The sequence below is a fragment of the Leptopilina heterotoma genome, unplaced genomic scaffold (genome assembly GCF_015476425.1).
Source record: "Leptopilina heterotoma isolate Lh14 unplaced genomic scaffold, ASM1547642v1 Lhet_6, whole genome shotgun sequence".
Classification (NCBI taxonomy): domain Eukaryota; kingdom Metazoa; phylum Arthropoda; class Insecta; order Hymenoptera; family Figitidae; genus Leptopilina; species Leptopilina heterotoma.
Genome location: NW_025111137.1, coordinates 4,771,874 through 4,875,280, shown reverse-complemented (window position 1 = coordinate 4,875,280; position 103,407 = coordinate 4,771,874). Strand labels below are relative to the sequence as shown.

Sequence of the window (103,407 nt, the reverse complement as noted above, 5' to 3'; positions counted from 1 at the left end):
CGGCAGTAAAACTGAGGGAAAAATGAAAAAATTCTTACAACAAGGAAGTCTGATAATAAATATATATTAATTTCTTTAATCAAAAATTTACAGCTTGGCTATGGAATCAAAAAGTGGTAAATCGATTTTTGAAAATGTGTTTTTAGCACATTTTAGAGAATTATTTGAAAATATTTAAACTTTTGAGATTCGATATACAATGTTTAGAAACCACTATGATAATTGAGAAGCAAGTTTTCAAAACCTGATAAATCCCTATTTTCTTATTTCGAGAAATTAAAACAAAGTAATGATTTTTTTCACATAACCATCACAGTTAATTTTAAGATAGAAAATTTATAATAATCTTATTTTTACGTCAATGTTTTTATATTTAAGATGTTTTGTTTTTAATTAAACTTTATCATATTTCATAATTAAGTAATTTAAAGATTCATAATAAATAATATAAAAATAAAAAATTATTTTTATCGTAATTTTTCGTGAGGGATTTCCATAATAAAAAAATAACATCGGTCAGAAAATATTTTAACAATTTTTGAATTTTTATTTTTTCTACATATTGGTAGACATTGAAGAGCCATGCGTTATTTTGTAGAAAAAATGTTTTTGTATCAACAAAAAAATTGCCGAATGAAAAATTTGATTTTTACTATTTTTGAAGCATTTTTTCTTGAAAAGAAAATTGTTTTTAGGCTGAAAATGTTAAAAATTATTATTGCTATAAATTCAATTTTTGTACCTATTTAAAAATTCATGTGTTTATTTTTAAAAATTTCAAAACATAATTTTTCTGTATACAATTTTATTTTTTATATAAAATATTATGATTTGAAATTATTAAGAAAAATAATCAAATAAATTTTTTATATAGTTTATTTCTTATATAAAAAATTATGATTTGAAATTTGTTAGAAAAATAAGCAAATGACTTTTTAGCCTAAAGGCTATTTTCTTTTTAAGAAAAAATGCTTCAAATATAGTAAAAAATCAAATATTTGATTCGTCAATTTTTTTTGTTGATACAAAAACATATTTTCTACAAATTTTTGAGAATGAATTTCTAAATGTACCAATTTTTAGAAAAAATAAAAATTCGAAAAGGGTTAAAATAATGTTTTTTGATTCATTTTTTATAGCTATTGAATTCATCACAAAAAATTACCCTAAAAATAATGTTATGATAAAAAAGTTTTAAAAAAAGACTTATATGTACAGAAAGAAATCAAATTTTTTCTCACCTCATGAATTCTGTAAGTTTAACATTTTTACCATTTTTATATAAAGTCTAAAAATGAAAATTTTAATGTAATGAAAATTTTTAAATATTTTTTAACGCTTTTTATAGAAAGTACAGATTTATGTTGATTTTATTGATAAGTGATAAGTAAAGTTTTGAACTATTTCTTCCTTCTCAACGTATGTATTGCAATAAGTGATTCCCCGAGTTCTTTGTTAAGTTATATATACTTTTATTGCTTAAAATAAAAATATATATATATTGTATAATTAAAAACATATTAGGTATAATTATTTCATACGTATATAATTAATTTATAATATATTTAATATTATTAATAATACATACAATTTATAACGATTTTAACTATGTTTTTACGGAATGTGTATTTAATGTTAGATAAATTGAATTATTTATTTTAAATAATAAATACAAAAGTAAAAAAATACAAATTTTTAATTTATTTTACTTATAAAAATCAATTTTAATAAATTCCTTAAAAATTTTAATACTAATTAATTAGTATAATAATTAGGTATAATAATAATAATTACTATTATTAAAAATTGATTAAATTGAGTATTGTTAAACATTTTATTGTTATTACATTATAATAAAATAATATGTACGTATAAATAAATAAATAAATATATAAAATTATAATAACAATAAAATACAATTTAAGATGAAAATAAATTATCAATAATTAATTTAGAATAGCATTTTCAAAACAATATAAAAAAATCAATTATTTAACAAAATTTATTCTAAGCAACAATTCAATTATTTTCATAAATAATAAAACTCATCCAGGAATTTCAATTATTTATAATACTATTTTAAATTGATTAATAAAAAAATTCAATTATTTTCACAAATAAAATTTTCCACAAGAATTCAATTATTTATAATAAAATTTTCATAATATTTATTATATTCTGAAAAAACTAATTATATTTAAAACAATGTTTATAAAATTCTTATGAAGAATTCAATTATTTTAAAAAATAACAAAATTTTTCACAGAAATTCAATTTTTTTTAAACATTTTAATAAAATTTAATTATTTACAAAAATATTAGAATTTTTCACAGGAATTCAATTATTTTCAAATATTTTAATAAAATTGTTCAAAAAAAATCAATACAATTTTAATTACATTTTTTTGAATTAATCCAATTATTCTTTTAGATTTTAATAAAATTCTTCCCAAGAATTTAATTATTTACATATAAATAATTCTTCAAAAGAATTCAATTATGTCGATAAATAACAAAATTATTCCCGAAAATTCAATTATTTGGAGGCATTTTAGTAAAATTCTTTGCATATTCAATTATTTTCATAAATATACAATATTTATCACAAAAATTCAATTATTTTAAAAAATAACAAAATTTTCCACATAAAATCAGTTATTTTAAAAAATTCTAATAAAATCGTTCTCAAGTATTCAATTATTTTCATAAATAATAAAATACTTTTTAGGAATTAAATTATTTTCAAAAAAATTTAATAAAATACCCCACAGACATTCAATTATTGTTGCAGGAATTACTACTTTTTTAGTTTCAAATCTACTTTTTACTACTTTTTTAAAATTAATTATCGAGTTCGAAGTCTGTACAATAACAAGAATTATTCATTATTTATAATAATTATGTCATCATCATTATTATATTATTATTATTATTTTATTATTATTATTATTACTATTATTATTAACAATAATAAATATTAATTTTATATAATTATGTAAATAATGTTTATAATATGACAAATGAATATCAACAATTATTATTATTATTATTATTGCGTATAAAATGTAATAAAAATTAAGGGGATGTCCTCAAGTGTGAAAGAGTAAATTACGCTTCCAATCTGTTTGATAAGAAATAACATAAGGAAAAGCATGAAAAAAAAAGAAATTGATTTAATTTGTAAGCTGTTCGTAGTGATTCATATCTGCTCTGTGTGTGATTCCCTGAAGCCGGAGAGTAACGACTGTGCATACAAATAAATGCATAATATTTTTATTCACATATATATATATGTTGGATAGTTCGAACTATATATAAAGCTTCTTATTTCAATAAGCAAATCATACCGAAGTCAGCTTTCAAGCAGTACAATCATTAAATTGTCAACAAGTAAGCAGTTTTTAATTAATTATTATCCTAATGAAAAAAAATAACAGAAGTTCTTTATATTTATTTTAATAATAGACAAAAAATATTAATTCAAAATAGTAATTAATATAATATTAATTAAAAATATTAATTAGAAATTAGAAATATTAATTACAAATTTTAATTGTAAATATGAATTAAAAATTTTAATTCAAAATATGAATTCAAAATATGAATTCAAAATATGAATTAAAAATTTTAATTGAAAATATGAACTCAAAAATATTATTTAAAAATATTAATTACCAAAAATAGAATTAATTACCTGTTTCCATTATTTGTATTAAAATAAATTTTATTCTTTTAGATCAAAGTAAACATGAGGAAATATAGTGGTGCCTTAATTTTAATGGCACTTTTTGCCTTTGCCGTTTTGGCATGTCAGGCAGAACCAGGAAAACCGGGGAATATGCCTAGACCTCGTCCGATACCAATTAGACCTAGACCACCACATCCGGTAAGTTTCAAAAAATTATATTCATTTTTCAATTATTTACAAAAAAAAAAATGTCTTTATTATGATATATTTATTTCTGTCAAGTGAAAAAAATTGTAGCCAATGTCAATTTTTGAAAAAAATATTTAATTTTCCAGCGTCTTCGCCGAGAAGCTGGTGAAGAAATTGAAGAGATAGAAAACATTGAAGAGGCAGAAGAATACTTGACTCCCTTGGAGGTAAAAAGAAAAATTAAATAAATTTTAAGAAAAATGTATAATTTTTTTTTGTCTTTACGAATTTACAATTTTCTTCTTTTATAATAAACTTTTTCTTTTTATATGATTATAAATTATAAAAAAGCTATAAATTAATATAAAAAATATAAATTAAAAAAAAGTTATAAATCAATATAAATATTGTAAATTATAAAAATATTATAAATTGCCAAAATATAAATTATTTTAATAATTCCTCTACAATTTTAAATAATATAAAAATATTAATTTTTCTAGCGCGTTCGACGAGAGCCAGGAAAACCGGGAAATATGCCTAAACCTCGTCCAATTCCAATTAAACCAAGACCACCACACCCAGTAAGTTTTTAAAAAAAAACTTTATTTACTTTCTTGTTATTTATTTAAATTCCATTTTCTATATAAAGAGTTTGAGAAAATAATTTTTATAAAAAGGAAGGTAAAAACACAAATTTTGTAATTTATAGCGTCTTCGTCGTGAAGCTGAAGACGAAGAAATTGAAGAATTGGAAAGTTTTGTAGAGGAAAGTGAACCATTGGAGGTAAACAAAAATTTATACATAAAATTGAAGAAAGTCAATCTGCAAAAACAAAAAGAAACTAAGTAAAATTTATTTTTTATAGCGTGTTCGACGAGCGCCAGGAAAACCAGGAAACATGCCTAGACCTCGTCCCATACCAATTAGACCTAGACCACCACATCCAGTAAGTTTAAAAAAATTATATTAAATATTTCGAATAAATTTCGAAATGTCAATTTTTTTCAATATTTTTTCATTTCTTTTATTAATTTTTTATTTTCGAAATTTCAAATTCAATCGTGTAAACAGCATGAAAATGTATATTTTCTTCTTGTCAATACTTCAAAGTTCGGAGAAATTGTTAGAAGCCGAAGAAAACCTTAAAAAACTTTAAGAAGAATCTAAAGAGTTAGTTTGCAATCTTTATAACAAAACCTTCTTATCAAGAATTCAATTATCTTTATAAACAATAACATTCTTCGTAAGAATTCAATTATTTTTATAAATAGTAAAATTATTTTCAACAAAATTTTAGTAAAATTTAACTCAAAATTATTTTCTAAAATTTTAATAATTCCTTCGAAACAATTATTTTAAATAGTAAAATCTTTGCAAAACTTCAATTATTGTCAATAAAATTTCACGAAAGAATTCAATTTTTTTCTTAATTCGTTATAAAATTTTTCAAAAGAATTCAATTATTTTCTAAAATTTTAATAAATCCTTTGGAACAATTCCATTATTTTTAAGACAGTTTTAATTAAAATTTCATGAAAGAATTCAGTTTTAATCGATATTTTTCTTCCACAATAATTTATTGAATTCAGTTTTTTTAAATTTTTTAATACATTATCGACAAAATTCAATTATTTTCTAAAATTTTAATAATTCCTTCAAAACAATTCAATTATTTTTACAATTAGTAAAATTGAAAAAATTTATTTACTTTCTTGTTATTTATTTAAATTCCATTTTCTATGTAAAGTGCTTGAGAAAACAATTTTAATGAAAAGGAAGGTAAAAACGTAAATTTTGTAATTTTCAGCGTCTTCGTCGTGAAGCTGAAGACGAAGAAATTGAAGAATTGGAAAGTTTTGTAGAGGACAGTGAACCATTGGAGGTAAACAAAAAATTTATACATAAAATTGAAGAAAGTCAATCTGCAAAAACAAAGAGAAAATAAATTAATTTTATTTTTTTATAGCGTGTTCGACGAGAGCCAGGAAAACCAGGAAATATGCCTAGACCTCGTCCGATACCAATTAGACCTAGACCACCACATCCGGTAAGTTTTTAAAAAAAAAATTATATTAAATATTTAGAAAAAATTTCCAAAAGTCAATTTTTTCAATATTTTCTCATTTCTTTTACTTTTCTTAATTTCCTTTTATTTTAATTCTGTATTTTCGAAATTTTAAATTCAATCGTGTAAACAGTATGAAATTTTTTTTTATACTAGCAAATGTGATATTTAATTTATTATTATTATGCAAATTACATAATTTTTTATTTTCAAATATGAATTTTTGAATAATTTCAGACTCAAACTTTAAAAAAATCCAATCATTAACTAATTTACTAATTAATTTAAAAAATTTTAATAAAATTCTTCGAAACAATTCAATTATTTTTATAGGAATTATAAAATCGTCCCCAAGAATTCAATTATTTTTATAAATAAGAATATTCTTCGCAAGATTAAAATATTTTCATAAATAATAAAATTCTTCAAAGAAATTCAGTTATTTTCAAAAATTCTGATATAAAATTCTTCGGAACAATTCAAATATTTTTATAAATTGTAAAATTCTTGTCAAGAATTTAATTTCTGATTGTAAATAAAAAAAATTCTTCGCAAGAATTAAAGTATTTTCATAAATAATGAAATTCTTCAAAGGAATTCAATAATTATTTTCATAAAACATAACATGTTTAGGAAGAATTCAATTACTTTTAAAAATATTATTTAAATTCAAATATTTTCAAGAATTTTAATAAAAATTTTTTAATAAAATTCTTTGTAAATTTCAATTATTTTCAAAATTTTTAATTAACAGTATTTCAAAAAAATTACATTATTTTTACGAAATTTAATAAATTCTTCAAAAAAAAAAATGTAATTGTTTACAAAATCTCTAAAAAAATTGTTTAAAAAAATTTAATTTTCTATGAATAATTTTAATATAATTTAATAGAAAAATTATTAATTGCAATTAATAATAAACACGATTATTTTAGAAAATTGAAAGAAATTCTTCATAAAATTCACTTACTTTCAAAATTTTCAGTAAAAATTATTTTAAAAAACTCCATTATTTAAGAATATTGAAATAAATTCGTCAAAATAATTTAATTATTTTAAAGAATTTTAAGATAATATTTAGAATATAGATTTTTCTTGGCAATATTCCAAAGTTCGGAGAAATAGTTAGAAAATTGCCTTCGCGAAATTATTTGAAATTGAAAAAATAATTTCTTTTTTAATTTTTAGCGTCTTCGTCGTGAAGCCGAAGAAGATGAAGATTTGGAAAGTTTCATCGAGGAAGAAGAATCTCTACTTCCATTAGAGGTGAAAACAATTTTTTAAATATTATTATAAGACTAAAGAATACATTTTTTTGTCAATCTTTTCTATAATTTTTTTTAACATTTTTACAAAAATGTAATAATGACGAATATATATAAAATAAATTTTATTTTCTCAGCGTGTTCGACGGGAACCAAACAGTCCAAATCCAGTTCTTAACCATGGACATTTGGGAACTATGCCTGTACCTCGTCCATTCCCAAATAAGGTAAACTTTTTTTTATTAATAAAGTAGAAAAATTTAAAAAAATAAATACAAAATATTTCTTTTATTTCTTTTAATTTTTTTTGTCACTATTTCAACACTTTTAGAAATATGGAAAATTTTCCTTGTTAATTTTTATTTGAGAGAAGGTTTCTTTTAAACTTTAAAAAGCAATTTGGTTAATTCCGTTTAATAAAGAAATAAATAAATTTTCAGCGTCAAGGCCGTGATGTTGCACAAGAAGAAGAAGTAGTTGCAGAAGAATCCTTAAGTCCATTGGAGGTGAGAAGACATTATTTCTCAATAAATTTATAATTTTTTCCTTTTTTCATGAGTTTTGCAAATTTATTTTTCTTTTTTTCTTTCTTAAGGAAGAATAAAATTAAAAAAAGCCAATTTCCAAAAACAAAAAAAAACTAAATGAATTTTATTTTTTTATAGCGTGTTCGACGAGAGCCAGGAAAACCAGGAAACATGCCTAAACCTCGTCCAATTCCAATTAAGCCAAGACCACCACATCCCGTAAGTTTATAATAATTTTAAAAATTTTAATATTTAATTTATTTAAAAATAATATTTTAAAGACTTTTTTAGTTTTTTTATTAAAATTTGTAATATTTTTAATTTACCGTATATTAACTTTGTAATTTATTGACTTCATTATTGTTTTTACAATTTTTTATTTATTTAAAAAATAATTTCTACTTTCTCAATTTATTTTACTCTCATTTTCGAAATTAATAATTATTCATATTTTCTTAATGTTTCAGCGTCTATAATTTGTGGACCATCCCAGTTTTTGAATGTATTTAAAAATCTGTATTATGTAAATTTTAATCTGCGTTACATTTTTATACACTTTTAGAAGGAATAATTTTAATAATTACGTATTCTAATTATTGTTAGTATTTATTACTACATTTATAGAAGAATATTAATTATGTATTCGATACATATAAAAATATCAACATCAAATTCTGTAATATACGCAAATTTTTGTTAAACTCGATTTGAAATAAAATAATATTTTTTAGAAATAATTAGACATTGTTTATTTATTTATTTATCAACTGAAACATTTTATACCTACAAATATCAGAACTAAATCTTAAAATGCATGAGAAGTAATTCTTTGGTCCCGTTCATTCCTTATAAGCATTATTAACATTTGATAACTCAAACTTTTCGATAACTCAAAGTTTTTTCGGTCTTCCTTCGAGTTTGTCTTATCGAGAGTTGACTGTATTGTCACTGTAACTTCTTCAAAATTATTTTCATAATTTTAACTCAATTATTATTTTCTAGAATTTTTAACAAAAATTTTTTTCTAAATCAACTATATTTTTAATAATTTTTGAAAAAGTTCTTTGAAAATTTTCAAATTCATTTGCTTCTGAAATTGTACGAAATTTCAATTATTTGAAAATATGCTTCAAGTAAATGTATATTAGAAAATAATTACTTTAAATAATTTAAAACAAAATTCAATTAAAATTTTTCGAAACATTTAATTCTACAGAATTGTATGTTAAAAGTATGAAAAATTCAAATTGTCAAAGATTTTAATTTGAAACCTTTTCAAAATTCAATTATTTCTAAAAATTCATGATAGGTATAATACTTTTAATAATTGTAATTATTATTTAAAATTTTAACTAAAACTCACTTTTAAATCAATTTATATTAAAAAATTCTACGCGAGAATTCAATTCTTTAATTATAGAAATAAATAATTTATTGAATAATTGATTACTGCCCGTATAAGATTCTTCTTAAATAAATTACTTCTTAAAATTGAATTTTCATAAAGAATTTTATCAACAAATTTTCAAATAGTTGAATTTTTTTGAAGAATTTTAATAAAATTTTTAAAAACATTTACAATTTTCGAGGAATTTGGTTAAAATTGCATTACAAATAATTTTATTATATGATAATAATAATTGAATTATTTCAAAGAAATTTATAAAAAAAAATTGTAAATAATTTGAATTTCTGTGAAATTTTTATTATTTATGAAAATAATTATTTGCGTAAAATTTTATTAAAATTTTTATTTTAATAATTCAATTCATTTGGAAAATTTTATTCAAATAGTAGATATTGTAAATCATTGAAATGAGGAATATTTTTTAAAATAATTAAAATTTTGCCAAGAATTTTATTAAAATTTTTGAAAATAATTTAATTTCAGAGAAGAATTATTTAAATACAAAAATAAATAATATACTGAATAATTGAATGTTTCTTAAAATCTTTGAATTCTAATAAAGAAGTTGATCAACAAATTTTTAAATAATTTAATTATTTTTATAAGAAATTTTAATAAAACATTTAAGAATAATTATTTTTAAATGTTTTTCGAGAAATTAGATCAAAATTTTATTAAAAATAATTGAAATTTTGCGAAGTTTCACTATTTATAAAAATAATTGAATTCCTAAAAAGAATATTATTATTTATGAACATAGTTAAATGTTTGCTGAGGATTTTATTAAACATTTTTTTAAAATAATTGATTTCTTTTGGAAAATTTTATTACAATAAAAAAAATAGTATAAATAAATAGTAAATACAAAATTGTCGATTAAATCAAATGGATGAAGATGTGTAAATAAATATATCAATAAAGAAGGAAGCAAATTATGAAATTAAAGTTGGAAGTCAATGTTTCAAATCTTAGTTCTTTATTGTATAACAACTGTTCATGAACGATCGACAACATTAGTTTACAATATTATATTTTCAACATCTTTCATTTAAAAAATAGCAGCATTTAAATACAAGTAAAATAAATTTTCCCAAATCTATAATTATATGCGACATCTGTATAAATATTTTTCGTATTAAATACAATAATAGAGAAAATTTAAACAATCTTCAGTTGACAATGAATTGACTAGAATGCGATATTCAGAAAAAAAATTAAAAATCGATAGAATTCGAATTTCTTATTAATTCTGTTTCTCCACTTTTGACAGAAATTTTCTCAATTTCTTTGATATGAGATAAATTTTTATACTTTTAAACACAAAATATATGATAAACACACGTGACACAGATTGAAATAATTTAACGTTGACATCGCGAATCAGAAAGAGACTTTTTTTTTTGCTTTTAAATTAGGTTTTGAATGTTTAAAAGGCGATTAGGCCACTTGTGAAAATTATACAGATTCTCGTAATATTTTTCCGATTCTTTAAAAATTATTGGTTATTGCTAATTCTTTTTTCAATGCGATGCTACGTAAACAATTATTTTTTCTATTAATTACTATTGTCTTTGATGAAAGCTATCAATCCATTCGTCGAGGAATCGTGACTCGTGATTTTATCAGCACTGTTTAATTCTGGTTCTATGGCTTTAGCCAATTGTTTACCCAATTCCACACTATAAATAAAATATTTTCTATTTGTTAAAAAAATTCAGAAACATTACATTTTTAATTTTAGTTATAATTTTTAGGCACAAGCGATTGAAAATTCTTTTGAAAATATTTTTTATTTAACGCTCGTTTGTATATTAAATAAATAAATATCTTTAAAAAATTGATAGAATATAAATAGTGATTATTAATTTCTAAAATTTTTAAATATTTTTTTATATAATTAGAAAAAGAATATAATTAGCAAAAAATTTTGAAGATATTAATACTTTAATGATCAACTTATTTTTATATTTTTATAATAATTTGATAAATTTAAAAAATGTACATACCCCCATTGATCGTAGGAATTAATATCCCAAATTATTCCCTGAGTGAAAATTTTGTGTTCGTACATTGCTGAAAGAAAAATATTAATTAATATCGTTAAGAGACAAAAGTAATTTAATTGATTACAAATGAGTGAAATAAATTTAGTAAACAAAATATCCTTTTGGTAAAATTTTTCAAAGAAATCATGAAATTATTAAATTAATTATTAAATTTATAAAATTCTCAAATTTTGTTTCTATACTTAAAAACAATTTGGGAAGTTTATTATTTTTTACGTAGAATTTTAGAAAATAAAATATTTTCAAGATAATCAAATGAAAATGCAAAAAAAAAAAAATTAATAATTTTGTAAAAATTTACGAACCTATTAAAGCACCCAAAGTGAATGGCGAAACTTTCTTCACGACAATACTGTTCGTTGGTCGATTGCCTTCAAAAACTTTGTGCTGCAGAATTTGATTAACTTGTTCAGGAGACATTCCGGAATTTTCAAGTTCCTGCTTTGCTTGCTCACTATTCTTTCCCTTCATCAATGCCTCCGTTTGTGCGAGGAAATTGGAGAGGAGAATTTTATGATGCAAATCACCTTGAACCTTGGGATCAAAATTATTATTAAAATTATTAATTATATATAAATATTATTTTAGTAAATGTACACTCGTAAAAAGAAATAATAATTTTCACAGAAAGAAATTTATTTATCCAGTTTATTGTGCAATAGTTTGCAATTTGGTCAAAACAAATGGAAAAATTTTGTCTCCGTTTTTCGAGATCGATAAAAATATGAATTGTCGAGAAATATTATTTATTTTGCGGAAATAATTAAGAATTGAACTCGACTGAATAATTTAATGGCAAGTAAATAAAGATAACGATTTTATGAGGAAACAGTAATTAATTTATTCACCTTATTGTGAGACAAAACTGGAGCAATGAAATCAGCGGGAACAAGCCTCGTTCCCTGATGAATTAATTGGTAAAATGCGTGTTGGCCATTTGTACCTGGCTCTCCCCAAACAATTGGACCTACAAATTTAATTTTACAAACGATTTTATAAAATTATAATTAGATATTTTAAAAAATTGTAGTTTTTGTCCATAAACTGAAGTATCTTATTGTTATGGTAAATGATAATAAAATTAATATTATTATATTATTATTATTGCAGGGCTGCCACAAAAATTAAATTTTGTTTTTCCCTGACATTGCCTTAATTTTCAGACAAATTATTGACTTTTTAATAAAGCTCATTGCAAATTTTCAAAACCATTTTGTTTACAATTCAATTTTACGAAAATTCGATTATTCGGAAATTTTTCAATTAAAAATATATCAGAAAATAAAATTTTCAAATAAAATTGAATGTTTCTTAAAATTCAATTTTGGGAAAGAATTTTACCATCAAATTTAAAAATAATTAATTCCTTTGACGAATTTTAATAAAATTATTAAGAATGATTACATTTTTCGAGAAATTTGATTAAAATTCGTAAACGTTCTTTATGCTAACTCGTTGTTAATTAGTTTTAATATTGTTAAGTACTTTGTACAAAAGGGCTTTGTGCCCTTAAACACATATAAATAAATAAATAAAATTGTACTAAAAATAATTGAAATTCTGCATCGAGTTTTATTATTTATGAAAATAATTGAATTCCAATAAAGGCGAATTTTATTATTTATGAAAGCAATCGAATATCCGTAAAAATTTTTATTATTTAAGAAATTAATTAAATGTTTGCATAGAATTTTATTAAAAGCTTGTTTAATTTATTGAATTCATTTGGAAAATTTTGTTAAAATAGTTGATTTTGGAAATTTTTGAATTAAGAAAAATTTGAGAATTATAATTCATTCAAAATTGAAATTTTCTAATATTTCAAATTGAAACCTTTTGAAGTTCATCTATTTATGAAAATTGTAAACGCAACTCTTATAAAATCCAATTAATTTTGAAATATTTAAGTAAATTTATTTATTACATAATTTCCAAGTATATTTATGATAGTTCTTAAAGAATGAAGTTATTTAAAAAGAAACTATTGTCAGAAATAGAAAAAATTGAAGGACTTGTATTAGAATTCGTGGCAAATTCATAGTTTATGAGGCAAACGAAAAAGTCACAAAAATTCAAAATTTTCTTATGAATTCTAAAAATTTAATTTTTTTCAGTACTAACTTTTAATAAAAATCCCTGATTTTCCTAACCAATTCTATTTTCCCTGACTTTTCCTTGACTTCCCTGACCTTTGTTTTCCTTACATGGAAAATAATAAACTTTTTCTATTCAGAATTTTTTTTTAAATATTGACAAGGAAAGTTAAAAGAAACCTAAGATTCGAAAAAATCATATAATTAATCAAACCAATTTGTAAAAAGTTTTCCCAGTGAAAATTGATAAAAATTAGCCTTGAAAAATATTATTTCTATTATTTTCTCCTAAATTGTTGATAATAAACGTTGTGAACTTCACTGAAGTATTTTCTAAATAAACTAAATAGAAACGTCAATTTCTTTAAAAAGTAAATTAATTAAAATTAAATTAAACAACCTACCAGTAGAGTAATTAACAGTATCTCCAGATCGCGTTACGTATTTTCCATTACTCTCCATATCGCCTTGTTGGAAATAAGCAGCAAATCTATGAAGATATTGGTCATACGGAAGTAAAGCGTGTGTTTCTGCTCCATAGAAATTATGGTACCAAACACCCAGTAGGGCAAGAATCACCGGAGCCTGTAAAATTAAAAAATTACCTCTTTAGTCTCTTTTTGGTCCTCTTTTGTCGTAAAAAAAATAGTTAATACAAAATTGATGACTCTCACATTTTTTTCCAAAGGAGCTGTGCGGAAATGCTGATCCATATAGAAAGCACCACTGAGAAGTTTCTCGAAATTTTCGAAACCAATCGATAAACTAATGGATAGACCAATGGCAGACCACAGTGAATAACGTCCACCGACCCAATCCCAAAATCCAAACATATTTTTCTCATCGATTCCGAATTCCTTGACTTTTGCATTATTTGTCGACAGTGCCACGAAATGTAAAGCCACTGCTGCGTCCTGATAAATAGAATATTTTCACCATAAATTTGATTTTTTACTAGAAAATTATTTGATAGATGAAATTGATAAAAACTAACGTTCTTCAAATGTTCTAAGAGCCACTTTTTCGCTGATGTCGCGTTCGTGATTGTCTCCTGGGTCGTGAAAGTTTTTGAAGCAATAATAAAGAGGGCAGTTTCGGGATTTAGTTTCTTCAAAGTCTCGGCAATGTGGGTCCCGTCAATGTTGCTGACGAAATGAACTCGAGGACCAACATGATATGGTTTCAGAGCTTCGGTTACCATTAATGGTCCCTTAAAAAAAATTTAATTGATTAATTAAAATAAATTGAAATAATTTTACAATATTTCTAATTTCTTGATAAGTTAAATTGATTCCATTTAGCAATTAATTTACATATTGTATTCTTTAATTAATAGTATTTTTAATTTTTATCTAATTAATATTTTCCTTGATGTATATTATTTTATTTATTTACCAGATCAGATCCTCCGATTCCAATATTGACAACATCCTCGATTGGCTTGCCAGTAAAACCTTTCCATTCCTTGGATAAAATCTGAAAAATGATTCTTCTTTTTATTTATCATTTTCACGGATAAAAATTTATATTATTATTATTATTATTATTATTAATTATTAGTTTACCTGATTTGTAAACTGTTTCATGTGCTCCAAAACTCCATTAACGTCCGGCATCACGTCTTTGCCGTCAACTAAAATAGGAACGTTAGCTCTGTTTCTTAAAGCCGTATGCAAAACAGCTCTTCCCTCAGTGAAATTAATTTTCTGTCCGGTAAACATTGCATCGCGAGCTGCTTCAATTTTACGAGCTCGAGCCTGAAAATATAAAAAAGGTGATTGTAATTTAAAAGTATACTTACGAGTATTTTTGTCAAAATTTTTCTTTTGTATCAATTCTAGAAATTCAAATTTTTTTTCAGTAATTCTAATAAATTCCCTGAACCGTAGCAACCTTGTTATTTTATATTTAGCGATAATTTTGAATATTTTGCGACAAAATTAATAGATTATTATTTATTTTTCTTTTTTTTAAAAGAGCTTAAAATTTACCTACCAATTCAAACAAGAGGCCCAGTACTTCAGAGTCAATGCGATTTTTCGAGTAATCGAGAAGAATTGCTCCATCTTCGGGAGTTTCAAGTTTCAAACTGGAATAGAAAAAATTGTAATTGAAAATTATTTTTATATTACATTTATTTAAAAAATTTTCTGTTTAAGAAACTTGGAAAAATTACAAGTATTAAAATTAGATGAAGAGTTTAATTAAAGTACTTTAGATGCAGAATTTAATAATTAAAAACCAAAAGTAGAAAAAAAATAAAATTAAAGTATAGATTAAAATTCCGTAGGTACTTTCGTTGTAGATTTTAATAAATAACAACCGAAAATAGCCTTTAAATCAAAAATTAGAATATTCTGTATTCAATTACATTTATAAAGAAAAATTTGGAAAAAAATTTCTATTTCAAAATTTTATGAAATACAAATATTTCATCACTTTTTAATTTTTTATTTTTATTTAAACTTTTTTAAAAATTTTCTAAATTATTCACAAGTATTCATATTTATTTGAATTTTAGCTTATAATTGGATTAACTCATATTTGCAATTGCGTTTTGTAAAGCTGATGCAAACTGAAAAGAAAGATCGAAATATTTTTTAATAAAACTGATGCAATTTTACATAATAAAATTATTATTCATAACTCAAGGTTTTTAGAAAATTTTTTAGAAACTCAAGACTATTTAAATTATTTTAGTAAAATAACAAAGAAATTTATACAATAAAAAGTAAATTATTATATTAGAAAACAATAATGTTAGTTAATAAGTTAATTGTAAAATAATAATAGAAGTATAATTATAATAAAATAACAAAATTGTAGAAAATAAAATTTCGTTAAAATCGAACTAACAACTGAGTGTTAAATATTGATGAATTATATAGAAAAAATTGGATGAAAATTGTTTAAACAACAATATATAGAAAACAGTCTATATAAGCATCTGGGAAATAAAAATTTACTTTGCAAACTTGAATGAATTAAATAACTGTAGTCACATGACAAATATATAACTTTAAGATGTCAAAGTTCCATGACCCCCCAGAAAGAATAGAGTAATTCCAATCGAATTCAAAAGGTCATTTCAAGGTTACATGTCAAGGATGATCAGCTCACCTTAAACTTTCAAAACGTCCAGGATTTTGATTAAATAGATCCAAAATTTTCAACTTTTCACCATTATTCTTGTAGCACGTTTGCAATTTACTCCAAACCGGCTCTTCGGTTAGTTTCGGTTTTGCCTCCATGTCTTATATATTATTGAAAGAAATGCTTTATTTTATTGAATTCAAATGCTGTAGTAATCACCACGAGACTTGTGTCATGAACGTGGTCACGAACGATTGAAGAAGAATGTGTGAGAGATGATCATGACAAAACTGAAGCATGCGCTTTAATTTCTCTTTTCGGAGCAGCAGTAACAACAACACTTTCAAAATAAATCAATCCTCTGAATTTTGTTCCAAAAGCCATACGAGCTGAGAAGTTTTTTTGTTTTACTTTAATAATTTTATTTATTTTCTTCTATCAATTTATTATTACTGCATTTTTTAATAAATTGAAATAAAAATCATTTACTTTCTGTAAAGATTTTTTTTCAATTTCTTCTTAATGGAAACCGAACGTGTCATGACTTCTGAGCGCGATGATTTTAAATCTTGAAAACAATAATTTGACATGAATTTTTATTAAGGAATGAAAAATATTAAATAGATTGCGGATTTTTTCACCATGACTCTTGTCCGATTGTAAATTAATTACTTAATATTTTCCACAGAGGTATGTAAATTAAAATACGAATTTACCGAAAATTGCTATACAGGGTTGCCACGCTTTTGCTCATTTCAAATTCTCTAACTTTTCCAGGTTTTTTCAAGGTTTATAAAATTCCCTGACATTTTCAGGTTTTCCAGATTTTCCAGGTTACGTGGCAACCCTGAATTATTATAAAAAATTTCAAAATTTTAATATTTCTTTACTCGAAAATATTTTTCCAGTATGAGCCAAAAGAAAAAGATCGAAAATGAATTCAAAAATAGCAAATTGTACCCGTTGGGAAAAGATAATTTTCAAACAAAAAGTATTACCTACGCGCAGGAAAATAAACATATTAATGAAAGGGAAAGAAATATTTTTGGAATTTCTGCATCTAAAAGAAGGAAAAATAAAAATGAACTAGGTAAAATTTTTCATGTTGGAAGTGGTGATGATAATAAAAGATCTTTAAAAAAAGAGTGTCGTCATAATTTAAGAGCAGATAATAAATATTTCCAACGACATTTTACCCATGAAACTGAAGAAAAAAATTCTCCAAAAAACGAAAAGACGATAGTGAATGTCGATAAAATTAAAAAACGAAAAAATGAATTTTTAAAATCGGATTCAAATTTTGTTTTCAATGAGAAGTTGCCTAATCAATTAAAATCTGAAGGATCGGCTCGAACTCGTGGATTTTATTCCCCTAGAAAGAAAAAAATCGAATGTGAAACTAAAAAAAATTCTCCAAACAATTACAAAATTACGGAATTGCCAAAAAATTACAGTTCCAATCAAAGGCAAACTTTACAATTCGAAAAATTGCAGGAATCGAGAAAAAATTTACAAAGAAAACCAAAATGTGAGATTTCGTTTAGCAACAATAGATATTTATATTCAACCAGTACAGACTCGATTCGTTCATTTGATTTAAAAACTGGAAAAATTAAGGAACAAAATGTTTCAAAACAAGGAAATTTTTGCTTCAATGAAAAATATTCGCTTGGTGAAATCAGTAATGATTTTTCGAAATGTGGAAAAAAATCAAACTTGAATAAAAAAGGAAAAGATTTATTAGAAACTACTTCAAAAAATAAAAATATTTCTTCAAAAAAATCGGATCTGAAGAATGAAGAAAAAGAGGAAAATCAAATAATTACAAACAGAAGTTGCGAAAATTCGAACCATAACAATAAAACTTGTCAGTTTATGAATTTTATACGAAAACTTATTATTGACGAAGATTATAAAAACGTGAATAGTAAAAATAAAACAACGAAGATGGATTCTAGTGTGAAAATTAAGAAAACAAAAAAAGTTTCTAGCTGTGAAAGCAGTGGATACGATTCATTAAAAAGTGTCCACAACAACGATTCTACTAAAGAAAAAGTTTCCAAAGCAAATTTTTCCAAAACGACAAAAACTAACGAAAGTAATTCAGATTTAAAAAATGGAGAAAAAATTTCCAAATATTCCGGAATAGAGGATTTAAAAGATAATATTCAATTTCATGATTTGAAAAATTTTTCCTTATACAAAATCTTTAGAAGCAGTGACGGTGGAATATTACTGAAAGAATCGCTGAGTGTGGAATTTAATAAAAGTGGCTATGTAATTGGAAAACGAATCTCAAAGAAATTGGAATTTTCCGAAAAAGATCAATTTTTAAAAAATTCTTCATGTAAATTATTACGTAATTCCTCAACACAAACTGAATTTATTGAAAGAAAAAAATTTGCGAGAAAACAAAATTGGTTTCAGAAAAAAAATTATATCAAAAGAAAACAAAGAAGAGGAAGAAAATATGCAACAGTATTCGAATCTACTACGACGAGTAATTCAAGTGTTCCCGAAACAACGGATTGTGAACATTTTAATTCATCATTATTGTTGAAGAAAAAAAGCAATTTTTCTGAAAAAAAATATTTTCCACCAAATTCGATGAAATTTACTGGTGATTTGAATTACGCATCAAATTTTTTGAAAATTCCGGAAAATAAAATCATAATTTTATTCAATTCTTCGTCGGAGATTGAGAAGAAATTACTGAATTTTGAAGAAGAAAAGACGAAAGTAAATCATCAGAAAGAGATACAAACTTTTGGAACGAATTTATTGGTAGAAAAATGTAAAGTCGATTTATCAGAAAAAAATTATTTTTATACAAATTTAGCTTCTGTTATGGTTCCAATATCTTTGTTGAATTTAGAGAATTCTGAAGTTCCTTCGAAGAAAGAAGAGACGAAATTTAATGAATTGTTGGAAGTTAAAGGAGAAAATTGTGATAATATTGAAAAAATGGAAGTTGGTATTTCGTCTGAACAGAAAATAGTAATTGATGATCAAATAACAGTAAAGAAGAAAAAGTCCAAAACTCGTTTTAGAATTTTTAAGAAAAAGAAAAAATAGGAAAACAATTTACGAAAGGTTTTTTTTTAAAGAACAATCTTGTCTTTTTGTTTATTTTTAGGGATTCAATCTGAGAGTAGAAGCAATAAAATAATATAATAGATTATTCATAATTGTCATCATCTTTTTAAATCCTGTAATATTGTTAAAAAATTTTTTTTAAATATACGTTTTTCTTTGAGTAATTAACATTTTTTAACTGATTAATAATTTTTATTTCTTATTTTAATTTTTACTTTCGTTTCTCTTTTCTCAGGGTGATCACTTTTATATTATTAACGATATTATTTTTCTGAATGATACTATTTTGAGGCTCAAATCTCTTCTATTATTTGAGATATTTTTCTTTAATAAACTGATATTTTCACCTGTCACACTTAATTTTTTAGATTGTTTCTCTTTTGTTTTTCTTAATTGTTTTGCTTTTCTTCAAATGTTTGTTTTCTGTTTTTCTTTTAAATCCACATTTAAATACAATTTTGTTCGAGATTTTCTGAGAATTTTCCGATTTTATTCTTCTATAACTTCTATAATATTTATAACATTTTAACACTTTTAAAACACAATAATTTAGAAATTAAATTATATTTGTAATAATAAATAAACAAAATCCAGTTTTATATTATAACCAGTTCATAACCTTTGCATTTGCATAAATGCCTTTAAGGTGCATTTACACTCACGCAACTTTTCTGAATTCTTTTTCAAGCGGGAACTTTAAAATGCAGAATTTTTTTTAAATTAACTTTAAAGAAGACTAAATATTATTAGATAAATATGATTTCCTTAAATAATTGTTATACAAAAGATATAATTTATTAAACACAAGGTAATTTTGAAGAAAAAGCTTTGAAAATTAATTTTTTTAGTTTTCCTCATGCGAAAAAATGAAAATGGAAGGTGTGATCTTACCTTTAAAAATAAAGCTCCGTTCTCTTATTACAATAACTTCCCATCTCTGCTTTTGCCCAATCGATATATCGAATTGATGACAATCTATAGCCAACTTCAAGTTGATAGATAATGTCCCTAAAATAACCTTGTTGCTTGGATAATTTTTTACTTCTCAATTAATAAATGGAAAAATAGGTGTGAAAATAAAGAACGTAAGTAAACAAATCAATTCACAAAAATTTAATTTCCCATTAAATCGATCTAAAGTGTTGTAATTTTGTAGAATTCGTCCCAGTCACAATGGAGTCAAAAGTTTTCGACAAAAATTCTCCTCCTTCATGGCAAGGGAAAGAATGAAAAAAAAAGAACTATTGTTTTATGGTGATAAAATTGTGTCTCTAAAAAAGAAGGAAATTTTTATATAAATAACCGATTAATAATTAACTATCATAATTAATAGTTGTGCGTGTTTTTTTTTTGAATGAATCGGCAAACCGCTTTGAATCCCCGTAAAATGACAGTACCTAACTTGACGTAAGGTGAAACTAGGTGTATACATTCTAGTAGGAGGCGTTTCGTATCGTATATATAAAAAGCCGCTTTTTCTCAAAAAAAAGAAGGAAAATCATGGACTCCCATGATGAGGAATATGTCACTTTTCCACTTTCCAATGTTCATGATGAAATGCAACAGACTGTTATTTCCCATGAGGAAATATGCGAACCTGTCGAGGAATGTGTTCTCGATGATGATTTAACTGAAATTCCAGTGAATGAGACAAATTCAACGATCACCGAGACTCACGTGGCGGTGACAATTTTAAATGACGGTCAATCGGACGATGACGATGATGGCTCGTCCGTTTATCCGATTTACATAAAGGAGGAGCATCAATATACATCGGGCGATGATGAGTCAATGGCTGTCGAAGCCCTCAGGCAACTCGGTGGCATGTATCCGAATTTTAATGAAAAGAAAATTGGCTGCTCCAATTGTTCGAATACATTCACACAGGCAGAATTCGTCAAACATCATCAGACTTGTGTTCCCGATAAATTTGCCTGTAGCACGTGCGGCGAGAAATTTGAGAGAAAAATTGATTTAGTCAATCATACGGTGTGTCATCAGGTTGACAGACCACACGCTTGTAGGACTTGCGGTAATTTATTTAAATCAAAATCCCTTCTTCAGGCACATATGACGGAATATCATCAAATTGAAAGACCACATAAATGTGCAATTTGCGGTGCCGATTTCATGAGACCGTCGAGTTTATCGAATCATATGAAAATTCACACTTACGTCGCTGGTCGTGCGATAATGCAAGCGCAGGACAATAATGTCGGACAAAGCACTGAATCATTTAGAAAGTGGTCGGAGAATAATGTTAATGAAACGCAAACTATTTCGGTGCCATCGTCGTCGGTGCAAATTATTCAAAACTACGATGTCTCACAAGTTCAATGGTCAGTTCCTGGTTATACTTTTACCAATGAGCAGGTTGTCAATTCACTTGGCAGTCAGGATAAACTCGATACTTTACAAGTAAGTTTTGAAAAAAAGAAATAATAATTTACATCATTTTTATACAAAAATTTCCAAACTTAATATATTTATAAAACATTTTTTTTGAAAATTTTAAATAACTTTATTAGGAAAAAAATCATCCATATAATAATTAAGGAAGATTTCGACTATATCAGCAATTAGTGACATCTATTAGACGTCAATTGAACTCTTTGGTTTAGAGTCAGGTGTTATTCTTAAGATAATTATTCCGATATGGTTGTCGGTAAATAATTATATTTTTGAATTTAATTTTTGATCTGAAAAAATAAGCTGCGTGAACGACTGCACTGTGCATCTGTGAGGACTCGAACCCCAGTTAATAGCTGCCTTTCGCGGGACTAACGCCTACCAATGCACCATGCCAACACAGCCTGGACGTTCACGTTTCTTATAATCTCAGATCAAGCCCATACACTAGTCGAAGAGCTGTATAGTTAATGTAGGAAATTATTTGCTGATTGAGAATTTTTTAATTAAGGAAGATTTCGACTATATCAGCAATTAGTGACATCTATTAGACGTCAATTGAACTCTTTGGTTTAGAGTCAGGTGTTATTCTTAAGATAATTATTCCGATATGGTTGTCGGTAAATAATTATATTTTTGAATTTAATTTTTGATCTGAAAAAATAAGCTGCGTGAACGACTGCACTGTGCATCTGTGAGGACTCGAACCCCAGTTAATAGCTGCCTTTCGCGGGACTAACGCCTACCAATGCACCATGCCAACACAGCCTGGACGTTCACGTTTCTTATAATCTCAGATCAAGCCCATACACTAGTCGAAGAGCTGTATAGTTAATGTAGGAAATTATTTGCTGATTGAGAATTTTTTAATTAAGGAAGATTTCGACTATATCAGCAATTAGTGACATCTATTAGACGTCAATTGAACTCTTTGGTTTAGAGTCAGGTGTTATTCTTAAGATAATTATTCCGATATGGTTGTCGGTAAATAATTATATTTTTGAATTTAATTTTTGATCTGAAAAAATAAGCTGCGTGAACGACTGCACTGTGCATCTGTGAGGACTCGAACCCCAGTTAATAGCTGCCTTTCGCGGGACTAACGCCTACCAATGCACCATGCCAACACAGCCTGGACGTTCACGTTTCTTATAATCTCAGATCAAGCCCATACACTAGTCGAAGAGCTGTATAGTTAATGTAGGAAATTATTTGCTGATTGAGAATTTTTTAATTAAGGAAGATTTCGACTATATCAGCAATTAGTGACATCTATTAGACGTCAATTGAACTCTTTGGTTTAGAGTCAGGTGTTATTCTTAAGATAATTATTCCGATATGGTTGTCGGTAAATAATTATATTTTTGAATTTAATTTTTGATCTGAAAAAATAAGCTGCGTGAACGACTGCACTGTGCATCTGTGAGGACTCGAACCCCAGTTAATAGCTGCCTTTCGCGGGACTAACGCCTACCAATGCACCATGCCAACACAGCCTGGACGTTCACGTTTCTTATAATCTCAGATCAAGCCCATACACTAGTCGAAGAGCTGTATAGTTAATGTAGGAAATTATTTGCTGATTGAGAATTTTTTAATTAAGGAAGATTTCGACTATATCAGCAATTAGTGACATCTATTAGACGTCAATTGAACTCTTTGGTTTAGAGTCAGGTGTTATTCTTAAGATAATTATTCCGATATGGTTGTCGGTAAATAATTATATTTTTGAATTTAATTTTTGATCTGAAAAAATAAGCTGCGTGAACGACTGCACTGTGCATCTGTGAGGACTCGAACCCCAGTTAATAGCTGCCTTTCGCGGGACTAACGCCTACCAATGCACCATGCCAACACAGCCTGGACGTTCACGTTTCTTATAATCTCAGATCAAGCCCATACACTAGTCGAAGAGCTGTATAGTTAATGTAGGAAATTATTTGCTGATTGAGAATTTTTTAATTAAGGAAGATTTCGACTATATCAGCAATTAGTGACATCTATTAGACGTCAATTGAACTCTTTGGTTTAGAGTCAGGTGTTATTCTTAAGATAATTATTCCGATATGGTTGTCGGTAAATAATTATATTTTTGAATTTAATTTTTGATCTGAAAAAATAAGCTGCGTGAACGACTGCACTGTGCATCTGTGAGGACTCGAACCCCAGTTAATAGCTGCCTTTCGCGGGACTAACGCCTACCAATGCACCATGCCAACACAGCCTGGACGTTCACGTTTCTTATAATCTCAGATCAAGCCCATACACTAGTCGAAGAGCTGTATAGTTAATGTAGGAAATTATTTGCTGATTGAGAATTTTTTAATTAAGGAAGATTTCGACTATATCAGCAATTAGTGACATCTATTAGACGTCAATTGAACTCTTTGGTTTAGAGTCAGGTGTTATTCTTAAGATAATTATTCCGATATGGTTGTCGGTAAATAATTATATTTTTGAATTTAATTTTTGATCTGAAAAAATAAGCTGCGTGAACGACTGCACTGTGCATCTGTGAGGACTCGAACCCCAGTTAATAGCTGCCTTTCGCGGGACTAACGCCTACCAATGCACCATGCCAACACAGCCTGGACGTTCACGTTTCTTATAATCTCAGATCAAGCCCATACACTAGTCGAAGAGCTGTATAGTTAATGTAGGAAATTATTTGCTGATTGAGAATTTTTTAATTAAGGAAGATTTCGACTATATCAGCAATTAGTGACATCTATTAGACGTCAATTGAACTCTTTGGTTTAGAGTCAGGTGTTATTCTTAAGATAATTATTCCGATATGGTTGTCGGTAAATAATTATATTTTTGAATTTAATTTTTGATCTGAAAAAATAAGCTGCGTGAACGACTGCACTGTGCATCTGTGAGGACTCGAACCCCAGTTAATAGCTGCGTGAACGACTGCACAGTGCAGTCGTTCACGCAGCTTATTTTTTCAGATCAAAAATTAAATTCAAAAATATAATTATTTACCGACAACCATATCGGAATAATTATCTTAAGAATAACACCTGACTCTAAACCAAAGAGTTCAATTGACGTCTAATAGATGTCACTAATTGCTGATATAGTCGAAATCTTCCTTAATTAAAAAATTCTCAATCAGCAAATAATTTCCTACATTAACTATACAGCTCTTCGACTAGTGTATGGGCTTGATCTGAGATTATAAGAAACGTGAACGTCCAGGCTGTGTTGGCATGGTGCATTGGTAGGCGTTAGTCCCGCGAAAGGCAGCTATTAACTGGGGTTCGAGTCCTCACAGATGCACAGTGCAGTCGTTCACGCAGCTTATTTTTTCAGATCAAAAATTAAATTCAAAAATATAATTATTTACCGACAACCATATCGGAATAATTATCTTAAGAATAACACCTGACTCTAAACCAAAGAGTTCAATTGACGTCTAATAGATGTCACTAATTGCTGATATAGTCGAAATCTTCCTTAATTAAAAAATTCTCAATCAGCAAATAATTTCCTACATTAACTATACAGCTCTTCGACTAGTGTATGGGCTTGATCTGAGATTATAAGAAACGTGAACGTCCAGGCTGTGTTGGCATGGTGCATTGGTAGGCGTTAGTCCCGCGAAAGGCAGCTATTAACTGGGGTTCGAGTCCTCACAGATGCACAGTGCAGTCGTTCACGCAGCTTATTTTTTCAGATCAAAAATTAAATTCAAAAATATAATTATTTACCGACAACCATATCGGAATAATTATCTTAAGAATAACACCTGACTCTAAACCAAAGAGTTCAATTGACGTCTAATAGATGTCACTAATTGCTGATATAGTCGAAATCTTCCTTAATTAAAAAATTCTCAATCAGCAAATAATTTCCTACATTAACTATACAGCTCTTCGACTAGTGTATGGGCTTGATCTGAGATTATAAGAAACGTGAACGTCCAGGCTGTGTTGGCATGGTGCATTGGTAGGCGTTAGTCCCGCGAAAGGCAGCTATTAACTGGGGTTCGAGTCCTCACAGATGCACAGTGCAGTCGTTCACGCAGCTTATTTTTTCAGATCAAAAATTAAATTCAAAAATATAATTATTTACCGACAACCATATCGGAATAATTATCTTAAGAATAACACCTGACTCTAAACCAAAGAGTTCAATTGACGTCTAATAGATGTCACTAATTGCTGATATAGTCGAAATCTTCCTTAATTAAAAAATTCTCAATCAGCAAATAATTTCCTACATTAACTATACAGCTCTTCGACTAGTGTATGGGCTTGATCTGAGATTATAAGAAACGTGAACGTCCAGGCTGTGTTGGCATGGTGCATTGGTAGGCGTTAGTCCCGCGAAAGGCAGCTATTAACTGGGGTTCGAGTCCTCACAGATGCACAGTGCAGTCGTTCACGCAGCTTATTTTTTCAGATCAAAAATTAAATTCAAAAATATAATTATTTACCGACAACCATATCGGAATAATTATCTTAAGAATAACACCTGACTCTAAACCAAAGAGTTCAATTGACGTCTAATAGATGTCACTAATTGCTGATATAGTCGAAATCTTCCTTAATTAAAAAATTCTCAATCAGCAAATAATTTCCTACATTAACTATACAGCTCTTCGACTAGTGTATGGGCTTGATCTGAGATTATAAGAAACGTGAACGTCCAGGCTGTGTTGGCATGGTGCATTGGTAGGCGTTAGTCCCGCGAAAGGCAGCTATTAACTGGGGTTCGAGTCCTCACAGATGCACAGTGCAGTCGTTCACGCAGCTTATTTTTTCAGATCAAAAATTAAATTCAAAAATATAATTATTTACCGACAACCATATCGGAATAATTATCTTAAGAATAACACCTGACTCTAAACCAAAGAGTTCAATTGACGTCTAATAGATGTCACTAATTGCTGATATAGTCGAAATCTTCCTTAATTAAAAAATTCTCAATCAGCAAATAATTTCCTACATCATCCATATAATAATTTATATTTGTTAACTAGCAAATATTACGCGCGCTAGCGCGCGAAACGTGATATTCAAATTATTATTATTATTATGCAAATTATAAAAATTTTTAATTTTCAAATATGAATTTTTAAATAATTTCATTTTTTCATACAATAATAAATGACGATAAAGGTTATCGGTTATTATTACTTAACAGTTATATTTGTGAAAGAGAGTAATACATATAATTATGGTAAACCTCATGTTAAATAATAATGGTATACATTTATAGTTCAATAAATAAATAAAATATTTCATCAAATTTTTTTTAATTTTTAAAGTTAGGCGTTTTTTTTTTATTTAACTTTCGACAAATTATCCTCATTTTTTTATTGATTACTATGGTATGAAGTTTTTTTCTATAAAAATTAGATGAAAGATGAAGATTGATGAAATTAAATTTTACAAATAAAAATAGAATGTAACAAATAAAAAAAACTACAAATTCGTTAAAAAATTCGAAAATAAAATAATTTAGTTTATTTAAATACATATTACTGAAAATATTCAAATTTTTCAAAAAGACAGTAATTTTTTATGGAGCGCTTTTTGTTTATTCATAATAATACCTATCGTCATTCTTTTTCAAATTCTGATTTCTTTTGTCACAGTAATAAAAGTACGACGAAAAAGGCTGAAATTTTGTTTTCAAATTTTAAAGGATTCTGTAGATATTTTTTTGTGTTACAAAGAATCGGTATTTATTGATGACTTTAATTTCTTTCACAATAGATTAAAATTTTCCCTTGAATTAGAAATACTGGAAACTAATAATGAAATGAATTTTTTAAGTATAAAGTTTATCCGAACTGAAAATAAAAGTCTTATCACAGATTAGTATAAAACAATCTATGAAGGTTTTTATTATTTATAAAAAATAAAAAATAATCCAATTCTTGCAAAGAATTTTATTCAATTTTTATAAAAATTCGAATTAATAATTTAATTTATTCGAAAAATTTTATTGAAATTGTGTTGAAAATAATTAAATTTCTGCGAAGAATTTTATTAAAACTTAAAAAAATAATAAATAATGAATTTTTTAAAATTTTGAATCAGAATTTATTCAAAGATTGAAGTTGATATTTAAAATTAAACAATTTTGTTATTTGCTTAACAATAATTATTACATTATTTTACAGGAATTCACAGTGATGCCAAACGGAGAAGTAACACAATTTGAATACGCTGCACAATCTGAAATCGCCAATCAAATTGGCGATTATAATTTATCGTTAAATTCATTTTGCACATCCGATGCAATGGTGAAAGTTGAAAGTCTAACATTTAACGATAATCGAAGAAATTTCAATGAAGTGGAAATAATTGAGAATAAAGCATACACGTGCAATCAATGTGGCGTGAGTTTCAGTCGTCCTAATGCATTGACAACACATGAGAAAACGCATAATGTTAAAACATGGGCAACGCCAATTGAATGCAAATATTGTGACAAACAATTTCAAGATGAAAATCATTTGTCGACACATCAGCAAACATGTGCAAAGAGAATAATGCAAAATTGCAGTGAACAAGGCTTACCAAATAGCCGATGGGGTAAACACGCTTGTTCCGAGTGCGGCAAAAAATTCACCACTAAACAAAAAATGTTTAGGCATCAGTGGATTCACAGGTACAATTTTTCAATTTTAAAATCAAAACTTATTTATTAATTATTCATATTTGTTTATTTGTATTTATTTCATATTAATTCAAAATTTATTCATATTTACTCATAATTATTATTTATTTTATTTTATTCATTAAAATATTTACAAATTAAAGAATTTAAAAATTTTAAACTGTCAATAAAATGTTTTGCCCTTTTTGGACATGATTTGAACTAATTGAAAATACACTTTGATAATTAAGATTCCCGATTAATTAACATTTTTTATGACTCAAAATTTTCAACCTCTAAATAAAAGGATTTAAAATTTCAATTTCTTACAAATTAAGAATCTTGATCAAAGAAGCGGTTATAATTTTTCAGACTCAAAATTACCAAGTTGAAGTCCACAACGTTGATCAACGAAAAAAAATTCTTCACTTAGTAAATAGTACATAAATTAATTAACAATGACGCATAAATATTGACACAAAAATATTTAGAAAAAAAAAGATTGATGTTTATATTTTGATAATAATTATTTTACAATTAAAAATTAAATTAAAAATAATACTTGAATGCAATAAATAAATTTTTTTCGTTGATAAACGTTGTGGACTTCAACTTCGTTCAAAATTCTCTAAATAAAAAAAGGTTTAAAATTTCAATTTCTTTCAAGCATTTCGTATTTATATAAAAATTACGAGAATATTCTTTGTAAAATTATGATTTAAAAGTAATTTTTGATTTATAATTTTCAACTTCGGAAAATTATAAGTTATAACCAACTTTCAACTCTTACAAGTTTAAAAAAAAATTACAATCGAACACAAGCATAAAAATTAAAAACCATAAAATATGAAGAATAATTACTTATTAAGAACAAATTTTTGTTCTCTCTTGTAGAATAACAATTTTACCAAATATTTCTAACTAATTTAAACATTTTTGTTTTAATCAATTTTTACGTCCTAGAATAGAAGTATTTTGAGAAGAAGATGAAAAAAGCGAAGACATTCAGACACGTGCGGTTTTAATAAGTTTCCTCCAAGTTGACTTTGTAATTTTGCACAAGTTTAATATTTTTATAGATTCTAGTGACTTTATTTTTGTCTAGAAAACCAACTTTATTAAATCATATTCTTTATTCAATAAAATTAATTTACCTTTATTGAAATTGCGTTAAATTCATAGATTCTTACTTATTTTTTAGCCAATTTCAACATTTTATTCTTTAGATTGTTTGTTTTTATTTTTTAAATATTTCTTAAATAATATAATTAGTTTAGAGTCAATCCATTATATTTCGACTAAAGTCGTTGTCGATTAATTTTTAAAGACTATAATACTTTGCAGGAATGATTTTGAAATTATCAAGATCACGAAATGAAAAGAATTTTGTTAAAAATTTGATTATTTATTGAAAAATATGAATTCAGTTTTTTAGCCAGTAGAAAATATGCAAGACAAAATATGACAATTTTAATCCGCTTTATTTTAAAAAATAAAGGGAAGAAAAGTAAAAAGAAATTCTGAAAGTCTATGGCAAAAAACTTTTTATTTGATATGTTTTTATTTAATTTAATGGTTCTTACTTTGAATTCAATTTTTTACAACAAATAATTAAATTTTTAATAAAATTCTCTTCATTTCGTAGTTTTGATAACTTCAAAGTTATAATTTTTTTTTTTAATTAATCGGCAACGACTTTAGTCAAAATCTAATGCATTAATATTTTTATTTTCTATTTATTCGACAAAAATTACAAAAATATATTCTACTTGGATTAATTATTTCTATTTATTAACTACATTTACTTTAACTTCGGTATAATTTGAAAAAATTTCTAATTCTTACTTTATTTGTTAAAAATAATCTGGTTTTATTAGAAATAATAATAAAGGCTTTGCAGAATCGTATTCTTTGCATACAAATGAATAAAATTAAAAAAATAGGCATCCAAAAGAAAAAAAATCAAAAATTAATTCAAAATTCAAATCAAATTTAGGTTTTTTTTAAATTTTTCATGAGGAAGAAAAAAATAGTTTTAAATAACAATATTTGTTTTTATAGTGTTTCTACAGGTCAGGGAAATCAGGGAATTTTAACAAAAGTACTTGAAAAATATTAAATTTTTAGAATTCATAAGAAAATTTTCGATTTTGGTGTTCATCAACCTTTGAAAATATTAAAAAGATTTGTTTCCTCTTCACAATAATTCAATTACTTTTACTAATAATAACATTTTTCATGAAAATTAAATAATAAAACTCATCAAAAAATTTCAATTATTTGTAATACTATTTTTAATTAATTAATCAAAAAAATCAATTATTTAACATAAAATTTTCATAATACCTATTTATTAGATTTCGAAAATATTAATTATGTATTTAGAACAATGTTTATAAAAAAATTTTAATAAAATTCTTAGCAACTATTTAATTATTTATATAAATAATTCTTCGAAAGAATTCAATTATTAAAGATAAATAAAAAAATTATTCCCGAAAATTCAATTATTTTTAGGCATTTTAATAAAATTCTTTGCAAAATTTACATAGCAATATTTATCACAAGAATCCAATTATTTTTAAAAGTAATAAATTTCTTCATTGGAAATTCAATTATTTTAAAAATTTCTTATAAAATCGTTAGCAAGAATTCAATTATTTTCAAAAATAATAAAATGCTTTTTAGGAATTCAATTATTGTCAACAAATTTTAATAGAATTCTTTGTAAAATTTAATTATTTTTAAAAACTTTTCGCAATACAATGATTTTCAATATCTACTATTTTTATAAAATTTCCAAACAGAATTCAATTATTTAAAAAAATGTTTAAAAATCTTCGTAAAAATTCAATTCTTTTCATGAGTAGTAAAAAATTCTCAGGAATTCAATTATTTAAATTAGAATTTGCATAAAATTTAGTCGAAAGAAATCAATTTTTTTTAAATTTTAATAAAATTCTTTGCAAGAATTAAATTATTTTTATAAATATTTAAATTCTTTGATGAATAATAAAATTCGTTGCAGGAATTCAATTTATTAGCGTAGGATAAGAAAGAAGTAAAAAATATTTTTGATGAAAATTTGGAAAAAGTCTGGAAAATTTATAGAATGGAATTTTTGTCAGTTTTGTGAAGTGTCTAAAACGAGTTTTTTTTTGGTCGTCAAGTTTAATTTTTCGATAGCTACTTTTTTACTGTTTTTTTTTTACTTTGAAAGCTACTTTTTGCAACTTTTTAAAAATTAATTATCGAATGTGAAGTTTAGACTGAATCAGAATATTCTTTAAAGTCAGGAAATAGGAAAAAATTCTGTCTAGAAGTCAGGGAAAAATAAAATAAAATTTCTGTGGCAACCCTGATTATTAATCCAAGGAGAATTAATTTCGTTTTTAAAATTTTTAAAAATCCTTCTTTTCGACTGTGAAATAAAAAATTTAATATGGTTTTTCTATTAAAAAAAAACAGGAAGAAGACGCATTCGTGTGAAGTTTGTGGAACACAATTCGAGAAGCAGAATCAATTGGACGAGCACAGACTCGCCGCTCATCCTGGTGATTCGCCCTTCACATGCAACGAATGCGGCAAGAGTTTCGTCTCGAGACAAGGACTCTGGGAACATGGACGAATGCACGCCGGAAGTCCCGCTCATTTTCAATGTGACGCATGTTCAAAGACATTCTCATCCCGTCAAGGCTACTTAATTCATCATCGAACACACACCGGTGAACGGCCCTACGGCTGTAAATTCTGTTGGAAGGCTTTTCGCGACGGTGGAACATTGAGAAAACACGAGCGCATTCACACCGGAGAGAGACCTCATGTTTGTCCCCTTTGCACACGAGCCTTCAATCAAAAAGTCGTACTACGAGAGCATGTGCGATGGGTTCATGCGGCCGGTAAAAATGAAACCGGCATCAGTGGTCCTCCTTTTCCATGTCCTCTCTGCGGCTCACTAAATCAAGATCGCGACGAACTCTGTGCACACATTGTAAAGCACTCGGATCAAATGATCGCCGAGGCGAAGGCAAAAACACTCGCCAATAATAATGCTCCAAAATCATCAGCGACAACAACAAAGAAGAAGAAAAAATCCGGTTCAACATCGAAAATGCCGGAGAATTTAATTACACCCACTGAACAAAATGAAGCTCTACTATCAATCACCGATTCGTCAATGAAATCCGACGACTGTCAAATAATTGACGGACAAATTGAAATTCCATATCGGGAAGATGATGACATACCCTCTGATCATGGGAATTTAACGATAGATAATGATTTGATTAATTCAACAAGTCACGTGGAAGTGATTACAACAACTACCACTCATTTCATTCCATTTGAAAAATTAAACGACGCCATGGAAATTCTTCCTGATAAGCAAGGTAATACATTGCATTTGATATCGAAGCAAAATGAAAATTCGCCAGTATTGGCGATACCAAATCCACAGGGTAGTGACAATTTTTCAAGTCAAATTGCGCACATTTCCAATTCTGATTTACCGATGAATGTTGTGACACACGTTGTGAAAAATGTTGTTCGGAACTTAAAATCTGATGTGAATGATGAAACAAATTTAATGCACGATGAGGATTTGAAAAATGTTATTCATGAAAGTCAATATGATAGTGACGATGCCGATGAAATGGTCTGTGGCATTTGTGGTGAAGATTTTCATGATAAAAATTTACTCATGGAACACGTAAAAATTCACATTTAATTCAATGGTTATCACGCTTCAAATATGTGATATTTTGTTCATTAAAGTTGAGAAATTGGAAACAAAATTTTACGCTTTGAAGATAATTTAAAAGGAATTCTATATTTTACAGTTAATATAAGTTTTTTTCTTAAGTTATTTGCATTTAACTTTTAATTATAGTTCATTTTTGGTTCTAAAATTCCCGTCTTGTCGGAAATTGTGGTAAAATTTCAAATTTCGAATATTTGATTTCGTACAGAAACAAATAGAGATGAAAATGTTTTTAAGAATTGGACAAAATTAAACAAAAAAATACTATTCATCAGAAAAAATTTTTAAAAAGTGTAAAACATGTAATCTCTTTAAATGATTTAAAAGTTACAATTTTTCTGACAGTTTAGAAACAATTTTCGATTTTCTATTACCTAAAATCAGAAAAATCTAGTTTTTAATCTAAACGTAAAAATTACATTATTTATGCTTTTAAATATGATTTTGTTATTTAAAGATACAAAAATTGTTTTAATAACTTTTGTTTCCAATTCTTGAATAGTACTTACTTAGGGGAAATTAGAACCATTTTGTTTCCAATTTTTCAATAATTGTGCATAGTTGTTTAAACGTAAAATACTTAAATTTTGTTTCTATATTTACATTTATGTTAGATTTTCAATAATTTTTAATAAGGCGATTAGAAAAGACATTTTTTTCGAAACTAATTTTTTTTAAACAGCGAAAAAATAATTGTAAACTTTTGCACTTATCGACGCAGTAAATTTGACAAAAAAATATAATTTTTTTTAACATCTTGACGATGCAAAAAATATTATAATTTACTGGAGCATAAAAATTAATATTTTTTATTTTTAAGTGTGATACCAATAATTGTAGATTAAATATTTACTTTAATCTTTATAAACTAAGTAATGTTTAGTAAAAAAAAAGGACAAAAAATTGGTATAGAATTGCTTCTCTAATTATGTTGTGTCACAAAAATCACGAAAATATTTCATAATTTTGAAATATTATATTAATTTTTGGTGCCCTCGATGTATTTTCTTCTAAAAATTATTGTAGAAATATTACGTGGAATCATGTAATCAGTTTTCATCTGATTATTACTTAAATTCTTGAAAAAGTAAAAAAAAAAATAAAAAAAAATTTGTATATTGTATGAATGTAGAATATATATGTATTCAAAGAAGCATTAAAAATGAAAATTATTCTTAACAATTTTCCTCTTTCAAGTTCATATATATTTTTTTTTAATATAAAAAATTATTTTTTCTCTCAGTTTTGAAAACATTATTTTTTTCTCAGAATTAAATTGAATCGGAAGTTTCGAGAAATTTGTTATATTCAAATAATAATTTCAATTTTGTAATAATTTCGGATTCAAAAAATTTAAAAATTCAATTTTTAACTAATTTACTAATTCACTAAAATTGTATTTATTATTTTCAAAAACTTAAATAAAATTCTTGTCAGGAATTCAATTATTTTCAACTTACAATTATTTATTTATTTATTTTACAAATTTACGGGTAATAAAATTTCTCAACAGAAACTCCTCGAAAAAATTCAATTATTTTCGAATATTTTAATTAAATTCTTAGCAAGATTTGAATTATTTTTTTATAATAATTTATCAAATTTGTTGCTAGAATTAAATTATTTTAAAAAATTTTAATAAAGTTATTCGAAAAAATTTATTATTTAAAAAAAATTGCATTAAATTTCTTTATTAAGAAAGAAAATTTAATTAAACATTTTGAAAAAATTTCATTCTTTTCCAAAATTACCATAATAAATTAATTAATTAATTAATTCTTTTTTTTACAGAAATTTAATTATTCGGAAAATTTTTGTAAAATTCTTTATAAGAATTTAAATATTTTAAATATTTTTTAATAATTTTTAATAATTTTTTTGAATATTAAAAATAATGTTTTGATATAATTGTAAATATTTAGCTATTTAAATTTCCCGCGCAATTTTCGATTTTGACTTTCTTGGTGATCACGTGACCAATGTTTACACCGTTCTGCGCATATATTCATTGTAGTGTTTTTATGTTCCTGACTAAAACAAAAGAGATACTTTTATGTAAAATAACTTATGATAACAGTTGTGTAAGTTTAAATTTCTGAAATTAGTGAAAAGTGTTTGATAAGTAAATTCAAGTCGATCATTCAAGGACCAAACTGTCAAAAATTTCCTGAAGGTAAGAGCAAAAATTCTTAATGATTCTAACCTCTTAACGACACTAATCGTTGAGGGACTATTTTACCTTTTGTTGTTGATTTTATTTACGAAAACAAAACGTTTTATTGATTAATCTTCTATTTAAATACGATTTGTAATAATTATGGTATATTATAACGTGGATAATGTACGTCCCTTTTTAAAAATATAAAAACCTCGTGGTTCCGTTGGACGGCCGGTGAAACATAACCTCAAAATGTAAACACCCTTGTTGATGACGCTACAAAAACGTTTGGTTTAGTTTGCGTGTCGAGTAATTTGATTTTTCATTAAAATAAAACTCGCTAAAAACGAGAGAAAAGAAACTTTATTTTTTCGTCAGTGATTATTGTGATAATACAAGTTTTATTAGTTTTGTTTGTGTATTCGAAAGTTATTCGAACAATGCCTACTTGGAATCAAATTCAGACACAACTTCGAAATCCAAACAATCCAGTTGTATTTTTTGACGTTTCCGTTGGTAATACGGAAATTGGACGCATGATCTTCGAATTATTTGACGATGTCTGTCCGAAGACGTCGGAAAATTTTCGCCAATTTTGCACCGGCGAGTTTAGAAAAGATGGAGCACCATTGGGATTTAAAGGCGCTATTTTTCATCGTGTTATCAAGGACTTTATGATTCAGGGCGGAGATTTTGTCAATGGTGATGGAACTGGAGTTTTAAGTATTTACGGAGGTGGAACATTTTCCGATGAAAATTTCACATTGAAGCATGACTCGCCAGGTTTATTGTCAATGGCAAACAGTGGAAAGGACACGAATGGTTGTCAATTTTTTATAACTTGTGCAAAATGTAATTTTTTGGATGGGAAACATGTGGTTTTTGGAAGAGTTATCGATGGCCTTCTAGTAATGAGGAAAGTAGAAAATGTCCCGACCGGACCAAATAATAAACCGAAAATTCCTGTCACAATTTCACAATGTGGTCAAATGTAACATATTTGTACATTAATCTATAGGATATTTGTATTAAAAATTATTTTTATTCAAAAAATTGTTTTCTCTTTTTTATATTCACACTTTTATAAATTTTATTATTGCAATGTATTTAATATACTATCGAAATGCTATATTAAATCTTCTACATAAATAATCGTTGATTTCCGGAAATCTGTTCGCAGTTTGAAGTTAGTTGTATGCTTTTTTGTTTCCTAACTTTTTTGATAATTTTTCTTTTTAAATGTTCTCAGTTTTAAAATTAGGAGTAATTTATTAGTAATTTAATTCTTTCAAAATATTTTGAAATTTTGCCAAGAATGTTATTAAAATTTTCGAAAATAATTGAATTTCGGAGAAAAATTTTATTATTTATAAAGATTATTTAAATTTTGACGAGAATTTTTGTAAATTTTTGAACATAATTTATTTTCTGCGAAGAAGTATATTATTTTTGAAAATAATTGAATTTTTGAGACGAATTTTATTAAAATTTCTTTGTAAATAATTGAATTCTTATGTGAAATTTTATTGAAATAATAGACATTGAAAATAATTGAATTTTGACAAATTTTTTAAATTAATTAAATTTCTATAAAGAATTTTATTAAAATAATTTTGAAAAAATCGGTTTTTCGAATTTTTGATAATTTTTAATAATTTTAGATTTTTTACCAAAGGGTGGAGACTATTAAATAAGTAAAGTGTTTTTGAAGAGCCCAAAAATAATGAAGCTAAATGCCATAAAAGAGAAGAAAAAATGTTGAATTTTAAAAAAATCGGTTTTTCAAATTTTTGATACTTTTTGATAATTTTATATTTTTTGCCAAAGGATGGAGACTATTAAATATAAGTAAAGTGTTTTTGAAGAGCCCAAAAATAATGAAGCTAAATGCTATAAAGGAGAAGAAAAAATGTTAAATTTTAAAAAAATTGGTTTTTCGAATTTTTGATAATTATTATATTATCTATTATTTATTAAAAATAATGAATTTATAGAACAATTTTAGTTAAAAACAACAAAAAAAATTCAATTTTGGAAAAGTTACAACTGATTGCAGAAATTCAATTGTGTTAAAAAAATTTTTAAATTCTCGTAAAGATTTCAATTAATTTTAAAAATAATAAAATTCTTCTCCGAAATTCAATTATTTTAAAAAATCTTCCTCACCTTAATGATTTCAAATATTTTCTATTTTAATATAACATTTTCCAAAGAAATTCAATTATTTAAAAAAGAAATTAATAAAATTCTTCGCAAACATTTAATTATTTTCATAAATAATAAAAATTTCACAGGAATTCAATTATTTCCAAATTTTTTATAAATTTCTTTCGCAATAATTAAATTATTTTCATAAATCATAAAACTTTTACAAGGATTCAATTATTTTATAAAATACAGTCTCTACTGTAATAAAATTCTTTTTTGGAATTCAATTATTTTCATGAATAATAAAACTCATAGCAGAATTTCAATTATTTTTAATACAATTTTAATGGAATTTCTCGAAAAATATAAATATTCTTAAAAATGTTATTAAATTACGTCGAAAGAATTTAATTACTTAAAAATTTATTGATAAAATTCTTTATGAAATTTCAATTTTAAGAAACATTCAATTATTTAATAAATTATTTATTTTTGTATTTAAATAATTGAATTCTCGTAGAATTTACTATTAAAAATTGTTTTAAAAATGAATTTCAGTTAAAATTTTAGATTATAATTAAATATTAAAAGCATTATAAAGTGGATTTTTAGAAATAATTGAATTTTGAAAAGGTTACAAATTCAAATCATTGAAATTCTTAATTTTTCATATTTTTAACAAATAATTCTGTAGAATTAATTCTTTTGAAAAAGTTTAATTGAATTTTTTTAAAAATTATTTCAAGTTTTTATTTTCTAATATATATATTGAATTGAAGAATTTCTGAATAATTCAAATTTTGTATAATTGAATTGTAAACAAATAAATTTAAAAATTCTCAAAGAACTTTTTCAAAAATTATTAAAAATAATGGATTTATAGTAGAATTTTAGTTAAAAACACTAGAAAAAAATTTAATTTTGGAGAAGTTAAAAATTATTGCAGAAATTCAATTATTTTCAAGAGTAATAAAATTCTTCTTAAGGATTCAATTATTTTTTACTAATAATGAAACTCATCGCAGAATTTCAATTATTTTTCATACAATTTTAATTTAATTCCTTGAAAAAAGTATATTTATTTTTATGCAAGTTTTCATAAAATTTCATAAAGGAATTCAATTATTTAAAAATGTGTTCATAAAATTCTTTATGAGAATTGAATTTTGAGAAACATTCAATTATTCAATAAATTATTAATATTTACTTTTGTATTTAAATAATGGAATTCTCGTAGAATTCTCTAATAAAAATTGATTTAAAAATGAATTTCAGTTAAAACTTTAGATTATAATTGAATATTAAAAGCGTGGATTCTTAGAAATAATTAAGTTTTGAAATTAATTTTTTTGAAAAGTTTATTTGATTTTCTTTAAATTATTTGAAGTTTTCAATTTTCTAATAAATGCATTTAATTGATGAATTTAGGAATAATTGAAATTGAATATTGTAAACAAATGGATTTGAAAATTGCCAAAGAACTTTTTTGAAAATTATTAAAAATAGTTGATCTAAAGCAGAATTTTAGTTAAAAATTTTTGAAAATAATAATTAAATTCAAATGATGAAAATAATTTTAAAAAAGTACCATATTCTTATAATATAAAATAATGATTTTATCTCTCGGTCATCTTTAATTATTTGAAAACATGAAGAAATCTTCATCGATATCTTCATGGTTTATAGTTATGAAAAAATTTAATTTATAGTTTGAAGTACAATGTTCTCTTATTTGACTCGGACTAGTTATATTTTTGTCAGTAATTGGTCCGCAATTTTTCATTTTTGGTCCGTAATAAAGTCCTTATTTTTAAATACTTTCACTGGTTCGAGCCCTGATAACTGGATGCCAGTTTCAGTTTCATAACTGCGAATTCTATTCTCAACAATAAAATTACACATTTTTAGCCAATTTTGTAAATATGAAGTAAGTCTGCATTAAAATCTTTTAGAAATATCGCACATTTAAATAATCATAATTTAAAAGGCCTTACTATCAAAAATTTTGTTAATTATTTTTACAAAACATCAGACTCCCATTGAAGATTGACATGTTTGAGAAATCTTTATTCCAGTTGGAAATTTGAAGTTAATGGAAAATTGTTTTTTTTATATGGGTACTGAAATACTATTTAAAAAGTTTTTTTCAACCATATTTTATTTATAAACATTTTTTTTTATTGAACGTGACATATAATTTATACATGTTCGTAATATTTCTCGATAAATTGTTAGTAGATAATTTACGCGCTTTTCTTCCTCTTTTGCAGTATTTTTAGAACACGTGTTGCAAAATTCGATACCTCTTTTTTTCTTGTGAACTATGTGTACTTTTTTATAAAAAAAAAATTATTCAATTTCAATTAAAATGTTTTTTTTTTGTAATGAACAACAGTGTTTTCTTTGTTACGCACAAATTACGTTCTAAAATTAACTTTACTTCTAATTAAGGTTTTATTCCGAAAAGGATCTAAATTACTTACAAAATCGTCTATAAGTTATTAAAATATTAAGAAAATTTTAATTTTTTTTACTTACTCGATTTTTTTTTTAACTTTTAGGTACATTTTTGACTTTGATTTCTACACTACGACAGTGTTTTAATGCTTAAATATAGAAGTGTTTTGTAGCTCATAAAGCATGAGCTTTTTTTCGACTTAGATAATAAATTTTGTACACTGGATGTTGCCCCGTCACGACTTAACAATTCTTTTAAAACTTTTCTCACTCCAACTACACTCAAAGTAGTTCACGATCAATTTCTTTCAAACACACTTATTAACCGGATGAACAATAATTTCGATTCTAATCAAGTTTAATGAGACTTGATTTTAAATAAGGACCTCAGATTGTCCTGCAAATGGTCCTGAGGGCCCTGGGATTTCGTTCGTTTTCCGGTTGTCGGGGGCCTCAGCTCACGGCATCGAAAGCAATTGGTTCCTTTTATTCGGTACCGTGAGCTGAAGTTCGGTCTACCGACTGTCACAAAATACATCCTCTTCAATGGTCTCGACTGGTCGATGATCCTCGACAACCATAATCGGTGTGGCACCATCGTGCAGACTTGTTTTTGACATTGATCGTCTGTAAGCGGCTCTGGAGACACTTCTTGTGAAGCTGAATTTCCTGACGAGTTTCTTGTCCAATGGCGCTGGACTCTTGGGACTCTTGGCCAAGAATTCTTCCTCTCCTTCGTAGTGAGCTACTAGAACTTCGGCAGCATGCTCCTGAATAACGTCCACTGCAAAGTCAATATCATAATCCGTTGCATCTTCCTTGACGACACAGAATCGAAGAGTGTATTTGTTCATCACTCTCGAGGGGATCATGTGAAGCTTTCCTGATGCGTTGATATTAGCCAGGAGTTCCTGATTTATCTCGTCGTTTTCCTTCATTCGGAAGCATACCAACCCCACCGTCACGTCATTAACCACTTCGAATCTCTTGTCCCTCTTGATCTTCGTCTCGAATCTCTTTGCCAGTCTGATGTGATTACGTATATAGTTTTGCAAACCCGTTATTCCATAGGATCTCATGACAAACCACAATTTCAGTGCTCGAAATCGTCTACTTAGCGGAATGCCCCAGTGACGATAGTCTATCGATTCCCCAGAGTTGGCGTGTTGAAGATAGAGTGGATCGACCACCATTGCAGAGGTCAACTTGACCCGATCTCTCACCCAAAGACAGGAACAGTCGAAGTTCACTAAAAGCCATTTATTAGGGTTGGTATTAAAAGAATCGGCGAACTCGATCCCAGCCATCAAAGGTCTTAGTTCTGGACAAATAAAAGCGCTTCCCGCGTAAGCCCCATCGACGTGCAACCATATTCCGGAGTATTTACGGCAGACTGGTCCAATTTCCACGAGATTGTCAAAAGAACAACAACCGGTTGATCCCAATGTAGTGGAGACGAAGAAAGGCACTAGACCATTGGCCGTATCTTCTCGAATTGCGGATTCCAATCGTTTACCCCGGAGACGGCATTTTTCATCCGGTTCTAAAACTCGTAGTTTTACGAAACTTATCATAGCTGCCTTTTCCACACACGAATGCGACTCCATTGAACAGTAGGCTACTAGTCGAGGGAGAAATGCCGAGTCCTCAGTATTAGGATCCTGTTCTTTCAGCATTCTGATTATTTGTGTTCGAGCGGCGAGCATTGAGACAAGAATGCATTCTGAAGCCGAGCCCTGGATCACGCCACCACCTTTTCCAGCTTCATTGTCCGCCATGAACGCTAACGGGAGATTCATTGCTTTCGCGAACCAATCAAGGACAATTGTTTCGAGTTCTGTGCAAGCTGGACTTGCAGCCCAGGAAAATCCGATGCATCCTATTGCGTCGGACAGCATGTCACCGAGAATCGAAGGAAACGAGTTACCAGATGGGAAGTAGGCGTGAAATCGAGGATGCTGCCAGTGCGTGATCTATAAAACAGAAATTGAACGTCTTAGTCAGTTGTCTCATCGCAGGCTTCACAGTCTGTCCCCCATTTCCCTAAAAGTCCCCTTTTTTTAATTTTCGCCCCTAAACGTACCCTATTTTGAAAATTTCCCCCATTTTTTTCTTTTATCTTTTAATGATAAATTCACACCAAATTTAGCAAAGTGCCGTTGAAACTTTCAATTGAAAACTTTTGTTTTGAAAGTTTCAAATCTTGAAATTTATGATCGATGAAATTTTTCATGAAACTTATAAAATTTATAAGATTAGTATTTTGGTGAAGTCAAGTTTCAATTATTTTTAAAATAAAAAAATTCAATTATTTTCATAAATTTCAATATTTATCCCAAGAATTCAATAATTTTCAAAAGTAATAAAATTCTTCGAAGAAATTCAATTATTTTTAAAAAATGTTCACCAATATCTCGTCAAGAATTCAATTATCTTTACAAATAGCAAAATTTTTCGCCAAAAATTCAATTGTTTTCAAAAATTTATAAAAATCTTTGCAAAAGTTCAATTACTTTCAAAAGTTTTTTGCAATTCAATAATTTTCAATATTTACTATTTTCATAAAATTTATCAACATATTTAATTATAGAAAAAACTTTTTGATACAATTCTACAAAAAGATTCAATTATTTTCATAAAAAATAAAATTTCATTTACGAATTCAATTATTTTCATCACTGACTTTCAAATATTTTTAATACAATTTTAAATAAATTCCTTGAAAAATGCAATTATTAAAAATTTTATTAAAACTTGAGGAAAGAATTCAATTTTAAGAAACATTCAATTATTCAATAAAACAATAAAATTCGTTGCAATAATTCAAATATTTTCATATATAATATTTTAAATTCATCGCAGAAAATTAATTATTTTTAAAAATTTTTAAGTAATTTTACAAAAGAATTCTATTAGCTTGATAAACAACAAAATCGCATAAATTCTTCCCATAAAAACAATTATTCTATAAGGAATTTTATAATAAAATTCTTTTCCAAAATTCAATTATTTTGATAAATATCAATATTCATTACAAGAATTCAATTCTTTTGAAAAGTAATGAAATACTTTGCAAAAATTAAATTATTTTCAAAATTAATAAAATTCTTTGAGAAAATTAAATTATTTTACAAAAAACTGTGAATATTTCAATATTATCTTTATAAATGAATAGCAAAATTCGTCGACAAAATTCAATTATTTTCAGGAATTTGAATAAAATTCATTTTAAAATTCAATTATTTTCATAAATAATAAAATTCTTTGACAATATTCAATTCTTTTGAAAAGTAATAAAATACTTTGCAGAAATTGAATTATTTTCAAAATTCTTTAAAAATTTTCGTCAAGAATTAAATTATCTTTATAAATAGATAGGAAAATTTCTTCTCAAGAGTTAAATTATTGTCAAAAATTTTTGAAAAATTCTTCTCAAGAAGTCAATTATTTTCAAAAATTTTAATAAAATTCTTCTCATGAATTCAATTGTTTTCAAAAAATATTATTTAAATTCTTCTCAGGAATTCAATTATTTTAAAAAAAAATGAATAAAATTCTTCAAAAAGTTTTCAATTAGTTTCAAAATGTTATAAAAAATTCTGAAAAATTCAATTATTTTCAAAATTTTTTAAAAATTCTCCTCAAGAAGTCAATTATTTTCAAAAATTCTAATAAAATTCTTCTCATGAATTCAATTGTTTTCAAAAATTATTATTTAAATTCTTCTCAGGAATTCAATTATTTTTTAAAAATTTAATAAAATTCTTCAAAAAGTTTTCAAATTATTTTAAAAAAATGTTATGAAATTCTTTAGTATGATAAATTTTATTAAAATTTCAATTAAGTTCCTTAAAAGAAATTAAATATTTTCAAAAGTTGTTAATACAATTCTTAGTAAAAATTAAATTTTAAGAAGCATTCAATATTATTTATTTTTGTGTTTAAATAATTGATTTCTCGTAGAATTAAATTTTTATTTTTTGTAATTTTAACCAACAATTCTGTAGGATTAATTTTTTTGAAAAAGTTTAATTGAATAATAATTGATATTATTGATTTAAAGTAGAATTTTAGTTAAAAATTCTAGAAAATGTTAATTTAATTGAAATGATACAAATAATTTTGAAGAAATTACAGTAACAATATTCTTGTAATAATAAAGTAATCATTTTGTCAGTCGGTCATTTTTAATTATTATAAAACATAAGGAAATGAATCACTGATTCATTTCTTTATGTTTTACAATAATATTTTAATCAGTTATTTTTATTTCAAAAAGGTTTAAATTTGAATGTTTTGAACATCTTAATTCGAATAAAAAAAAATGATTAAATATTTATTTTAAATAAAACTATTGATGTTTTCGAATAATTTTACTTTTGAAGAAATTTGTAAATAAATGTAACAGAACATTTTTTTGAGTATCTAATAATTTTTATAGTGAATCAGAATATTCTTTAGAGTCAGGAAAAAAGTCAAAGTTGTGTTTGGAAATCAGGGAAAAATAGTTAAATTTTTGTAGGAACCCTGTATAAATAAATTATATTTTTATCTTTATTTAACCAATTTTTATGGTCCCTTAAAGGTCCCCTATTTTTTAATTTTCAGTCCCCTATTTCCCCTAAAATACTTTTTAGGGGCACTATGAAGCCTGTCATCGGATTTTGAGTAATTTTATCATGAATCTTTAACAGATCATTAAATAGAAGTATTACTTCTAGAAATGGTATTCTAATTTGATAGAATGTATGTAAATGTATGTAAACTTTGTTGAGTTGTCTTTAGAAAATCTATGTTTGTTCAAAGAACGTCTTAAGGATATCTTATTTCCTAATGTCTTTAGGATATAAAGTCTCTTTCGGACTTCCTTTGCACCGACTTTAACATCCTAAGAATGTCTTATTCACTGGAATATGTCTGCATTTGAGGAACATGACGCTAACTTTGCCTTTAAAACTTCCTTTTGTGCAGCATGGGCTTAATTTTCTACCGATCATAATATCCATTTTTGACATTATAGGATATTGTAAACTCTAATGCTAGTTATTTTGTGCATATTTATTTATTTGTTTTTACACCTGTTTTAAGTCTTACACAATTTTTGCTATACAAATGATTTACACAAAAGAGTTCTCTCAACATTGTTATACCATAAACTTAATACTAAATTTCGCATCTGCAGAACGACTTGAAATTAAGAGTACTTGCATTTGCCTGGACAACCCGTCTAATGAGTTTTTTTACTAGCCAAATTATACTAGGATTGTAACAAATGATCAAACCTGAATATATTGAAATATAATAGAAGTAAATAGTCTACTAGGAAAATAAGTCTCTTTCATGAAAATTACTTCCACTTAGAGAAAAGTATAAAATATGATTTATATAGGCTTCTTAGTAAATACTCTTCTCAGTAAAGATCACATTTAATTCACATTTACACTGATACATCTTTAAACCCAAAAATCTCTTCCACTTCACATGCTTTTTATATCTCTATCAATAACTACTCCTATGTTATAAACCATTAGGACCTCCTACGCGAAGCAGATAAGGTTTATGAGACTCTTATTTTCCTCGAATTGTTATGCGCTCTGAAACGCATCAAAAACTGCTTTCTATTCAAATAATGTTCTCAATTTCTATATAAAATACTTAAGCTCCTCTACCCTAATCCCACTTGACATGGACTTTACTTACAAATTCATGTGTACTCCCCCTCATTTTGGATTGCGATGCAATGAAATGGAAGAAGGAATTTTATCTAGTCGCTAATGCATCACATATCTATATTTTCTTCGTACTTTAGGAGATATCAAAAAAGTCCTCTTGGAACCAATTAGGGGGGAAATGACTATTTTTCAATACTCACTTATAAAGACCCTCATATTCTCGCAAGACAGGGTCTAGGCGAGAGTGTCCCCTCCAAGGGGTGGATAAATTCCATCGCTGGGCTTAGGGGCACGTCAGCTACGAACTCACACTTACTGTTAACTATGCTTTGTTCTAGAGACAAGTGAAGTTAAATTCGAATTTAAATTTAATACAAGTCAACTATCTGGCTTTTTCCTTTTACCCCTTCTTAAACAAGAAGTTCATTAAAAAAATTACCATTTTTGTTATTTTTAGAAAATTATACAAATTGTTTCCAATATTATATATTTGGTAAACTTTCTTAAAAAATACAAGCCTCGGACTCATGACTGTTATGTATGATTTCGTTACCATTTTCAATTTTGTAATTATAATTAGCGTTTGATTGAAGAATTTATTTGTTACTAAAAATTACGTTTAAAGAAATTTTCTTATTTGATTAATTTAAAATGATCCAGTAAAAATTTATGATGGTCACCAGAAAATAGTACACGTTCAGCAGGGTAACCCAAATGTGGCTTAATTTTTATTTTTAACGACGAGATGTGCTGCTTTTCAACATGAATTTCAATCTCTTACAATTAATAGAGAAAAGCCATAAAAGTTTTTAAAAGTCCATACCCTACTATTTTTGGGGTCGCTCTTTCGAATGGTGTGGTCAAAATTTTCAAAAAGTGATATTTAACTCTTCTTTTTTCAAAAATACTAAAAAAAAGTCAAGTTTTTTAATGTAATTTTTTTCAAAAGATTTTTTTTTCTCTGTCATAACGCTTTTCAAAAATAACAAAAAGTATCGGAAACGTGTTCCCGATAGTTGTACTTGAAAAATATTCATTTCTAATTTTTATTTTTTTCGATTTTATATTTAAAATGGCGTTTGAAGGACAAAAAATTTCCTTATTTTACGTAAGATGACAAACTTTTTCAAAATTGCTCAAATCTCGGGGGTATTCGAGGTCGCTGATTACGAATCTGATATCAGATTTTCAAAATTCAAAATGGCGGATCCAACATGGCGAATGACTTTTTTATAAATTGATCGGACTCGCTTGAAACTCGTTACTCGGGGAGTTTTCGGGGTCGCTGGTTACGAATCCGATGTTAGTTTTTCAAAATTCAAAATGGCAGGTTCAATATGGTGTCAAATATTGTGAAATATAGATTAGTTGATACTAGTAGAGTCAGAGCAAATAAAGTATAATAATTCTTTCATTTTGAATTTTTGGAATGTGACTTTATATTCGTAATCTACGACCTCAAAAATCCCAGACTAACAAATTCGTTAAAGGGTTAAAATAAAACATTTGTGTCTTAAAATTTTGTAGTGTGAATTTAAAATAATTTGTACTGATAAATAAACTTTCATTTTTTTCACTTCTCTTTCTTTTTGTTTTTATAGGTAAGCCATTTTTTTGATTTTAGGTGAAATTTGTTGTTTTCTTTCAAATATGTCATAGGTCTACGATTCTTTGTCTATTAAATTCTGAAATGTTTACTGAACCATAGAGTGATTATTTGAATGATTATAGTCTATTGTAGGGATGGAGAATTTTATTGGCAAATATTGAATTTCCGAATATAAAAGGGAAATATCGAGAAGAGACTACATATTGAAACCTTTAAAAGCTATTAGAGTAGAGGTTTCACTTGTAATACAATTTAAAACCACACAACAGAGAAGGATTATAAAATAATTTCTTTTGACAAAAGAAAGAGTCTTTTGTTTTTTTTTTTAATATTTTTTTAAGTAATTAGTCATAGTCGTAGTCATTTAAGGTGGAATATACTTCAATTTAGCTGAATTAAATTTATTGATTCAATTTGCCATAATAAATCCTCGTTTTTGTTTCGAGATTGAGTGAGTAATATTTAAATAATAATTCAATTCCCCATACTCGGTAATCAGTTAATTTTATGTTCAAAATTTAATCCGTTAATTTTATGAAATTATAATGGAATTTTTTTTTAATTTTTTCAAAATTAGGAATTGTTGCATTTACATTTTTATAGAATTTGTATGTAATATTTCTATAATACAAACATAAAGGATGATTTTTATGGATTCTTTTTTAATTTCGGTAATTTCTGGAAATAAATATAATTATGGGGGTTAAAAAATAATTGAGAAACTTACTCCTGGCATTATTTTGCATTCCACATCTCTCATGATAGCTTCCCATGGTTCTGGCTTGAGGGGTGCTTCTTTGGGTAAGAGAGGCCTTAAATAACCAGGATCGACGTTTGCCGTTACTCGTTTACCCTCTAACGTTCGAAGGTATTCACAAATATATTCCACCATTTCTTTTCCACGAATACGAAACTCCTCGATATTCATGATAATGTTGCTAAATTTTCGAGAAATTATTAGTTCCTTTTTAATTATTCAACACATCACTTTAGTTGACTTTAAATCAAAGTTTTTAGCTTCAAAAAATATTTTATTTTACTAGAAATCAAATCGAAAGCACTACAACTATATTTAAAAAAATTTATGGTAAAATAATTTTTTTGATAATTTAAAAGTTCCAGAGTAGGCGAATTACTTGGATAAAAGAGGCTGAGGTTTGAAAGAAGCACTTTTGTTTTTTAAATAGATTTCCTTTTTCAATCAGAAATATTAACAAATTGTTTTCAGTTAAAATACTCATCGTTATTTTTTTAATTCTTCAATTTTTTCTGTTTTAATCAAAAACTTTGATTCAATGAGTCTAAGAACTTTTTTTATACTCACTTTTGAATTTTTTTTTCTAAATTACAGAAGGAATCGAAGCATTAAAGAGGAAAAATATTGAATTATAATTTCTATATGTAAAATGTACTTAAATTTAAAATGAATTGAAGATCAATTTTGAACGGCTCCATTCAACTTTCGGTACTTAGTTTAAACTCAGGTGCAACTTTCCTGAACAACATACAATGAGAGACTATGCTGGCTTGAACCGCGCAAGTCGGGTTTAAGCTCGATTGTATCTTTCCTGTTCACGCAAAAAATTCTGAAATTTAATATAATCGTTAATAGAATTTAGAAATTATACTAAATATTTCGAGGGGCCATTAAAAAATAGGTTTAAATTTTTTTTTTATAAAAACGGAAGTAACATTCATTTGTATTTTTAATATGGGTCACGTGAATGTCGGAAGAGTGAAATATTTCTATAATGAGTGATTAATAATAAAATTTATCTCTCATTAGGATGAGAGCGTAAAAATTAAAAATTTATTGCTAAAGAAGGCTCATTTATCTTAAAATTTTGATTTAAATGGTAGGACCTGTTTCAGTTAGTAATCAGATGAATATTAGTGAAAGCAACGATTTTGGAAAAATATTAAATCAACTTTACATAATGAAAAAATTCATACACTTAGTATACAAGAATTAAAACATCTAATGCTTCTTTTTACTAAAGCAAAATTAGTGAAAAAAGTTTTTCGTAAAGATAAAAACTAAAATTCAAAAGTCAGAAAGATTGGACGTCACGTGTTTGTTGATAATTAAAAAAGAAGAATGGGTGAAAAATATCGAATTAGAAAAGTCTACGGGTACTGTTGATACTGAGTGGTGACCTGTCAACGGTTTGAAGCTTCAACCAAGTGTTGTAAATGTAGGTGAAGAGTAAATATCTATTTATAAACAGAGGGGAATATTTATCCCCATACAGTATCGGCGCTGGTCCGATACTCTTTTATTCAAGCAGCGACCCCGTGTACATACACAAATATTATGACATAGATGATCACTCTCCATATAAGGTAAAGGAACCTGATGTGGATCATGCTCTAAATGTAGATTAATATTCATTTTTCCCTCATCTGTTCATTTTATAGTTTCTTAAATTTCCTAAAATTTTCAAGCTTATTTAAATATTTGCTTATGTATTTATATTGTTGAGTTATGATATTTTAAGCATCAAGGATATAAATATATAAAATCTTTACTTTTCTTTGCAAATGTTTGGAAGTAACTATAAAGACCTATTGAACCACAACCCCTAACAGAATTGAACAAACAAGACGCCAGATCATGATGAAGCTGAAACTGGCACCCACTTAACTTGACAAATTAAATTTTAAAGATAAAGTTTTTTTGAAATCAACATAAAATTTTGAAAAATTAAGTGGGCTTGTTAGTTGCAGCTTCTTAAAAAATATTTAACTTTAAAATTTAATTTATAAAATTAAATGGATGCTAATAACTGAGTTAGTGAGTTCCTGTTTCAGCTTCATCAGAGCATGATACATTATTGCTACACAGAGGGAATATGGTTCTCTTATACACACCATATCCTGTAGTCGTTAGAAAAGTGACGATCTTAAGGTCCAACAAGCGTGGCTTGAAGTTGACTGTTATTTATTTATTCGTGCTGCTCTTAAATAAATATTCTGTCATAACCTTTAGTTAGTTACATAGGATGCTCCCGGAGCAGTTATCAAACATACAAGGCGACATAGGAGAATGCTATGGAAATGATATTTTCTTGTGCCAGCTTGCACAGGAGGAAAACCAGTCCAGCACGTGTCTAGTAGATTAAAAGATTCAATAAGAATTAATTGGAAATACATTCAAATTCTGGTAAAGGTCTTATTCCAAATTAGGTACAATTCCGAAACTTATTTAGAACGAGGAACATAGGGACAGGCTTCACAGTCCCCTATTTCCCTAAAAGTCCCCCTTTTTTAACTTTGGCCCCTAAACGTACCCTATTTTGAAAATTTCCCCTAAATTTCCCCTATTTTTTTCTGTTATCTTTTAATGATGAATTCACGCCAAATTTAGCTTCGTAAACTATGAAACTGACACTAATTCTAATACAAAACCTTCAAAATTTTTTTCTATTTCCGACAAGAATGAATTTTTTAATATTATTTAATTATTAAAAAAGTTTTAATTCAATTATCTTGATAAATAAAAAAATTCTTCACAGAAATTCAATAATTTTTAGGAATTTTAATAAAAGTCTACGAATAAATTCAATTATTAATTTCTAAAAATTTTCACGAATATCTCGTCAAGAATTCAATTATCTTTACAAATAGCAAACTTTTTTGCCAAAAATTCAATTATTTTCAAAAATTTATAAAAATCTTTGCAAAAATTCAATTTACTTTCAAAGTTTTTTACAATTTAATAATTTTCAATATTTACTATTTTCCGAACTATTTTCATAAAATTTATCAATAGATTTACATATAGAAAAAATTTTTTGATACAATTCTACGAAACTATCCAATTATTTTTATAAATTAATAAAATTTGATTTACGAATTCAATTATTTTCATCTCAGAATTTCAAATATTTTTAATACAATTTTAAATAAATTCCTTGAAAAATGCAATTATTATTAAAAATTTTATTAAAACTTGAGAAAAGAATTAAATTTAAGAAACATTCAATTATTTAATAAAACAATAAAATTCGTTGCAATAATTCAAATATTTTCATAAATAACATTTAATTCGTCGCAGAAAATCAAGTATTTTCAAAAATTTTTAAGTAATTTTGCAAAAGAATTCAATTAGCTTGATAAACAACAAAATCGCATAAATTCTTCCCATAAAATCAATTATTCTAAGGAATTTTAATAAAATTCTTTTCCAAAATTCAATTATTTTGATAAATATAAAAATTTAATAGAAGAATTCAATTCTTTTGAAAAGTAATTAAATACTTTGCAGAAATTAAATTATTTTCAAAATTTTTTAAAAATTCTCGTCAAGAATTAAATTATCTTTTATAAATAGATAGGGAAATTCTTCTCAATAATTAAAATATTGTCACAAATTTTTTAAAAATTCTTCTCAAAAAGTCAATTATTTTCAAAAATTATTATTTTTCGTACTTTTAACTAACAATTCTGTGGAATTAATTTTTTTGAAAAAGTTTAATTGAATAATAATTAATATTATTGATTTAAAGTAGAATTTTAGTTAAAAATTCTAGAAAATGTTAATTGAATTTAAATGATAGAAATAATTTTGAAGAAATTACAGTAAGAATATTCTTATAATAATAAAATAATGATTTTGGGAGCGCATGATTATTCCCCAAATGTCATTTTTCCGAAATGTCATTTTACCGAACTGCACTTTTGCGAATACTCATTTTTGCGAAAAGCCAATTTTGCGAAATGTCATTTTTGCGAATAGTCATTTTTGCGAAAAGTTATTTTTACGAATTGTTATGTTTGCGAATTGTCATTTTTGCGAAAAGCTATTTTTGCGAACTGTCATTTTTGCGAAAAATACAATAGTGAATTTATAGACCTACAAGTTTTCTATTGTATTTTTCGCAAAAATGGCGATTCGCAAAAATTACTTTTCGGAAAATTGACAATTCGTAAAAATGGCGATTCGCAAAAATGACAATTCGTAAAAATAACTTTTCGCAAAAATGACAATTCGTAAAAATAACTTTTCGCAAAAATGACTATTCGCAAAAATGACAATTCGTAAAAATGGCGATTCGTAAAAATAGCGATTCGCAAAAGTGACAATTCGCAAAAATTACATTTCTTAAAAATGACAATTCGCAAAAATGGCAATTCGTAAAAATGACTTTTCGCAAAAATGACATTTCACAAAAATGTCTTTTCGTAAAAATGACAATTCGCAAAAATGAGTTTTCGAAAAATTGACAAATCGTAAAAATGGCGATTCGCAAAAATGACTTTTCGGAAAATTGACAATTCGTAAAAATGGCCATTCGCAAAAATGACAATTCGCAAAAATAGCTTTTCGCAAAAATGACAATTCGCAAAAGTGACATTTCGCAAAATTGGCTTTTCGCAAAAATGACTATTCGCAAAAGTGCAGTTCGGTAAAATGACATTTGGGGAATAATCATGCGTCCCTTATCCTTTCCTTTATGTTTTATAATAATATTCTAATGAGTTGTTCAATTTGAATAGGTTTGAATTTTTAATTTTTGAACACCTTAATTCCAATGAAAAAAAAAATGATTAAATATTTATTTTAAATAAAACTATTGATGTTTTCGAATAATTTGACTTCTGAAGAAATTTGTAAGTAAATTTAATAGAACATTTTTTTGAGTATCTAATAATTTTTAGAGTGAATGGGAATATTCTTTAGGGTCAGGGAAAAAGTCCAAGTTGTGTTTGGAAATCAGAGAAATGTCAGGGAAAAATGAAGTTAAATTTTTGTTGCAACCCTGTATAAATAAATTATATTTTTATCTTATTTATTTAACTAATTTTTATGGTCCCCTAAAAGTCCCCTATTTTTTAATTTTCAGTCCCCTATTTTCCCTAAAATACTTTTTAGGGGCACTGTGAAGCCTGTAGGGATATTTAGAAAGGTTTCAGTTATGACATAACAGAAGAAGGAAAATCTGTCCTCAGAAAATTGAATTAAGAGTAACAGTGCGATTTCAAAATTTGTAGCAAATTCGGGACATATTAGATAAACATGATTAGAGGGGACACTATTTACAAATTTGATTATAGTTTTCGAAAATTCATAATGACGAAAGAATATTTATAAATCCGTCAAATATATTTGAAATTTTTTTTTGAGGTTACTGATTACGTATTTTTTAGTCAAGAATAAACGTATTATGACCGTCTGTGCATGTATCATTATAATTTGTCATTCAAAAATTTTTGCCAGCCATATATTAGATCCGAAATTCTAAAAGCTGACATCAAATTCGTAATCAGCGATTTCAATAACAAGTAGATTCATGTCTAAAAAATTATTACAGTAAATAATTATAAATTACAGTGAATAAGAATTATTTCTCACAAAATTTTGAATAGGAATTATTTTCCACTTATATGTAAATAGGAATTATATTGTCCGCTAGTTTCAGTTGGCATTGTCTTGCACGTGATGTACAAAAAGAATTATCTTGTATTAAAATTTTGATAGGAATAATATTTTTCTCAGTTGATTCAATTAATAAGCATTATATGAACCGTAGATATCGATTTATTTTTGAAAGTTGATTAATAAACTTATTATCTTGAACCGTTTATAAAACAAAACAGAAAAGTTTTGTATAGAAAGTAAAATGTTTAAATTAATTATTATTAACATTCAAGTGAGTCTAATAGTAGTCCAGAAGCGCAAGCAAATTTAAAGCATTTTTAATAACTCGAGCATGTCTAATCAGTAATTTCGCTACACTTTTTATCATAATAACTTTCCACGTGCAATAAAAGAATTTTATAAATACAGAAAAAATAAGATTATTAGCCATAATCACAGTTTTGTTCAAGTTTTTATTCACAAAAAAAATTTCACTTTTATCCATAAAATGATATAAAATTGCTAAATATTAAAATTATGTTTTAAATAATCATGAGAAAGAACTATTAGTTTGGATACACTAGCTTCAAAAATAAAAGTGAAATTCTAAAAATAATATTGAAACAATCAATAATTTTAATAGATGCAAATAATTTTTTTTTTTAATTTCTATAATTGTTCTAAGGAATCTAAATAAACTATAATTTATTTTTATGTACACGAAGCAGTTTTATTCTCTATCAGTAAAATGAAATGTAATCTGACATCTAATTTTTATTCAAATTTTTCGATACGCCTATATAAGAACTTCAACATTTTTATCTAAGACCTCTAGAAGTACATTCAAGGTGTTTGAAAATTATTTAAATTTTAAAATTTTTTATATTAAAGATACGCGATTAATGTGTATTCTTTGTAAATAATTTTGTCGAAAGCTTTGTTTTTTTTAAATTCATGAAGTCTTTATATAATTAAATACTTGATTTTTATTGGTGTTGCGAATTGAGCGTCGCAAGATGGGAATCCATTAGATGTAAATTTGAAGAAAAAATCTTTCATATTTTGCCATTTCATTCTCTTTATAATAATCTCGATGTTAAATTTAATTATTTCTTATTTGAGTTTCGTGTGAGATTGAGCCAAACTTTTTTGGATTTAATTACGCTCGACCGTTTGGTGATCTTCCTCGAGAAGGTGAAACGGACGGAGATGGTTCAGGACTGCCACCGTTACTACTTCCTCGACGACTTCCGGCTCCTCCTGTTTTTAATCTTACCATTGTATCCAAATGGCGAAACCTTGAATATTATTGTTAAATATTAATTTCTTGTTTTCTTTGGATTTCAATTTTGCTAAATAGTAAAGCATGGTTTTTTTTTAAAATTGTTTCTGATATTTGTAAGTGGGCAAATAATTGTTAAAGAAAATAATAAGAGTTTCATTAATACTTTACTTTTCGAAAATCCCCCACCTGAGAGATAGTTCACTGGTATCGGCAGCATCCTTTGCTTGCATTAAATAGGCTAGTGGCCAGGATATCCACGAACGTCTGTAGAATATAATCGTATGCTGAGATTGTTAAGCTAGAACTCTTTAGAATTTTATTGAAATTTGAAAATATTAAACTTGCAGAATAACTATTTTATATTGCACTAGGTAAAATTATGTTTTCAAAAGTAATTTGTTGTTTATTAAATTAAAGTTAACTTAAAGTTTGCTAATATAGCGAAAATTAAACACATAGAAGCAGCTAAAAAATAACTACAGAGTTAAATTTTTTAAGTTTTTAAATGATTTCGGCTACCTTGTAGCTAACTTTAGCAGTAGTAACAAATATTAAAATTTAGGGAACTATAGCTACTGATTCCTATATGCATTCGCCCGAAAGGATATTCACTCTGTTTTTAAGATCTAAATTCTAATGGTTGATTCTAGTGATTGATTCATGTGATAAATGATGATTCAGATTAGAATTATTATGATTCAGATTTTCGAACCAAACTTCAATTTAGTTGGAATTGAATATGGTTGTGACACCAGAACATCCGGCTTATGAACCTAAACAAATGAAAGTCAGGGAAAAGTCAGGAATTTTTATTAAAAGTATTGGAAAAAATTAAATTTTTCGAATTCATAAGAAAATTCTGAATTTTTGGTGTCTTTTTCGTTTGCCTCATAAACTATGAAACTACCACTAATTCTAATACAAAACCTTCAATTTTTTTTTATATTTTTGACAAGAATGAAGTTTTTAATATTATTTAATTTTTTTTAAAGTTTTAACTCAATTATCTTCATAAATAACAAAATTCTTCTCTGAAATTCAATTACATTTAGGAATTTTAATAAAATTCTCTGCAAATTTCAATTGTTTTCCAAATTTTTCCTCAATTCAATGATTTTCAATACCTATTTACTATTTTCATAAAATTGGGCACAAAATTTAATTATTGAAAAAATTTTTTTTTATTACAATTCTACGAAAACATTCAATTATTATTTTTATAAAGAATAAAATTTCTTTTAGAAATTGAATTATTTTCATTGATAAATTTCAAATATTTTTAATACAATTTTAAATAAATTCCTCAAAAAATGCAATTATTCTTAACAATTTTCTCTCTAAATCTGAATCAGCGAAATTTCACTGATTCTCAGCGATAAGTATGCCACTATTTTAAAACAGCGTATATGCGCTAATTAATCAGTGAAGTTTCACTGATTATTTAGTGAAATTTCACTAATTCACAGCGCATATACGCTAATTGAAATAGTGGCATACTTATCGCTGATTCAGATTTAGAGAGTTATATTGAAACTCAACGAAAGAATTAAATTTTAAGAAACATTCAATTATTCAATAACATAATAAAATTCGTTGTTAAAATTCAATTATTTTCATAAATAACTTTTTTAATTCGTCGCAGAAAATGAATTATGTATTTTCAAAAATTTTTTAAGTAATTCTGCAAAAGAATTCAATTATCTTGGTAAACAACAAAATTCTTTTCATAAAATCAATTATTTTCAACAAATCCAATAAAATTTCAATTATTTAAAGAAAATTTAATAAAATTCTTCGCATTAATGCAATTATTTTCATAAATTATTATTATTATTATTTAAATTCTTCTCATGAATACAATTATTTTTAAATTCTTAAATTCAATTACTTAAACAAAACTTTATTCAAATTCTTCTCACGAATTCAATTATTTTTAAAAATTTTAATAAAATTCTTCAAAAGTTTTTAATTATTTTCAAAAATTGTGATAAAATTCTTCAATTTAATAAATTTTTATACAATTTTAACTCAATTCCTTAAAAGAAATTAATTATTTTTAAAATTTGATAATAAAATTCTTCATAAAAATTTAGTTTTAAGAAATATTCAATTATGCAATAAATTATTAATTTTTGTGTTCAAATAATTGAATTCTCGTAGAATTTTCTAATAAAAATTTATTTCAAAATGAATTTCGGTTAAAATTTCGGTTTTTTTGTCTTTAAATAAATTAATTTTCGTAGAATTTTCTAATAAAAATTTATTTCAAAATGAATTTCGGTTAAAATTTGAGATAATAATTGAATATTAAAAGCATTCTAGCGTAAATTTTTAGAAATAATTGAATTTTAAAAAGGTTTTAAATTAAAATCTTTGAAAATCTGAAACTTTCATACTTTTAAATTAAAAATTCTGTTAAACTAATTTGCTCGAAAAATTTTATTTGAATTCTTTTTTGAAATTATTGGAACATTTTATTTTCTAATATCTATTTAAATGAAGAATTTTCTAATAATCGAAATTTATGGTAAAATTGAATTGTAAACAAATGGATTTGAAAATTTCCAAAAAACTTTTTTAAGAATTATTAAAAATAATTGATTTAAAGAAGAATTTTAGTAAAAAATTCTAGAATCTAGTAATAATTGAATTTAAATGATGAGAAAATAATTTCGAAGAAGTTAGAGTAACAATATTTTTATGTAAAATAATAATATTTTATCATTGGATTATTTTTAATTATAGAAAAATATTTTATATTTTTTAATTGTATATAATTTTAGTCATTTGTGATGAGAAAATGTGTCTAGAGTTTATTTTTCTGACTATTCAAAATTTTAGATATTTTGTCGGCCATTTTTGAGCCGCCATTTTGAATTTCGAAAAAATTAAAAATTCTAGCAATGCCTAAATGAAAGGTCATATATTTTGGACGCGATATTTTGTCAGTCCAAATTTTTCCTGAAGCGATTTCCAATCGAAAATATAGTTTTAATGAAACAAAAACCAAAAAATTTTGGGTTTTTTTTGTTTAAACAATCATAACTTTTGATCCTTAAGTCAAAAGTTAAATTTTCTTGTAGATTCTGAAAGAGGACGAAAAAATACATAAGAAACACGATGTGCAAATTTTTTTTAGCCCACTATCTTTGAAAATGGTAACTGTTTAGTTGCATTATCTTTACGATAGTTGTGGTGCCTTTTGTTTGGAATTTTATTGAAAATTTAGAATTCATTGATAAGGAGAAGAAAAAACATGTTAAATAAATAGTATAACAGTAATAATTCTAGAGTATAGAAAGTTCATGTTTCGGATCTTAAAAGATGCATCTTTTCATAGTGTGAAAAATTAATTATGAGAGATAATAAGTTACGGCTTCTATAATCCTGGTGAACATTATCCCATCTTCCCCTATCAGTGTTAGTACAGTTCTATCTTATATTTTTATTTCTTACCTATACAACTAGATTAGAGCCTTCTGCTCTGTTAATAAAACAGAAGTGAACCACCAATCGGACATAATAAATATTAATAATTAACGTAACATTTAGTTTATTAGGAATCGCTTACTTTGCGCACGAAATGCAATACGTTGTAGGCAGTGTATCGTGCATGCTGGACATAGTACGATTTACATACGTGGGGGTTTGATTAGACCCTATTCCACCAATTGTAGCCTGTGTGTCAAGTTTAGGCGTTCTATTTGGTGTTTTAGTAAATCCAGGCTGAATTGCTGGATCAGAAACCATTCGTACAAAGAAGGCTCTTCTCTGTTCCAAAGTAGCTTTCCTCTTCTTTTCTCTTATGTCAGCTAGTTCATCCATTACGTCCTATAAAAAATATCAAAAAATTAATATTCACATAAGCAAGCAGTTGCGCAGCATGATCAAAATTATAAAAGCAAAAATGTGCACGAGGAAACAAATCATTCTTCCCTGATATCAAACGCCGAAAAAATAAGTCAGGAAATTTTAAAATTTGTTAAACTTTGGAATAAATTTTATATTCCTCCCTAAAATATTTGCTGTAAGTTATGTTTTTTTTATTAGAACTTTTATTAGTTATTAGGATCTAAGCACTGTATTTAAGACATTTGTTTATTAACAATTCAACAATTATTATTTGGTCAAATAGTCAAATCCTCCACCAATAATTAGTTTTATGTTAAAAATATACTTTTTTAAACCGCTTACCAAACTGTCGTAACTGCATTAAGCATGCAGCCTTACGTCACTTTCGAATTATAATTGTTTTACATTTTTATTGCTATTTAAAAATCTGTCTACAGTAATTATTTCATAAATTTCAATTAATATATTTAGAATTTAAAATCACGAAAGAAAAATACATATTAATTATGAATATACCTATATACTATTAATCGCTTTTAATTATTGATTTCAACGTTTTATTTTATAATTCAACGAATTTTAATTGCAATTACTTTCGCGAATTCTTGATTAATAGAAATCAGCTACCTGATGTTTTGACCTATTAATAATAGAAGTCTGACCATTTCATAAATCCCCTCAGATGGTTTTCTTTTATATAAAAGTAAATAGCGTGCCTATAAAGTAAAGTTTATTATGCAAATTTGTAAAGCAAAAATATCAAATTTTCAAAATTGATCATCTTGATTTCTAGTTTTACAGAAACATAAAATGTTTTGAATGATGGAGAAAATTTTCTGTAAGGAAATTAAATTTTCGATTTCTAAATTTTGTTTATAAATATCCTTTCTAATTAAAAGATAAAATTAAAGAATAAAGTGGATAGTTTTACAGAAGTGAAAAAGTAGATTACCTTAGATTCTAGAAGTTCTGATAGGTAGTCCGTGATTACGCCCCACGCAATATCTATTAAACGTAAAATTCTTTTAATGACAAGAATAATTATTTATGAGGCAAAAAACATTCACTCGAGATGAGTCGTTCTCAATGTGACAAGAAGTTACTCATGAGATAAAAACCTTTTGTTATAATTAGTATTTTGATTTTTAATGAAGTATTTTATGGAATTATAATCGATTTTCTGATTTATGGATATTTCTAAAGATCATCTTCAAATAATTGCATTAATTAAAATTGATAATTTAAAATATTTTTTACATTGCTGAATAAAAATATATATATATTCAATACTAATTACTGTTCTCTGCGTTTATCAAATTTATGAGCAATGCAATTTTAAATTATAATAATTACCAACATCCTCGTTTGTAGCATTTGGAGCAGCTAAAGCAAATCGTATCGTGTATCGTTGATTAACTTTTGCTGGTATCATATGTATTTTTCCAGAATCATTAATTGCACTCAATAATTTTTGATTTAGTTTATCAGATCCCTTAGCTCGAAAGCACACTAATCCTAACTGTAAAACATTACCCATATTACAGAGTTAAATTTATTATTTTTTTTTTAAATCTTAAAATACTCACCACAACTTCGTTGCATACTTCAAACCTCGAGTCTTTTTTAACGTGTGACTCGAAACGCTTCGCAAGCTGAACATGATTTCGAATATATGCTTGTAAACCAGAAATTCCATAGCTTCTAATGACAAACCATAATTTTAAGGATCGAAATCGCCTACTTAGTGGTATGCTCCAATGTCTGTTTGCAAAGAAAGATCAGTTTTGGTTTAAACTGAGTTATCAAATAATTTTTTGTTTTTTTCGAAAATGTAACCCCCCTGCGTATGTTAGTTTTGACCCAAATAGTAAGTTGTAAATTCAAAATAAGCCTTATTTCTACTACTACTACTACTACTATTGGTATGTAATTGTTTAATAAAGTGTCCTGATGATGGTGTCAAACCCAAGACACCGAAATCTTGCATAACTAATGAAATAGTATTTCATTTATTACTCTTCCGATAATCGATTAAAAGAATATCAACAAACTTCAACAATGGAAGAAAAAATCAACTATATATATAAAAGTAAAATTATTCATTAAATAATTTATTTATTTTACGATAGTTGTTCAAGATTTAAGTTATTTAGAAAGAAATCTTTGACAGAAATTGAAAAAATTAAAGGATTTGTATTAGAATTCGTGGTAATTTTATAGTTTATGAGTCAAACAAAGTGTGTTAAAATGGAAAATCAATTGATTGACAAGATAATTGTGAATGAAGAAGGTAATTTTGATTTGTTTTGAAAAATAATTAAAAGTAAATTACCTATAATCAATTGCTGTGTCAGCGTGAGTATGTTGAAGGTAAAGAGGATCTACAACTAGAGCGCTTGTTAGTTTAAACCTGTCTCGAACCCAGAGACAAGAGCAATCGAAATTAGTTAGCAGGAACTTATTAGGATTAGTGTTAACTGAATCTGCGTACTCAATACCTTCCATTAAGTATTTTAATTCAGGACAAATAAACGCATTTCCAGCATAGGCCGCATCAACATGCAACCAAATCTAAATATTTAAATTAAAAACAACTTTATATGATATAGAAATACATCACTTTTCTTTGAATTGTAGTGCTTTTTGAAGCATAAAGGAAATTATTAATTTCTTTTATAATTCAAGAAGCATAAAAATTATTTCTCAAACAACAAATTATTTTCAAAATTCTTAAATTTATGATTAGTTGAAAGAAATTCATTTGATATTTTTCATATTAATTATAATGTATTTCCAACTTGAAATTTTTAATTTTAAACTCACTCCGGGATATTTTTTGCAAACAGGTCCAATTTCTTTCAAATTGTCAAATGAAACACATGCCGTTGTGCCAAGAGTTGAGGAAACAAAAAATGGCACATATCCCTCAGCGACATCAGCTTCAATTGCCTGAAATGAGAAAAAAAAAAAAAATTCTAAAGAACATGATTTTTCATTCATTCCGCGTACGTGAAATAAAATTTAATTCGTTTTCAAGAGAATATATTTGATTTTCTTTTATAACCTGTCGTAAAGTTTCACCCCTTAGTACACTTTTTTCATCGGGTTCCAAAATTCTTAATTTTACGAAGCATATCATTGCGTCTTTTTCAACACAACTATGACTCTCACGACTACAGTAGGCCATTAACTTTCCAAGTAGAGCAGTTTCGTCTAAATGTGAATGAGCCGGGGATTCCTTGAGCCTAGCAATTGCCTGTGCTCTTGCAGCCAACATACAAACTAATATACATTCTGAAGCTGAGCCCTGAAAATAATTTTTTGTATTTTAATTTTTACTATAATTAGAAATGTCAATTTTATTATAATCATTAAGCAAATGTAGGAAAGTGACATACCATCATCGGACACTTAAACATTTTTGTAAATTGCTTATAAATTTTTGAAATATTGGTTACATTGTTTTATAACATACAAAATGTTTATTTAATACTTAATATTTTCTTTAATGTTTAATATAAATTGCATTTGTAGAATAAACAAACCCATGACAGGAAAAGTAAGAACAATTAATGAAAGTGAAATATTATAACATTGAAAACTTTGTCGGTTACCTCTGGACAAATATGGAAATATTTGTGTTATAATTATTTAAATTTATGACAAAACAAAAGTTTCTTATTGCAATCGTAAAATATATTTACTTTTCAACTTTAAGAACAATAAACACTTTAATTATTGTGTACTTATAATTAATAACTATGTAAAAATTAATTAACAATAATTACTAAACATCATAATAATTAATGTTTCTATCCAAAACATTAAATAAAAATTGAGACTATTAATTGTCCTAATAGAATTTATTTAATTGACGGGGTTTGATCAACTTATTTAGACATATTATATATTCACAAATATTATGACTATTATATGAAGTATATGAGTCGTCGGATCTTATAACGACACATAAAATTTCCACGGCGATATTAGTTTGCCCCTGAAGGTTTAAAAATTAATTAAACAAATTTTTTTTAATTACTTCTGAATACGAAATTTTTTTGAGTATTTTTTTTTCTTCTATTAAAATTTTTCTTATCTATTAAGATTTTAGAAGAAAACGCAAAAACTATATCGCTTGAAATTTATAAAATTAAAAATGTCTGACCTGATATGTTGAATAAATGAAAAAAAACAGCGATCTCGAAAATCCCCGAATTTAGTAAATTTTAAATAATTTTGATCGATTTTTTAAAAATAATCGGTCATGTTGGATCCGCTATTTTGAATTTTTAAAATCTGTCTTCAAATTCGTAACAAGCGATCCTGAAAACCCCCCAGTAACAAGTTTCAAGCAAATCCAAATAGTTTTTAATTTTTATCCGCCATATTGCATCCGCCATTTTGAATTTTTAAAATCTGATGTTACATTCGTAATCAGCGACGCCGAAAACCCCCTTAGAATTTATTTATTCAGGTTTTCCGTCAGTCTAAAGATTAAAAAACAATTTGACATGCTTGCCTTTCTAGTTAATCAATTAAATAAATTTTAATCGAATTCCTCAAAAAATGTAATTATTCTTAAAATTTTATTAAAATTCGTCAACAGAATTCAATTATTTAAAAATTTGTTAATAAAATTCTTTATGAGAATTCAATTTTGAGAAACATTCAATTATTCAATAAATTATTTATTTTTGTATTAAAAATAATTAGGTAGGTAGGTATTTAAAAAGAAATATTATTAAAAAATTCGTCTCAAGAATTCAATTATTTTCAAAAGTAATAAAATTCTTAGCAGAAATTCAATTATGGTCAAAAGTTTAATAAAAGTTATAGTCAAAATTTCAATTATTTTTATAAATATTAAAATTTTTCTCTAAAATTAAATTATTTTCAAAAATTTTTATAAAATTCTTGGCAATATTTCAATTATTAAAAAAAGTTTTAATAAAATTCTTGATAAAATTTCAATTATTTTCAAAAACTTTTCTCAATTCAATGAAATTTTTTTACAGAGATTCAATTATTTTTAATACATTTTTAATCTAATTTCTCGAAAAATGAAATTATTCTTAAAAATTTTATTGAAATTCGTGAAAAGAATTTTAATTACCTATATTTAAAAATTTGTTGATAAAATACTTTAAATGAGAGTTGAATTTTAAAAAACATTCAATTCTTCAATAAATTATTTATTTTTGTGTTTAAATAATTGAATTGTCGTAGAATTTTCTAATAATAATTGATTTACATATGAATTTTAGTTAATGTTTTAGATAATAATTGAGTTTTAAAAAAGTTTCAAACTATAATCTTTGAATGTTTGAATTTTTCATACTTTTAACTTAAAATTGTATAGATTTAACTTTTTGTAAAAGTTGAATTGAATTTTTTTTTAAGTTATTTGAAGTTTTATTTTCTAATATATATTTGATTGAAAATTTTTTTGAATAATCGATGAAATTTCATAAAAATTGAATTGTAAACAAAAGGATTTGAAAATGTTGAAAGAAATTTTTTAGAAATTATTAATAATAATTAATTTACACTTTATAAAGAAGAATTTTAGTTAAAAATTGTGGAAAACAATAATTGAATTCAAATAATGAAAGTAATTTTGAATAAGTTACAGTAACAATAATAATAGGTATAAAATGATGATTTTATCAGTCCAACATTTTTAATTATTATAAAACATGAAGATATCGATTGCTCCGAGTCGAAGACTCGGAGTGATAGATATTTTCATGTTTTATAATAATTTTTTATAAGATGTTTAATTTCAAAAAGGATTGAATTAAAAATTTTGTAAAATATAAATGTAGTTTTAAAAACCTGGAAAAATTTCGTTTTTTAACCTATGGAATTTATGTTATTGAAATAATTTAAATTTAATTATTCAACTAAATTTTCAATCATTTCTACTAATGTCAATGAAAATTGGAATCTGGTTTATATTATAAAATATAGTCACCTGAATTACTCCACCGCCTCTACTTCCTTCACTAAAATACAGGAAGTCATTTGGTAGGCCAATAGCTTTTCCTTTAAATTACAAAATTTTGATAAATATTAAAATACATATTTAAATATTCTTTGAAATTAATTTATTATTTTATTGTTTAAATATTATTTTATTAAGTAAATAAATAAAAATATGCCAAATTACGTCACGCTCATAAGGGAGGAAGGGGATCAGATTGTATCATGAATTATAAATAAAAATTTTATTACTAAAATTGCGACAAAAAAAAAACGGTCAAAAATTAGACCGAAATATCGTGACGTAGTTTGTGAACGACCTATACTGCAAAGAGTTGAAAATTTAGTTAAAAGTGAATTAGGTAGTATTAATATTGATCTTACCGAACCAATCACAAACTATCGTCTCCAATTCTGTGCAAGCTGGACTGGCAGCCTAAAATAAATTCAATATAAACTGAGTAAATAATTTTTCCAAATCCATCATTTTTTTGACATTTCTTGTTCATTTCCACAATTTATAAAAGATTGATAAAGTGTTACAAAAGAGAAAAAAAGTAATAATTTCAAAACATTTTATTCCATTTAATAAATTAAATAATCAATAAATTTTATTGACACTTTTAATAAATTTTTTTTTCCATCAAACATGAAGTAAATAATTTTTGAATAAATTATAGATAATTTTTTTTCAAAAAAAAAAGAATAGTTCGAATATTTGAATAATTAAAAATTTCTCTTACCCATGAAAATCCGATACATCCAATTGCATCTGATAACATGTCACCAAGAATGGAAGGAAAGGAATTTCCAGCAGGAAAATACGCGTGAAATCTTGGATGCTGCCAGTGCGTAATCTGATGGGACATTTTACAACTCAACTATTTCTACTTCTATATTTGTTCTAAAGTAGTAATGAAATTGCACGAGTTTCTTGAAATAACAGTTGTACTTGATTGTTTCTGATTACTTCATATTCTTTATTGTTATGTGCTCCTAATATCAAAAACTTTCTTCATTCCAAGCAATAAATAAATAAATAAATAAATGACATTAAGAAAAGAATGAACTATTATATTTTTATTATTATTAAATTTAAAAATATTTTTTTACAATTATCTTTTTATTAATTTAAGTGGATTACTATTAAAAATATAGTAATTTTTTTTATGTATATTTTGACCCCAAATTAACGTTTTTCAATTATAAATTTTTCAAAAGAATTTTTTAATGTTTTTTGAAATTTTTTAAATCAGTTCAATTTAGATTTCAAAATTTTTACAATATACTTTAAAAATATAAAAAAATCTTTCTATCTTCTCCCCATGCTTAGCCATACTTTGCCTATGGTTTAAAAATGGAAATAATTAAAAGATTTTGTATTTATTTATTTAATAAAAACTTAATTTTTGTTGTCCCCATTCTTTAACCATGAAAATAACAATCTTCCCCTGAGTAAAATGATGTACAAACAAATTAACAAATTCAATTAAATTTAACAATTAATTTAATTAATTTGAAAATAATTTTTTTTATTATTAGGTATAATGTGAACAGTATTATTTTTTATAAATATCAACTATTTTTTTTTAACAATTTGAATTTGTTTGATTGAAAAAAAATTGTTTATCTCTAATATAGTTAAATATTTAAATCAAAAAAGTTGATGTTCCTAAAGTTCTGAAGGTTTAAAAGAACGAAATAATATAATTAATAAAGTTAAACAATAGATTTAAAATTTAACAGAGAAAATTTACAAGAAATAATAATATAATTATATAAAAATGAAATTAAAATTAGAATTATTTAAAAGTTTTTGAAAAATCCGATTTTACTTTAAAAGTTAGTTTCTAAGTTTATATTAATTTCTGAGAAAATTTAAAAAAAACGGGAAAAATTTCTTTCTATTTTTTGAACATTTTAAGGAAAACAGTGTTATAACAAATATATTAATTTAACATAAATGTATAAAGCACATTACGAAAAGAATATTAAAAAATTATTAACTATTAATTATAAACTGTTATTTCTTAGAAATTTACAATTTGATCGTTTTGTTTATAAATTATTTGTTTATTTTACAATAAAATATATTTTGTTTTTAACAAACTGCATATTAATTTCAAAAACGTTTAACACTCTTTTTTGATATTAATACTGGTATCCGGACAAAAAGTCCAAAACAAAAAGTCGAAACCAAAAATTCCAAAGAAAATAAAATCCAAAAAAGTAAAATAAAAATACTTTTATTTTGGACTTATTTTTTGGATTTATTTCCTGGTCAAAAAGTCCAAAGAAAATAATTAAACTAATCGAGTAATTTAATTGGAATTACATTAAAAAAAATAATTGAATTATTGTAAAGAATTTTATCCAAAATTGTTGAAAATAATTGTAATTCTTGGAAAAATTGTTTTAAAAATTTTATATAGAATAATTGAGATTTTTCTAGAAATTTTCTTTATTTATAAAAATAATTGAATTTTTGTGAAGATTTTTTTTATTTATGAAAATAATTGAATTTTTGTTTTTCATTTTTCATATTTTTATTTTTTTGTACTGTAGACTTTTTTTTTTGATTTTTCGGTCTTGATTTTTTGGATTGGATTTTTTTTCCTGTAATCAATAATATTGTATCAAACAAACTCAAAAAAAAAAATCCAAATCGTTTTTGAAAAATATTTCATGATGTAACAAATTAAAATAATAATAATTGTTATTAAATATTTGTTTTGTTTAAATATCTAACAATATAATAACAATAATCGTTATTTATTTTAAGGCCAATTGATTTAATATTTACTTTTTATTACTTAGGCCTTTTTATTACAATATAATTAAAAAAAAACGGTTTTAATAAAAAGCAAATAATAATTATTAATAAATTATTATTAAAATTAATAATTTACTATTATTAATTTTGTATTATTCTTAAAATTTATACTCTATGGAAACATACATGTTAGATTTTTTTTTTTTTTTTTTTTTTTAAATTTTTTTTATGTCAAAATTATACTGGGTCGTTATAGTGATGAAGAAATGGAAATATATTTTGAATTCTTTTTGTTAAAAAAAATTTTCTTTAAGAAAAAAATATTGTAATAAAAAGCAAATAATAATTATTAATAAATTATTATTATTAAAATTAATAATTTACTATTAATTTTTTATTATTATTAAAATTTATACTCTGTTATAGTGATGAAGAAATAGAAATATATTTTGATTTCTTTTTGTTAAAAAAAAATTTGTTTTAAGAGAAAAATATTTTAATAAAAAGCAAATAATAATTATTAATAAATTATTATTATTGAAATTAGTAATTTACTGTTATTAATTTTTTTAGTATTATTATTTAAATTTATACTCCATGCAATAGTGATGTAGAAATGGAAATATATTTTGAATTCTTTTTGTTAAAAAAAATTTGTTTTAAGAAAAAAATATTTATAGATTGATATCTTTAAATATTTTTTTCTTAAAACAAATTAAAAATTATTTATCTTTCCCCCTCTTAATTTGAGAGTAAATTATCTTTATTTTTTAAGTGAAAAATTTTATGAGAAAAATAATTGCGTTATATTACTAACCCCAGGCATAATTTTCGTCTCTACATCGTTCATAATGGCATCCCAAGATTCTGGCTCGTGGGGTGGTTCAGATGGTAGAAGAGGTCGAAGATATCCTGGTCCAACGTCCGGAGTAACTCTTCGATTATGTATATTACTCATAAACTCACAGATATACTCCACCATTTGCTTTCCACGCGTACGAAATTCTTCAACTTCCATTCCTGTATTCGGTGAATTTTTCATTTTTCCAAATTAAAATTGTTTTTATTTTGCCAAAAAAATATGTTCTCTTCTTTTTCAAAACACACCGATTTTGTAGTATTTTGTCCAAAAATTACAATAATGTCATGAAACTTTTAAGTAAACTGCAATTTCACCTTTACACAGCATTTAAACATTTATTTTTTTTTCACGCTCTTCGCATATTTACAAAATTAGCAATGCACGAAAAAATTTGCTAATTCGAAAATTTCTTTATTTCCTATAGAATTCACTATTTTTTGTTGGGGTTTTGTTGATAAATTTTCTGAAATAAAAATATTTGAATTTATATATACAAATTTTTTGAAAGCAATTTTTTTTTTTTGAAAAATGCCGAAAAAAAGAAAATTGAAAAATTAACAGAAGGTGAAGACTTTGGATAAATCGAGTGTTAAATAGTGATTTATTTTTTTATTAAATTATTTTTTTTTCCATGAGTCTTCTCCTACCTGTTGCGGTGGGATTTGTGGAATAGGAACTTTTTAAATGAAGAAGCGGACACGCAGAGGGTTTGACGGAGACTCGTTGGATTCCATGAGCTTGACAATCCGCAGTTAGGAACCAAACAAGAAGGAAAATGTTGTTGACGATTCTGCGCATTCGCAAGGACCACACTTTGTCTTTTGCTCTTGAAGAAAGACGAATCATATATTATAAGAATCGAGATCGAAAAATATAGGACAGCAATTTCTGTCGATCACCGTACCGACAAAAATAAACTGCTCCACTCAACAAGTCGCGAACAAAAGACGCTATCCACACCCATCCTGATTTTTATTCCTTCGTCAAGTATTTCAAAATTGCCAAGGACAATCGTCATCTCCATATAATGTCTATATATATGTATATTCACTGCCGTCCCTCTCGTCAAGTCCTCAATGCAAATTATCCACACGAAAATTGTGTAAAAAAAATTCTCCTACTTACAAATAAAAGGTCATAATGGAAAACTTCATAAAAATGCTTCTATGATGATATACTGAGGAAGGGAAATAGTTTTAAAGAATTTCACTCGAGGGTTGCGTGACGATTTCTTCTGTAAAAACTTTTTCTATGCTGAAATTTTTTTCTCTTCTTTTAAATTTATTTATTTATCTCTGTATGGATTGTTTTTTTATTCTCTTCTTTTGGAAGCTCACCAGTATTTCGTATTTTTTATACTAAATCTGCTCGAGAAATTCATCATCATCATCTTCATTTTATTTTTATTTATTTTTATTATTTACTTCGTGCGTAAAGTCCCTATTACTAATGAGACCCCTAACGAACAGTTACCTAGAATTTATTTTTGGATTCATAATAAAAATTATAATTACTTCTAGTATCACAGAAAACAATCGAATCTAAAAGATCAGTTTTATATTTTGATTTCTGCAGTCAATACTCAATCTGAAAGAGTTAAGTAATCATTTCAGTAAAATAATATTCAATTTAAAACAGTTTAGTAATCAGTCCCAAAAAGTGATATACCAACTTATTTACGCCTTGAAATAACAATTCAAAAAATGCTTTTATAAAATTAAAAGAATTTGATAGGTGTGCCTTTCAGTCCTGTCTGGAAATTTGTTCCATAATTTTTGAACCCTTAATAAAGAATGATCTTTGCAAGTTCGATATGGTGGAATTTATACAAAAAAAATTTTTTTGACATTATTTGGGTCTTTAATAATTACTTTGAAATGTTACAATTCAATTTTAAATCATCAAACAATTTTAATAACATTCTTGATGTTTTTTTGTTAATGATAATAGAAATTCTGGAAAATTGTTGTCTAAAGTTATTGTGTTTATTCTTGAAATCTAATTTTACTCCACAATTTCAAAATTAATTCAAATTATAATACAAATTATAAATATAATTACAAATTATAATAAAAAAAAAATTAAAATTAAAAAATTATAAAATTATAATTACAAATTTTGTAAATATGTATATGAACTTCAAAAGATTAGAATTTTGTAAAAATTTCAATTTTAACTGAATTTAATTAAAAATTTTAAAAAACCTAGATTTTTAAAAAATTTTTTTTGAAATTAGTTAAATTTTGTTATATATATTTAATTGATTATTAAAAATAATGGATTTATAGAAGAATTTTAGTTAAAAACACTGAAACAATTTGAATTTTGAAGCAATTACAAATGATTGCAGAAATTCAATTATTTTCAAATGTAGTAAAATTATTCTCAAAAATCCAATTATTTTCTAAAATTTTATTAAAATTCTTAGCAAAATTTTAATTATTTTCAAAAATTTTGCTCAATTCAATAATTATTTTTAATATCTACTATGTACTTTAATAAAAAAAAATCCCAATACAATTCAATTTCTTAAAAAAAATTTTTAATAAAATTCTACGCAAACATTTCATTATTTTTATAAATAATAAAACTCATCGCAGACTTTCAATTATTTTTAATGGAATATTCCTCGATAAATGTAATCATTCTTGAAAATTATATTAAAAATCAAAGAAATTCAATTATTTTAAAAAACCTTTGCTACAATTTATTTATTAGAATTTAAGTATTATTTTCAATACAGTTTTAATCAAAATTTCTTCAAAAAATTAAATTATTTTCAACAATTTTAATGAAATTCTTTGTAACAATTCAATTTTTTTCAAAATAGTTTTAATAAAATTCTTCATAGAAATTTAATTAATTTCAAAAATTTGTCAAAATTCAATTATTTTCAATGTCCACTATTTCAATAAAATTTCACAAAAGAATTCAATTATTTAAGAAGAAATTTTAATAAAATTCGCCTCAAGAATACAATTATTTTCAAAAATAATATGATTCTTCGCAGAAATTCAATTATGTTCGAAAATATACAAACCTTCAATTATCTTTATAAATAATAAAACTTTTCTCCAAAATTCAATTATTTTTAAGAATTTTAATAAAATTCTTTGCAGAATTTCAATTATTTTTAATACAATTTCATCAAATTTCTTGAAAAATGAAATTATTCGTAAAAATTTTATTAAAATTTGTCAAGAGAGTTGAATGATTTAAAAATTTGTTGATAAAATTCTTTATGAAAATTCAATTTTAAGAAACATTTAATATAATAAAATATTTATTTTTGTATTTAAATAATTGTGTTCTCGTAGAATTTTCTAAAGAATATTGATTTAAAAATGTATTTCATTAAAAATTTTAGATTATAATTAAATATTGAAAGTGTGGATTTTTAGAAACAATTGAATTTTCAAACAGTTTCAAATTAAAATCTTTGAAAATTTGAACTTTTTATATACTTTTAATGAAGAATTCTGTGGAATTAATTTTTTTCAAATTTTTACAAATTTTTACAAATTTTTACAATTTTTTTTTCAAAGTTTACTCGAATTTTTTTTTATTATTTGAAGTTTTTAATTTCTAATATATTTAATTGAAGAATGTCAGAATAATCCAAATTTCGTAAAATTAAATTGTTAACAACAGGATTTGGAAATTCTCAAAGAACTTTTTCAGAAATTATTAAAAAAAATTGATTTAATGAAGAATTTGAGTTGAAAATTCTAGTAATGAATAATCAAAATGATGAAAATAATTTTTGAAGAAGTGGAAGTAACAAATTAGCAGTTTTTAATTATTATATAAAACATGAAGAAAGATTCCGAGTCGAAGACTCGGAGTGATCGGTATCTTTATGTTTTATAATAATATTCTTATATGCTATTGAATTTGAAATTTTTGAAAATCTTACTTCCTGTGTCAGGATGAAATATTTATTTAAAAATTAAGTTATATATTGATGTTTTCGAATAATTTTACTTTTGAAGAAATATGTAAATAAATGTAATAGAACATTTTTTTGTGTATCTTATCATTTTGCTAGTGAATCGGAATATTCTTTAGAGTCAGGGATAAGGTCAAGGTTTTTTCTGGAAATCAGAGAGTTATTTAATTTGGTAAAATATAAATAATGTAGTTTTAAAAACCTGGAAATATTTCGTTTTTTAACCTGTAAAACCTAGAAAAGTCAGGGAATTTGAAATGAGCTAAAGCGTGGCAACCCTGTATAAGTTTTATGTAAGATTTCATACACATTTATCTCTCCAAGGAACATTACGATCTAACGCTTCCCCAAGATCTTTAACTTTATCGCTAAATTTTATCTGGATTGCTCTTAGTGATAGAGGAGAAACAGTAGAAAGAAATTTGTGAGAATTTGATGAGATGCTTGATGAGAGCTTGAATCTTATCCGCGGGTTTATAGAAAGTCCATTATTATTCGCCCAATCTATAACATAATTAATATTTATATTTTCGAATGAATCTAAATTTGTTTCGAAAGGACATAACAGTATGAGTGATACGGAGACCCTCAAGAAGACAATGCACTGTATTTCATTAGCGTAAACAACCAGTCTAACAATCAACCATTGATTGGATACCACCATTATACCAGTGGTATCCTGTATTGAACTCACCACTGCACTTAAGATTGGAGATCAAAATAATGACTGCCAGTTCTAACACTAGTTCTAATCGTTATCCTCTTAACTTTCGCGCTATCAGGGGCTACCCGGGGTAGCCTGCAGTAAAAAAGTTGAAATGATTTTTGTCAAGTCATTCTTTCTTGGGTTTTAAATAAATATTCTCTCACAACATTTATAGACTGTTTCCGGCTTTCACCCGGCGTTAACTTCGTAATTGTCGAATCAAAACTCATTGCTAAACAAGATCGTAACACTTTGAAATACAATTAGACTGTGTCAAATATTCTTTTACAGAGTAAGTCTGAATTACTCCAATGCTAAAAGTGGTGCATCCAAATTACAGAAGAGAACTAAACTGATGATACTGCCTAAATGTGCAAGGTAGCAGAAAATGATTTATTAATTACAAACTATCACAATCGTAAGTAGGTTTTCTCCACAAAAATGTCGATTAATAAATAATCAATTGACATAGGAAAGAAGTTAGACGCAGATCTGCAGAGGTCTTTATCATAGTTTAGTCGCAGTTTAACCTCCGTTTTTATTGAAGTTGTAACAGTTGTGAAGACTGATTCTTACGTCTCAGGAAGAGACTCAGTTGTATTTTGTTAAAAGAATTAAAATTATAAAAGTCTTATTAGTTAATCTCGAAAAAACAGAGATAATAATTGGGTAAATATATGAGGTTAATACAAGATACAAGGAATGTTGAAAGTATTTAAAGTGAATATTGTAAAATCACGTATTATCAAAGTACATTAAACATTTACACCTACATTGTGTTTGAAAAGATTAATATTGCTTGTATAGTAAAACACTATTGCAATTGATTATGTAAAGTCTACAATAAAATCTTTGCGTGAATGAAACAAGTATAATTTTTAAGAATATTTATAATTGTGGACAATATAATTTACTTATCTTTTGAATACATTTTATTGATTTAACCTACACGACAATATTTTGCCTTAGGGATTAAACTGCATTAAAATGATTTCAATTTAATCCAAAATTCATAATTATTTTAATCCAAATGAATGAAATCTTTTGCTTGTTGATGCTTATCATCCTCCATTTTATTGTCAATAAAAATTCACTTTAGACGCCATTTTGTGTCCGCCATTTTGAATACCCCTATCTTATAGGGTGTATATTTTTGACGCGATATTTGTGACTTTTAGATGTGTTCCAATACAAATACCCGTACTAAAATTTGAAAAATTAAAAAAAAACTAAAAATTTCACGTTTTTTTTTAAATTTGTAATTTATTTATTTATAAATTTATCAAATTTTGTGGCAAGCCATTAGATAGAGCGGTTTTTGCCTAATAAGAAATCACTATTGCGAAATTTTTTCTGTAGAGTCTTTATGTTAAAATATAGTGTCAAACTTTGTGATAAAAAATTGTACATTTGGGCGTTAATGGGTTCAACAAAAATAATTCTGAATATTATCTCCAAGTTTATAAAGATCTTAGATCATCGATTAAATGTAAAACCACTATTGCTCTGGAATGATAGTTTAAGAAAAAACGTAAAGAATAACTGTTCAATTTATTGAATAAAAAAAATAAAATGTCGTTTTTAAAATTTTGTGGAGTGTTCTTGATACTTTTTGATTAACCTCTTCTTACCGGGATTGGATCCGCCGCTTGATTTTTTTCAATGATATCAGATTTTTAATCACCCTAAAAATCCCCAACTAAGGAATTTTAAAGATTTAATTACTCCTTCGACTTTTGGTATAACTAATGTATTATGGACAATAATTGATCTACTACAGAGACAACTATAACAAGAACCAATATAAAAAGCAATTTTGAAAACTAATCTTAACTATCTTCACAGTTGCTGTATATGAGTATTTGGAGAACTGAGAGTGGGTGCATCTATTTAGTGCAAATGAGAATATGTGGCGTGATGAAAAGATAAGGGGTGTTAAAACTTATAGAACTTCTCATTCATTTACTTCTGAAATTTATTCAACAACAATATCATCTCTTTTTCATCATTAGACATTACTCATATACCTCATTCCATAATAACTTATTCTAACTACTAGCGCTTTCGACAGTATTTCTGTTATTCTCTCTAGACATCCGAATAGAAGATCAGAGACAATAAGGTTCATACGAGTAGACAGGGGGTTAAATAATATCAGGATCAGTGGCCAACCCCGCTTCAATCCCCTATCTAGCTAAAACACTTCGTCTAATTCGTTTCCCATTGTCACCATTTCTCTCCTATTTTCCCAAATCTTTTTAATCCTTTCAATTAATACTTAATATATTCCTCTTCTTTAGAATTCTTCAATACATTTTATAATTTCACAAGTGATTTTAAGAAAAAAAAATATTAATACCTTTGGAAATGATTTTAATCACTAACGAATAAAAGAACCTGTTGAAATATAGAAACCCAGATAAGACTCCAGTAAATGTTATCTACTCATCAAATGCTTCTTTTTACGAATTTCTTTCTACTCTTTCTCCTTTATCACTATAGGAGGAATCCAGATAAATTTTAGCGATAAAGTTAAAGATCTGGGAGTAACGTTTGCGATCGTAATTTGTCTTGGAGAGATTTATGTGTGTGGAATCTCACATAAAACTTATATATGGTTCTACAACAGTTAAATAAAAATGGAAAATCACTTCCAGATGTGAATTAAAGTTTATGGAGCAAAGATTTTTTTAGTAATAATATAGTAGTACGTCTAGAGAATGTAGGCTTTACTGTCTGTAAAACTTTTACCTGTCTGTAAAAAGTTTACCATTATGATTAATAAAGAAAAACATCAAGAATATATTCCATTAAAATTGTATTACAAATAATTGAAAGTCTGCAATGAGTTTTATTATTTATGGAAATAATGAAATTTTTGCGTAGAATTTTATTAAAATTTTCGAAAATAATTGAATTTTTGAGAACAATTTGACTACTTTTAAAAATAATATTGAATTTCTGCAATCATTTGTAATTGCTTCAAAATTCAATTTGTTTTAGTGTTTTTAACTAAAATTCTTCTTAATCCATTATTTTTAATAATGAATTAAAAATATTTGACTAATTTAAGAAGAATTTTAGTTAATAAAATTTTTTTAAAATTTAGGTTTTTTAAAATTTCTAATTAAATTCATTTAAAATTGAAATTTTACAAAATTTAAAATTAAAATCTTTTGAAGTTTATCTATTTATGAAAATTGGAAATGCAACTCTTCTAAAATTGAATAAGGTTTGAAATATTGAGATAAAATTAGATTTTGAGAATAAACACAATAACTTTAGACAGCAATTTTCCAGGATTTCGATTAAAATTTCCTGAATTTTCCAGGTTTTTTTAAGGTTTATAAAATTCCCTGACATTTACAGATTTTTCAGGTTTTCTGGTTGCGTGACAACCCTGAATTACTCATTGTTTGAATAAAAATATATTGGTGAGTCAATAATAAAAACAACAGTTTTTAAAAGATTGTTATTTTTATTAATTTTAGGATAAATCGTAAATTTTTATAAGAAACTTATGATAGTTTGTTTAAGTTTAATATCACTATATTTTCTATTAAAGAATCCATGTGGTGTTTTTAATTTTTAAAAAGTATATATTCTAGCTTTAAAGTTTGGAAACTCTATCTAATAATCTCTATGGATAATTCTTGTAATTTTTTTGAATGCAGAAAATAATGTTTCGAGTTTTATGTTTATGAGGAAGCAGACAGAAATCAAAACTTTAAAAAATTATGTAGAAGTTTCTCGAAATATGTTATTACCTTTGATAAAGTTGTTCATGTCTGGATATCGAAGATGAAAATGATGTTACAGAGATAAGTAATGATAGTCTAGTTTAATAGTTAGAAGGGTTATCAAGATATATAGTTTGATAACAAACGATATAATTACTTTAATCCGTAACTTTCTCAAAGAGAACATCATACATACATCCATTTAATTAAGTTTCTTATCTTCTGCATGATGTTGTTCAACAATTCGGTATCGATTTTGTGGTTTTTAAAAAATATTTTTTGGTGGTGATTAGTAAATTAGGTAAAAGCCATTCCAAATGAAGACCCATATCTTGAGGACTATGAACTACATTCGCTTTTTCCTCATCAAAAAGCATTTACTTTGGGTTTATACTTTATAATATTTATATTTAGGACTTTCAGGATGGAATAATTAATCAAGAATAATATATTACTCTAGGTAGTAATGATCAATTTTTGTAAACGATTTGTTTATAAAGAAACATTATTATTTCTTACCAATTTCAAAACGTGGTATGTATCGATGTCCTCCGATTGTCACTCACGCGTCGTTATTAAATAACTTAGTTTATATAGAATTATTTTCACAACCATTCATTTTAAAATTTTAAAAGAAACTGCTGACTTTAAAAATTATTTCACATATAGTATCATTTTGACGATAAATTTCTTATCTGTCAATTGTTTTCTTTGTGATTTAGTAAGTTCGCGTTACGTGATTTTTTATGTACAATCCCTATTAATCACAACAATTAATTTTTATTTATTTACATTAATTTTTACTGTGTTTAGTTTTCTTATAAGAACAGCTGAACTTTTGAAACGTAAAAACTGTTTTGTTTTATTATTACCAAATTTTTTGTATTATTATATTTATTTAATAATAAATAAAGTGGTTTTAAAAAAGTTTTCAATGTACAAGACGATATTTTTTTAAAAAATAAAAAAACGCACGTTTTCGCATTATTTGTTTATAAAAAATGTCTGCATTTTTGTCGAATCTGTATTTACGAGTCGCGTCATAATTTTCCAATTATCTTTAATCTTTTATTCTCCTAATGCATAGGCACATTTTATGATAATTAATAAATTCTTCATATATATAAGGAAATATTCGTTTATAATTCACTTTTTTCTTGTTCGAAAAAAAACTTGTTCGTTTGTATAATTATTTGTAAAAATGAATTCTAATTTTTAGCTGTAAATATTATACTTGTCTGTAATGAAAAATAATTTTATATAATGAAATCGAATTTAATTCTTTATTGAAAATATATAGGAGCGCATGAATATCCCATAAAAATTATTAGTTAGAATATTTATTAGACAAAATTTTATTAGAAAAAAAATTAGATTTTTATAAAATTCTTCCAAAGAATTCAATTAATTTTCATAAATAATAAAATTCTTTTCAAGGCAATTTTTTAAAAATTTGTGCACATCAAAAATCGTACATGAATATTTGATATAAAGGTATGAATAGCATTTTAATCTTTTAATTACACCTGGACGTAAAAAGCTGAGAGTGAATGTATTTCCAAAAATTATGTAATTTGTTAGAGTCGTCATACTATATCAAAATCGATGCGTACGTCAAAAGAACATGACACGTGCAAGATCGGATAATTACCCTAATTCTAAAAATTCGATAGCTTAGGACATTTTAATGTAACAAATTGATAAGAATCGCGAGAATGTTTTAATATAATTTGATGTTTATATTTCTTACAATTGTGCTATTTATATTGATTTTACTAAACATAATTTCCACAGCATATCAATCCATCTAATCGCATTATTTCTTATTATGATAAAACAATTAAATAATGATCACAGTGATAATTTTAGCATGAAATTCGAATGAATTAAATTGGAACATGGGGCAATCTGACTATATATATAGATTTTGTTTGTGAATAGTGCGAAGCGCAGGTAGCACTCGAGTAAATTGAATGTTGAATCAGTAGGTGTAGTTATAGGAAGAAGTATGGGCATTATAAGAAGATGTCAACAGCAGAGTCAGTAGACGTTCTTCTAATTATTGTTATCGATAGATCCAAGATGCTGTAGATTCCTTCGAAGACGCCTTCAAGATCTCATCTTGACCCCTGACTCTTGCCTCCATCGATTTTACGAATTGAACAGAAGTCATGGTTCAACTTTATATTCATAATATAAAAAAAATTCAATTCTTATTTGATTGTTCGGGAAATTTTGCTTTTAGCATTTCAACAAAGTTTAATGATCCCTATCTCTTCTGTAATTAATTATTTATCTTCCCTCAACTACTTCTTCAATTCCTAGCTAAATGAAAGTCATTTTAAAAAATTCACATTAATCAAAAAATACATGCTAAAATTATACCAGTGTTTGAAACCGTTCAATTATTACCAACTTAACAATTTTTACTCAAATAGACAATACAGATCTTCAAAAAGGATTGCAGAGGATGATTGTTCTTTATTTGGATTTCTCGAAGGCCTTTGATACTGACCACCAATTGTGGTCCAAATATAATTTGCTCCTTTTGAATGTTAAAAAAATGTCATATATATATATATCCTTTCCTTTACAAGACGTAGTGAGTCTTTCTTCAATAATTATTAATTAGATGAAACCATTTTGGAAAGGATGTTTTCTACTTGTAACCTTGGTGTGACTTACGACGACCGAAAAATTGTTTTTTCCTTTTAAATCTGTTTGGCAAAGCCTGACCCATGTATATAAATTTTAATTTTAATCAAACTGCTTCAATGTGGTACAACATATACAACTTTAGATTTATTATCAGTGACTCAGTATACTTCTACAAAGCATAATCACATTTTCTTCAAATTCATCCTCCATATTAGGTTTCCATTTTGGATTTATGAAAGTTTACTTCAGTTTTATATTAAACTATAGGTTCAAAATGATTCTGATTTTTTTTTCTGTAATTACATACTTGAAGATAGTTGAAAAGTTCAAGGGAAGTGGGAAAAAGAGAAAGAGTCGAATAATTATTTTGCACTAGGAATCTCATTGGCACAGATATATATATACATAAGCGATCCTAAAGTCTTTAGACTACGTAAAACGTGTAAAGATCAAGGGGCACTCTTTGGGGATAAAAACCTTCATAATGCTGGAATGCAAGGGGAAGGTGGAGGTGGGGTGCTTAATAATGCAATATGGCGTCGAGGCGTCGCGGCGCTATGCCGGCTATGCCGCATACTACCACCATATACGCCTACGCCAACACCATTGGACCCTTATTCGCGAACTATATCGTGCAATCGAATGCTGATTGGAAAATATTGATGGGATTCCCCTTATCCCTTTTTCCACCCCCTCCGAGTCCTGGAATTTATATATAGAACGTATGTTAGAAAGAGAGTTCGCACTGCATATATATCGTGTCATATTGGTTTTTCGTATCTGTTTTTGACCTCTCTGATAAATGCATTTTTATTAAATTTTTCTATTTCATTTGGCCCCTTGTTTTAAGAATAACTTCACCCGTTTTTGTAGGTTATGTTGTTAATTATAGGTTACATAACTTAAGGAACTGTGAAAACGTCCAAGTTAGCCTAAAAATTACTCAACCCCTAAACTTTGAACAAATTTTTAATGCTTAAAAATTTAAATATCATAAAAATGTAGATTTTTTATAAATTATTTTATAATTTATTTTTCTGTTTCATCATTCGAAATTTACTTTATACTTTTCATTTATTTCTTCTGGAATTTAAATTATTTGTGACGGTTGAATGTTGAAAGTAAATTTTATAGGTGAAGAGCAAAGAAAGTGAAGGGAAATAATATTTCAAGTCGGTCTTATAAAATTTATATGTAAAATGTGAGTTGGAAAGAATTAAAAGTGAATTTAACTACATCAAAAAGGGGAAGAGACACGAGGGAGGCATTGTGACCCAGAGAAATATTTCTGCGTACGACTGTACAAGGTCGTTCAAAGTTCCATGAATGGTTTTCTGAAAGGAACGCAAAGGAAGCAATGGGTTCTGAACTCGTGACCCACTGCTCTAGCCCTAAAATAAAATCATTCTTTTCGTTCTATATTTTATTTGAGAAAATATTTAGTAATAAACTTTTAACAAAATGCACCCTAGTCCGAAAAACGTCAAACAGAAAAATTCATTTACAGTTTTTATATAGAATTTTTTCTATGGTCCTGCCTTTCTTTTGTACTTTTAAAATAAATCGGAAAAAAATAAGGAACATGATTTTCAAGGAAGTTGTATATCTGAAAGGATTTTTTTAATTTTATTCTTTTCAATTTTAGATGGGGAAGTCAAAACGGAAGAAAAATAAGCCGATATTGTTAGAATCACCAAAGAAGGAATCTGAAGAGAATTCTGATCTCAGTTTACCGGAAAAATGTATTCATATGAATGTGAGTATTATCTATTTGAATGATATAATTGTTGATTTAAGATTGCTAAGTAACACATGATATTGTTGTTTTGTTTATAATAGTCTCTTGATATTACCCTTTGTAATACGTATTTTATAGCTTTTAATATATATATACACTCTGGACAAGAAATCGGCCGTTGAGTTCCTAATTCACAAATCTTTCGCGTCGGGCAAGAATATCGGCAGCGTTTCCGATATTAAAATCTTGTTTCTGCCTTAACGAAGAGCAGATTCAATTCCTCAGAGTGCACGTCTTGGACGCGTCAGTCACGATAGATTATGGGACTAATTCTAGACTAGTTTCGTGAATTATAAACTCGATAGTATCACTGTAAAAAAAAAACGTCTTGGTTTAAGACGTTTACGTGGTCACATTGAAGACGTTTATAAGCGTCTTATTTGCCTTCTAAAATGCATGTATTTGGAGGTTATGTTTTTCATTTAAGAAGCTTATTTACATAAGACGTTTATAAACGTCTAAACGTCTTACTTTTAAACGCCATTTTTTGCAGTGAATGCGATAGTTTCAGACAAAAGGAAAACCTATATTGTTATCTAGTATCTAATATTTTATTACTCGCGTTCTCAGTTATTTATTGTTAATAATTATTTGATTAGTAAATGTTAATTTACTCGCATCTCGAAAATATATTGTTATTATTATTTTCTACTTTATTATTGTTAATTTTAATTTCTAATTATTTATTATTTTTTGTATAATATTATTTTATTATAATATACTTTTCTTTCGAAGGTTTAATTCTCGCCTCGTTATTGACTACACCTTTACTCAGAATCACAGAAATCAATTTAAGCTCAATAGATGGCGCTTCACGCCATTAACTATGGATAATCATTTATTTAATTAATATTTAAGGGAACCCGGACTCCATCCGGCGAGCGAATTCCCAGCAAATTAAAAACCCTATCATTACAAAATGAAAAGTAAGGGGCCATCCATAAACCACGTAGCCTCTTGAGGGGGAGGGGGGGTCAAGCAATTGACTACGACAAGAGGAAAAAATGGCGCTAATACATGTAATAGCGTACTACATGGGGGAGGGGGGGTCAAAATTCCCAAAAAATGGGGCTACGTGGTTTATGGACGGCCCCTAATTCAAACGAATTGAAATAAATTATGATTTTTTTAGAAAGCGGGATTCACTCAAGCTCTGTATTTGATTGAATTTGATTCAATTTGCACCAATTTGTGAAAATGAATTCGCATTCGAAAGAAATAACCAGACATGCAATTAAATTAGTGCTGACGAATTGAAAAAAATTAAAGGCCCCAAAACTTGTCCAATGAATTGTTACGAACGACGGTTCGGAAGTTCAATACAGTTTGACGAATTCAGAAAAATTGCAACATGGCTCCAATTCGTATTTTTCACAAAACAGGATTCACTGAAGCTCTTTGTGAATTTAATTGAATTCATTTCAACCTTTACAACCTAATGTCCTTATTCCAATATTGGCGGCAGTGTTCTTCAATATGTTCAAAATTCTCTTTTTTAGATTAAATCTGGTACCAAAATGAGAAATGTTTTGGAGTTTGCATTGAAAGAATTTCCAAATAATGATGGAATTCTCTGGACCGCTGCAGGTGAAGGAGTTGGAAAAGCAATATCTTGTGCAGAAATTTTTAAAAGAAAACATCCAGGTTTACATCAAGTTACAAAATTTGGATCTATAGAGTATGTTAAATTTTGTTCATCTAACGGAATTTCTAATTGACAAAAATTTATTATATAATAAATTAAATTTGCTATTTTCCAACTCTTTGTAATTCTACCTACATATCAATAATAATTTTTATAAACACGATTTTGTCATCTAAAGTAAAATTTGCTTTATGTAATAGAAATCCATCTAAGTAAAAACTCTGTTAAATGAAATTTTCGTTATATAAAAATTCTATCAAATAAAAATAGAATATAATAAATAGAATACAAATTTATTTAACTAAAATGTTAAATAGAAAATCAATGAAATAAAAATTCGCCATGAATTTAAATTCTTTGACAATTTGATCTAATGATTCTTACGGAATGCATCTCCTGCTAGTTTTAAAATAGGGTCACATTCTTTTCTATATAAAAGTTTTTCTTTGCAAATTTTTTAGATCACAAAAATCCTTAGAAGAAAAAGATAAGGATGGAAATGTGAAAGTTCGATACGTAGCTCAAATTAATATCTTGTTAACTAAGGGACCAATTAATAACACTATTACTAGGTAAGTGTGTGTCAATTTTGTTGTAAGATTAAACGAAACTCAATTTCAATTCGTTAATTATTAAATTAAACTATCGTCTTTAATGTTAATCATATTTAAGTTTTTTCTTTCACCGTTTTAGTTTCAAAGAAAATTAAAAATTCACTTCTGATAAAGTTTTTCGAATTAAAAATGCATTTAAGAGAAGAATAAAAGTTATTCTCATTGTACAACTCGGTTGTCTTATATCCCACCTATATTTAATAATTCCATAATTAAATTTTTGAATTGAATTCTTCAAATGGAAATAAAAATTCCTGAATTAAAATGACAAAAAAAGTACCAATCAATAACAGGAGAAAAAAATGATTTGAAAATATTTTTAAACGATTAAAAATATTTGAAATTGTATTAAATAAATTTGTTAATTTTCTTTTTTTTTATTGATTATTGCAGTCAGGATGATACGAAATTAATTTGGAATTCAAAGACTAAGAAAAAGGAGGAATTAACAAAAACAGAGAATAAACGTGAAAGAAGTGACAGTGGAAAGTCCATGAGCTTGGCAGCTGAAGAATGTGAAGAAATGGAGTTCAAATTTAGACAAAAGAGGTCGAGAAAAGAGCAGTACACGGAAGCGATATTAAAGAAAAATAAAAGGGAAGAAAGCTGATAATCGATAGTGACAGACCTCGATAATACGCGACCAGTTGAACAATAGGCACTCTTGATCAATAATTTCATTTATTAAAAGCAAAAAACAAATCCACAGTGCTTCCATTTAATTTAATAAGTTTTCGAATTCTTTTTTATTTTTTTTGTTCGCATTGTAATCCGTTATATATGAAAAATTTATTTTCTCTTTATATAGATGATTGTTTCTGTTAAAATTGGCTAATTTTTGTTTTACTGTTTGTGTGAATTATATTTTGAGAATCTTCTTGTTTCTAATAACTTTTTTTGTTTGTAGTTTTGATGCATTCGAGAAATTTTCCTTTCATAAAACAAAAGAGATAAATTGTGAATTCATTTGTTTTCAAGTATATTTTTACTATAGAAGATTTTTGTTTATTTTCGAGCTATTTCTTGCTCGAATGCATCAATAAAAATTCAGGTAAAATTCTGAATTCAAAATGACGTAAGTCCTGGAATAATAAGTTTCAAACGAATCGGATCAATTTTGAATAAAATTGATCTTCATATTGGATTCGCCATTTTGAATTTTGAAAATTTCAGTTTAGAATAATTTAAGAGGAGACTGCGATGCAATTTTCAGGTATTTTTAAAAATAATTCCATTCTTTGAGAAATTTGATGAAAATTGTATTAAAAATAATTGTAATTTTGCCAAGAATTTTATTAAAATGTTTGAAAATAATTGAATTTTGGAGAAAAATTTTATTATTTATAAAGATAATTGAAATTTTGACGAGAATTTTTGAACATATTAATTGAATTTTTGCGAAGAATTATATTATTTTTGAAAATAATTGAATTCTTGAGACGAATTTTATTAAAATTTCTTTTTAAATAATTGAATTCTTTTGAGATTTTTTTTATTAAAGTAGTAGATATTAAAAATCATTGAATTGAGGAAAATTTTTGAAAATAATTAAAATTATGTCAAGAATTTTATTATTTTTGAAAATAATTGATTTTCTGCAATAATTTGTAATTTCTTCAAAATTCAATTTGTTTCAGTGTTTTTAACTAAAATTCTTTTTGAAATACTTTAAAAATAGTAGAATTAAAAATTTTGAGCTGTAAAAATTGTTATGAATATAAAAATATGTTTTCTAAGAAACTACGGATTTGAAATTTTTCATTGTTAAGAAAAAATAGAATTTAGAAAGTGGTCACAAAAAATTATTGTTTGATAGAATTTTTTATTACTATTGAATCCCTTGCAAAAATTACTATAAAAATCATTTTTCAAACTAATTACTTCATCTAGATGAAAATTTCCTCGCATTCTTCCCTTAAGCAGGTAAAAATCTTTAGAACGTTATGAGAATTCAGAAATTATTATAGTTTATAGTCACAAGATAATTATATTATTTAACTGTTTCAAATCAACAAATGTAATAAATTTAAAAAGACAAATTGTAATGAAAAAATTATATTTTTAATAAAATTTTCGTTGTGACAAATCAGTTTGGAAATTAATACTGATTAGTGGAAATGTAATATTTTCGAAATTTAGCTTAATTATTTAGATAATTAAATAATTAAACTAAATTTCGAAAATTACATTTTCACTAATCGGTATTTATTATTTATTATATTAAAAATATTAAAATAAAACAGAATTGCTTAAAGAGTCTGGGTCTAAATTCTGATTTTTTATTTTGTTGCCGTACAAAAATTCGTCTACTTTTTTTGTAATACTAGATAATTTTTCATATTAAAGTCTATTTTCTACAATTTTTATTTTTTCAATTTTAATTTCAACTCCGAAAAGTTTCTGTGAACTCTCACTACGTAGTTATATTTAACATTATTATTTATTTCATATATATATATATGTGACGCGCTCCAAAAAAAGGTACCTAAGAAGCAAAAGAATTTTAGTTTATATTTATTATTCTTGGAGTAAAAATATCAGAAAGAAAATAAATTCCTATTACAATTTATTGTTCAAGTTTTCATTACATCCAAAATATTCAATAAAAACTGTTTTCAAAATTTAAATAATTAAAAATGGATTTTTAATCAAGTTAAATCTATCACGATCATAACCTATAATTCGTTTGCTTCTTAGGTTTCAGGAGCGCGTCACAAATTTATAAAATTTTGTCAAACAGGAAGCAAGGATTCTAGCTTTCTGAAATTCTAAATTACATATTTATAGTATCACTGTAAAGATGCATCATAATTATTTATAACAAATAACGACATTCAATTTTTAAGAATGATCGATTACTTGTACGACCTACAATAATTTGCAATATTGTAGTTTTATTCATGAAGAAATTATTCAGAAAATGTTCTCTTACTTTTTCAATTTGATCCAAATTTATTTTTCAATATTAAATTATATAAAAATTCTTGATACAAAAAATTGACTAACTTCACAAAAAAAAAGAGTATTTAATACTAAATTAGAGATTAAAATAAAAAAAATCTTAATTTTACACTTCTTGGGTACGTTTATGAATATTATAATAAAATGTTCTTTTTATAAAAGAAAATTCAAGTAAGAAAATGAGCTGCCGATTCTGAAAAATGAAAACTAGATCATTGTCTCAAAGTTTGTTGAATGAAAAAGGGATTTTTCAAAAAGAGAATTCGTTTTCTTGAATGTAATATTTGATTATTGATTAGATTAAAAAAACAAAACTTAAACTACATTCATCTTCTTTTGATGGTGTTTAATAATTTCTCTTTTCTTTATTTTAATTATTAATAATGTACTTATATAAAATGTGAAAGGAAGTATCTATTTTTTTTTGTTTTACACAAGAGACGAAGGAAAAGAAATGTTTTTTTGTTTCGCGTAACGCTGGTGTCAGTCTGTTACATTGTATAAAACGTAAAAAGATCGATGCCTATTTTAGTAAGTGCATTTCAGGTACCGACAATTAATCTCGTTCATCATTTTACTGAAATGTTCACAATTTTCAGCAGCTGTTTTTCCTCCTATTTCATTATTAATAGCTGCTTCTATAATCTTTTTTTTATACATGATTTTTTTACTGGAAAATCATGTCAAAAAAAAACTTGTCTCGAATAATTACATAACTAATAAAAAGGGACATCGTCCACTGATTTTTTTTTGTTTTCTTTCCCTAAATATACAAGACAGTTTTCTTTTCGCAATTATAATCCTACAAAATGTACATAATTTAATAAATGTAGATATACAGTTAGATATACATACAAGTTTGAGAACTTGGGTTTAAGAACTCAATTTTTTTATGATTAGCGAAGATATTCACTGTGAATCATACAAGTGCAAATCAACACTTTGTTCCACGTTTCTGTCTAATTAAATTCATTGAAATTAGACAGTGTTCTCTTTTTTTTTTGTAATTAAAGTATTTTAGTTGACTGTTGCTTTACTCACTGACATTTTATCCCCGAAAAGCTCTCACTCGTTACAGTAAACAGTTAAATTGGCAATCGAGTGGATAAATAATTCAGTTTTTTCAACGAATCAATGAAATTTGTCAGCTTCTTTGGACTCTTAAGACCAATTTTAAATAACATTCTTTTCTTTATGCCTCACTTTCGGTCGGTCCTTCCTCTTCCATTATTGGAACTATTAAATTGTCTTTCGACATGAGGTTGTATTTCGTTACAAAAGCCGTGAATCTAAAAATAAAGAAACAATTATTGCAGAATACGAATTGTCAAACGATTTATCATTTCTTTCTCTTTACTATTTTAAAGTGGTAAAAAAAATATTAATTTTTTTTCTCCCTAATTGAAGATGAAAAAGTTTAAAATTTGATAGAACTGACAACTTGTAATCAATAAAAATTAGGAATAAATAAAATTTTAATTCATAGAAATTTAGACTTTTTTTAAAAGCAAGTTCTGTCCCCAATTGTCCACGAACTATAATGAATTCTCCTGAAAAGAATGATAGTAATTTATTATTTTCATTAGTTATACCTTCGACAAAGAAAGGTTTCATTTTCAAATTCATCAAATATTGTTCGATGATGGAAATAAGCGTGTGAGAAAATTCTGTACACTCTACGGCAAACGGATCCAAGTTTAGCGACTGAAGATTCCTTAATGCTTACTCTGGAATAGAAAGAAATTTTATTTGTACATTAAAAAAAAGTAGTTAAAATTTTAGGTACTTTCAGGGCTTGAACTAGGTCCGTAAATTTGCACTTCAAGTCCGTAAAAGTCAGTTTTTTTAAGAAAGGTCCGTAAAGTCCGAAATTTGATTGAATTTTAGAAAAATTACAAATGATTGGAGAAATTCAATTATTTTTAAAAATTCTCGTCAAAATTTCAATTATCTTTATAAATAATAAAATAGTTCTCTGAAATTAAATTATTTTACAAATTTTTAACAAGATTCTTGGAAAAATTTCAATTATTTTCAAAAATTCTCCTCAATTCAATGATTTTCAATATCTACTATTTTAATAAAATTTTCCAAAAGAATTAAATTATTTTCATAAATAATGTTTTTACAGGAATTTAATTACTTTCGTAAATAATAAAATTCTTTTTTGGAATTCAATTATTCTCGTAAAATTATTATCTAATAAAAAATGATTTCAAAATAAATTTCAATTAAAATTTTAAATCATAATTGAATATTAAAAGCATTATTAGCGTGAATTTTTAGAAATAATTGAATTTTAAAAAGTTTTCAAATTAAAATCTTTGAAAATTTAAATTCTTCATACTTTTAACTAACAATTCTTCTACATTTTAATTGAAGAATTTCCAAATAAATAAAATTTTGTAAATTTGAATTGTAAACAAATGAATTTAAAAATTCTCAAAGAACTTTTTCAAAATTACTAAGAATAATGGATTTATAGAAGAATTTTAGTTAAAAACACTAAAACAAATTGAATTTTGAAGCAATTACAAATGATTGCAGAAATTCAATTATTTTCAAAAGTAGTAAAATTGTTCTCAAAAATTCAATTATGTTCTAAAATTTTAATAAAATTCTTGTCAAAATTTTAATTATTTTCAAAAATTTTCCTCAATTCAATGATTTGTAATATCTACACTACTTTAATAAAAAAAACCCCAAAAGAATTCAATTATTTTTAATACAATTTTAATGGAATTCCTCGATAAATGTAATTATTCTTAAAAATTATATTAAAAATCAAAGAAATTCAATTATTTTCAAAACCTTTGCTACAATTTATTTTTTAGAATTTAAGTACTATTTTTAATAGTTTTAATTAAATTTCTTCAAAAATTTTAATGAAATTCTTTGTAACAATTCAATTCTTTTCAAAATAATTTAAAATAAAATTCTGCATAGAAATTTAATTAATTTCAAAAATTTGTCGAAATTCAATTATTTTCAATGTCTACTATTACAATAAACTATCCTAAAAGAATTCAATTATTTAAAAAGAAATTTTAATAAAATTCGTCTCAGGAATTCAATTATTTTCAAAAATAATATAATTCGTTGAAGAAATTCAAGTATGTTCAAAAATTTACAAAAATTCTCGTTTTATTTAAAATTTCAATTATCTTTATAAATTTAATAAAATTTTTCTCCGAAATTTAATTATTTTCAATTAAAATTTGTCAAGAGAATTCAAGTATTTAAAAATTTGTTAATAAAATTCTTTATGAAAATTCAATTTTAAGAAACATTCAATATAATAAAATATTTATTATACTTGGATATTGAAAGCGTGGATTTTTAGAAATAATTGGATTTTCAAAAAGTTTTAAATTAAAATCTTTGAAAATTTGAACTTTTTATACTTTTAATTAAGAATTCTGTGGAATTAATTTTTTTTAAAAAGTTTAATGAAAATTTTTTTTAATTATTTGAAGTTTTAATTTCTAATATATATATATATATATATTTAATTGAAGAATGTCAGAATAATCGAAATTTCGTAAAATTAAATTGTAAACAAAAGGATTTGAAAATTCTCAAAGAACTTTTTCAAAAATTATTTTAAAAAAAAATTGATTTAAAGAAGAATTTGAGTTGAAAATTCTAGTAATGAATAATCGAAATGATGAAAACAATTTTTGAAGAAGTTACAGTAATCCGTAATTTTTAATTTTTGGTCCGTAAAGTCCGTATTTTTAAATACTTTCACTGGTTCGAGTCCTGTACTTTAAATAGTTAAATATAATTTTAACCTGCTTGGGAAATATTTATTGCTGTTTAATAAACACGCTGCTCCGTCCAATGTATGTCGTGTATAGTCGATGGCAGGACATTCTTTAGGTGTTTTATGAGCTGCACAGAGAAATATCCATTGCTCGGTAGCCGTCATTTGTGTGCAAGCATTTGGATTACAGTCCTCCTGTAATCTAACTGCCAATCCATTTAATTCCATACAAAATTGTCTGAGATGTTCGTATTTCCAAACACCCTCGTCCTGAGCATCCGGCATGTTAAGAATTAAATCGATACTTGAAGGATCTTTTCTTATCATTTGTTGGATATATTGTTGAACAGCTAACGTGCTGTCCATTTCTTCGAAAGGCTCGTCGGGCCATCTGCAAAAATCCTGCAATAAAAAAATTTCATTTATTTTAGAAATGTAAATTAAATTTAATTAAGAGAAAAAACAAAAAAATCATTTCATTCAATTAGTTCTCAAATTTTATTTTATTTTAATATCTTATAAAATACATAAAAAGTATAGTTTAATTTAATTATTCAGTATTAAAAATGAACTATTTTAAATTAATTAAATTTTATCAAATTATAAATAATTTATTTTTGCCCCTTAAATTTTAATACCTAATAACAATAATAATTATATAAAATAAAATAATATTGTAAATGAAAATTCAGTTTATTGAATTATTCAGTACTTTAAATTAATTTCAGTTTTAAAAAATACTTCTTCAAATAGATTTTTTCGTAGAGTTTAATTCTAAAACTTTTAATAATTGTAATTAAACTTTTTAATTTTTCTAAATATTTTTTTGTCTCAAGAAAAATCTACTTCAAACATTATTAACATGAGAGTACGAAACCAAATAAAAATAAACTAGAAATTAAGAAACCAACATAGTAAACAATGTCTAAACGGAAATAGAAATTGATTTTCAATAAATCTATTTACGCGACTAGTTGAGATTTCAAGGAGAAATTTTTTTAACACTAATACTCATAATCATAACTAATTTTCAACATTTTATTTCCTTGTGATTCATATAAATTGTTTGAAGTACTATAACTTTTTACAAGAATAAAATGAAAGAAAACACTTTTTTAGAAGACTTCTTTTTTTGACTAATAAAATATAGATTAAGAAAGCCGCTTTTATCTTCAAACTGTCAAAAAATTTGTTGTTATTCACAAATGTCAATTAGGTTTGAAAACAAAATTGATATTAATATTTTTGAAAAAATAGTACGTAAATAAAGTTTTCTTAATTTTTAAGATTAGATGAGGGATTAATTTTGTAATAAATGTTGAGATGAAATACTTTTACAAGGCGTTCATTGATTTTCATGGAACTGTATGGTGACAGGGAACTTGATTGCACTAATGAAATATTAAGAAAATAGTTATTGATATTGTAAGTTTTATGATTGTCATTAATTATTTAAAGTTTTTAAAGTACGTGTGGAAATTTTCAGTTTAATTAGATGAATTTTTTACTAACTTTTGCCTTCGTTCCGGGCCTATTCCTTCTTGAAATTGTGGATCCTTCCGCCATCTTCATTTTGCCAGTTGTTGCACTTGACCCAGGAGTATAATTTCCAGCATAGAGAGGAAAAATTTAGAAGATTGATATTTAATAGTTCGAGAAATATCCACTAGAAGCGCTGTTTGGTGGTGATTTCTACTTTATTAACCACTGAACGCTAAACGATAATGTAGAAAGCGTCCTCGTGATAACACCAACTGAATGGCAACCTGACACACACGCTTGTATTTTAATAAAACTGGAATGTAAATTAAAATTTAAATCAGGTATTAAATTATTTATTTAACTAGCAACAATTCGCGCGGCTAACTTTTTACTTACTTTTTTATATAAAATTATCAATTTTAAAAATAATAGAATTTAAAAATTTTAAATTCAAATTTTTGTTGAAAACACTAATATAATTCAATTTTGCGGAGAAATTGCAAATAATTTATTGCAGAAATTCAATTATTTTCAAAAGTAATAAAATTCTTCTCATAAAATTCAATTATGTTTAAAATTAAAAAAAAATTATCGTCAAAATCCCAATTATTTTTGTAAATAACAAAATTTTTCCCCAAATTTCAATTATTTTAAAAAATGACAATAAAATTCTTGTCCTAATTTCAATTATTTTCAATATATCTACTATTTTAATAAAATTTTCCGCGAAAAATTCAATTATTTAAAAAAAATTAATAAAATCGTACACAAACATTTAATTATTGTCAAAAATATTAAAAATTCCACAGGAATTTAATTATTTACAATTTTTTATAAATTTCTTCGCAATAATTCAATTATTTTCATAAATTTTTAATTATTATAAATTATTACAAAATATAAAGAAATCGATCACTTTGAGTCTTCGACTAGGACCAATCAATAACTTCATAGTTTTATAGCAAAATACTTTTATAAGTTGTTTAATTTCAAAAAGGTTTGAATTTAGAATTTTTAAATGTCTTAATTCTTGTGGAAAAATAATAATAATTAAATATTTATTTAAAAAAGAAATTATTGATGTTTTTGAATAATTTTACAATTAAAGAAATTCTTATAAAAATGTAACGGAACATTTTTTTTTCAGTAAAATTTTTTCCTTTATTTTCTAAAAATTCAAAAATTTTCATTTTCAATGAAAATTTGTAATTGACAAATAGAATTTATAAATATTTGTTTCGTTTATTTTTAAAAAGAACTTTGAATTTTATTAAAACAATTGTAATTAAAAAATTGGAAATAATGTTAATTAATCCAAAATAAAAGAATGAGTTTGTTAACAATATTGTTATTGAGAAATAAAAATTATGCATAAAATGGGTATTTATTTACTATTTCTTAATCATAATTTTTTAACAAATTTTCTATTTAATGTAGGAAATTATATGCTGATTAAGAATTAATATTAAATTATAATTATTTTTAATAAAATTATAAATAATTATAATAATTATAATTTTATTATTTTTTAATTATTTTTTTAATTATTTTTAATTATTTTTTATTATTTTAATTATTTTTTTATTTAAAATGTTCTATTTTTTTATGAATAAAGAAGAGAAAAATTTGCATAATTTAGATCAGTCAAACGAAATTTGTTATAAAAAAAGCATTTAATAAACAAAATGGGTAAATTTTTCATTTGTTAATCACCATTTTTTTTAAAATTTTCTAATTTCTAATATTATTTTATTACTAGCCAAATTATCCGCGCGCAAGCGCGCGGGAATATTGTATTGCACTGTTTATTGTAAACAATTTCAAGTAATTTTAATTTAAGTAATAATTAGTTAATTAATTTAAGTAATAATTAAATAATTAATTTACACTAATAATAAAATTTTTCATGAAAATTCAATTTTTAAAAAACTTTTTGATTAAATTCTAAACATGAATTTAAATATTTTCATAAATATAATAAGACTTATCGAATGATTTCAATTATTTTTAATACTACTTTAAATTAATAATCGAAAAATTCAGTAATTTTCACAAATAAAGTTTTCCACTGGAATTCAATTATTTAAACTAATAAAATTTTCGTAATATTTATTATATTTCGAAAAAATTAATTATTTAAAATAATGTTCATAAAATTCTTATGAAGAATTCAATTACTTTAAAAAATAATAAATTTTTTTTTACAGAAATTAAATTCTTTTTACCTAAACATTTTAATAAACTTTTCCGCAATAATTAAATTATTTTCAAAAATAATAAAATTCTTCTTATGTAATTCAATTATTTTTGAGAATTATAATAAAATTCTTAGCAACTATTCAATTATTTATTTATTTTCATAAATAATAAAATTCATAGCAGGATTTCAATTATTTTTAATACAATTTTACAGTAATTATTTTTAAAAACTTAATTTCAATTCCACAAAAAAATCAATTATTTAAAAAAATGTTTTTTTTAATATTTTTTGGAAGGATTGAATAATTATTTTCAAAAATTTAATAAAATTGTTCGGAAGAAATTAATTGTTTTAAATACAATTTTAATTAAATAATTCAATTATTTTTAAAAATTTTAACAATATTTTTTCTAAGAATTCAATTATCTCGATAAATAAGAACATTACTCCCGAAAATTCAATTATTTTGAGGTATTTTAATAAAATTCTTTTCAGAATTCAATTATTTTCATAAATAAGAATATTCATCACAATAATTCAATTATTTTTAAAAATAATAATTTTCTTCTTGGAATTACATTATTTTAAAAAAATTCTAATAAATCGTTCACAAGAATTCAATTATTTTCAAAAAAGTTTTTAATAAAATTTCCCAGACATTCAATTATTGACAAATTTTTTAATAAAGAATTCTTTGTAAAATTTAATTATCATTAAAAACTTTTCGCAATTCAATGATTTTCAATATCTACTATTATCATAAAATTTCTAAACAGAATTCAATTATTTAAAAAATGGTTTGTAAAAATTTTCGTAATAATTCAATTCAATTTCTATAAATATTAAAATTCTTTGATGAATAATAAAATTCGTTGCAGGAATTCAATTTATTGAAAGGATGAGAAAAAAGTAAATATTTTTGATGAAAATTAGGAAAAAGTCAGAAAAATAAAAAATATGGAATGGAATTTTTTTCAATTTTGTGAAGTGAATCTTACGATTATTATAATGGTATATATGAATTATGAAAAAGTACCTGCATATTTTCGATTTGTCAAAACAAATTTTTTTTAAAGAAAAAAAAAACAAAAGAATACACAAAAACTAACTTCAGGTGTGGACAGAATGAAATAATACATAATTTTTTTTTACGTTTTTACTGATTCAAATTTAGAGTATATATAAATTAGTTGAATATGTTTGATATTTTTTTAATAATAATTATTTATTTATTATTAATAATTAAAAAAGAATTATTCCCAATTTTTTAGAATACAAAATCATTCATTTTGTATATAATTAAAAAATAATTATAAATTATTCTTATTGTTACTAATAATAATAATAAAGTATGTATTATTATTTTTATTTTCTTTAAATATAACAATAATAATATAAACAATAAGCAATTTTGTTTTATATATTATAATCTTTATTATTTATGCGATAATTTATCATTTTTATTAATATTTAAATTGAACGAAAAAATTTAATTATTTATATTATTTACTTTATTTAAATATAGTATTCTGTATGCTTATAGTAGGGAGGAGTAGTGATGGTTGGACATATATAGGTTTTGACTTTTTTCTATAACTTTCCCTGTCGAATTTCGCGATTTCTCGTATTAATATTAGAAAGATCTACTAAAATGCAATATTTTTGTTGAATATTGCAAAAAATGTTGACCAAATGTTTCGGAGTTATAGGCAATTAAAAAAAAGTAGTCAAGGTTGAACCAGATAGTCAGAGTTGGGATACTGTAGAAAATTAATGAAATTAATAAAAGGAAGATTTTACATAAAAAATTGTATTTCCTATAAGAAATAAATATATGTTTATGTTTATGTTTATGTAACTTAAAAAAGTTAATCCCTTGCGGCATTTATTTTTGGTTCTAGTGAAATCTAAAGATATTTGCTATCAAGGGGTTATTGGGGGAGCTGATTACGAATCTATAATCAATTTTCGAAAATTCAAAATGTCGAATTCAATATGGTGGCCCAACATTCTAGAGCATTAAATCGAACCATGTCCATCTTGGGGCCATTTTCCCTAGTGTTTTTTTTTTGTAGTTGATTACAAACCTGTAATCAGATTTTCAGAATTCAAAGTGGATATGTATCTAAGAGTTCTTGGGGGCTTTGATTATAAATTTTTTTACAAATTTTTGAGAATAGCTGCCCTGTGTGTGTATAATGCGTAACATGTAAAATGCGCGCTTGTATATACCAGATGTAAATAGAAAATTTAAAATGTCGGAAGAATCGCAGCTTTTAAAGCTATAAAATACGGTCGACGTTTTTTAAAAATTTAAATGTGATACCCTACCTCGCTTTAGTTTACAAGCTCATTCCCCCGTGAGGTCCATGAATAATGAACCTGTTATTTATTTATCGACGATAGCGTGTAGTGCGAGTACCCGCAGAAATCGTAGAAAAGTCTGGTTATATGCATACACATGGACATACACTTATCATTTTTATATTACATTTTGTTCCACTTTTTTTTACCTTTATATTATATAATATCACCTTTTTATATGCATTTTACTTTTTTTTAAATTTTCATCAAAATATTTTGTATTGTTTTAAAGTAAATTAATTTGCATTGTAGAATGCGCGAACAATTCATTGATTGCATCGAATCTGCATTGTACTTTGTAATCCCTAAAATTTAATGTATAATAAAATTTAAATTAAATTCTGAAGTTCTCTTAATAATAACATGTACCTATGTATTAAATTGTTTTTATTTTTTTCTTCAATGTGCATTGTTTGAAAATTTTCAGCTTTATATTTTCATTATTAATACACAAGTTTCATAATACATTATATTGTATACATATAATTATCAGCAGTTTTCATACATAGTCCGGTGATTTAGTTAGTTTTTTTATTCAAAAAATTGTTTATTTTCTCAATTATATGCAGTAATGAAGATAAAATTGAAGGAAAAAACTTTGACTCTTAATTTACGCTGCAGATGTATTTTATTATTTTTACAGCAAAAGCGAATTGGAAGAGAATCAAAAAAAAAAAAAGAATTGGAGATTGGAAAATAAATAAAATTTTATACTTTTAAAGTTTTTTTGTATATATACATGTGTGTGTGTGTTAAAACTTTATAATCATTTTGGCAAAGATAGTCAGAAAAGTAAAGATTAAAAAAAACTGACAAAAAAGTTGCATCTGTATTGCAATTTTTCTGTTTCATCGCCGCAATAAGTACACAGACAATATAAATAGCGTACTGGGAAACTTTGAGCTAAAAGCAGCCGCAGTAGTAGTTGACGTGTTTACAGTCAGAAAATGGAATATCGAGTTAAACTAGCCCTGGGGTCTCTTACTGTATCGACATTACTTTTGTTTACTTTTAAAAGAATATTTTCAGTCGAACGTTAATTCCGATCAACCGGCCGTTAAACTACTGGTTTACTCTTTATTTCATGTAAATTAAAATAATACTAGCAACAATTCGCGCGCGGCTGACTTTTTACTCGCTTCTTTAAATACAATTTTAAATAAAATTAGCAATTTTAAAAATAATAAAACGTACATAAGAATTTTTAATTCAAATTTCCATAAAAATAAAATATGAATTGGAATATAGTTTTAATATTATTATAACTATAACAATTATATATTCTGACACAGGAAATTTAGGGGAAAATCAGGGATTTTTATTAGAATTACTGAAAAAATTAAATTTTTTAAATTCATAAGAAAACTCTGAATTTTTGTGTCTTTTTTTTGCCTCATAAACTATAAAATTACAACAAATTATAATACAAGACCTTCAATTTTTTCAATTTCTGACAATAATTTCTTTTTAAATAACTTAAATCTTGAACAACTATCATAAAATAAATAAATTATTTAATGAATAATTTTACTCAAATATTTCAAAACTAATTGAATTTTAAAAGAGTTGCGTTAACAATTTTTATAAATAAATGAACTTCAAAAGGTTTTAATTTGAAATTTTATAAAATTTCAATTTTGAATGAACTTAATTAGAAATTTTAAAGAACTTGGTTTTTTGAAAAATTGTAATAATTCAAAATCTCCTAAAATTAGTTATAAATTTGTCAATATATATTTAATTAATTATTAAAAATAATGGATTTATAGAAGAATTTTAGTTAAAATAAACACTAAAAAATTGAATTTTGAAAAAGTTACAACTGATTGCAGAAATTCTATTATTTTCAAAAGTAATAAAATTCTTATCACAAAATTCAATTATGTTCAACATTGAAAAAAAATCTCGTCAAAATCTCAATTATCTTTATAAATAATAAAATTCTTCTCTAAAATTTACTTATTTTCAAAAAATTTTCACCATTTTAATAATTTTCAATATCTTCACTATTTTAATAAAACTACCCAAAAGAAATTAATTATTTAAGAACAATTTTAATAAAATTTTACGCAAACATTTAATTATTTTCATAAATAATAAAAATTTCATAGAACTTCAATTATTTTTAATACAATTTTAATCAAATTCCTTGAAAAATGTAACTATTCTTAAAAAATTTATTAAAATTTATTTAAAAAAATTCAATTATTTAAAAATTTGGTAATCAAATTTTTTATATAAACTAAATTTTAAGAAACATTCAATTATTCAATAAATAATTTACTTTTGTATTTAAATAATTGAATTCTCGTAGAATTTTCTAATAAAAATCGATTTAAAAATGAATTTTAGTTAAAATTTTAGATAATAATTGAATATGAAAATAATTATTTAAGAAGTTACAGTAACAATATATTCTTATAATATAAAACAATTATTTTATGTCACGTACATCTTTAATTATTATAAAAAATAAAGAAATCGATCACTCCGAGTCTTCGACTCGGAGCAATCGATATTTTTCATTTTTTATAACATATATTTTGAAAGTTGTTTAATTTCAAAAAGGTTTGAATTTGAAATTTTTGAAAATCTTTATTCCTATAAGAAAATAATATTAATTAAATATTTATTTAAAAAGAAGTTATTGATGTTTTTGAACAATTTTGCAATTAAAGAAATTCGTAAATAAATGTAACAGAACATTTTTTTGATTAAAATTTTTTTCTTCATTTTCTAAAAATTGAAAAATTTTGTAATCGACAAATATAATTTATTTATAAACATTTTTTTCCTTTATTTTTAAAAAAACTTTGAATTTTATTAAAAAAATTATAATTAATAAATAGAAATGATGTAAATTATTTCCTTATGAAAATCGAAAATTTTCTACTAAAATTTAATTTGTTAATCATAATTTTTTAAAATTTTCTAATTTCTAATATTATTTTCTTATGAATCATGAAAAAATACCTGCATATTTTCGATTTGTCAAACAATATTTTTTAAAGAAATAAAAACAAAAGCATACACAAAACCTAACTTCAAACTGCGGACAGAATGAATGAAAGCATACGAAGATTAATTAATATAGTTAATATTACAATAAAAAACTTTTAGAATGTGCAGTTTTTTTCAAGAGATGGAATATTTGATTGAAAAGATTTCAATTTTCATATAGGTAAAATAATATTTTTTACAATAAATAATTTTATTTTTCAATTATTTAAGCAAACACATTTTTTTTGTGACACTTTTTAATGTCATCTTTTGTTCGTCATTTTTTTTGCATTTTTCAAACACTTTCTTTTGTTTTAACGACAAGAAGCATACTACATGAACTAAACAACATTCCTTCGTATAACAAAGAAGAAAAAAAGTATTTATTGTTGATAAAATAGATGTTATAAATAAATAAACTTAAAAAAGCAATTTTTTACAATAAATGTAATTGTGTTTAGCCAACAATATAAAATACTTTGAGGATAATGCTTACACAGCTTTAGGAGGCGTAGATTACGATTTACGAATCTGGGGTCAATTTTGAAAAATTCAAAATGGCGGATTCAATATGGCGGGCTTATTTTTTAAAATTGATCAAATTCGCTTAAAACTTATGCAGTTATGCTACTCTGGGTTTTTTTTGAATTACTGATTACAAATGTGAAGTCAGATTTTCGAAACTCAAAATGAATCCAATATGGCTGAAGATTTTTTTTATAAATTGCTCGAATTTCAATAAATAATAAGGAATTTTGTCGTCGCTTTTATTTACACTAACTCTTTAAAAAAAAAGAATTTTCGAAGCAGCCTTATTTTTGTTTAAAAAATTGTCTACGTTTAAAAAATTGCACCGCAATTACTTTTACAAAATCCTTTTAGAATACCCAAATTAACATCGTCAAGGAATATTGAACCGTTTCATTAAGCTGTTCTATCGATTCCAATATAAGTGATGCTCCACAAATTCATTTCGTATCAAAATAAATATTTGTGTCAGTTTTCAGACCAGAGATCGATTATAGAAGTGATAGAAAAGGAAGGTTTCTAGTTATATGTATATCATTCTTCTGACCTGTTGAACATATCAAATAATTTCAAGTAAAATTATGTATCAATTATTCTCGTGATCAATAATATGAACCCTTGATTATTAATTAATTAATTTTGAATAATTAATTAATTATTATTAATAAATAATTAATTCCTTATGTTAATTTTTAAAGAGATCTATAATTCAAGAAGATTTACTTTTTTCCTTTAACGCCCCATATATGTGTCTTTGTGCTAAAATGTGTTATATTTTAGCAACATTTAGGTATACACTATTTTCTTCTTGCTGAATACATAGCCCATATTTTTCTAAAATTAAGTGCAAGTTTCTTTTGGCTAGCACCAAGACTGTATCATAAAACTCTTGCTTACATTCTCTTTTTCTTCGTATACGTGAATTTGTTTCCACTTCGCGTGTAAGAAGAATACCTCTTTAAACATTTTTTTTTAAATGTATAGCAGTAATTTTCAAAGCAAGAGGCGAGAATTTATCTTCACTCTAGATTCGTGACACATTATTCTTCCTCCTGGTCGTTGCATCCCTAAAATAAATTATCCTGCTCATACGAAACCCAACTAGGATAATAGTATCCAGAAATGAGTCCATATAATCTTAGATGAAAGAATAATTTCTTTTTCACAAATATACTAATTTAATGATCTTCATTACTTGAATTAGTACATTGTAAATCTATGTCAGTTGCATGCGAAATTGTATTGAACACTCTGAATGATACCATTATTTCTATACTAAACGGATTCGTTGCACGGAGTAATACACGTTTTCAGTAAACCGTCAGTCTCGGAGGATTTAACTTTACCCAGAGAATTGTAAATAATGAGAGAAAATGTATTTTACCTCGTTGGAGAATTTTAACCATTTGTATTATGTAAATCGACAACAGTCATTATAAATTTATTACTCGCAAATGCCATTTACGAGAAGACTCATTTATACAATTAACATAGTGTATTTTGGTGTTAACAAAATTAACTGCATTTGTTTTATTACCTAGAATATGATACCTTTGTTGTTCATTTATAAATGAGATGAATAATAGAATTTTCGGTGACGAAATTTGAGTCTTTATAAAAATAATATTGAAGTAAAAATATATATATTTACACAAAAACAAATATAATATTAATAATTATAATTAATTATTTTATCACAGTCAAAGGGGATAAATAAGATTACAGTTTACGTCACCGCGAAGTGTTTAAGTTCAATATACTATATTTAATTATTAACTCTGTGAACTTTAAAAGTATTGATTTATGAGATATATGTCTGGTCAATGATGACTAAAATGATATTCTTTTCAACAATGTGATCTTAGTACCACACAAGAACTAGTTTGTGAATAAACTATACAGATCCAAGTCTTCACCTGCATAGCAGATACCAAATATGGTCATCTGTATTTTGTCACCCTTCTATTGGGTCCCCACCGGTCTGATACAGGAGTTAAAAATTAAATCAATAATGGCAATCTGACCCCGAAAACAAATAAAAGTGGGTGGTATGACGTAGTATCTCTTTGCAAAAGGAACCTATGAAAGGTGCCACCCTTGCCAAATTAGTCAGTCCAGGAAACGCCTTCAACTTAACTAGTCCAAGTCATCACCGAATTAACTTCGCGTCTTCTTCCTGTCAGTCCAAAACCGTGACCAAGTTAACTAGTTGTGTACTGTCATCGAGTTTGTTCTTCGACTCCAGTCCAGAAAATCTCTTCAAGTACCAAGTGCATTCTTCGACTCTCGTCTTAGTCAAGTTCATTGAAAGAGATAATTTCTACTACGAGGCATATTTCTATTTTTCTAAGGACTGCATTACCTCGACATCAACGTTAAATTAATAATTCGGTCACTCCTAGGCTAAGGGGTGTTTATTTAATTCGGACCTTTCACTCTGACTGTCCCGAAAACAATTTGAGGGACACACTGCTCCTTTCTATCTTAAAACTACAACGTACAACATCATTCTATGGCTCTACAATACCCATTTTTTATGCGTGTTATCACATAAACAATGTATTCAATACTATGAAACCTAAAGGTCCAATTATGTCGCGTATGCGACGCTTCCGTGCCGTTTTTCTTCCGCACTATTTATTCTTGGTCCTAGCGAGAGTCTTCTTGGCCTCCTCGAGAGCAGACCTAAAGACTCCGCATGCCCCGCTGCCTGCTACATGGTTCACATCAACCTTATCGCAGTGCTTTTCTTTGCATAAGAAGCAGGTTGGGCTTCTTTTGCAAGACGCAGACTTATGACCGGCCTCACCGCACCTAAACCTCTTCCTATGTGGCCGTATCCCAGGCACCTATTGCACCTGACGACCATACATCTTTTTCTGATTGGACACGACATAAAGCCCACCTTTACGCGTCCCAACTTTTCAAGCCTTGCAGCTTCTTCTAAGCTTGTGACCACGACAGCAAGCTTTAAGCCACGCTTGTTGGTCCCAAGGACCGTCTCCTTTCTACAGGATGATGATGCTCCCAAAATCTGCACCAAGGCTTCCTGAACTTCGTCGTTGTCAGTAAGACAGTCCAGGTCACGGATCTCTAGTGTAACCTTTCGATCCGCCATCTGCACCTTACCAAGGTCACCCACAATCCTTGTCACCTCCTCGGCGAACTTCTTATTTCCTAGTGAGCCTTCAATTTTTAAAAGAAGGTCACCTTTCTTTGTGGGCATTTCTCCCACCACTCTTGTCTGACTGGCATCAGGTTCAGCTTCTCTTTTAAGCTTTCCTAAGACATCAGCATAACTAACACCCTTAGCTACCTTTACAACCATAGCTAATCTAGGCGGCAACCTAGGTACTTTACTGTCTTGGTTTTCGTTAGAATCCCTCTCAACCTTACGTGCAGACAGTTTAGAAGGTTTCATCATCATCATCTTCTTCTTCTTCTTCTTCTTCTTAAGGTCCTTCGACGCTTCAGGACTGCTTAATCTTCTTTTTTGGGAAACCATAGCAACGTTTTGTAATGCAATTGCATTAAATCTATCTCTTCTGAGTCTA

At 25.5% G+C, this 103,407-nt stretch overlaps 8 protein-coding genes across 16 annotated transcripts; 4 read left to right on the top strand and 4 right to left on the bottom strand.

The window, feature by feature from the left end:
• The first annotated feature begins 3,231 nt into the window (after positions 1-3,231).
• LOC122509252 (apidaecins type 73-like) lies at positions 3,232-8,475 on the top strand. 4 transcript variants are annotated; one of them, XM_043623180.1, is made up of 13 exons: positions 3,232-3,390; positions 3,737-3,886; positions 4,024-4,104; positions 4,381-4,461; positions 4,590-4,664; positions 4,747-4,827; positions 5,689-5,763; positions 5,848-5,928; positions 7,135-7,212; positions 7,349-7,438; positions 7,652-7,717; positions 7,877-7,957; positions 8,206-8,475. In XM_043623180.1, exons 2-13 carry the CDS (start codon positions 3,749-3,751, stop codon positions 8,212-8,214), a joined length of 936 nt encoding a protein of 311 aa, XP_043479115.1. In that variant the 5' UTR covers positions 3,232-3,390; positions 3,737-3,748; the 3' UTR covers positions 8,215-8,475. The 4 variants fall into 4 exon arrangements, with proteins under 4 accessions (XP_043479115.1, XP_043479118.1, XP_043479117.1 ...); XM_043623183.1 differs by lacking the exons at positions 4,024-4,104; positions 4,381-4,461; XM_043623182.1 differs by lacking the exons at positions 4,590-4,664; positions 4,747-4,827.
• Positions 8,476-10,105: 1,630 nt separating this feature from the next.
• Positions 10,106-16,685, bottom strand: LOC122509262 (glucose-6-phosphate isomerase). The gene is made up of 11 exons (XM_043623197.1): positions 16,426-16,685; positions 15,301-15,394; positions 14,871-15,062; positions 14,701-14,781; positions 14,300-14,515; positions 13,980-14,219; positions 13,710-13,890; positions 12,061-12,179; positions 11,518-11,746; positions 11,153-11,219; positions 10,106-10,825 (listed from the first exon to the last, which is right to left on the bottom strand). The coding sequence occupies exons 1-11, from the start codon at positions 16,554-16,556 to the stop codon at positions 10,702-10,704; spliced, it is 1,674 nt and encodes a 557-aa protein (XP_043479132.1). The 5' UTR covers positions 16,557-16,685; the 3' UTR covers positions 10,106-10,701.
• Positions 16,686-20,465: 3,780 nt separating this feature from the next.
• LOC122509261 (zinc finger protein 814-like) lies at positions 20,466-34,462 on the top strand. The gene is made up of 4 exons (XM_043623196.1): positions 20,466-20,579; positions 20,651-21,912; positions 28,043-28,533; positions 31,990-34,462. The coding sequence occupies exons 2-4, from the start codon at positions 20,995-20,997 to the stop codon at positions 33,245-33,247; spliced, it is 2,667 nt and encodes an 888-aa protein (XP_043479131.1). The 5' UTR covers positions 20,466-20,579; positions 20,651-20,994; the 3' UTR covers positions 33,248-34,462.
• A 795-nt stretch (positions 34,463-35,257) lies between these two features.
• LOC122509218 lies at positions 35,258-84,429 on the top strand. Its single transcript, XM_043623085.1, has 5 exons — positions 35,258-35,453; positions 81,141-81,251; positions 82,793-82,971; positions 83,400-83,510; positions 83,946-84,429. The coding sequence occupies exons 2-5, from the start codon at positions 81,141-81,143 to the stop codon at positions 84,160-84,162; spliced, it is 618 nt and encodes a 205-aa protein (XP_043479020.1). The 5' UTR covers positions 35,258-35,453; the 3' UTR covers positions 84,163-84,429.
• Positions 35,502-36,491, top strand: LOC122509220 (peptidyl-prolyl cis-trans isomerase H). The gene has a single exon (XM_043623086.1). The coding sequence runs from the start codon at positions 35,879-35,881 to the stop codon at positions 36,431-36,433; it is 555 nt and encodes a 184-aa protein (XP_043479021.1). The 5' UTR covers positions 35,502-35,878; the 3' UTR covers positions 36,434-36,491.
• LOC122509217 (aromatic-L-amino-acid decarboxylase-like) lies at positions 39,813-49,884 on the bottom strand. 2 transcript variants are annotated; one of them, XM_043623083.1, is made up of 4 exons: positions 49,278-49,884; positions 48,649-48,910; positions 48,052-48,262; positions 39,813-42,016 (listed from the first exon to the last, which is right to left on the bottom strand). In XM_043623083.1, exons 3-4 carry the CDS (start codon positions 48,250-48,252, stop codon positions 40,559-40,561), a joined length of 1,659 nt encoding a protein of 552 aa, XP_043479018.1. In that variant the 5' UTR covers positions 48,253-48,262; positions 48,649-48,910; positions 49,278-49,884; the 3' UTR covers positions 39,813-40,558. The 2 variants fall into 2 exon arrangements, with proteins under 2 accessions (XP_043479018.1, XP_043479019.1); XM_043623084.1 differs by lacking the exon at positions 49,278-49,884 and having other exon boundaries at positions 48,649-49,021.
• LOC122509216 (aromatic-L-amino-acid decarboxylase-like) lies at positions 53,193-77,692 on the bottom strand. 5 transcript variants are annotated; one of them, XM_043623081.1, is made up of 14 exons: positions 69,090-70,058; positions 68,398-68,905; positions 65,551-65,664; positions 65,192-65,243; positions 64,800-64,870; positions 61,887-62,129; positions 61,646-61,771; positions 61,155-61,393; positions 60,409-60,583; positions 60,176-60,341; positions 59,775-59,827; positions 58,611-58,801; positions 55,139-55,234; positions 53,193-54,983 (listed from the first exon to the last, which is right to left on the bottom strand). In XM_043623081.1, the coding sequence occupies exons 2-14, from the start codon at positions 68,620-68,622 to the stop codon at positions 54,845-54,847; spliced, it is 1,890 nt and encodes a 629-aa protein (XP_043479016.1). In that variant the 5' UTR covers positions 68,623-68,905; positions 69,090-70,058; the 3' UTR covers positions 53,193-54,844. The 5 variants fall into 5 exon arrangements, with proteins under 5 accessions (XP_043479016.1, XP_043479017.1, XP_043479014.1 ...); XM_043623082.1 differs by having other exon boundaries at positions 55,157-55,234; XM_043623079.1 differs by lacking the exon at positions 69,090-70,058 and adding an exon at positions 77,357-77,692 and having other exon boundaries at positions 53,194-54,983; positions 58,542-58,801.
• A 2,415-nt stretch (positions 84,430-86,844) lies between the features above and the next one.
• LOC122509215 (MOB kinase activator-like 4) lies at positions 86,845-91,929 on the bottom strand. Its single transcript, XM_043623077.1, has 4 exons — positions 91,792-91,929; positions 90,308-90,681; positions 88,106-88,240; positions 86,845-87,802 (listed from the first exon to the last, which is right to left on the bottom strand). Exons 1-4 carry the CDS (start codon positions 91,849-91,851, stop codon positions 87,706-87,708), a joined length of 666 nt encoding a protein of 221 aa, XP_043479012.1. The 5' UTR covers positions 91,852-91,929; the 3' UTR covers positions 86,845-87,705.
• Between the last annotated feature and the right edge of the window lie 11,478 nt (positions 91,930-103,407).

Excerpts from the sequence above, each read along its gene's own strand:
- LOC122509261 (XM_043623196.1), top strand. The coding sequence starts at position 20,995 with ATGGACTCCCATGATGAGGAATATGTCACTTTTCCACTTTCCAATGTT. Across the intron at positions 21,913-28,042 it reads ATAAACTCGATACTTTACAA|GAATTCACAGTGATGCCAAA; the intron begins GTAAGTTTTGAA and ends ATTATTTTACAG. Across the intron at positions 28,534-31,989 it reads AGGCATCAGTGGATTCACAG|GAAGAAGACGCATTCGTGTG; the intron begins GTACAATTTTTC and ends AAAAAAAAACAG.
- LOC122509217 (XM_043623083.1), bottom strand. The coding sequence starts at position 48,252 with ATGAATATCGAGGAGTTTCGTATTCGTGGAAAAGAAATGGTGGAATAT. Across the intron at positions 42,017-48,051 it reads AATGCAAAATAATGCCAGGA|ATCACGCACTGGCAGCATCC; the intron begins GTAAGTTTCTCA and ends TCTGTTTTATAG.
- LOC122509216 (XM_043623079.1), bottom strand. The coding sequence starts at position 68,622 with ATGAAAAATTCACCGAATACAGGAATGGAAGTTGAAGAATTTCGTACG. Across the intron at positions 64,871-65,191 it reads GATAGTTTGTGATTGGTTCG|GAAAAGCTATTGGCCTACCA; the intron begins GTAAGATCAATA and ends TGTAATTTAAAG. Across the intron at positions 61,772-61,886 it reads GGGGTGAAACTTTACGACAG|GCAATTGAAGCTGATGTCGC; the intron begins GTTATAAAAGAA and ends TTCTCATTTCAG.
- LOC122509252 (XM_043623180.1), top strand. The coding sequence starts at position 3,749 with ATGAGGAAATATAGTGGTGCCTTAATTTTAATGGCACTTTTTGCCTTT. Across the intron at positions 3,887-4,023 it reads GACCTAGACCACCACATCCG|CGTCTTCGCCGAGAAGCTGG; the intron begins GTAAGTTTCAAA and ends TTAATTTTCCAG. Across the intron at positions 5,764-5,847 it reads AGGACAGTGAACCATTGGAG|CGTGTTCGACGAGAGCCAGG; the intron begins GTAAACAAAAAA and ends ATTTTTTTATAG.
- LOC122509218 (XM_043623085.1), top strand. The coding sequence starts at position 81,141 with ATGGGGAAGTCAAAACGGAAGAAAAATAAGCCGATATTGTTAGAATCA. Across the intron at positions 81,252-82,792 it reads AAAAATGTATTCATATGAAT|ATTAAATCTGGTACCAAAAT; the intron begins GTGAGTATTATC and ends TCTCTTTTTTAG. Across the intron at positions 82,972-83,399 it reads ACAAAATTTGGATCTATAGA|ATCACAAAAATCCTTAGAAG; the intron begins GTATGTTAAATT and ends CAAATTTTTTAG.
- LOC122509220 (XM_043623086.1), top strand. The coding sequence starts at position 35,879 with ATGCCTACTTGGAATCAAATTCAGACACAACTTCGAAATCCAAACAAT.
- LOC122509215 (XM_043623077.1), bottom strand. The coding sequence starts at position 91,851 with ATGAAGATGGCGGAAGGATCCACAATTTCAAGAAGGAATAGGCCCGGA. Across the intron at positions 88,241-90,307 it reads AATAAATATTTCCCAAGCAG|AGTAAGCATTAAGGAATCTT; the intron begins GTTAAAATTATA and ends TTTCTATTCCAG. Across the intron at positions 87,803-88,105 it reads GAAACCTTTCTTTGTCGAAG|ATTCACGGCTTTTGTAACGA; the intron begins GTATAACTAATG and ends CTTTATTTTTAG.
- LOC122509262 (XM_043623197.1), bottom strand. The coding sequence starts at position 16,556 with ATGGAGGCAAAACCGAAACTAACCGAAGAGCCGGTTTGGAGTAAATTG. Across the intron at positions 13,891-13,979 it reads CAGCTCCTTTGGAAAAAAAT|GCTCCGGTGATTCTTGCCCT; the intron begins GTGAGAGTCATC and ends TTAATTTTACAG. Across the intron at positions 11,220-11,517 it reads CACTTTGGGTGCTTTAATAG|CAATGTACGAACACAAAATT; the intron begins GTTCGTAAATTT and ends TTTTTCTTTCAG.